Here is a 144,179-nt window from a genome sequence, read left to right as displayed (position 1 = left end):
CGGAAGGACACATTACACACGCTCAGCCACAGCGCAGCTGCTAGAGCCCGGCGCGCGGAGGGATACAACACAGCTGCACGAAGGAGGAAAAATAGTGCGGAGGAAATGGGATGGAGCACTTTCTCAATAATGTGTGACGTCGAATATTAAAGGGTTAGTTCACCCAAAAACTCACCCTCATATGCCGTTCCACACATCGTTTATCTTCGGAACACAAATTAAGATATTTTTGATGAAATCCGATGGCTCAGTGAGGCCCCAGCAATGACATTTCATTATATTCATTGATTCATAACGCTCTGAAGCTTCCTGAAGCAGTGTTTTGAAATCGGCCATCACTAAATAAGTCGTTATTTTGGTTTTTTTGGGTGCACCAAAAATATTCTCATCGCTTTATAATATTAATATTGAACCACTGTACTCACATGGACTGATTTAAATATGTTTTAATACATTAATGGATCTTGAGAGAGGAAATGTCAATGCTCAGGCCTCAATGAGCCATCGGGTTTCATCAAAAATATCTTAATTTGTGTTCCGAAGATTAACGAAGGTCTTACGGGTGTGGAACGACATGAGGGTGAGTAATAAATTTCATTTTTGTGTGAACGAACCCTTTAAATGGTATGGAATACTTTTTAGCTATATAATATTGATATAAATAATACGTTTTAACATTATTTTCATGGAAACTAACCACATCCTCCTCATCAATGCCAAAAAGAATGAGGCTTTATCATGTCATTTGTGAAGTATGGCTGAGGAAACATGTTGAGAGATGCTCAGCGTCATATTTCATCATCTCCTCTTTTAGGAAATGGTGTTTCACCAGCATCCTGTTCTCGTTAGATTGCATAAAGAACACTGACAGGCTGAGTAAACCACACTGACACTGTGACACAATTTTATTTTATCTCCATAACAGCAAAAGAACACTGTGTTGGAAACCACATATAAATAACGTAAAAAATTAAGTAAAATCACAAAACCAATTGCAATATTAAATAGAACAAAACATATTTTGAATGAAAACTCATCACAGTTCCATACATGATTTATTGTGTGGGGTCGTACATATAAAACTAATATAAATTCAATATCTGTATATGTTACAAAAAAGAGCTACAAGGATTATAAAAAACGTTGACTATTATGAACCAACTAATAAATTGTTTATAAAATTGCATGCTTTAAAATGTTTTATACTGCACAGGTAATGTAAAAGGTATATAATAATTTACTTCCAAACTGTATCCAGAGGCTGTTCACAATAAGAGAAAGTCAGTATAAATTAAGAGGAGTATGTTTAACAAAATAAGGGCAAGAACCAATATAAAAAGTAGAAATACATCTGTCAAAGGGGTAAACTTATGTTATAATTGTGACAAGGAATTATGTGAACATCACTTTGTAAATTCAAGAAGATGTTTAAAAGCAAGGTGATAAATAATTATATAATTTAATATGAAATATTTGAGTATGTTATATTTAAACTATTGTATTATTATTATTTGACATTTTTTTGTTTGTTCTTTTGTTATTTTGTAGCATAAAAAGCAGTGGCTTCAGTTCAGCCTACACCTTTTTCAATTATTATGCACATTTTTTTCTTATGAATAATTAATTTCAAGGACCGAAATAAAATGTTTGTTGTTGTTGTTGTTGTGTCTAAGAGGTAAATAACATGATTTTCCATTAGAATTTTTTTTTATTATTAGAAGTTCTTTCATTATAATTCTTTGGACAAATAAAAACAGAGATTCAAATATATTTTACAAATTATATAAGTGAGTTTCAGATTGTGTTTCTCCTCTGATGAAAAGGATATTCAGAGCTGTGCTGTCCTCTAGTGTTTGTCATGGGCAGTGAGTTTCCTTTCAATTCAACTTCTTTCTATTCATGACTGTGAATTTGAATTACAGAAATTCAAAGAAATTCAACACAGTCACACAACAAAACATATACAGTAGCAAAATATCACTCTGATATGTAGAATATCTTTTATATACAGCACCATGAAAGTTTTGTTTTTTAGAACATTATATGAATAAATTGAGGGGGAACAAATACATATTGACATCCGGGTTTTATTCTATGTATAATATAGTGAGTAAATTTGAGCATTCTGGGTAATGAAGTACTCCTCTATCATGGTACAAAAATGATAAATTTTTAGTGCAATATATCAATCAGATGTGTCAAATTTAAACATGACTTAATAATAATATAAGATGGTGTTTCTGTAAATAGTCCACATGTTGTGTGGATGAGAACATGATTATGACACAATTCGCATTGAAAATAAAAGTATTATTTAAAACTAAATAGCAGTTATAATGATTTATTTAATCCTTACAGCAAATATAAATGTAATTTGCTAAGTATAAATAAAAACAATATAAGTCAATGATGGTGCATTTTGTGGAAGAACATTGTTTTGGTTTTGCTTCAGCTCTGCGTGACTGTGTGGATGAACATGAGCTTCACAATAGATAATGCTTTATAGTGAATAGTATTACTCACCTGCTGAGTAATAAAAACACCATCATCAAATCAGTTCCCTCAGTTCTTCTAGCAGTCTCTGAAAAGCTGAGCTAATGTTGATTCTTGTTTTATTACAAGCTCTGCAAGTTCATCTTTTGTGTTGAATTGACCCTCGTTTGTGAAGCAGTCCGGCGTAAAATGACGGCATGACAACAACACTCGACTACAACAACTCTTCCTCTTCTCTAAAGCAGCCCAACATGGCCCCGCCCCCTTTGTTGTGTGTTCCCGGGGGCGGGGTTTATGTAAATTTTAGGGTTTGTGATGTCACAAATCCGGGAAGAAGCTCGTTGTAGTCCCTACGAGTCGTTTCTGTGAAAGAAAATATCTCTCTTTGCATTGAACTTTGAGCGTTGTAACTTTGCAGATGTTGTTTATGATCAAACAGCAACATTACACACTAACTAAAGTTCATAATCATAATCCACCACCCCTTTAAAATGGGTAATTCCCCAGAGGTTGGAGATTTAGCAGCTCCATGTCAGCCTTTCTCGCTCATTGTGACGACTAACCTCTGCCATTCATCAGACACTTGTCAAAGCAGCGGGAGCAACTTTTCTCTCTTCTCTAAATTTCCCAGGAAAACCATCCCATCTTTAAAATATAAACACTTATAACAGGCATAGCATAGTGAATCAGGGTAAGACACGTTTTGGAAGAAGGATTGCTGATGAATTTTAATTTTCAACAAAATGGCAGTAAAAAGGTTTTATATATGTACATTTCATAATGTTTCAGGAGTAAAACTACAAGAAAGTCACAAAATGCAATTTCATCTTCAGCTCTTCCTCTTTCATACAGATGTTCTGGAGCAGAAGGATTGTGACTCTTTAAAATAGACTGAGGAACAGGAGCTCCTGACCCATAATCCTCTGCTCTTCGGCTCCGGTCTGTTTCCAACAATACCAACCCATCCAGCCCCTGGATTAACACTGACACACTGTGTGAGATAGACAGAAGTGGGAACACTTGACACATGAACTCAGTCATGTACTGTGATATAAAATGACAGTGTTGTATTAAACAGATACATGTGTCAAGAACTCTATATACTGTATAGAACTTTTTCTAAGTGTACCCATTGCAGATGGGTTTTTTAAGCATAAAGTTGCTTAATTTTGATATTATTATTATTATTATTGTAGAAAACAAGACTTAATATCTGAAGTAATTTTGATGTCTTGATTTTTTAAAATAATTAGATATTTGTACTGGAAAACAAGACAAAAATGTTGAGGAAGAACATCCTTTTCTTGCACAGAGGTAATCAAGGTCCTGTGGGACATCAGACACCCGAGCGTCTGTCCTGGATGGGACGTCCCGAGCCGTCAGTGCTGTTAATGACAGCGGGATCAGACAGAGCTGCTCATTGTCTCGGCCGCCGCATTAAGACTGTATTAGATTACAGGCCGCACACAGAAATAACACCGCAGGCTTTGACTTTATCCCAGCAGAAGGAAAAAGTACTGCCACCTGTTCTGAGAGTCACTCAGTGAGGGGCATGATGATCCAATGATGACATTCTCTGATGTCACATCCTGTTCTGAAGAAAACTCTGTTACCTTCAAACATGAATCTGCTCGATATAAAACAATTTACTCAGCTATAATTTGATTATATACACAACGTCTACTCACCAACATGCGTGCTCTTGTGTTCCCACCAAAAAATGATGTCACTTCCTGGAGGATGATGTCATTATGGAACTGGCTTTTGGGATTTTACAAAAGAAAAACAGGGCAGAATGTGATATCGAGGGTCTAGGAAAAAAAGATTATCAATTGAAACGATATTTCCAAAATATTTAATTTAAACATAGGACAAAAATAAAAGAAATACCTTGAATATTTCTGAGAAACGCTGTTGCTATTTGAAATCACCACAACAAACACACCCGACCCAAAAGGATCACACCCCTATCTTGATAGCTCCACCCTAAATTCACAGGCACCACCCCTATCATGAGTAGACACACCCCCTGCTGCTGATTGGCTCACACTCTCTTCTCCCCCATCATGAGTGGACACGCCCCCTATTCCCCTATTGCTGATTGGCTCACACTATCTCCTCCCCCATCATGAGGAGACACGCCCCCTGCTGCTGATTGGCTCACACTCTCCTCTACCCCATTATGAGTGGACACGCCCCCTACTGCTAATTGGCTCACTCTCCTCCCCCATCATAAGTGGACACGCCCCCTATTCCCCTATTGCTGATTGGCTCACACTATCTCCTCCCCCATCATGGGGAGACACGCCCCCTGTTGCTGATTGGCTCACACTCTCCTCTACCCCATTATGAGTGGACACGCCCCCTACTGCTAATTGGCTCACTCTCCTCCCCCATCATAAGTGGACACGCCCCCTATTCCCCTATTGCTGATTGGCTCACACTATCTCCTCCCCCATCATGAGTGGACACGCCCCCTATTCCCCTATTGCTGATTGGCTCACACTATCTCCTCCCCCATCATGAGTAGACACGCCCCCTGCTGCTGATTGGCTCACACTCTCCTCTAACCCATTATGAGTGGACACGCCCCCTACTGCTAATTGGCTCACTCTCCTCCCCCATCATAAGTGGACACGCCCCCTATTCCCCTATTGCTGATTGGCTCACACTATCTCCTCCCCTATCATGAGTGGACACGCCCCCTGCTGCTGATTGGCTCACACTCTCTTCTCCCCTATCATGAGTGGACACGCCCCCTATTCCCCTATTGCTGATTGGCTCACACTCTCTTCTCCCCCATCATGAGTAGACACACCCCCTGCTGCTGATTGGCTAAAACTCTCCTGTACCCCATTATGAGTGGACACGCCCCCTACTGCTAATTGGCTCACTCTCCTCCCCCATCATAAGTGGACACGCCCCCTATTCCCCTATTGCTGATTGGCTCACACTATCTCCTCCCCCATCACAGGTGGACACGCCCCCTGCTGCTGATTGGCTCCCCCCATCATGACTGGACACACCCCCTACTGCTGATTGGCTCACTCTCTCCTCCCCCATCACGAGTGGACACGCCCCTACTGCTGATTGGCTACAAGTGTCTGATCCACTTTCAACAGCGTTTCTTAGAAATTGCTTACTGCACCTTTAAATCTTTTATTCAATATATTATGCCTTATGGAGGAAACATATATGAACATGAACATGTATAATATATATATATATATATATATATATATATATATATATATGGTAGGTATATATTTGATTACTCATAGACTTCTGCTTGCTGTGCTAGTTTCATGTCTCTTGTATCACAACACTTTCTTCTCACACAATAAAATAATTTACACTCAAATCAATATTTCATGTCAATTTATTTATTTACCCATTACAATATTTTGTAGGTAAATGTTGACAGGTCACATGCCAAAGGTGCAAACAGAATATCATAAAAAAAATCTGTAACTTTCAGGAACTCAGTTTCAAGCCTGTCAATTATAAACCAGTGGGCGTGTACAAGCAGGACTGAATGAACTATTCCTGGTCCTTCTCCTCTCCGTGAGTGATGATATGGACCAGATTCCGGTAGTCCAGGTTTCCCGCAGCATCTGGAGGGAAAGCCGAGAACATCTGCTCCATCTGAAAATGACACGACAGTGCTGTCACTGTATCCATGGCAACTGTCAGTCATCAGCATCAACCTGCAATGTACATGTGAGAAACGCCTCACCTCCTCTGCAGTGAATCTGTCCGCCTGTGTGGTCAACATCTCAGTGACACTGAAGAGAAACGGTTCAGTGAAATCAATCATATTTCAGGTCAAAATAAACTCAAAATTGACTGTTTACTTTCTTAATAAATTTTAAAAATAACTTACTATTCCTTCTTCAGGATTCCCTTCCCTTCAGGATCAAACACTTTGAAGGCATTGAGGATGGTTTCCTCTGGATCAGCACCTGTAATGAAACAAATCCCCATCAAACCCTCTGATTGACGGATCATGAGTTAACTTTTCAACATGTCACATGTTCAAAGCCATGCTGAAGAAACCTGCCTTTGAGTTTCTCTCCAAACATAGTGAGGAACACGGTGAAGTTGATCGGCCCCGACGCCTCCTTCAGCATCTCATCAATCTCTTCCTGCTTCACATTAAGCCGTCCTGTTAAACGACGGAAGAGAAGCATGATGGGAAATGGGATTCAACACATCTGTTAGTTCTGTATCACTTGTTGCCATCAAATCTAACCAGACGTACCATTTTTCAAAGTTTCTGTTATATATTTGACTATTAAATATAATTATCAGTCAATAATCGGTATCGGCCGATAAAAAGCAATTATTTTCGCTATCAGTTACTGGCTGATTGTTTAAAACAGCTGATGATCAAGGTCGATGCATTAACAGTTTAAAGAGTTATAATATATAATTTCATATTAAAAAAAAATCATATATATATATATATATATATATATATATATATATATATTAAAATATAATACTTTAATAATGTATAGGCTAGAATAAAAATAAATACAACATTTATATATATATAATTTTGTATTTTTAAAGTTTTTAAACTAAAATGTAAATAATACAATTCAATTAATATATATACATGCATAAAATTACATATCAACAGCATTACTTTTCACATTAAAGTTTTAAACATTTCAGATTGAATTAATCTATAAACTATTATTTCTTATAAAGAAGAAAAAGAAGGATATTGCATGTTTGCATGTTTATTTTTTATGATCTCGTTTGTGTTCTGGAGGTGTAAATCCTGTCGTAACGAACCTAGAGCTGCAAATGTGTCTCTCAGGTCATTCTTGTCGATGAATCCGTCTCTGTTCTGGTCCATGATGGTAAATGCCTGAAAAAAGAGAGAAGAATAACAAATTAATCCCAGAGGAAAAGGTTATTATCATTAACTAACACCAAATTAAGAATTTCCTGCGTTTTAGGAAATCTAAACTAATTTGTTCCCTCGAAATTACCAAACCTTTAACTGAAATTAAATAAAATAAAAATGAATTTGAAATATTATCACAAACTATAATAGTATCAATGATACTGAAATAACACGGTTTCAAACTTTTCTGTATGTTTTGCTGAAGTATCAGCTTCATCTAAGATGTAACTCCCGTTGAATGTGGAAAGCAGGTCAGATCATTTGGTCTTGTGGGAATCGGATGAGGATTTGAGACTATTTGAGACATTGTCGAGCTCCCGTCACACAATGCCACGCATGAGCCAGTTATCCTAACAGAATTCAGTGAATCTGGTATGTTAAGGAGTGTCTCTATAAATATATATTTCAGCCCTCAATAGGGATCAGACGGGAATATCAGATTCCACAGGGAGCTTTACAGAAAGACACACTCCCGACGCACGTCCCAGCAGCTGCGCTCTTTAAAGGAGCAGTTCATCCCATAATGAAAATACCCTCCGGTGCTCCCTGGGAAATATTGAAATTAAATGATTGTTCTATATGTTACTTTGATAATGTTTTGTATTTAATATTTTGTATTTTTAGGGGATTCGAAGGTACTAAATAATATTCATGCAGTAGTTATAATCCATTTATTCACTTTTTGAGCAAAATAAAATGAAATTTCCAATGTAAACTCTAATAAATCTTGAATTATTTGTATCACAGACTGACGTTTGGTCTCTTTTTAAAGAACACACTTGGCAGATTATTGCGGGAGTGGAAAAAGTAAAAAAAAACAAAACAAAAAAAAAACAATAAAATAAAAAGTTTATATAAAGTTATTGAAGATTAAGTTTATTGTTATGAAAAATGCACAAATGTACATTTTTATTTAAAATATATATTTTCCAAAGCATGTTTTACTCTACAACTGCTAGAAAATCAAAGCCATAAATCTAAACAAGTTTGATAAGGTTAAGGTTGATATCTCAAAAAATGAGCTTTCAGTAAGATTTGGTTTGGGCGCAGTACCGAACACTTCCACTAGATGAAGTTCATTTCCAATGCGCTCATTTCTGACAGCGAGGAGCACAAGTGTTACTGTTCTTCTCAGGACCATTTAACCTTTTTGAATCATGTCCATGATTTTTTTTGCGCGTTCACATAGCAAGTGCCAAAACATTTACCAAGTTTCGTACCTTCCCAATGAAGCAAAAAATATCTAAAAAAAATTACAAATTGTAACATTTTTCTGTCAAAAATGACCAAAAAGCACCTGTTATTTAAGTTGATTGAAAGCCAAATAAACTTAACTAGCTAAGCTAAAACTGCAAAAACTGAAGCTTGGCTGAACCTGCATGAATGATATTTGAGAGCTGCACTGGACAGGAAGTGAATAACAACTTAAATTTGGGGCTGATTCTCACACAGAGCATCACATGACTCCAAAAGACCTGAAACAACGCAGATGGACTACTATTATGAGCCAAGTTTGTGTTTTTGGAGTCTGAAAGCCACTGTCTTCAAGTCATACAGGTTTGAGTAAATGATTATTAATTTTAGATGAGCTACACTCTTAAAAAAATTTTTGCATCAATGTTCCATGAAGAACCTTTAACATCCATGGAACCACTAAAGCTTCTTTATAGCAGAAAAAGGGTCTTTTTTTGAGATTGATATAGAGACAGACGTGAAGGAAAGCGATCAGACCTCTTTGAACTCCTGGATCTGAGCCTGTTCAAACATGGAGAAGACGTTGGAGTTCGCTCCTTCTGCCGACCTCTTCTTTGCTTTCTTGGGTGCCTGCAGAAATCAAACGTTCAGAAAAATGTTCCCAAAGAACTAGCTTTAAAACTTCAGTAACAAAAACTGCTTTAAAGTCCGATTCATTCAGTTCAAACGTCAATGAATGAATTACAATCAGATTCAACGATTCAGTTCGCAGCATCGCTCAAAATTTGTCAACAAGGGAAAAAAGAGAGTATATTCTGTGTTAAAATGAAGGAATTTTATTTATTGATTTTTCACAGGTGTTTTATAACCGTATTTTGAATTACGCAGTTTTAAGTAAATGTCCGTAAACTGAACCGATAATTTTCTGTTTCGTTCCTATTTTCATACAGCGCATTTTCATATATTAATATATATTTGTTATTATGTGTTGTTATATTGGAGCATGATTAAATGTGACTCTTCCTTGTGATCAAACAGTTGGGAAACGATGATTATTTTATTTCTTACATCATTTTTTCACAAAAAAATGACACGAACACTAATTTGACATTAGAACATTTTGTAAACAGAAAATAATGTCCATTGACCGATTGCTGTTTATCATCTGAAAATGGTCAGATATCAGCCGATTAATCACTCTGACCGATATATCGGTCTATCTCTAATTAAAATCCAGCAGAATCCCAATATCCATCCAGCCCCAGTGATTCCCAAAGCATCTCTAAATCCCCAGTAAATCTGGTTACTCACCATGACCGCTGCGGGACGGACGGACGGAGGCGCACAGAACAATGAGGGGATCCCGAATGCAGCTGGACAATGGGGCGCGGATGGATGGCCTTTTGTAGATTAGCCGTGCTGTTGTCTACTGGCCGATATAAATAACACATGCCCTGTTTAGGAAGTGACAGGTAGATGATGATCCTTCATACTCATACACACACAAGCCTGACGTAGGAACAACAGTGGTTTAGAATGACAGGACTTGTTCTCTGGAGGACAGATGGAAGAAGCGTTCAGCTGTTTGGTGGTGATGCCTGTCCAGATCTCTCCTCACCTCTCTTCCTGTGGAGTTTATTTCAGGGATTTGGTTGGAGAGCCCAGTAAAGTTAAATGGACTTTCAGAGAGTCGTACCTGATCATGTTTTTACAGCGCATCGGGGTCGAGCATCATGCAGAAGTGAACTGAAGATGCCTCTTAAAGTCACCATGAAATCAAAGCTGACAGTTGCAGTGTTCAATCAGAATCTCTTCTCTGATGATGAGGGCGGGGCAACCTGTCACTCACATGAGATCCACCAATAGCAAACCACAACCATCCAGTCAATTCCACACAGACGAAATCAAGCCCCGCCCCACATTTGTTCTTGTTTGCGAAGCGCTTCACTCGGATATACGGCACAACAGAGAAGAAAAGATTGCGACTTCATGCTGTTTCATGCCTACTTTAAACTCCAATTAATTTCATTAATTTGCATTGAACTTCAGTTTAGGGGGCAAAACACAGGACGCAGAAATGTACTCCAAATTTCAACCAAGGAAAGTTTTTTAATAACACATTTAATTTTTCTGTATCAATTAGAGCTGTCACGATTCCTCGATTAAATTTGAGTACTTGATCTGAAAAAATCCTCGATTGCAATTTGCTAGTGTCGAATACGTTTTTCTTTGACTACCTTGTGAATCGATGCCTTCAGAGCATGACTGCCACCTTGTGGATAAACTAATTACTGCAAAAAAAAATTAAATGCACATGTGCGACCTTACAAAAATCCAGCGGAGCACATGCAGTACAGTATGCAATTCGCGTCACACGCACTGTACGCTGACCCTCGTAGTGAAGTTCCAGTCATCACACGTCACGATCACATGTTGACCACATGATGTTGCCATGACACAATGAGACAATATCAAGTTTTGTGTCAATTATGGCAAAAACAGAATAAAAACAGCTGTTTGAAAACAGCTGACGACAAGCAAAAACGAAGGTATCATTACATAAACTTGATGTCTAATGTTAAAGTTAGTTTTTACATTTGTGACCCTGGACCACAAAACCAGTCATGAGTCGCACGGGTATATTTGTAGCAATAGCCAACAATAAAATGATTGATTTTTCTTTTATGCCAAAAATCATTCTTATACTAAGTAAAGATCATGTTCCATGAAGGTATTTTGTAAATTTCCTACAATAAATATATTAAAAATGTATTTAACTTTAAAGGTGATTTTCTCAATATTTTGATTTTTTTGCACCCTTAGATTCCAGATTTTCAAATAGTTGTATCTTGGACAGATAACAAACACACATCAATGGAAATATTATTTATTCAGCTTTCAGATTATGAATAAATCTCAATTTCATGACTGGTTTTGTGGTCCAGGGTCACATTTATACTCAATGAAAGTGGATTTGCTGACATCTTGGAAGTTACACCAAAAGATGCGTTGATCGATGTACCCCAAGTTCACACACCGAATGTCCGACTTTGAGTGGCATTCCAGACGTTATTTTTTAAAAGGAGGTGGGAAAAATCCAAATTCCGATCTGTCTGGACCTAGTTCACCCAAAAAATAATAATTTCTGTCATTAATTACTCATCCTCATGTCGTTCCACACCTATAAGACCTTCATTCATCTTCAGTCAGAACACAAATTAAGATATTTTTGATGAAATCTGATTTTTATTTTTTTTATCCTCCATAGACAGCAATATAATCAACACTTTCAAGGTCCAGAAAGGAACTAAAGACATCGATAAAACAGTCATGTGACTGCAGTGGATCAACCTTAATGTTATGAAGAGACGAAAATATTTTCTGTGCGCAAAAACAAAACAAGAATAACTTTATTCAACAATTTTTCCCTTTTCCCTGTCAGTCTATTACGCAGTTTATGTTGAAGAGCTTCTACATCTGAACACCGACTCATTATCGGCTCCTGCATGCGTCGTGCTGATCACATGATCAACTTTGGCCAATACTGAGCCGGCATTCAGACGTAAACACAGAAGCTTCACTGTGTCACCTGCGCAAGATAATGACACAGAAGAGAAGAGATTGATGAACAAAGTTATTCTTGTTTTGTTTTTGCGCACAGAAAGTATTCTCGTCTCTTCATAACATTAAGGTTGATCCACTGCAGTCACATGACTGTTTTAACGATGACTTTAGTTCCTTTCTGGACCTTGAAAGTGTTGATTATATTGCTGTCTATGGACGAGTCTCTCGGATTTCATCAAAAATATCTTGATTTGTGTTCTGAAGCTCTTACGGGTGTGGAACGACATGAGGGAGAGCAATTAATGACAGAAAATTCATTTTTAGGAGAACTAACCCTCTAAGGTAAGGCGATTGGTATGCCACAATATTTCATGAATTAACTTATGGATCATGGAGATTCAAATTCACACTCATGAATTGAAGGATGATTCTTAAATTGTGAATTTCGGCTGATCCTCTGTGTTATTATGAGACCCACATTATCACTTCTGCTCAGTAAATCAAGTGTGAAAGTCAGTGTCCCAGACAGATTCCCGTCTACACATCACATATATTGACCCGTCTGTAGCACAATGCACGGCTGGACAGTCACGCAAGACATGCATGTTCACATGCCAAACCCATTACCAGTGAGATGAAGGATTCCAGCAGTGACGATGAACGATGCAGAGCGCACATATCCATCTGGAGACAACAAATGTGTGACGTCAAGTCACCTTTATTTATATAGCTCTTTTTACAATGCAGATCGTGTCAAAGCAGCTTCACAGTGAGAGTGTGGTTGTCCAGTTTAAGTAATTATTGATTCATTCCATTGTAAAAATCATTAGTTATTAATTTAGTTCATTTATCTATACAGCAGCTCTGGAAAAAACAGTGATGTCATCGTCAGTGCAGGCAGATCAGTAATATTGTTCAAACATCTTTTATGCAAAATATCTTACTCAGTACAGTAATGAACAAAAAATAACATGCATTTTTTATTATCCCTCTTATTTTATTAAAATAATTCTCATTTTCACAGATTCTGCAAGGGGTTCACATACTTTTTCATGCCACTGTATCTCTTATACAACAGATGAAATCATGGTTATATTTAACAAATGAGAGTGTTTGTTCTGTTAACAGCAGAAGTGTCTCAAAATCTAATTCTAGTCAATTTAATTATACTTCAAGCAAATTTAATTGTATGCTCTTGTGGTTTAGTTTGTGATTTGTGTAATATAAAGCCACAGAATGGATAAAATGTAATCGATACACACAGTCCGGTTTCTAGGTCTTTATTTATATTCCTCCGGCTGTGCTGTGGAAAATCAATATCGTGTTCTGTGAGCTTCAAATCAAATCAACACCATCAATAAAACCAATAGCGACAATCAATACGTCATCTGTGACCCTCAAATATAATCCTCATTAAAATAGCCTGCAAAAGTGGGGGATTTTAGCAGTTCAGGTCTGCGTTTGAATTTTGCTTCGGGATCATAAAACGGATGACTATACATTTGAGAAGTGAAATCTCGTTTGAGCTTCCGCGAGAACCAATGAGGTTTGTTTGATGCTCTTGCGCAGTTTCAGTGCAGCTTCAAAGAGCTTTAAACGATACCAGACGAGGAATAAGAGTCTGATCTAGAGAAACCATCTGACATTTTAGAAAAAAATACAACTGTAAATGCTTTATAAACACAAATGATCGCCTTGCATGTGCTCCTGCTTTCCATATTCTTCAAAAAGCTTCCGCTGTATGTCCTGCGCCTTCCCTATTCTACTTACAGAACGAACGCGGCGCCAGTTCCGTTTTTTTCACACCAAAAACCGCCCAATTGCTCCTCAAAACTAGCCCAATCGCATTTCAAGGGGGGGTCCCATGGTAAAAATCATGTTCCGGGGGTAAAATCGTGTAATTTTGGCGGGGATCCCATGGTAAAATTCGCATTCCACGGGCTAAATACTAGGGCTTGGTAAAAAATATTGATTTCTCGATTTTAATTGATTCTCATTTTTACGAACCGATATCGATTCTTAAATCCCAAGAATCAATTAGTCTCGTCTGTTTTCAGTTGATGAATGAGCAGAATATGTAGCTCCTCCCATCCAATAAATCGCAATAATCTTTGTGCTTTTGATATGAAGCAAAGTCTCAGATTTCAAATGACGTCCATCTTATTATGAGATTCAGAAAATAAACACCGTTTTGGCGCTGTTTAATGTGGCGTGACGGATCGCTTTAGCGCCTCAGTTAAAGAGAAGCATGTGATCATCCTCTCCTCCGCTTTAATACCAGTTACAGCGAAATAAACATGAGCATCTGAAGGTATGTTAAAATATACAGTACAACTTACTGAAATCCGTATCATGTCTCGTGTAATCGCTCAATCAGTGCTTCAACCTCGGAAAGACTCAATAAAACAGCTTCAATGTCACGTGACGTCACATTTACCTCAGAAAAACATATTCAGTGACCATAAACTCATTAGTCAGCTAGAAAAGTGACTCTAGAAAGATAAATATAGCTATGCACCGTTACATATTCATTACAATTTTTAATGTTCTTCAACATTTAATGCATGTTTGAATAAATCAGTTATGAGAGCCGCGATTTAAATGTTTATATAAAAAAAACCCCGAATTGGAGTAGAAATATGATTATGTAATTCTAAACTTTATTTATAATAAAAACTTGAAGTTGAGTGTAATTTAAGTGTTTGTATATAAATAAGTTAATTTAACCTTCAATATTATTATAGTAGTACCAGCTGACTCTCATATGTAGTTTACAGCATTACTTGAGAGATTTCTTTCCTCTAGAATCATTTGGGGCCGATTTAACCCGCGGACATGAAAAACAACAGTGTAAAAGTAGTCCAATTCCGCGTGAAAACCGCAGACTTGGCAACACTGAGGGCAGCTTCTATCTCTATGAATGGGGAAATATCAAATTTCAAAACTGTTTGCCAAGCTTTCGATTAAATTTCATGTTTGAAATCACAAAGGAAATCTGACAACAACTGTCTCATATATTTTGTTTCTAAATGCTCGAATCCTGACAAAAACGTCATTTTTCACACTCGATCAAGCGAACGCGCACAGCTGACAGGAAGCGGAGCTTCTAACTGCCGCTGCAGTGACGCGACGATTTTACTAGTCGGCGATTGGCTCTTTTTATTTGGATGGCGGGACTTTTCCCGCCATTTTGCGCGTTGCACTTTCTCCAGATTCATAATAATACGAGCGCAACGTCTTTATAAAATGTTTGTTTTTACCGCGATCTCTTTATGATTTTTTGAAGCGTAAAGTGGTAGTTGTGTGGACTGTCTCGAATGAATGAAAGTCTTACGGGTTTGGATCTGAGGGTGAGTATAGCCTAATTAATGACTTCATTTGTGTGAACTAATATTAACCATTGAAGATTATGTTAGGAATGGAATACTGCACACTATGCAATAATAATAATAATAAATTCATCAAATATTCTGTAGAAATATGCTAGAATGCTGCTAATGATTTTAACAAAATCCTCACACATTGAAAGTCATTAAGTGTACTTATATGGCAGAAATAGCAAGATAAGTATGCTAGCAGGCTGTTATGAATTCAGCTATAGACAGGGTTGCCAGGTTTTCACAACAAACCCGCCAAAATACTCCTCAAAACTAGCACAATCGCATTTCGGGGGTAAAATTAGCTTTTTTGGCGGGGCTCCCCTGGTAAAATTCGCATTCCAGGGACTTAATATGGCGTTATTTTGGGTCGATTCAACCCGCCGACATGAAAAACAACCCGCGGCGACAGTGTAAAAGTAGCCCAATTCCGCTTGAAAACTGCAGACTTGGCAACACTGGCTATAGATTCAGAGTGAATCAATAAATTAATAAAATCATGTGTAATGTGAAATGTTTGTCTGAACTATTTGAAACAATATTTTGCTAATATCTGTAACACATGATGTACATGAAATTCTATATGTGCTTAAATGAATGGAAAAAGTATTTGTATTTTTATACACACTGAGAAAAATGAAACTCAATAAGCACATCTGCTGATGCATGAAGCTAAGTGCATCTCTGCTCCAGATTGATTGATAGATTGATTGATTGATCCGGTCTCCACCCCCGCCAGCTGCTGCCTATAGATCTATTGATGAATTGATTGAGTTCTTTGTTTGCAGGTATTGATTGGTTGGATGGATGTGGCCATTGGTCATTGGTGTTGGCTGTTTGTCCCTCCCCTCGTCTCCTCTGTGATCTGAGGTTAGTTTGGTGAAGAGCGTCTCTGTTCACACATCATGGAGATACAGTAAGATCAAGATATGGTATGTGCTGTTTGAGTTTTTATTCTGGTTAAATGTTTGTGTCTGTCACTTTGATTGTAGGGCAAACAGTGTTTGTATATGTCAGAGGCTCACACTTTTCCAGCTTTTTACCCTGTATTTTAACCAGCTTTGTGCAGTTTCTGTCACATTGTTTAAAGTACAAATATTTATATGTGAGTCAAAGGTCAGTTCAGTGGAGTCAGACTTTTTCTTTGTATATATATTTGCAATATCCATGACTACATATATTTGACTGAAATAACAAACAAGAATTTTAGTTTGTGTTTCTCAGCAGTCTCAGGTAATGTCTTTTTCCACACTAAAGCTGTGTGATGAATCAGAGATTGTTTGGTGCTTTTGTGGCTTTGTTCAGTGTCTCATGAGTTTTGAGCTCCTTCATCCGTCTGCTGTCTTTATTTACAGGACTTCTGTGTGTTTACTGCAGCATCACCACGGTAAGACTTTGGTCAATGTCATATCAGAGGCATATTTACATATTTTAATGTAAATATACACAGTATTACTAAATATAAATTTAAATAAATATACTAAATATTACTGAATAAAAATATATTAAATATATTACTAAATGTAAATATATACTAAATATAAATAAATCTACTAAATATGACTAAATATAAATATACTAAATTTAAATTAAATATACCAAATATATAACTAAATATAAATGTAAATATACTAAATATTAGCCTACTAAATAGAAATATACTAAATATATTACCAAATATAAATGTAAATATACCAAATATATTACTAAATATAAATGTAAATATAATTATACTAAATATAAATGTAAATATACTAAATGTATTACTAAATATAAATGTAAATATCCTAAATGTATTACTAAATATCCTAAATATATTACTAAATATAAATGTAAATATACTAAATGTATTACTAAATATAAATGTAAATATCCTAAATGTATTACTAAATATCCTAAATATATTACTAAATATAAATGTAAATATACTAAATGTATTACTAAATATAAATGTAAATATCCTAAATGTATTACTAAATATCCTAAATATATTACTAAATGTAAATATATACTAAATATAAATAAATCTACTAAATATGACTAAATATAAATATACTAAATTTAAATTAAATATACCAAATATATAACTAAATATAAATGTAAATATACTAAATATTAGCCTACTAAATAGAAATATACTAAATATATTACCAAATATAAATGTAAATATACCAAATATATTACTAAATATAAATGTAAATATAATTATACTAAATATAAATGTAAATATACTAAATGTATTACTAAATATAAATGTAAATATCCTAAATGTATTACTAAATATCCTAAATATATTACTAAATATAAATGTAAATATACTAAATGTATTACTAAATATAAATGTAAATATCCTAAATGTATTACTAAATATCCTAAATATATTACTAAATATAAATGTAAATATACTAAATGTATTACTAAATATAAATGTAAATATCCTAAATGTATTACTAAATATCCTAAATATATTACTAAATATAAATGTAAATATACTAAATGTATTACTAAATATAAATGTAAATATCCTAAATGTATTACTAAATATCCTAAATATATTACTAAATATAAATGTAAATATACTAAATGTATTACTAAATATAAATGTAAATATCCTAAATGTATTACTAAATATCCTAAATATATTACTACATATAATTTTACTAAATATAAATGTAAATATTAAATATATTAATAAATAAATTAAATGTATCAAATATATTATTGAATATAAATGTAAATATAGCAAATATCACTAAATATAAATGTAAATATAGCAAATATATCAATAAATATAAATATAAATATATTACTAAATAAATTAAATGTATCAAATATATTACTAAATATAATTGTACTAAATATAAATGTAAATATATTAAATATATCACTAAATATAAATGTAAATATACTAAATATATTACTAAATATAAATGTAAATATACCAAATATATTACTAAATAAATTAAATGTATCATATATTACTAAATATAAATATATTTACTAGTAACTGACTGAAGCCGATAACGAAACGTCATTTTCAGCTCTGATGGGCAGAAGATGATGATGTTCACCAGCAGAGATCGTGACATTCAGCGTCTGGAGGAGGAAGTGCAAAGACTTCAGCGGCTGCTGCAGGAAGTCCAGGAGAGAACGGCCAATCACATCGCACTGCTGCAGCAGCAGCTGGCCAATAAATCACAGGATATAGAGGTAGAAACAGTTCTTCATGATGATGAGTGATTTATTGAAGGAACAGTTCACTCATGCGCTGTTCTTGTTTATGCACACATCTAGAGACTTCAGGACAAGTTACAATCACAGCAGGACTATGAGAAGATCAAAACAGAGCTCAGGTACTGCACAAACATTCATCTATATATATAATCATCAATAATATGTTATTTAAAGTGTCTTTATTGTGATTTTCAGGACCCTACGAGCGCTGTCACAGACGGCAGATGATCCTCATGTTGTGTTGGTAAGAAACTATTTTCACTTACATTTTAGCTTATCTGTAGCAAATGCCATAGATATAAAATATACAAGTTACATGCTATTTGTCATTTATCAAAGTGTTCATATAATGCATCAATAAATTTAATTGTGAGGAATTCAAAACAACCTAATTTAAGAATCACATACTTCACTTTCTGTCATATACTGTATTTATGTGTCAGAATTAGTTAGTATGTGATTCTGAATTCTGATCGAGTGAACGTGAGCCGTCTGGGGCAGCGCCATCTACTGGTAAAAAATAATAGTCAGCAGTTGAAATTGTTATGTAAATGATGTATTTCTGTTGTCTTTTAGGTGTCCTCCCCTCCATCAGATGTCAGCAGTGTCTCTGTTGAGAATGGTGACTGTTTCATCCTCTTTTATTACATTCTGCTCAAAGTCTCCTATTAGTTTTTATTCTTCTGTGAACTCACTTCATTCTTCATGTTCAGCCACATCTTTTAGTTTCAGTTTTAGCTGTTTCTCATTGGTTAATCCAGGGATTCCCAAACCATTTTGTCAGCCGAACACCTATTAAGTGTTTGGATGCTGTGCTCGTCAGACAGGAAGTGCTTTATTTAACAATATTTACTTGAGATTTACCTGGAGTTAATATTTCAATTAAATAAAACATTCACATTTTCATGGTTCTCTGATGTCAATAAATGGTCATTGATGGTCACATGACATGCAGGTCAACAAATAAAAATTAATATTTCACTTTTTTTTTTTTTTTTGATTAGATTTTTATACTTTGTCTAATTTTAATTTATTTAAAAATAATTAATCTTTTAAGTGTTTTAATTTTTTGTATTTAATCATGCAGGTCAACAAACAAAATATATATATTTTTTTAAAGTTATTTTATTTATATTTTTTTCTAATTGTTATTTATTTAAAATAAAAGCTTACAGCTTTTTAGTAAGTTTTGTATTTTGTTTGTCTGTTTTTATTTGATTATTAAATATTTCAGTTTTTTTGTAAGTTTTATTTTGATTATTTTAAAATCTTTTCTGATTTTAGTTTATTTAAAATAAAATAATTTCAGCTTTTTAGTAAATGTTGTATTTTGTTTTTTTTTAATTATTTATTTTAATTTCAGTTTTTTGTAAGTTTTATTTTGAATTAGATTTTTTTAATTTTCTAATGTAATTTATTTCAAATTAAATTTATTTCAAATTTTTTGCAAGTTTTACTTAGATTTTGTTTTTATTTTATTTTTTATTAAATTTTTTAAAATATTTCAGCTTTTTTTTTTGTAAGTGTTTTATTTTGATTTGTTTCTATGTAAAAAAATTATCCTATTTAATTATTAATAAATTTTTACAAAATAATTAGCTTTTCATCAACTCACAAACCCCCTTTTGGGAAACTCTGGTGTAATGTGCCTTATTTTAACTGAATATACAGTCCCATCTGGCCTAAAAACTAATGTAAAATCTAATTCACATAGAAAGAGAAAACAGGATTTTTTTTTAGCAAAGCTGTGACAGTATATTCTGTTATGTCTGATCTGTTAATACCTTGTGAATCTTTGCTCATTGTCAGATCATGTGATCCAGAGGGAGCTTCATCACTTGCTTGGAAAAGACGAGCCGCTGAGCGAATCCTGCCCTGATATCTCTGGACTTCCTGTGGAAAACAGGAGATCATCATCATCATCATCATCATCATCATCAGTGAGCCTCCATACGTTTATTAAAGCAGAGAATGACTCTGACGGGGACGTCAGTTGTGCCGTGGAGTCGGACGGGTTCATGGACGAGGATGAACGTGAGTTTGACACGGCTAGAATAGCTCAGCAGGTCAAAGAGGCTCTTCAGCAGCAGAACATCGGCCAGCGTGTGTTTGGTCACTATGTGCTGGGACTTTCTCAAGGAACCGTGAGTGACATACTGGCCCGACCCAAACCCTGGAGGAAACTGACCAGCAGAGGACGAGAACCCTTCCTGAGGATGAAGCACTTCCTGTCCGACGAGCACAGCATCCAAACACTCCGCATCATCCAGGAGAGACTGAGAGGTGAGATGATTGACCGATGGATGGAGGAGTGAAGCTGTTTCATATCATGACAACGGCTCTCTCTGGATCAGAACAGATCTCAGTGTTCGCTGTGATTGGACCTGTCAAAGGGTTAAGGGTTAATCGCTGTCATTTAGGTGTTTAAATCTTTAGGTGATTGCGATCTTTTAATCGTGCAGCTCTGTCTTGTATCATTTCTAAAGTGGTTTCATCAGAGTGCATCATGAACTACATGAGGCTGATGTGTGTGTCTCTGTCTCGTCACTGAAGGCATCGTCCCGTGGGTTCGTCCTCCAGAGATGAGCTCAGATGAGGTGATCCGGAACATCCTGGATCAGAGCCGACTGGAGCGTGAGTTCAGACTACTTTAAAACTATTATAATTCTTTGTATTCATTTTTATGGCTTATCGTACATCAACTTAAATATTGGATTTATATATTTTTTTATATATAAATAATATATTTAAAGATGTTTAATGGATTTGTTTTTTATATATATATATATATATATATATATATATATATATATATAATATATTTTTAAATGTTTTTAATGCATGATGTAATATTAGTACTGATCTGTCTCGTGTGTAGAATAGACAAACAGTAATTTATGTAAATATTTGTCTAATTTGAGCAAATTCAGAGAATTTTAAATTTGAGGTTGTGTTAATGCCAACAAAATCTTAAGATTAACAGAGACAAATCAGTTTTAGTTATTTTAGTACATCAACTTAAACTTAGTGAAAATGAGAAATGTTGCCTTGGCAACTAGCTGAAATAAAATAAGTTTTTTTTAATATTTTATTTTGAGTTTCAGTTTTTATTTTATTTTAAGCTTTTTAGTTGACTATAATAACCCTGATTACAAATGTTATCTGGGCAAGTATGAAATAAATAAGTATAAGTATAAAAACGGAAATAAAAATGAATTAAATGTGTAATAATATGTAAATGTGTAATATGTAAAAATATTTTTAAAAATGTGCTAGCTGCCAAGGCAACACAATTTTCGTTTAGTTTAACGTTCTAAAATAACTAAAAATTAATAAACTGTCTCTTATTATTATTTCATTTAAAGTTTAGTTACCTAAATGTAAAAATAATAAAATTAATACAAATTAATATAAATTTATACCTAAATTGGAATTGTTGCCTTGGCTACTAACTAAAATTAATAGCCTACGTTTAATAGTACTAAAATTACTTAAAGCTAAAATGGAAATAAAAACAAATAAACTCTAATTCTAAATTTGAGGTTGTGTTAATGCCAACAAAATCGTAAGATTAGCTGAGATTCATTAACTCTAAAAGTTTGCTAAGAAGTATTTCCTACTAAAGCAAGGCGGTATTTGACAAATAAAATTTAACAAATAAAATATTTAACTTTTTTTTTTTTTGATTATTTGACTTTTTTTTTTTTGTATATATTTTGTCTAATTTTAGTGTTTTATTTTTATTTTTTATTTAATTAAGCAGGTCAACAAAAATATATTAGATCTTTTTGTAAGTTATTTTTAAATATTTTTTTCTAATTGTTATTTATTTTAAATAAAATTCAGCTTTTTAGTAAGTTTTGTATTTTGTTTTTTTATTTAATTATTCAAATTAAATATTTCAGATTTTTTTGATTTGGATTTTTTTCTAATGTTAGTTTATTTAATAATTTCAGCTTTAGTAAATGTTGTATTTTGTTTTATTTTTTAAGTTATTTTAATTTAGTTCAAATTAAATTTCAGGTTTTTTTTTTGTACGTTTTTTATATTGAATTTTGGATTTTTAAATTTTCTAACGTAATTTCTTTTAAAAAAAATATTTTCCCCGCCATTGATGGAAATATCTGGCAATCCATGTTTTCACTGTTATATGGTAGGGGGGTGATATTACTTTTAAAAAGAATGCATGAAGCTAAAATTAAAATGTTTTGTTTTTTTAAAGCAGAGGATCTGTTCTTTCTTTTGATTATATTACATGTTCAGATACTCATACAAAATATTCTCTGGGCCATGAAAGTTTTATGAAAATAATCATTTAAAAACAAAAAACGCTGGCAGGGACATAGTTAAAGTGTAACTTCACAGATTTTCAACCCATTTTGTGATGGTGTACTTCCACTAAACTCACTCCCGATAAACGTTTACTCCTTGAATTCTTGCATCTGGGAACAATACAAGTCAACACCATTATGACTAAAAGTTTGCTAAGAGGTATTTCCTACTAAAGCAAGGCAGTATTTGACTGTTTAAGTGTATCCATAGCAGACTGGTGGGAGTGGCCTTGAGCGCAAATTTTTAACCCTTTCTGAATCTTTATGGTGTTTCAGTGATGGATGTCGACAACAGGTCTCTGCACAGAGGAGACGCATCAGAGGATGTTATCAGAAATATCCTGCATCAGGTCGAACACGAGATGCAGCTCCACTCGTATGTGACGAACGAGACGCCACGCGACACTGTGAAGCCGAAAGAGGTGGATTATGGGTCACTGAATCCCAATGTTCAGTCACCAACTGATTTTGTCCAAAGCATCATCCGAAAGGTCAAATGTGAAATGGATGAAGACACTCACCCCTCAGCTTCTCCAGCTTCTCTGTCTTCCGTCAACTGCTCGCTCCGGACGCTTCCTGTGGATTCGGGACCGAGGACGCAGGCGGATTTCCAGCTGGTGTGTGTTGAAAGCTGTGAGGTTGAGAGTCTGAGCGGCCTGGATCTTCAGTCGCTGGAGCTGGACACCGGCAGCATCACACAGAGAGTGAAAGAAGCTCTCACGCTCAACAACATCGGTGAGACGGAGGGTTTGTGTGCTCCTCATATAAAGCAGATGATAAAGAGATATGTTTTGATAACGTTCTCATTAGGTTGTGAAAATGTTTTTTCTGAATGTTCTCTGAAAATGTCCAGTTTTTAAAAACGTTTCTTGGTTGTGAGAACGTTAAGATAACATTCCATTTTTCAAACATTATGGAATTGTTACTTTTGAATGTTCTCTGGACGATCTGAAACAAGTAGTAACATTTAAACAGTGTTGATCAATGTCCAACTAAAATGTTTCATACATTTTTCTTGGTTATACAAATATACCATTTTATCATTCTTCAAGCATTATGGGAACATTACTTTCTCTGAATATTCTGAAACAAGTAGCAACATTTAAAAAAAACAGAATGTTTTCTGTTAGCTGGGAAACCCGATCATATCTACAGACCAGAAGCAGTGATATTACTGTTTACTAAAACTAAATTAAAATCTTTAAAAACGATTTAAAATCATGTTCGGTAATTGGAAAAAAAAAAAAAGAAGCTCATATAAAATAATTATAAATGTTAGTTGAAAAACTGAGCGCAGCACATGACATGCAGGGAAAAAAGTAAATTGTGCGCACGATTACAATTTCAATTACTATTTCGTTCCCTAAATTTGCTAAATTATGCACAATTTACTATTTCATTCTCTTGATTTATAAATCGTGTGCACTATTTACTATTTAGTTCCCTCGATATACTAATTCGTGCACACTATTTACTATTTCGTTCTCTCGATTTGCTAAATTGTGCGCATGATTTACTATTTAATTCCCTCGATTTGCTAAATTCTAAACATGATTTACTATTTCATTCCCTCGACTTGCTAAATTGTGCACATGATTTACTATTTCATTCTCTTGATTTATAAATCGTGTGCACTATTTACCATTTCGTTCCCTCGATTTACTAATTCGTGCGCACTATTTACCATTTCGCTCCCTCGATTTGCTAAATTGTGCGCACTTTACTATTTCGTTCTCTCGATTTTACTAATTTGTGCACACTTAACTATTGCGTTCTCTCGATTTGCTAAATTGTGCGCATGATTTACTATTTCATTCTCTCAATTTACTATTTTGTGCGCACTATTTACCATTTCGTTCCATCCATTTACTAATTCGTGCGCACTATTTACTATTTACTTCTCTCAATTTACTATTTTGTGTGCACTATTTACCATTTCGCTCCCTCGATTTGTTATATTGTGCGCACTATTTACTATTTCGTTCCCTCGATATACTAATTTGTGCACACTATTTACCATTTCGCTCCCTCCATTTGCTAAATTGTGCGCACTATTTACTATTTCGTTCTCTCAATTCACTATTTTGTGTGCACTATTTCCCATTTCGTTCCCTCGATTTACTAAATCTTGTGCACAAAATTTGTGTAAGATTATAAAATGCTTTCCCTAAATGGATAAAATTATTTTTCTGAAGAAAAAATTCATCATCAATCGACAGCAAATGTAGCAAAAATTGTACATTTACAACTGATTAATTTACCTATATTTTTAGTGCCTCACCTGATGATGATGATGATGATGATGATGATGATGATGATGTTGTTGGTTCGGCAGGTCAGCGTGTGTTTGGCGAAGAGGTTCTGGGTTTAACTCAAAGCTCGGTGTCTGAACTGCTGTCTCACCCCAAACCCTGGACTAAACTCAGCCTGAAAGGAAAGGAGAACTTCATTCGGATGCATCGGTGGCTCCAAGACCCTCTCAATGTCCAGAGACTGACCAAGATTGACCAGAGAGGTAAATAAATGTTTGATGGAAGGATTATCATTGAATGCGTGCATGTGAACGTTCTTCATCTGAATGGATCTCATTCATGAGTGTTCAATGTCTGCAGCTCGTCTCAAGCGCGATTCACAGAGGACGTTCGATGGACACGGGTTTTGTCTTGGCGATCATACAGGAGCGTTCGAGGCGGTCAAGAGGCCACGTGTGGTGCTCAGCGCTCAGGAGAAGGACGCGCTGCGAGCGGCGTATCAGCTGGAGCCGTACCCGTCTCAGTACACCATAGAGAGACTGGCGTCACAGCTGGGTCTTCAAACTAGTACCGTCAGTAACTGGTTCTACAACTACAGGTTGGTAACAGCTAGATCAACGGAAATAAAACAGATCATTTTTTTTGATCAGAGGTTTGAGGCTCGAGGAAAAGCTATACATGATACAAGGGGCTACATGTAGAATTCAGTTATTAGCGACACCAGTGGCCATTAAGTGAACTGCAGCCAGGAATTTATTGCGAGTCCTTCAAAGGCTTTCATAAACAACAAAAAAAGTCAGGAAAGGTCTCGTTTTTTTAAAGTTTCTTTACAATCTGTTCACACATTGGCAATAAAAAGTGATAAATACATGAAAATTCTTACATATAGCCCTTTTAAATCTGCATAAGGACAAAATGTAATGCTTTTTCTCTGTTAACAGGTCTAGAATCAGACGAGATGGTTTAACTGAACCACTTCAAACCAGAACAGTTCAAAGTCCAGCCTGTACAAGTCCGGTTTCGAGCAGTTTAGTCCCGATCAAACAGGAACCCAGTGATCCTGAGATGGAGGACGACACACAGCGACACACTCGAGTTTCTGTCGCCGTACAGGCCGTCACGAGCGTCAAGACGGAGAAAGTCGAAGATCCGCCGTCTTTCTGAGCTGCCAGAAGAACATGATGAAGAAAAATCTCAGGAACAAAACTAGATCTTCACCCACTCACATTATCCTTTGATTTCTAAATATCAGTTACAGTATATTTATCTTTTTGATTTCGTTTATAAATTTAATTAGGAGAAAAAGTGAACCCTGATTGGCCAAATGTCTATTTCTTTTTAGTATGTCTGAATAATAACTGATTGATTGATAACTACTCAGTTTGGTTTGGAGACTAAATGCTAAAGGATGAAATGTGAAAGTTTGCTTCTAAATAAAAGTCCCTTTTGGTGACTAAAGTTGAAGTCTGAATCTGTATTTGTCTTGTTCCAATTGTGATGTTGATCAAAGCCCTTTTAAATAAATGTAAATACAAATGTTTCAAATAATAAATGTATTTTTATTAAAATAATCTCCAATAATGATTGCATTGATGTTGCAAATACATTTACACTTACTTGAAAATAGCACATATATATAGTTAGATAGTAAGATACTGTAGTTAAATAGTATTATTTTTAATAACTGCAATTAATATGAATAAATCTTTATTAATAATTATTTATAATTTATTTAAATGTACATTTATTTTAATTTAAACACATCCTCCGCTAACAGAACAATCAATAAAACACTATTTGTATTAGTAAATATAAATATACTTAAATTATTTAAATTCATACATATGTATTATTTATTAGTAGTCGCTATTAATATTAACAATTCTTTATTAATAAATACTTTTAATTTACATGTAATTTATTTAATTGTATCCCTAGTATTATTTTTTTATATATAATTTTGCCTTATCTTAAAACAAACGTTCATTTTTTTTTATTGCAAGTTTGAACAAGAACAACTTAATCATATCAATATAACAATGGATGACATCAAACATAAATAATAAGGAAGACAAATGCATAAAGTAGTGAAAAGGAAAGCAATCTAAATAAATAAAAATACAGAGGCAATAAAACAATTTACGCAACATTCATCAGATCATTATACAGATTTATAAATTTAATTTTTTTAATTGTTAATTATTTTAGTGTTATAAATAAATGGTTAAGGTTAATTTGGGCACTGTTGAAGAAAATTTACATTTATGAATGTAATATTTTGCCAGCAAAATAACTAAATTTCCTACTTATTCTATATTTTGTTTACAATGTGAAAAATAACACATAGTTAAATCAATGACCAAATTAGATTTCAAAGCCAAAAAATGTCTTTAACAAGGGGGCATTTGAAGAAAAGATGATCACATGACGCGCTCCAGCGTGATTGCGTCACGACGTCTTGACGTCACACGGCCGTAGCAGCGCAGCTGAGAGGGGAACGTCATGGCGGTGTAGAGCGGATTACACTCAATGTTTACATTCTGTTTACCGTCTCTTGTGTGGCTTTACTCCGGTTTTACCGCAACAACGCGCGTCTTCTGCGACTGACTGCAACAGCAGGTGAGTGTGCGGCGAATGAAGCGCTTTATTGTCGGGTTTCGGTGCCGGGGTGACGGTTCCGCCCTCCACAAGAACAACAACAAACACAAACGACAACAACATCACGATCTAACGCCAGACATTCACGTTTAACGCTGAATAACACGCACACACAAGCTGCTTTAACCAATGCACTGATGTCATGTCCGTGCAGCAGCTCGAGCTGTCAGTTTAGGCCAGTTTAATGATTGTCAACCCTATCTAGTGCACTACCTAGACAGTATACTTAGTATACTGCATTTCTGGGCATCATTCAGAGTCTTATTTGGCAGTTCATTACATGCACAAACCTGCTGTCTAGGTAGAGTTTGATCTGTTTTACAATCAACAGCTGCCATGATTCTTCACATGCAGACAATACAGATAATAAATAAGTGTTTTTAGCTTTTGCAAATTGATTATTTGATTTGACATGTGAGATTGCAATAGTGTCAGTGTCACTGAAGCACTTAGAAAAGCATGATAACATATCTGGATTTTTGAGAGCAAACAGATATTCTTAGTTAATCTGCATAACAAGCGTTTTTGTTTGCATAACCTTTATTTGATTCCATCAAATATCGGCGTGTTTAACCGTAACTCTGGTCAGGTGTGACCTGCCCTTCAGAAGCTTGTGATGCAAAACCTGTTTCATTTTTAATCCACCCTCCTGTTTTTTACTGTTTGACTATGAATTCTGATCAGGTTATATAAGGTCACACATGGCCTACTTTACTCCTGTAAGTCTGACACTCATTAATAAACTGTTGTATTTATTGCTTTATTATATTTGAGAATAATTAATGTTGTTTTGGTACTTTATTCTGCTTCCTTTCCCCTTCGTTTTTTCATAAATAGGATGCATGATAAATGAATCTGAAGTATGCTACATTGTCACATGATCCGATTATACATATGATCGTGCAAATAAATAGTTCATTTGCATTTTCCTAATTTGTGTAAATGCGTGTTATGATCTCTTGCAGACTGTCTTTCTTTCGTTGAGCGTCTGCTCCACACGCAGAGAGACCGATCCAGAACCAGAACCAGGTCTGTAGACGGTCACGTGTCAGAAATGCAGGGCATGGAATGTGTGCGTGTTAGTGCATGAATCATGGGTTGAGGTTACTAATTCAGATGTCAATCTTGTGCTGACATTGATGATGCATGTGATCAGATTTTCTGGTTGTTTGGAATGGAAAACTAATGCATTCGTGCAATTTTATATCACATAGATTGTATTCATGAAAATCCTTTTCTGAAGATAAGACATATATTGCAGTTATTAAAGCCTCCTCAGGTGTCGTAAAGTCTCGGAGACCTTACATGACTCTATTCATTACCTGAGGCCAGTTAACTCGTTCATAAATCCATAATAGCTGCACGATTCTGGAGAAATTGAGAATCATGATTTTTTATTTATCTTTTTTTAATATGAATAGAGTTCACGATTCTACACAAAATAACATAATTTACTAGAGTTTTAGACAAAATGTTAATTGCTGCAGTCTTATTTTAATATTATGTTCAACAGATTTGAATTTATATTTTTTTTAATAGGCAGGTCGAGTGAATGATTCAATGACTCACTCATAAAGACTTCAGTCACTGGTGTCATTAAATGGTTAGTTCACCCAAAAATGTAATTTCTGTCATTAATTACTCTCCGTCATGTCCCTTCACACCCATAAGACCTTCATTCATCTTCAGAACACAAATTAAGATATTTTTGATGAAATGATTCGTTCAAGGTCCAGAAAGGAACTAAAGACATTGTTAAAACAGTCATGTGACTGCAGTGGTTCAACCTTAATGTGATGAAAACAAAACAAAAATAACGACTTTATTCAACAATCGCTTCTGTGTTTACATCTGAACACCGGCTCATCATTGGCCGAAGTTGATCATGTGATCAGCACGACGCATGCGTGTGACGCTGACGCAGGAGCCGGCCAATAATGAGTTTGCGTTCTGTCGATGAACCTGGAAGCGCTGGACATAAACAACGTATGAGAATGACACAGAAGAGAAGAGATTGTTGAATAAAGTGGTTATTTTTGTTTTGTTTTTGCGCACAAAAAGTATTCTCGTCTCTTCATAACATTAAGTTTGAACCACTGCAGTCACATGACTGTTTTAACGATGTCTTTAGTTCCTTTCTGGACCTTGAACGAGTCATATACCTCTCGGATTTCATCAAAAATATCTTAATTTGTGTTCTGAAGATGAATGAAGGTCTTATTTCACCACAATATAATAAAAGTGTTTTTGCAAGAAAATGAAGGCTAGTTTTAGGGACATTTGACATCATTGTGACATTATTTTCATGACAATTAAATTGTCATTACTGTAATATAAAAATAAATTTTGATTACTATAATGGAAAGCATTTATCATGATATTATGTTTTAATTTGTGTTCATGCTGATTTAAATAAAACATAACTGTATACAGCACAATTATATACACTGTTTTACAGTAATGAGGATTTCTGAATGAATGTGCTTCATTGTCATGAAAATAATCATAAATCATTTTATTTAAGTAAAATATATTTTCTTACTTTTTGTTCTCTCTTGGTTCAGGGCTGAGATTTACCCAAGTGTGTGTATAGGGTAAATCCATACGATCTATAGGTTCAGGCTCATCTAATGCGGTCACTGTATTGATCTGCTTCAAAAGCGATCAGCATGATTCAGCAACAGCCGAACGGCTCATCGATTATGAAATGTTTCATTGATTATGTCATTGTTTGTGAAGTGGAGGAAGGGATATCATCGCCAGTTCAGTTCGAGTCAGTGGTCCTTTTTTAATTCCCTCCACCAACTTATATATATATATTACTGTGCTTATAGTACTGAAATCATGATTACATAAATGCATATGAATAAATGTTTGATAAGTGCCAGTGTAAATGTTCCTCATCCGTCTCTCAGGTCAGTCGGTGTGTTTGCCATCGGTGGCCTGCTGATCCTCTCTGCCCAGCCGTCTTGGGGCCATGGTGAGACATTTACATGACGTTACACTGCTCTCAGATCTGCTGATGACTCTGTTCAAATATGATGCTTGTGTTGTGAAGGTTGAAGAGGGGCAGCAGAGTTTGGAGGCCCATGGGAGCCCCGTACCGGAGGACGAACAGGTATCACAACGCTTTAGGAATGACACTATCACTCTATCTATAAATATATAAATCAACCTCTAATATATGTAATGGCAGGTCGTGTTCCCGCTGCTGCACGGCGAGTGTGTGGAACATGTCGGGAGGGCAGAGGAGTCTGTCATTGCCTTAACCAGCTACCGCCTTCACATCAAACTCCAAGAGAACGCCGTCAATGTAAGCGTTTCTCTCCTACACAACAACACCTGTGCTGAGATCTCTAGACAATCACAGATCACAGCCAATCAGGAGAGCTTGTGGGCGGAGTCTGTCTGCACTGATTTTATTTAATCAAATTAAAGGCGCAGTAAGCGATTTCTGAGAAAGACTGTTGATATGTGAAGACACGCCCCTCCCTTCATTGCTCCACCCCCAGAATGCACAAACACACAATGCAAAAGTGGATGTCTCTTTATAGTTAAGCTAAATAATGCTTTACAAACAATATGTTGAATGAATGACAACATACAGTACACAAGAGTATGTACATGCAAGAGAGAGCAGCTCCAGACAAACAATGACACACAAAACTGTCCTGTTACTATAGCTAACATTATAACGACAGCAGATCTTGTTTCTGTGAAAAACCCATATGGAGCAAAAACAACACAACACCCCCTACTGCTGATTGACTCACTCTCTCCTCCCCCAAAATGAGTGGACACACCCCCTACTGCTGATTGACTCACTCTCTCCTCCCCCAAAATGAGTGGACACACCCCCTACTGCTGATTGACTCACTCTCTCCTCCCCCAAAATGAGTGGACACACCCCCTACTGCTGATTGACTCACTCTCTCCTCCCCCAAAATGAGTGGACACACCCCCTACTGCTGATTGGCTCACTCTCTCTCCTCCCCCAACATGAGTGGACACACCCCCTACTGCTGATTGACTCACTCTCTCCTCCCCCATAATGAGTGGACACACCCCCTACTGCTGATTCGCTCACTCTCTCCTCCCCCATAATGAGTGGACACACCCCCTACTGCTGATTGGCTCACTCTCTCTCCTCCCCCAACATGAGTGGACACACCCCCTACTGCTGATTGGCTCACTCTCTCCTCCCCCATAATGAGTGGACACACCCCCTACTGCTGATTCGCTCACTCTCTCCTCCCCCATAATGAGTGGACACACCCCCTACTGCTGATTGACTCACTCTCTCCTCCCCCATAATGAGTGGACACACCCCCTACTGCTGATTGGCTCACTCTCTCTCCTCCCCCATCATGAGTGGACACACCCCCTACTGCTGATTGACTCACTCTCTCCTCCCCCATAATGAGTGGACACACCCCCTACTGCTGATTGGCTCACTCTCTCTCCTCCCCCAACATGAGTGGACACGCCCCCTACTGCTGATTGAGACTCTCCTCCCCCAACATGAGTGGACACGCCCCCTACTGCTGATTGACTCTCTCTCCTCCCCCATAATGAGTGGACACACCCTCTACTGCTGATTGGCTCACTCTCTCCTCCCCCATAATGAGTAGACACACCCCCTACTGCTGATTGGCTCACTCTCTCCTCCCCCATCATTAGTGGACACGCCCCCTACTGCTGACTGACTCTCTCTCTCCTCCCCCATCATGAGTGGACACGCCCCCTACTGCTGATTGTCTCACTCTCTCCTCCCCCATAATGAGTGGACACGCCCCCTACTGCTGATTGACTCACTCTCTCCTCCCCCATCATGAGTGGACACGCCCCCTACTGCTGATTGGCTCACTCTCTCCTCCCCCATCATGAGTGTACATGCCCCCTACTGCTGATTGGCTCACTCTCTCCTCCCCCATAATGAGTGGACACGCCCCCTACTGCTGATTGACTCACTCTCTCCTCCCCCATTATGAGTGGACACGCCCCCTACTGCTGATTGGCTCACTCTCTCCTCCCCCATAATGAGTGGACACGCCCCCTACTGCTGATTGGCTCACTCTCTCCTCCCCCATAATGAGTGGACACACCCCCTACTGCTGATTGACTCACTCTCTCCTCCCCCATAATGAGTGGACACACCCCCTACTGCTGATTGGCTCACTCTCTCTCCTCCCCAAACATGAGTGGACACACCCCCTACTGCTGATTGACTCACTCTCTCCTCCCCCATAATGAGTGGACACACCCCCTACTGCTGATTGAGACTCTCTCTCCTCCCCCAACATGAGTGGACACGCCCCCTACTGCTGATTGACTCTCTCTCCTCCCCCATAATGAGTGGACACACCCTCTACTGCTGATTGGCTCACTCTCTCCTCCCCCATAATGAGTAGACACACCCCCTACTGCTGATTGGCTCACTCTCTCCTCCCCCATCATTAGTGGACACGCCCCCTACTGCTGACTGACTCTCTCTCTCCTCCCCCATCATGAGTGGACACGCCCCCTACTGCTGATTGTCTCACTCTCTCCTCCCCCATAATGAGTGGACACGCCCCCTACTGCTGATTGACTCACTCTCTCCTCCCCCATCATGAGTGGACACGCCCCCTACTGCTGATTGGCTCACTCTCTCCTCCCCCATCATGAGTGTACATGCCCCCTACTGCTGATTGGCTCACTCTCTCCTCCTCCATAATGAGTGGACACGCCCCCTACTGCTGATTGACTCACTCTCTCCTCCCCCATCATGAGTGGACACGCCCCCTACGGCTGATTGGCTCACTCTCTCCTCCCCCATAATGAGTGGACACGCCCCCTACTGCTGATTGGCTCACTCTCTCCTCCCCCATAATGAGTGGACACACCCCCTACTGCTGATTGTCTCACTCTCTCCTCCCCCATCATGAGTGGACACGCCCCCTACTGCTGATTGTCTCACTCTCTCCTCCCCCATAATGAGTGGACACGCCCCCTACTGCTGATTGACTCACTCTCTCCTCCCCCATCATGAGTGGACACGCCCCCTACTGCTGATTGGCTCACTCTCTCCTCCCCCATCATGAGTGTACATGCCCCCTACTGCTGATTGGCTCACTCTCTCCTCCCCCATAATGAGTGGACACGCCCCCTACTGCTGATTGACTCACTCTCTCCTCCCCCATCATGAGTGGACACGCCCCCTACTGCTGATTGGCTCACTCTCTCCTCCCCCATAATGAGTGGACACGCCCCCTACTGCTGATTGGCTCACTCTCTCCTCCCCCATAATGAGTAGACACACCCCCTACTGCTGATTGGCTCACTCTCCTCCCCCATCATGAGTGGACACGCCCCCTACCGCTGATTGACAACAGCGTTTCTCAGAAATCTCTTACTGCACCTTTAATAAAAATTGAAGCATTATTCAATACTCAGTGATGGATGCATCATGAAGTCCACTTGTTAGTTCACAGTTTTGTTTGTTCGCATTTGGATCTCAGTCTCCGCTGAAACATCGCACACGTCACACTAAAGACACAGTTGTGATGTTTCTGTTGTGTTTCTGTAAACTCATCAGGTCCCACTGCAGCTGATCGAGAGCGTGGAGAGTCGGGATCTGACTCAACTGCACCTCACCTGCAAAGACTGCAAGGTCATCAGGTACGTCTGTATAACAGCGCTGCTTTGACTAACAAATGTGTCCTCGCTGTGTCTCATCACATGTGCACAACATCCTCAGTGCTCGCATGAACTTTGTTTTCTGTGGAATAATGTGCACTGACGAATCAACAGCAGCAGAGGGGAGGGGCTTCAGACTTTGATGACGAATGACAAAATAACCTCACAGAGTTCGTACACTATAATACGTTATTTGGGAAAGAACTTAACTGTGACCTGCAGGGCTCGTCTGCTCTGTTGTGTGCAGGTGTAACTTCCTGTCGGCGGAGCAGTGTCAGGATTGGCTGAGGAGGATGAGCGCAGTGGTGCGGCCGCCGGCCCGGCTGGAGGAGCTCTTCGCCTTCGCGTTCCTCTCGTGTAGCGCGAGTGTGTCCGCTGAGGACAGAGAGCTGCATGATGGGATCTGCCGTGCAGGTACACACATTTCAGGGCTGTTTTGTCACACATTTTGTCGTTGTCATTTACTCACCCTCATGACTTCAGGAGTCACACAGGAGGAGATGTTTTGGAAAATGTTCATGCTGACGTTTCTCCAGCAGTGAAAGAGGATGATGAGCTCTAATAATGAAAAAACACCATAGAACTTTAGTGACAATAATAATGTAGCTTTTTATGTGAAATGTATTATTTTTTGCTTAAATTGATTTATTTAAAGTGGTTCCCCTCTGCTGAAACTCTTAAATCTCATTTGCACTTTTGCACATTCAAACTTGTCATGCTGGGCAGGGTTACTGTAGTCAGTTAAAACTATTTTGATAATTTAAATTAAGCTGAAATAATATATTAGAATTTTAAAGCTGAAATAAAATATTAGAATATTAGAATTTTCTAATGAAAAGTAGAAATGTTGTCTTGGCAACTAATCAAAATATGTTTAAGCTGAAGCACTAAAATTATGAACTGAAAATAAATAAATTCAAACCGAAAAAAAGAAGAAGAAACCCTTAATAGTCAGAAATCCCCCAAAATAGTAATATTAAAAAAACTGATAAAAATGACTAAAGCAAAAATGAAATATCAAAAAAAAAAAAAAGATAATATTAAATTCAAATATTAATAAACTATTAATTATACTATATAAGTAAATAAATAATATTAAAATAATAACTAAAGCTATTTTGTAAATAAAGCTGAAATGAAATATAAATATTATAATTTTCTAACAAATAGCAGAAATGTTGTCTCGGTGAATAAAATCCAAATGAAATAAAGCTAATTCAAAATATTAATGAACTATAATTAGTGCCAGTATATGCTAGTATAAAGTGTTTACGCTAGTATATAAATAATGCTAATATAAAAACAAACTATTTAGTATACTGTTTAGTTATTTATTAAGGTAAATAAGGCTGACATAAAATATAAATATTATAATATGATGTCTTGGTGACTAATTGAAATAAGTTTAAACTAAAGCACTAGAATTATGAACTGGAAACAATTAAACTAAAACTGAATGTGAAAAAAAATAAACATAAATAGTCATATAAAAAAACTAATAAAAAAAAAAGACAAAAGCAAAACATAAATTAATTACAAAAAATATAACTAAAATTAAAATAAAATAATGAATAAATAAAAGCCAATTCAAAATATTAATAACTATAATTAGTACTAATATATAATAGTATATTAATAATACTAAAATAACACTGGTGCCAAGTTTAATGTGTTTTAACATTGAATGAGTGTAATCTGTATTATCAGATAAATCCTGTCATGCATTTAAAATAAGGATAAATGAACTCTAATTGCTTTTATTAACACAATCTTTTGCAATTGCAATGTTTCTGAAGCAACTTATAATACCGGAGTAAAACAGACGTCTGTCTGGCTTCCAGAACGCATCAGGAAACACTTGATGTTTTTATCTGAGAAGCAGCGTGATGCTGTTGTGTTTCAGGAGGACATCAGCGGAGGTTCAAGCGAGAGCTGGAGAGGATGGGCTTCGACACCCACAGTGCCTGGAGAATCTCCAACATCAACAGCAACTACAGGTGACGCACCTGAAACACACGACCGCTCGCGCAAGCAGCCACAGCGCTTCATCATCACCTGACGAGTGTGTGTGTGTGTGTGTGTGGTCTCGCAGGGTGTGTGACAGTTACCCAGAGCAGATCATCGTGCCTGCTGTGATCACGGACCAGGAGCTGGAGAGCGTGGCTGCGTTTAGATCCTGGAAGAGGATCCCGGCTGTGGTTTACAGGTTCGTTGAAGGACTGTTCTGTTGATTAAGACACCTGTCAGTCACGTGTCACTCACCTTTATCTTAACCTTTGACCCAGACACCAGAGTTCGGGCGCTGTGATTGGTCGATGCGGGCAGCCAGAGGTCAGCTGGTGGGGTTGGCGAAATGCTGAAGATGAGCATTTGGTGCAAGCCATCGCTAAAGCCTGCGTCACGGATCCAGCTTCGAGCGCAGCGCAGGCGAATGGCTCCTGCGTTCGCCGTCACTCCGGTAAGTCAACGCGACTCTGTTCTTCCTGCTCCGTCACCACAGCTGCTCATTCCCTTCCTGTTTTCACATCAGATCCTCACATGGCCAATGGGAACGTAGAGGCGGAGTCGAGTGCCACGCCCCCTCAGAAGCTCTTAATAATGGACGCCCGGTCGTACGCGGCTGCAGTAGCCAATCGGGCGAAGGGAGGCGGCTGCGAGTGTCCAGGTAAAGCAGAGCAGATGCTGGCTGCAGAAAACATGTGATCGCTGATCTCTCTCTCAAACGCCCTCTGTGCTTCCTGTAGAGTATTATCCCAACTGTGAGGTGATGTTCATGGGCATGGCCAACATCCACTCCATCCGGAAGAGCTTCCAGTGTTTGCGGACTCTCTGCGCTCAAGTTCCTGATCCGGTCAAGTGAGTGTTTGTGAAGAGTGATAAACTCAGAGCTGTTACTGACTGAACACAGTTTAGCTTTTATTTACTGATGCAAAATCTGTCAAACTAGAAAAAAATATATATCTGCATTTACATATATCAACATTCATCTGACATTATGAAGCTATACTTATTTATAAAAATTATATATTTACAGTATATATTATTTCTATAACAAATTATACTTTCATATAAATATAAAAACTACATTTTATATATGTATAAATATTAAATTCTTATTATTTATGAAATTATATAGTTATTAGTGTGTGCATATTATATATATATATATATATAATATATAATATACACACACACAAATAAATATACTAAAAAGTAATAATACTAATAGTACATATATATTATAAGTATTTTTTTATACATACCATATATATGATATAGTTTCTATAACAAATTATACTGTTTAATATAAATATAAACTGTATATATTTTATATATGTATAAATATATATTGTTTATTATTATATTAAATTCTTATTTATGAAATTATATATTTGTGTATATATACACTAATATATGAATAATACTAATAGTACATATTATATATTATTAGTATATATATATATATATATATATATATATATATATATTATTGCATACAATGTATATATATTATTTCTATAATAAATTATACCGTTTCATATAAATGTATAAATTATGTATTTTGTTTAAACATATTGTTTATTATATTAAATTCTTATGAAATCAAATATTTATCAGACTAATAAATATACTAATAAATAATATTAATATATTAAATTATTATAAATATAATATATAATAAATATAAATTATTAGTACTATGATATAATTAATGCATATAAATATATACATTAATAATATACAATTGTATAAATATATAAATAAATATAATATAATTAGTGCTATTATATATTAATGTGTATATATATATATATATATAAAAAGTTAATAAGACATTTTTAGTAAAGGTTGCATAACATTTTTCATTAATGAACAACTCATTTTTTACATATGAATGCACATCCATCTTATCTTTGTTTTCTCCGGTTAGTTGGCTGTCGGCGCTGGAGGGCACTAAATGGCTGCAGCATCTGTCTCTGCTGCTGAAAGCGTCTCTTCTGGTGGTGAACGCAGTGGATCGGGACCGCAGGCCTGTGCTGGTGCACTGCTCCGACGGCTGGGACCGGACGCCTCAGATAGTGGCGCTGTCCAAACTGCTGCTGGACCCCTTCTACAGGACCATCCAGGTCTTTCTCCACTTTTTCAGAAGAATAGCATGCATCGTTTACAGCATGGCACAATTTTAGTGCACGTTCAGACATAACCTGACCACAAACCAGCTTTAATATGTCCACTCTCTCTGCTTTTATCTTTAGGATCTGAGAAATAAAAAATTGTAGCCTAGTAGATTCAAAATGTTTAGATGCATTTAATCATTTGCTTTATGCACCAGTAGAATAAGAGTGTTTTTGTGTCATCTCCGCAGGGTTTTCAGGTGCTGGTGGAGACCGAGTGGTTGGATTACGGTCATAAGTTCGCCGACCGCTGCGGCCACGGCGAGAACGCGGACGATCTGAACGAGCGCTGTCCGGTGTTCCTGCAGTGGCTGGACTGCGTTCATCAGCTCCAGAGACAGTTCCCATGCTCCTTTGAGTTCAGCGAGGCCTTTCTGGTACTCATTGTCATTGCTTTGATCGATGCTTGTTCCAGGGTTTCTGCAGGTTTATGAAGGTAAATTTAAGACTTCTTTAAGAGCTTTTTAAGACCAAGAAAGGGAAAATCAAGGAATAAATGGACGGAAAATGTGAGAAACACAGTTGTATCAGAGTTTGGAAAATACAACTTTCGATAGATCTTTATTATGTTTTAATTGATGAATCACACTGCAGAAGAGTGATGTTCTTCCTCAGTATTTTTGTCTTGTTTTCCAGTGAAACTGTAAAGATTCTCCACAGACCCCAGGATACAAAATGTAATTTTGTAACAAAATAATTGTTTTTTTAAAAAAACAAATGTAATTTTACTCTGTTTATTAATGTTTTTACTTCATATTTGTGCAGTTTTTAGAGGATTTATCATATCTTTTGATGAATTTATATAAATAAATATTTTGTTGAGCAACAGCTTTTTATGTAAAATTCACTTTATAAAAGAGCCACATTTGTAACTTTCATTCATGGGGATCACATGGATAATTTGACATGGTTTAGTGTGAGATTTTTGCCCATCTTTTGGAAAATGCAGTTTTAACAGTAAAAAATGATCACTTTATCCAGCAGATGGCAGCAGAGCTCCACTATTTGCTGTTTGACTGACTGAAAGACTCTTTTCACAAGTATTTTCAGCTGATTCAGATCTAAATATTATGAAATCAGAATGATGACAATAAAAGCTACTTTTTGTCAAAGTTTAGTGTTTTTTGTAATGAAAAAAAAAATGAGTTTTTCAATATTGTTACATTATGATGAGACCCCGCTTAGAAAATGGATAAAATTCATCCTCAAAATCAACATTTTTGATCCTAAACTTTGACAAAAAGTAATTTTTATTGTCATAATTGTGATTTCATAATATTTAGATATGAATCCAGCTGAAAAATACTTGTGAAAAGAGTCTTTCAGTCAGTCAAACAGCAAATAGTGGAGCTCTGCTGCCATCTGCTGGTAAAAATAATTATTTTTCACTTTTGAAACTGCATTTTCCAAAAGATGGGCAAAAATCTCACACTAAACCATGTCAAATTATCCATGTGATCCCCATGAATGAAAGTTAGAAATGTGGGTCTTTTATAAAGTCAATTTTACATAAAAAGCTGTTTTTGTATAAAAACCTATTAAAAAATATATATTTTTATTTATTTATATAAGTTCAAAAGATATGATAAATCCTTCAAAAACTGCACAAATGTGAAGTAAAAACATTAATTAATAATGTAAAATTATATTTATTTAATGTAATTTGTTAAAACAATTATTTTGTTACAAAATTACATTTTGTTGCCTGGGGTCTGTGGAGACCTCAAAGACCCTGAGTGTGACTTCCCAAACGAAGACATCACAAGGGTTAAATCAAGATGCATTTTCTGGATTCAAAATATGAAGTCTTGTTTTCTGTGAAAATGATCAAAATGAAGTGAGTTTATGATCAAAACAATAACAAATATCTGCCAATGGGCTCAGAAAAATCTACTTAATTCAAAGGAAAGTTTTCAGAACTCATTGACAGATATTTGTACTTGTTTTAAGCATAAACTCACTCAGTTTTGTTTAAATGTTCAAGAATTCTTTTAAATTTGCCTTCTCCAGTAAATGCATCTTGATTTAAAGATGTTTAGATGTATTGGGAAAACAGGACAAAAATACTGAGGACGACCATAATTTTTTTTGCAATGCATGCAACACCATGACTTTAAGACTCTGAATCAAGATCTTTTTAAGACCTGCAGAAACCCTGTTGTTCAGATTAGTTCTCAGGCCTGGTGGATATAAACAAGCATGCCTTCATATATCACGACAGCGGCTGTCTTTGTGCCTGTAGGTGAAGTTAGCGCAGCACACGTACTCGTGTCTGTTCGGGACGTTCCTGTGCAACAGCGTGAAGGAGCGAGAGGAGCGGCGCGTTCAGGAGAAGACGTGCTCCGTTTGGTCTCTGCTGCGGCCGACGAACACATCCTTCCACAACATCCTCTACTCGCCGCGCTCCGAGACCGTACGCTTGCTCTGGAATCATGTCTGCTGTCCTGTGTTCAGTTTACAGTAGTATGCACACATCCAAACATCACTGTAGCAGGTGCTCGATCAAAAGGAAGCTGAAACTGCTCCCAGAGACCTCAGACCGCTTGTGATCAAAACACTGCAATTCATTGAACTTCTTTGCTGTCCTGTGTTCTCATAGATTGCAGCTAGGGTTATTATAGTTAATAAAAAACTTTTGCTACTTGAGATAAAATAAACTTTAACTGAAGTATAATAAAATATCAGGTATTAAAAGATCAATAAAATTACATCTAAGGCTTTTTAAGCACAGAGCCCTGCACATGACATGCAGACAAATAACATATATCATGGCCACAAATTAAGAATTCGTTCCCTTGTGTTGATTTAACTAAAACTAGGAAACAAATTATTACAATGTGGCTGTGATTCACTAAAACATGGGAACAAATTTAAGCCCTTTTTATGGTAACAATGATGATTTACAGCTCAAATAATACAGATTTTGACAAAAACAAGAATGACAAATCTTAAATTTCAGGCTTTGAACCATTTTTAATAAACGAGATGGTCTTAAATTTAATGCGACATTTTTAAGACTTTTAATGACCCACAGACACCCTGAAAAAACAACCTTATTTTATTTCAGCTAGTTGCCATCGCAACATTTCTCATTTTAATTTGGTTTGAATTGATGTACTAAAAGTGAAATAAAAATGTATAAATGTTATATAGGCATAACAAAAGCTAATAACATTAAAATTACTAAACACTTTAAAATAATTCAAAAATATTAATAAATTAGTGATACTAAAATAACAGCGGCTCAGCTGTTTTCAACATTGATAATAAATGTGCATCAAATCATCATATCAGAATGATTTCTGAAGGATCATGTGACACTGAAGACTGGAGTAATGATGCTGAAAATCACAGGAATAAATTACACTTTACTGTATATTCACATAGAAAACAGCGGATTTAAAATGGAAAAATATTTCAATTTTTTTCTGTATTTTTGTTGAAATAAATCAGGTTTTGCACCCAGTGTGTCACGTGAGGAATCTGATGCTATGGAGTGCCGTCTACCTGCCTAACTCCGCCCCCTCCACGCCTTCTGATGAGTCATGTGTGCCACACTCAGCCTCACCTGAGGACACGCCTGTGAGCAGGTAAATGACGCGTGACGTCTGCCTCTCCAAACACGTTCCAGAGCGTAAAACTGTTTTCTTTGCAGGTTACCAAAGACTCGGTCATATGACGACCTGCCCTCATCGTGTGAGGGTTTAACCCCGAACCGCCGCAGCAGCGACCCCAACAGGAAGGAGAAGTGGCAGGACCACCTGCTCGGCCTGGAGATGGGCGTGACGGCAGAGCCGGACAGAATCCACACGCAGACGTCCGAACGCAGCGCTCTCGGCTTCGACGCGAACGATTCTGAATCATTAAACGGGGCGGAGCTTTGTGTGACTGACAGCCAAATGGAACACATCTCACAGGAAGTGAGAGATGAGGAAAACAGGAAGCTGGAAGTTCTAAAAAACACGCCTGCCTTCGATGTTCCAGACGACTTTGACAGTGAGGACCAAACGCCTGAAGATCACGCTGTGGAAAAACACCCGCATCCTGACGAGAACATCGAGTTACCATCAGACGGATTACCCTTTACTATTACCCACGATCCTTCAGAATCTAGCAGCCAATCCTCCACGGAGAGTTCTTCCAGTCCAAACCACACTCTCAACGGCGTCTGCTCACCTTCCCAGCATCCCGTTCATCCTCCTCCTCCGCATTCGGCCAATCAGGACAGCCGCCAGATGGGAGACGCTTCTCCGACGTCGCCCCGTAAGCCTGTCGGGCGAGGGTCCGCGGCGGCGTTAGGGCACCTGGATACGGACGGGTTGAGTCTGCACAGCGACGCCGTACAGGTGCGTCTGCGGCAGATGGAGGCGGGGCATCAGCTGCAGGTGGAGACGCTGAAGAAACAGGTGCAGGAGCTCTGGAGCCGTCTGCACATCAACGGGAAGCTGGTGAGGAGAACGCTTTAGTGATAGTCACATGAGTGGACTGGAATTAACTGCGATACAAATCAAATCATTTAATTAAGGTCTGTTTACAGATAACTACAGCGCCACCAACTGACCAAAGCTGTACTCACATTTATGTTAATAAACAAAATTTGAGATGAGTCGATTGCACCCATCATGAAAATGTTTCCGCTATTTTTAATTTTCCGAAAAACATACTTTTTTCGAACTCCTCCCTGGCCGTTGCTCTGATTTCGAACCAGATCATCTTCAGACTACGCCGACAATCATCAAATTATAACGCACGAACAATTTTTTTGCGAAAACAGACGTATTCTCCGCAACGCTTTATCATATTCAGACTTGATCCATGTCATCACAAGCATGACCTGAGACTACAAGCTGCATTTCGGCGCAACGCCACCTACTGGTCTGGAGATGTGAAAAATGGCTATTTTTGCCTTATAAGTTCTGAACGGTTTGTACGCATTAGCGTATCGTTACAAAACTCGGTATGAGTCATCGTCACGATGCCCTTGAGGAGCCTGAGCAGTTTCGGACCAGCGCCACCTAGTGGTAAAATCAAATATTCACATGCTTATAACTTTGACTTATTTTCATCTCCTTGGATTCCTGAATCCTTGCCGAGTCTAACGATACCAAACATGCTAGGTTTCGCCTTATGGTTTGTACATTTTGTTTTAATGTTTAAACAACTTTCACGAATATCTTCGAAACCGTTAGTCCGATCGAGACGAAACCAGCATAGGAAGGTTGTTGCCTATATGCCAATGGCCAAATGTCAAAATGTTGATAGTAAGTGGCAAAAAATGCTATCAAAGTCAGGTGTGGGTTATTTTTTAACTCCTAAACGTAGTGCGATATTTACAACACATCGGACACGCTTATGTATGGAGGACACATAAAAAAGCAGTGCTATAGTTGAACAAAAAATGAAATTGGCTCTAACTACAGTACTGTTGGTCTGATTGACTGTAAAATTGTCATTAATTACTCACCCTCATGCCATTTTGACCTTTGTTAATCTTTGGAACACAAATTAAGATATTTTTGATGAAATCCGATGGCTCCGTGAGGCCTGAGCAATGACATTTCCTCTCTCAAGATCCATTAATGTACTAAAAACATATTTAAATCAGTTCATGTGAGTACAGTGGTTCAATATTAATATTATAATGTGACGAGAATATTTTTGCTGTACCAAAAAAACTAAATAACGACTTATATAGTGATGGCTGATTTCAAAACACTGCTTCAGGAAGCTTCGGAGCGTTATGAATCTTTTGTGTCGAATCATGATTCGGATCGCGTGTCAAACTGCTGAAATCACGTGACTTTGGCGCTCCGAACCGACACAAAAGATTCATAACGCTCCGAAGCTTCCTGAAGCAGTGTTTTGAAATCGGCCATCACTAAATAAGTCGTTATTTTGTTTTTTTGGCGCACCAAAAATATTCTTGTCGCTTTATAATATTAATATTGAACCACTGTACTCACATGAACTGATTTAAATATGTTTTTAGTACATTAATGGATCTTGAGAGAGGAAGTGTCATTGCTCAGGCCTCACTGAGCCATCGGATTTCATCAAAAATATCTTAATTTGTGTTCTGAAGATGAACGAAGGTCTTACAGGTGTGGAACGACATGAGGGAGAGTAATTAATGACAGAATTTTCATTTTTGGGTGAACTAACCCTTTACTCTGATTAATGCTGATTACTAAACGTAACACTTCCTCTTCCTCTGGGCCGCAGACGTCTCTGCCGGACGGGGAGAACAACCTCGAGTCTGGCTGTCTGCAGCGCTGCGGTACCACTGAACTCCTGTCCGAATCCAGCTGGGAACAGATCGAGCAACAGGAAGCAGAGGTGAGCGGATCAGGAAGAGAGGACGTGACATGTTCCCTCTGTGTGTGTGGTTTTCCGACAGCGTCTCCCATTATTAACAGCCAGGTCATTCCAGTTCTGCTCACATTACACTGATTGAGAGAAAATCCGGTCGTCGAATGTGTTTTCAGCAGATTAAACACATTTAGAACTCCGAACTCCCATTGGTCCGTGGTGATGGGACACAGCACATATTTACATATTCATGTGATCGCAGCAGTGTTGACCAGTTCTGTTTGTGTCCAGGTGACACAGTGGTACTCGGATCACCCGGCGTCCCGTTGCTATGGATGCGAGAGGACGTTCTGGCTGGCGACAAGGAAGCATCACTGCAGGTGAGTCGGAGTGTCCCGGACCGACCCCGATACTCTCGGAAATTAAAGGAATGTTCCACGTTCATTAATGCGCAGCGTTAAAATACTCACAAGACAAACAATTTATAGTGTGAAAATCACTTATCAACCTTTCCTGTTTAAAGGGGTCATGAACTGTAATCCTGTGTTTGTGTCGATCTCACATTTACTGCGACAATGACATGTGACTCAGTGGGCGGGGCTAAAACTCTATAACTAATCTTCACATTTCTGCTTTTAAATCCTTCCTGCCTCATTCTCTTCTATTGTACGTGCTTCACTGTAACCTCCATCTTTGTTTTGTGTGTTTGTTGTTTTTGAGTTCAAGTATTGTTTGTGGTAATCAACATTATGCCACGGATGTTACGGACTGAGCTTAACCTACAATATTCCTTTAAGTGTTTCACACCACACTTGTCCCTGGTTAACGTCTTTTTAATCTCGGGTTAAGCAACATTTCACACTTAGAAGAGGGCTAACATCACTTACAGCTAGGGTCGCAAAATTCTGGGAATTTTCAAAGCTGGGAATATATAGGAATTAACGGGAATAAACAGGGAATGTGCAAAATTGCAGGTTAGCCTATAACAGGGAACTTAAATGTAGTTGAAAAAAAAAAACATCTTGCATCATAATTTAGGTTAAAACAAACATATTTAATGCAATTAAATCACATTCACACAGTCACATGACTTACTGCAGGGCTATTGAGGACACACCCCCTGTGCACCCCCCAGTCCATAACATGCACATTTGATCAAAAATACAGAAAAAAACAGTAGTATTGTGAAACATAACTAAATTTAAAATAAATGTTTTCTATTTTGATGTACATAAAAATATAATTTATTTCTGTGATCAAAGCTGAATATTCAGCATCATTCAGAAATCATTCTAACATGCTGATTTGATGATCCGTTATCAATGTTGGAAACAGTTGTGCTGCTTAATATTATTTTATATTTTTTTCAGGATTCACTGATGATAAAAGTGTAAAGAGCAGCATCTTTTGTAACAATATACATTACTGTTCAAAATTTTGGGGTCTTAATTTTTTTCTTTCTCTTTTTGAAAGAAATTAATACTTTATTCAGCAAGGATGTGTTAAATTGATAAAAAAAAGTGATATTGTTATTAAAAAAAAATTCTATTTTGAATAAATTCTGTTCTTTTTAACTTTTTATTAATCAGTGAATCCTGAAAATAGTGTCACAGGATCCCCAAAAAAAAAAAATATATATATATATATATATTCAGCAGCACGACTGTTTCCAACATTATAATAACTGAGCATCAAATCAGCATATTAAAATGATTTCTGAAGGATCATGTGACACTGAAATAAATAACAACAATTACTGCAATAAAAATATTTTACGTATTAACTAAATTAGAATTTAATGCAAGAAATAAAATTATTTCATGTTATTATGACCAAACAAAATGTTTTTAATTTGCTTTCATATGATACATTTTATATAAATATTATAAAATTTCCGAAAAATTCCTGTTAAGTTTCCAAATAGGAATATTTCCAAAATTCCCGTGGAAATTTTCCGCCCCTTTGCAACCGCACTTACAGCGTCTCATTGTTCGGTTCAGTGGAAGCAGGTGTGAACCGAGGGCCTTCGCAAACTTTAAAGAGTTTAATTTATAATTGAACTGAATTTAAATTTCTTTCTTTATTAAAAAGTTTAAGAAAAAGAAAAAAATGTATCCTATTTTCCCCCTAAACATACAATTCTTGAACTTCTGTAATCACAAATTTAATATATATAAATTAATTTGAATATATTAAATATGAGGTTCTGTGTAAGTTGACGTGTTCCAGATGTAGCGCAGCTCACTGAATCAGAGGGTACGTTCACACGACAATGAAGCCGAAACCTTTTTCCTTTGTGTTTTTAGTGTAGACAAAATGTTCCCATTCACACGCCGACTAAAAACGCTGTATTCTGCTGCTAGGCCAGTAGATGGCGACGTGACTTTATAAAGTGAACACGAAACACCCATGACATCAACGTTTCCACAAATTAGCATTTTTGTAGTTTACACAGAGACGATAACGGTGTCGATTGCTTCCATTGTCGAGTAAATGAACGGCCAAAACGCATAAAAAGTTAGTTTTTAGTTGAAAGCGGTGTGGCGTAAACGGCCCGAGTGTGACTGTCGTCTGACCCGTCTCTCTCTCTCTCTCTCGTTCTGCTGCAGTGGCAGAGAGCCGGTTGATGAGGCCTGGTGAGACTCTCCTGCTCTTCCCCCTTCATTTCCTGTCTGTCCATCCTTCTCTCCCTTCTCACCTAACCATCACACTGCCATCCTTCTGCACTGCTTGTTCTCTCACTAGAGCTTCTGCTGCAAATCCAGTTCAGTTTGCTCAGCTGTGTTCCAGTCAACCAAACTCAAGTCCATTTCATCATTGTGTGAAACTAAAGTACATCAGAAGTTTGAACTCCTCACTGTCTCGCCCCTGCAGGAACTGTGGGAATGTGTTCTGCGCCAGCTGCTGCGACCAGAAGGTGGCGGTACCGAGTCAACAGCTCCGTGAGCCAAACCACGTGTGCCAGGCGTGTTACGGGCACCTCCGGCCCTCAGCCGTTCCCCCGGCGCTCCCTCCTGCCGACCTCGAGCTGGAGAAGCCCATCACTGCCAGCTCCAACTGAGAGACTCCAATAAACTGACCTGCGAGGAGCCCAGAACCGCTAAAGGGATGCAGATCGCCCGAAGTGATCGTTCGGTCATCATTCGCTCACCCTCACGTCCCTTTAGGTCAAGTCATTTCACTCGGCGACCTTTTTTTATTTAGAAGGCGGGACTTATTCCGCCATATTGCGCGTTGCACTTTTTTCCATTCGTATTAATACGAGTCCACGAATCTCAAGTATATATGACATGGTATGACTTTCTTCTACGGATCACAAAAGGAAATGTTTAACATCCGGGGCTGGATTCATGAAATATTCCTAAGAAAGGAGTTAAAAAAGGAGAAGACGTAATGATAAACACTTCAAAGGCATCTTTTTTATAATAATTTTATAATGAACATACAATGGCTTAATGCATTCTTTTTTATCAACACGAACAAAAATCTGAGAAAAATCTCATTTTAGTCAAAGCTTGACATTTCATTCAGTAACGTTGAATAGTAACTGTTTAATGTTCGTGTTATTTTACGTGTGCGTCAGCTATGCTTGTTTCTGCTTTTTCGTCTGTGTTTTGATCAGGAGATTCAAGATGTGTAACAGCGCCCCCTACTGTATAACAGTGAAAACATCGCCGTAAAATTCCGTCAATGGCGGGGAAAGAGTTAAGACACATTTCAAGTTTGAGCAATTCCTGAAAAACTCTCAAATATTTACTAGAGATGTTCTTCAGAAGAAAATAGCTGTTTCCATCCAGAGTTGCAAATTTAATTTGTGCGCAGCGTTTCCATCCCGTGTTCAAGAGAATAAAATCATCACTTCGTTTTGGAAATTGGTGCAAAATATCAGTAATAAAAATGTAAGTTGCTGCAATCGGGCTCTTTTTCCTCCATCATAAATGAGTTTCGTCTCTCGAACACGCTGTCATGTAATCTTGCGTTCGGATGCTGGTGTTCGGGAACGCAATCGTGTGAGACGCTTCTGGAGGAATTAAACCAAATCATTCTGATGACAGACTTTCAGAACCACCAAACCAACATTTGAGTTGCTGCGATGCCACTGGTCCGCTGGTTAGTCCAGTTATCCAATCACAGCCTCTGCTGGGATTTATTCAGTAAATGTTTTTCATCGGCGTCAGGATGTTCTTTAACAGTATATCGCCGCAAAGCTATTTCCAACTTTTTACTTCTAAACGAAGAACGAAAAAGACCTTCGCAGCGAGCATGTCGGGTCATTGAAACTTACGAGTAATGCGTTTCTTGCTGCAGTTCACTTTAACGGCCACCGGTGTCGCTAATAACAAAGTTTAATCAAACTAAAATCACGATACAGCTTAGTGCGATTATCAAACCAAAAGATTTAAATGTTACTGAATTTCGAATTTATTCAAAGTCACGTCACACATAATCATGACCAATCTGTGTTATCAATCTTCAGAAAATTCATACACATCAATACATATTTATTAATAGTAATTTGCATATGTAGCAAGTGTTATATTGTAATATTTGGAGGTTATACTAACTTTAACAAGTTATGCATGATGATTTTTAAGAACATTATTTTCATAAATTCTTAAATGTTTTTTTTTTTTGAATACAAAATATTCTTAGCTTTACTCTTAATGTTTCGTGAATCCACTCCCTGATGATGTTTTGGTCATAAAAAAAATAAATCATATACATAGTTCATACATATTGAACATGTATGCAAATGAGATCTGAAAGTTAAATTTTGGCTCATCTCAGGCAGACGTGTTTCGCTGAAGAGGGTGAGAAAGCGATGACAGGACGTTCATTTCTGTGAACTATTCCTGCAGTACTTTAATCATCTTCTCTGGACCCCGGAGTGATTCGGTCTGACTTTGCAGATCAGAAACGAGGAGCGCCGGAGGAGTTTTGCACATTTGAATCTGTGTACATGAGATTTGTATGTATATATGTCACGTGTACAGCCAACGCAATGAACGCTTGACGGACTTGAGCAATACGCACAGGATGAGATCCGTGTGACGACATCTCAAACGTGTCTGCTGTCGCTTTGCTGTCTGGTCAAGGGCCAGATGAAATCTCCCACAATGCAATGCTGCTGTCTTTCCTCTCTGTGTTGGACAGTTTGTACGAGCTGCTGCTGCTAACGCTGTCACTTCTGGAGCCTGCGGCGTTTGTGTGAATGAATTAAAGCACAACACACTGCCAACCTGAGCCGCGTGTCCGATGGTGTCTCATTGATGCTCGTGATGAAAACACTGATCGTTAAACGGGAACTTCTTCATTTTTAACCCGGAGTTAACAAACCTCTAGTCATTGTTTAAAATGTGCAACTCATTCTATAGAGAATTGACTACTTTAACCCTAAAGTGTGACATAATAGCATGAAAAAATCGATTTTTAAAATGTAAGTTTATTGAATCTTTAGACAAAATGCATGTGTTTTGGCTTTTATGTTTTATATAATAAGATTATGAAGGAAAAAACAGCTCATTTTTTTTATAATTTTATTCTGAGGCCTGAACAGAACAAAAACAATTTGCTGCAGATGCTGAAATTAAAACAGTAAGACAAAATTCTGAGGATTAATTGATCTTTATAACAGTATATCAGACTACTTGCATAAAATGCATATAAATATCAATATCTGCCAATAATTTCTTAGTAAGATGATATTTAAATGCTTCGTTTTATGATCAAAGTTCTGTAGTTTTAAAACATAAAATGCAATACAATGATGAGTAAGATGATCATATTTGATCTTTCTAGAAAAATAAGGGTATAGATAATCACGTGAACCAGTTCTGGAGATGAAACAAGCAATTCAAGCCATTCAGCATTATTAAAAAACATTATTTTTAACACTTAATAGGCTTAAAAATATAACTTTTAATTTCAAAGTTTTCCCCCCACACTGTTTATTTAATAGTTGGCCCATTAATTTTCACAGCAAGTGAGAAAAAGATAAAAACATTTGGTATCAATATTTTTGTGAGGATCGATTCTCTCGTAACATTATTAATCTTACTTACATTTAAATTATTGTATGAAAGTATAACTGAGTTAAGATATTCTCATCAAATTCTTTGCTTAATTTAATCACTGATAATTCTGGCAGTAGTTATGAAATTAGAGAAAAGAGAGAAAAGAAACTCTAGTTCTGGGCTTTTTTTATATTTTATATAAAATATTGTTCATAAATCAGTTTCATAAACTTAAACTTCTATAACTTTTTTCTTATTTCACTTTCTAAACTTAAACAATAATCTGCCAAAATGAGACCAAACTTAAGTCTGTGCTCCCAAGATTCAAATGTTTATGGATACTTGTGTCCTCTTTGGACCAGTGTAACTTTTATTAATTGACGCACAAGGATTAAGACTGTCCAAATACACTTCATTTATTCATTATGTAAGAGATATAATCATTTAAACTACAGTAAATTGTTACACCTTTTGCATTCCAGTCCATTTTGACCTGAAAGTGAATTGTGGCTTTACACATCAAATGAAGCTGTTTTTATTTTTTACATGCATTAGTTAGATTTGTCTCAAATGACTTCTGTAAAATACATTTAGCCTCTTTCCTGCACACACATTTTAACCTTCCCACTTGTTAATAAAGAAGCTCACACATGAACACATTAAGTCTGAAATGAAAATAAAATGACAAATGTCTTAATGTGTTTGTAGAGCAGAAGTTCATAGACCAAAGAGTCTAAACTTGAAAAAGGAAAGAGGGTTTGGAAAAGAAAATGTCCACATTTCACTCTGATAAACGAAAAGGAGATTCAAGCTGTTTATCATCATTTTTTCATTTGAAAGTAAAAGTTTATGCAAGTAAAATTAATATATTTTGTTTAAAAAAAAATTTCAGAGTAATATTGATGTTTCGTCAGAAGAAGAACATGTAGGTTTCAGAAATTTAGACAGTTTTGAGCAGTCATGAGTTTAAATCCACTGAAGTCATCTGGTAATTCTCATATTATATATTCATATATATTTCATCTTGTGACATATTCAAATAAAATTTCTCATAAATATTGATAAAAATATATCTTTTCTTGCATCACACTGTTTTTTGCTGTAGATCTTGAAAAATCTGAAATGTCAAAGAATTTCTACATTTTTCTAATTAATAAAAAGAGATAAATGAAGTAAAAACAAGGTAACATTCGAAACTTGTGTGCATTCACTCATTAATGACAAGTTACTGATTAGATACAATATGATTTTAGTTGAAAAATATTAAGTTATAATCTCACGTATAGTTTTTAATGCATTCGGAGGGTTATTCTGGTCCGATCCAATCCGTTTCAAAGTTCATAATCTTTCATCAAAGTTCCTCAGGAACGTCATCAATCCCTCTTATTTCTCACTCACCTGTCAGACAGAGACTCTTTCCACCATCCAGTGAATTCCTGAAGGTGAAAATCAAGTCCCATCCCACATTTAGTCTCTCCGAACATCCCGTTTCACCTGAAAATCTGATTCTGAAAGTCAAAAGAGTCACACTGACATGAAAACAGACTGAAGGAGGACGCAGAGGCTCGGATAAAGATAGAACTTTTGTTTATTAGTGGCTATAGATAATGCTATTGGACCATAATCATAAAAAAAACTGAGAAAACAAGAAAGGCTACATCTCTGGTCAGCAGTGGGTTAACATCAGCATCGATTAGCGCAGAATGAAGTGCATCAAGTTATACAGGGAACAGAAATGAGAAGCGGGAACAGAACAAACCCGTCACAACGTCTCCATGCGACAGAACGAGACGTCACCGCACGAATGGAGTTGAACGCGCTCAATACATCATCACGGCTGCGCGGAAATAGCGGCGATCGCTGCTTTACAGGGCACTTCGTCTGTGGAAAGATACGAGAGCGATTCCTTTAGGATTCATACATTCTGATCCTGAGTTCATCATGGCATTCTCGGTCTGTGCTATTGAGAAAAGCAGACGATATACTACGACAAGAGTTCTGGGTAAAGCTCCCAACACGACACCGAACACCGGAGCTGGAGAAGCCGGTACGTGACACGACGAAAACACGCCAGCTTGATTCAAGCAAAATGTTCAGATCGAGACATCCAGTCGGGCGCGTTACAAACCAGTTCCTCGCGCTTCGTTTTTAACAAAAATAGACCCGCCTCGCGATTCGCTTTGATATCGTCTTATAAAAAACATCCTGTGGGCGTATTTACAAGGGTCACGTGTGACATTCTGAAGGCTTACAAAGATTCCCTTCCGTCGAGACGGACGCTACGCTGTCGCCGGGGATTGTGGGTAGTGTGGGAAGAGAGTCAAGGAAAGGATGGAAACTGATTTCTGCCACGGAATAAAAACTATATTAAACTTTTTTCCTCACAATTCTTGAGTTTATTTCTTGCAAGTTTCTATGAATTCTAAAATCTTGCAATTGTTTTTTTTCTTTTCGCAGTGGAAAAAAAAAGGTAATTGCAAATTTTTTTTTTATTTCACACATTTTTTTTCCTGCAATTCAGAATTGTGAGATATAAACTCAAAATTCTGAGAATATTTTAATTTTTTTTTAAAACATTTTGTTTTAAAATTCTGTGAAAAAAGCCGGACTTGCGAAATGTAAACTTTTTGACAATTTAGATTGTTTTAAAAATTTAAAAAATACCTTTTAAATTTCCTTTTTCCATGGCGGAAGCAAAAGAAATCTGAAGTGTGAAATGTAAACTCAGAATTCAGTCAAAATTACGAGACGTAAACTCACAATCTTGAGTTTATAACTTAAAATAGAAGGTAATTGTGACGTTTTCTCTCACAATTCAGACTTTTTCCCTCACAATTGCAAGTTTATATCTTTTCTCTGAATTCTAAGATCTTGCAATAATTTTTTTTTTCTTTTAACTATGGAATAAAAAAATAAAAATGTAATTGCGACTTTCTCTCACACTCATTTTTTCCTGAAATTCAGAATTGTGAGTAAACTCGTAATTTTGAGGAAAGTCTGAATTTTAAAAATAACATTTTTTAAAATTCTGCGGAATTGTGTAAAAAATAACAGAATTGTGAGATAAAAAGTTTACAAAATGCCTATTTAATTCCCTTTTTCCATGTCAGAAGAAAAAAGTAGTATAAATTGTGAAGTGTAAACTCAGAATTCAACCAGAATTACAAGATGTAAATGAATGCAAATGAAAGATATAAACTTGCACTTGTGAGAAAAGGTCAGAATTGTAAGATTTAAAAGTTTTATTTTTGTATTCGGTGGCAGAAACAGAAGGAAGTAAAAAGAGAAAGGACAGGAAAATCAAGACAAACAACAGGCAAAACTCCCGTCCTCCCGTCTGTGTGTTAGTGTTGTTTAGAAATGTTAGCACTAGTAAACGCTGGCCAGATCTGTGTGGTCATGTGGTGCGGGACATTGTGCTGTGAGTTTCCCACATCCGTACGGGATCTGATGACACGTGCTTCCTGTTGTGGTGCTTCTGAAGACGTCACTTACACCGACGACTGATCCCACACCTGCTGGACACACAAACACAGATTTTAACAGCAAGAAAAAGTATTTTTTGTATAATTGTACAGACGTCCATCTTCAGCTCAGTGATCGTGAAGAGTGCGAGCCGTCACGCATCACGCTGTGTGAAATACAGACTGACTAAGTTTCTCAGCTGGATAAAACAAACCAGCGTCTCGCTAGTAAAGTTGTGTGTGTTCAGTCGTCCTGACCTTGTTAACAGTGTTGATGGGCGTTCGTGCCGATCCCGTGTGCAGTCTCTGACGGGGCTCCTCAAACGCCCGGCCGGGCGACCTTTCCCTGCGCAGGTCCATGACGCGACCCGGCGAACGGTCCAGCCGAGGGTCCATTATCCTCCCGGGTGACCTCTCCAGCCGGCCTGGCGACTTCTCTCGGTCGAGGGGGCGCGCGGGCGACTTGTCCCGCCGGAACTCCGTGCGAGCCTCGCGGTAGCGGTGGGGCGTCCCGGGCTGGTGGAGCCCTTCCTGTACGGCGGGCATGGCGGCCAGGCGCTTGGAGATGTGCTCGTTGTAGGAGGGAGGACCGCGCTTGTTTGGGCTGCGGGGAGAAACAGTCCCGAGTCAGTCCTTCACAGAAATCTGCTACGATAACCATTTAATCTATTACAGCTACAGAAGAGCTGGAGGAAACTATATACAGTGCACATGAACACACAGATAAAGGGGAGGGCCCTATGATTTCCACAACGCAGGAAACACAGACAGAATCGCGTCATAAAAACAGAATGTCAAATTTTTGATGAATGAGTTAAAAACACGTCAGTACACTTAAATCAAATCACAATATAGTGTCCGTGAATATTAAACCGCAAAAAGAAAAATATGAATCCTGCATGTCTCTGAAATGAATGATGCGGAAGCGTGGTTTCATTGACCTCACACACACACACACTGAAGCACTGCGACACTCGTCCTCTGTCGCCTCACTAAATGAACGCACAAATTCATCTCCAGAGCCGCTCTGAAAGTCACTTCATCAGCATTTAACCGCTTTGTTTGAGAAAACTACCGTCATAAACACAGAGAAACTCAAAGCTCTAGGCAAACCGTCAAAATAAAAGTTCAATTTAACTTGACAGAAACATATTAGTGTTGTACAGTAGAATTTAGATACATTAATTTAATAATAAATTATTATAACTATATTTTTAAGGAATAATCTCAGTTTTTCTACCATGTTTTAATGTTAACAGTTAAGCTCTGTTGTGCAGCACATTGTTTGACAAAAAAAAAGTTTAATTTAATGATTAAAAGATAAATTTAATGGTATGCGTTCATTTGATTGCCGGAAAAATTAAAATACACAACAGAATTTCTGAAAAAACAAAACATTTCATAATTATATATATTTTTAATTAATAAATATTGTTGTCTTTGATTATTAAAATGTAAATAAACCATTAAAATGGAATCCAGGAAACAGAATTTGGTAAAAAAAAAAAAAAAAAAAATTGAGGGGAAAGAATGAAACGTATATCATATAGGGCCCTAATTTTTTTGTTAAACTTTAAATAAATTGGACAAGATTCATTATTTTAATTAATTAGACATGCTTTTTGATTACTACTACATTAAAATTGAGTTCAAAATAAATAAATAAAACTGGAAAAAAAACACAGACATTCACCAGTGAGAAGAGATGAACCATAGTTATTAACGTGACACTGATAATGAAGCACACACCCATCAGACCAGTGAACACCACTCATCCCGTGCGCTATTAAACCGGTTCACTTCACAGGACTACTCACCAATCAACAGTCTCCTCATCCGCCATATCCAGAATAACATTTCAACAGAATTATGATTTTAAAATAACACCATAAAATGAACAAGAACTTCTCAAAACATGATATAATCAGAGCTGAGGAAGAAAACACGCCGCATTAAATCTTTGAAAAATACTAATACCTCATTTACATATTTAAACATTACATTTCAGAAAACTTGTAATACAAAAACTACTATGATCAATCAGCCGGGGAAAGAATGTGATATTTTTACCCTGTGCCTTAAAATTATATTCCAGTGTTCAGTGCGTCACATTAAAACTAGTCACATGTTCAGCGGCTTAGAATATTCTCCTTAAAAACACTTTATTCGTCACTCAGTTCACAGGTTAAAACGCTCATGCTCAGTCACTCCTTTGCACATATAAAGAAAGCACTTTTCTTCCTGTAAAGAAGAGAGAAACAGTCAGAACCTCTGGACCAATTACAGCCAGACTTCAGGTCACATGGGGTCGTTCACACAGATTGAACTGACACATTTAAATCATTATTCACTTCACGTCTTCTTCATCAGATTTGATGTCAGTGTTTCCCGTGTCTTGTTACTGCAGGATTAATCAAAAATGTACCTTCGTCAAACTAATTAAATGAAACTATGAACCGCGTCTCATTTAGACACGCTCAGCTCATGATCTGCTGTTTTCTGTGTCTCTGCTGGGGGGAATTATATATACACACACACATATAAAGGATTCATCAGGTCCTAATCAAGCTTCCTCCAGTGAAACCACATGACAGGAAGCTCTCCATGCACTCAAAGCACTGACCTGCGGGTGGAGCCGTTTCTCTGCGGTTCTGCGCTCGATCCCTCCTGGCTCAGATTGCCTTTGCAGCAAATGACGCGCAGCTTGTTCTGGTAGGACGAGGCCAGATACACGGCGCCGGACGAGATGGCGGGACCCAGGTAACGCGGGTTGGGAATGTCCAGGTGTGCGTAAGCATGTGGCCTGAACACACACACAGCACTCGATTCAGTGTCTCCAACAAACATCAAGAACCAAACCACAAAACACACTGGGCGGCAGTTTTACCCGAGCGCAGAGTGACTCTGAACCTCGATGACGTCCAGAGAGTTGAAGTACGTGACAAACAGGTACGGCTCTCTGTACGCTGTGGAGAAACACAGGATTTGGAGCTGATGTGATAAAGTGTGTGTGATATCTGAATAGAGGCTAGAACGAGGCCTGAACAGATATTTAACAGAAGTGGAGCATTTTTATTAAGAGCACCAATGAATCATTCACAATAAGACCAGAAACAGGAATTAAGTTAATTTAATTTCATGTGAGTGAAAATCTCAGCATCGAACAAGACTGAGAAACTGATGCTGAAAATTCAGCTTTGATCAAAGGAATAAATTACAGTTTACAGTATATTCACATAGAAAACAGCTGTTTGAAATTGTAATAATATTTCACATTTTTACTGTTTTTTTGATTAAATAAATGCAGTCTTGGCCAACAGAAAATACTTTTTTTTTTTTTTTCCCAAAAACAAACAAAAAAACAACTTACCGACTCTAAACTTTTGAATGGTAGTGTATATTATATATACATGTAAATATATATCATAAAAGGACTCATCACATCATATAAGTATTATAATATATGAAGAGTTTGGTTCCAAAATGCGATAAACATTTAGTATCTGGTCAGTATTGAAAAGTATTTTTTTTATTTTTGCACAAAATGTGATATCCATCGTGTTATTCTGTCATGTTTTCTATCCTTCTTTCCAAAACGTGACAAACATCACTCTCCCTTCTCTGCAGAACGCGATATATCCGCTCAACCAATCACAGCGCACCATTCCACACACTGTAAACAGTAATGGCGGTGCTCTGAAAACACCCGGCATCCTAGTTTTCCTTATCTACTTTGTACTTTGTGCTCAGCAAAACCAGAAAAATGACTAATTTTGACGGCATTGATGAACTGAATCATGGACCGTTTTTTATATCAATGTACTCGGCAAATGTGTTTGTTTTAACCGTGCGGTTAAAACTCTTTAATCGCTAATGACAAACCGAGACATAATTAATTTGTAACATTAACATGATGACTCACTGAATTCATTTTGGGAGCGACGACTGAATGTGTTTTTAGTCAAATGCCTGAATATAAGATCAGTATTGACCAAGTTCAGAGGCTGTCATATATGTGGATCAACTTACTTTGTTGTGTATTTTCAATATGAAAAATAACTTTTATATTGATGGATTTATTGCATTTTGAAAAAAAAAGTATCATGGATTTATTGCATTTTGGGAAAAAAATTATCAGTTCTTATAAAAAAACCTTTTAAAATCAAAATGTAGATTTGAACTTTTAATGTTTTTATAACCAAAAAATGCTATGTGAAAGTTTGAAACAGAAAATAGTGGTTTTCATTTTTCCGCTTTCTTGGTAAAGAAAACACATTTTAAATCAAATTAATCAAAATGGAGTTATAACATTTTGGAACCAAACTCTTCATGTACAGTTGTTAGGAAAAGTAAGTGAACCACTTGCAGAATCTGTGAAAATGTGAAAACTTTTAACAAAATAAGAGATATCATTCAAAATGCATGTTATGTTTTGTTTAGTACTGTCCTGAGTAAGATATTGTACATAAAAGATGTTTACATATAATCCATAAGACAAAACAATAGCTGAATTTATTAAAATAACCCCATTCATAAGTATGTGAACCCTTGATTCTCAATACTGTGTGTGGTCACCTGATGATCCACGACTGTTTTTATGTTTTGTGATGGTTGTTCATGAGTCTCTTGTTTGTCCTGAGCAGTTAAACTGAGCTTTGTTCTTCAGAAAAATCCTCCAGCTCCTGCAGATTCATCCGTTTTCAAGCATTTCTGCATATTTGAACCCTTTCCAGCAGTGACTGTGTGATTTTGAGATTCATCTTTTCACACTGAGGACAACTGAGGGACTCAAACTCATCTATTAAAAAAGGTTCAAACATTCACTGATGCTCCAGAAGGAAACAAGATGCATTAAGAGCCGAGGGGTGAAAACTTTTGAACAGAATGAAGTCAGAATTTTTCTTATTTTGTTTAAATATCATTGTTTTTTATTTAGTACTGCCCTTCGGAAGCAACAGAAGATATTTGCATGTTTCCCGGCAGAAAAATTAAGTACAATTTATCTTGATATTTGAATTCAAAAGTTTTCACCCCTCGACTCTTAATGCATCGTGTTTCCTTCTGGAGCATCAGTGAATGTTTGAACCTTTTTTAATAGTTGAGTTTGAGTCCCTCAGTGTGAAAAGATGAATCTCAAAATCACACAGTCACTGCTGGAAAGGGTTCAAATATGCAGAAATGCTTGAAAACGGATGAATCTGCAGGAGCTGGAGGATTTTTCTGAAGAACAGAGCTCAGTTTAACTGCTCAGGACAAACAAGAGACTCATGAACAACCATCACAAAACACACAAACAGTCATGGATCATCAGGTGACCACACACAGTATTGAGAATCAATGCTTCACATACTTATGAACGGGGTTTTTTAATAAATTCAGCTATTGTTTCATCTTGTGAACTAAATGTAAACATCTTTTATGTACAATATCTTACTCAGGACAGTACTAAACAAAAAATAACATGCATTGTGTATGATCTCTCTTATTTTGTTAAAATAGTTCACATTTTCACAGATTCTGCAAGTGGTTCACTTTTTCTTACAACTGTATTATACATAAAATATATTACAAATATTTAAAAACAGGATTTAATATATATAACCAAATATATTAATAAATAAAACATTTATATTCATTCAAATAAATTACATATTATATAAATACATATATGCATTATGCTATATATATATATATTTGTTTAGTTGAGTTATAGTGTGATTTGTTCTGCTCTTCTGTGTCGCTCTTGGTGTGAACTGATCTAACCTAAACTACTGACTGAATAAAACGGATTCATTTTGATAAAGTTTTACCGAAGGACAGAGGCAGGCGGCTCCATTTGATGTCATCGCTGCGACTCCTGCGGCCGTAGGCGTCCACAAACACGCCAAACTCTACAAGCAACGACACACACTGGTCAAACACAGATTCACAAACACGTGTCACACAGCGGTCACGTTCACACACGCACCGTGGAAGCAGAGCAGATACTCGACTTTCTGCGGCGCGCTCGACACCTGGATGATGGAGATGGGGAAACTGTGGGAGGAGGCGGCGAACACGGCCGAGGCCAGCGTCACGTCGTTCTTATCCAGAAACTCTGAACACACACAAACACACACACACAGGGTCAGTTTAACAGCAGCGCTGGCGCAGTGAAACAGACAGTCGTGTGTGTGTCCATCATCTCACCTTCCAGCACGTACTGCTTCATCTCAATCTCATAGAACTTATTGGTGCCGATGATGATGCTGTATCCTGTGAAGTGAATGCAGCTGCAGGGCTCGGACGTCTCGATCTCCTGCGGAGAAGAGCAGCAGATACACACATGAATGGAGGAAGTTAAAGTGCACTTTTATTGCTATTTTAAAGGTTGCTAATGTTGTTTTAGAGTCTCCAACAACAGGTTCACATTCATTCAAGGTCAAAAACACTTTATTTTCTCATAATATCCACTGCAGCATCAGCTCTTTTCTCTCAGTGTCTGAAACGCTTCGTTCGAAGATTCGGTCTCTCTAAACCCCGCCTTTCTGAGAGCTGCTCTGCTCTGATTAGTCAGAATCAATTCTCTCTTTCTAAACTCCATTTATCTGATCTGTGAAACTTTACAGAGATTGTGCATTCACAAACAGCATCATTACACACGACATGAAAGATCATAACTGGGGCTCTTGAAACATGCGTGTCTGTCGTTCATGAAGAGGCTCTTTATACGTCACCTTTCTGATGCAGAACTTGTTGAGCGCGTCGTTGAAGCGCAGGATGGTGATTTTATTGGGCATCGCGGCACAGATACACATGCCAGAGTCGATCTGAAACACACACGCTTCATTCTTCAGTATACTGATACACCAGCAGATGTACACACGCCCTAATCATTACAATCAACTAAAACCGTTTAAAACATTTTTGTAAATTGAAATAAATCTGAAATACAATAAAATATTAGATTTAAAAACAAAAATTAAAATTAAAAATGTTGCCTTGGCAATAAACAAATAAGTTTATAATAAATTGAACTAAAATGAATAAATATATAGTAATAAATATAAATATATTTAATAAATAAATAGTCATATTTAATAACTACTTATAAATAAAACATAAAAGCACATAAAATTACTAAAAACTAAACTAAAATTTATAGTATATAAAGTAATAAATACATAATAAATAAAGTCATATTTAATAACTACTTATAAATAAAACTTATAAAAATGACAAAAGCACATAAAATTACAAAAAATTAAACTAAACTAAAATTTTAAGTATATAAAGTAATAAATACATAATAAATAATTAGTCATATTTAATAACTACTTATAAATAAAACTTATAAAAATGACAAAAACACATAAAATTACTAAAAGCTAATTAAAAACATAATACATAAAAAATACTAAAATAACACTAAACATCAATTTCACATGCGCGTTTTAATTAGCTGAAATAATATTAAATAGAAAAATGTAAAACAAAATGAAACTGAAATAAGTTTAAGCTGAACTAAAATTAAAACTGAAATAAAACAAATTAAAACTAAATATTATTATAATAATAATGACAAATTAAACTAAAATTGAAAAAAATTATATATATATTACATATATATATTGTTCATTGAAATAAAGCTGAAATAAAATATAAATATTAGATGACAAATGTACAAAATTAGAAATGTTGTTTTGCCAGCTAATAGAAGATGAAATTAAAGTACTAAAATTGCTAATGCAATAAAACTGTAACTCAGATTAAAGCGTGAAAGTGAAATCTCATTGATCCTACTGTATCTAGATGAAGGAAATAATCTTCCAGATTCAATACAACTGAGGCACCAAACACATGATACGCTGTGTGCAGTCGATGGGTCACAGGGTCGTGCGAATGCTTCACCTTTCCAGAAGCGAAGAGATGGCAGCCCTTCACCGCCTCAAAGATGTATGGACTGAGATCAGGCTGCGCCGGCAGATGAGACTGAGCCAGAGACTGCTTCACCCGCTTGATGTCCACCAGACACAGAGCGCGCTCCTCACCTGCACACACACCTCATGTTCAGGAACTTTACCCATAATATTGGATGAAAACATGGATTGGGCAGAATAACAACACTAATAGAGCTGCTTATAGCAGAAGTGAGTTTGCTTCATAACTAGTGAACTTTGCAACATTAAGATTGTTTATTACAGTGAAGCTGCTTTGAAACAGTCTGTTGTATAAAGAGCTGATGTGATTGATCTGATGTATTCTGCGATTAATCGACTGTGTGCTGAAATTATCATTGGACTGAGTAAAAATGGCTCTCTTTTTATTTTATTTTTTACTATTAAAGGGTTAGTTCACCCAAAAATTAAAATAATGTCATTAATTACTCTCCCTCATGTCGTTCCACACCCGTACGACCTTCGTTCATCTTCAGAACACAAATTAAGATATTTTTGATGAAATCCGATGGCTCATTGAGGCCTGCATAGCAAGCAAGATAATCAACACTTTCAATGTCCAGAAAGGTACTAAAAGATATTTAAAACAGTCATGTGACTACAGTGGTTCAACCTGTTATGAAGCAACAAGAATACTTTGTGCGCCAAAAAAAGATATTGTTGAATAAAGTCGTTATTTAGTTTTTTTGCTGCACAAAAAAATATTTCTCGTCTCTTCATAACATTAAAGGTTGAACCACTGCAGTCACATGACTGTTTTAAATGATCTTTAGTAGCTTTCTGGACATTGAAAGTCTTGATTATCTTGCCGTCAATGCAGGCCTCACAGAGCCATCGGATTTCATCAAAAATATCTTGTGTTCTGAAGATGAACAAAGGTCTAACGGGTGTGGAACGACATGAGGGCGAGTAATTAATGACAGAATTTACATTTTTAGGTGAACTAACGCTTTAACCTCTAATAATTCAGCCGATACAGCACATGAGTGTGATGAGCACTGACCGGTGATCATGAGCAGTTTGTCGAGCTCTTTCAGTATCTGTATCTGGAACACCGAGTCGAGTCCCGGGATGTGTGTGAGCGAGTTCTTGATGACGTTCAGGGCGTACAGACCCTCCTCTGAGCCCACCAGCACGATCTGAAAGACACACACGCGCGGTCACGTGATCAGGTCCGTCAGGATGCATGAGCTCGTTGTTCTGCTGGCACTGTTTTAATTGCTGGTCTCACAGCAGTTTAAAACACAGATATCACTGCCACACCTCCTGACCAATGAAATTTCCTGTCATTGATTTCATCAACCACATACACATTATTCAACATTGTTAAAATGTGCTACAATATTAATTAATCTACATACATAGGTGGTGAGTTTATTTTTCTTATGCATTTACTTTTTATCATTTTATTTAACAATATTGATTAATGTATAGGTAGTGGGTTTATTAATTATTCAACATTGCTATATATATTTATACACACTTATATATACATACACACACAGTTCAGAGTAGACTACTTACAAATTGTAGTCCATTACTGCATGCAAATTACATGATGAAAATTGTAGTTAGTATCGTAATTATTACATTACAGATTATAGGTAACGTAATCTGAGCACTTTTAGATCTTCATTTGAATAGGATAATCTTGTACCATATTGATGTAAAAATTATGTTTTTTAACAACATTAAGTATATTAAACATTACATCAGGTTTTAAAAAGGTAATAAGTAAAAATAATAGTAGTAATAAATTAAAGTAATAATTAGTTCAAATATAAATATGTAAAATTAAAATAAATAATTTTGTATTTATTTAAAAAAGCATTTTGTTTCATTTTTTGTAAATAAAACTACGGAAGAGGATTAGGGCCAAGCAATAATAATAATAATAAAAAAAAAACATCTCGAGATTAAAGTTGTTAAATTTCGAGAAAAAAGTCGTTACATTTTGAGAAAAAACTCCTTAAATTTCGAGAAAAAGGTTGAGATAAAATGTTGAGAATAATGACGAGAAAAAACTTGTTAAATTACGATTACGAATTTGTTCTCATAATTTAACGAATTTGTTCTCGTAACTATTTTCTCATAATTTAATGAGTTTATTCTCAACATTTTATCTCGACCTTTTTCTCATAATTTAACGAATTTGTTCTCGTAATTTAACGACTTTTTTCTCTTAATTTAATGACTTTATTCAACATTTTATCTTGACTTTTTCTCTAAATTTAACAACTTTAATCTTGAGATGGCTTTATTTTTTTATTATTGCTTGACCCTAATCCTCTTCCGTATAAAACACAAAAAAGATGTCATATTTTATTTGTTTATATTGTGTGACATCTCAATTTTCTGTGTAAATATATTGCATTATAAAATTATATACATACACATACACACACACATATATATAAACAGTTTATATATATATAAAATATATATTATCTGTTTTTACTGTTATTTCTATTCCTTATGTTCTATTTTTATTCTTCTTCTTTATGTAAAGCACTTTGAATTACCATTGTGTATGAAATGTGCTATACAAATAAAATTGCCTTGCCTTGCCTATATAAGGAAGTATCAGTGAATTATGAATAATTTTAGCCTCTATATATACATATATATATTCCGTTAAATTTTTTTTATTATTTTTTTTTTATTTACAATGTTGAATTATGTGTAGGTGGTGGATTTATTTAAATATATATTTTTTTGCTTTATATATATATATATATATATCTTTTAGGCTCGGGCATCACAATGCTATGATGACACGGGTATACTGTCCAACTCTTAATAACATGTTCATTATTAGTCGAATGTCTCCGTCTGCTATGTCCGAATGCTGTGTCGAATGTCTAGTGCTGCTGTACCTGGTCCGTCAGGGGTAAAGTACAGTTTATATCCAGCCGATCGTCTCCCTCCAGCTTCAGCAGAGAGTTTCCCAGCAGCTTCTGTAGAGAGAAAGAAAGAGACGGAAGATGAGAACACCACAGTCACGCTGAGTGAAGGAGCTTTGAATGCTGGAGCCAAGCGCGCGTTCGAGACAGACTGAGAGCGTTCATGATCCGCCAGTGTTTCCTACTGAAGTGAGCTTCAGACGTGAACAAAAGTGAATAAACTATGAATTTATTTCATAAATATTGATGTATATCATCTCACATGATGCGTCACCTCTCACTGCTTCTACAGCGCTGCACTTTAAAACAGAAATGTCATTCCCACACATCCTGACCAATGATTTCCCTGTTATCTTTATAGAAATATCATTCTTTACTTCACACACCATCAACACATGATTCAACAACATTAAATATTCAACATGTAGAGGTGCTGAGTTTATTTTTATTACTTTTTTTAATATTGAATTATGTATGGGTGGGTTTGTTTTTATTATCCTTTTCTCTTTACAGTGTTGAATTATGTATAGGTTGTGGGTATATTTTTATTATCAATTTTTATTATTTACATTAATGTTCGATTATGTGGAGTTGATGGGTTTATTTTTATTATCCAATTTTTATTTTTTATTATTTTCATTAATAAAAATAAAATAAAATAATATCACTAAAATAAACAATCTACATCACTCAACATCATTCAAAATATAGTAATAAATATATATAAAAAATAATAATAATAATAATAGTTGAAATAGTTTTTTTAATCTATTAATCTCATGTTACCATCTCTATAGAATAAATCCTGGATACAGATGTGAACAAAAGTACATAAATTCCTAATTTATGCAGTGTGAATGAATCCATTAAGAGATTCATTTAAAATGAACTGACTCATAAGAATCATTTGTTAGTGAATCAGATGCACTGCTGTTGATGTGAGACCGTCACATTGTTTCTCAAGAGCGCCGTCTGCAAGCTCACAACTGCAGGAAACACTGGAGTCTGCGGATGATGTACAGCGACATTCATTCAGTTTCCTGAAGCGCAGAGATGAGGACGTGACCTGGCGGTCTGATGATGCAAGCAACACGGCCACCAGACAGAGGGGCATGCTGGGAAACACACACGTGTGTGTGAGTTTCCCTCAAACGTGATTACCTGAACCAGCGGCGAGAGAGTCTTCTGACGTTTAACACCGGCCTACAGCGTTCAGAACACAATCACACTCACAGCGTTAGACAATATAAATAAAGAAATATTAATGTCTGTGAATGTTAGATTTGATCGATCTTTTCTTTGAATTTCTGCTCATAAATATTGCAGACGAGCAAAAAAGTGACTGAAACAGATGAATAAACTAGCGAACGCTTAAAAGATGACAAAATAATCATAAAATGAGCTGGAAGACCGTATCCACCTAAAACTATTAAAAATAATTTTAGTTCATTGAAATAAAGCTAAAAAATGAGATAAAGTACAATTATTAGATGAAAAACTTTAAAATACAATGATAAAAGCACATAAGTTTAACTTTAAACTCATTTTAAAATGAGAATTAAAAACTAATTTAAAATAATAACAAAAACTATTATATTATATAAACAATATTTGTTCACAGGGCTGTTTTTGTCACTTTAAATAAAGCGGAAATAAAATAAATATATCAGATAAAAACTCACTTAAAAACATAAATTAGAAATGTTTCCATGGCTTAAGTTGGCTATTAACAAATTGAAATAAAATAAGTTAAAGTTAAAGCACTAAAATTGCTAAAACTAAACCTTAATTATCGAGATTTCGAGCATCTGCGCAGTAATAACAAGGAGTAAATCATTGTTTTGCCATGAGAAACTAAATCTGTGTATGTCAAACAATTTCATGGAGGTCAGACTGAAGCGGACACAGGAAATAATCTCCACTCACCGCATCTGCTTCGGTTTTCTCTCGGGATCCTCTGCTGCCGGCGACCACTGACTCCAGAACAGCCACCCAGCGCTGCTTATCTGGGAAACTGGGAGCCATGAAGTACAGAGACTGACCCGGCCAACATGTGGTGTGAGGATGAGACTCCAGCTTCAGCACGTATGGGATATCTGACACACACACACACACACACACACACACACACACACACACACACACACACACACACACACACACACACACACACACACACACACACACACACACACACACACACACACACACACACACACACACACACACACACACACGAGTCAGATAATATTTGAGGACATTTGGCCCTCACAAGCAGAAAACTTTTACTTAAAATCTTTAATAAGAATTAAAAATGTTGCCTTGGTTTAAGTTATGCTGATGGTTGTAAATTGAGCAAAAATCGGCCAATAAATATCGCAAATAAAAGCATCCTTAATATATATAAAAAACATATTTTATTTAAACTTTATAACCTAAACGTATTTTATTTCAGCTGGTTGACAAGACCAAAACTGAAATAAAAACTAAAAACTATATAAACATTAAAAAAATGACAATAACGCATCAAAGTCTAACGCTCAGGATGTTTCTAACCACATGCATGTGTAGTTATTTCATCATTCAGTGGCTCTGACCTGATTTAGCCGTGTTGATGAGTTCAGAGGCTCCGACGGCTCCGTGTACCGTCACCTCACCGTCCGGCAAACACAACTCAAACTCCTCCTGCGGCTTCACCGAGTCTGAAACACACACACACGGGTTCAGAACACACACCCAACCAGCCCCGGCGAGCGATCCGATGGAGCGAGCGGCTACCTTCTGACGGCTCAGACTCGTAGATCGATACTTTAGTCCCGTCCAGAACCACATACTTCCTCTCCCAGCCCTGCTGCCCCCTCTTACCGTTCCTGCAAACACACACAGACACTCAGTGACTCACAAAACAAAAACAGGAAAAGCACTTTCTGAACCGCAGACTCACGGCGCTCGCAATGCCACGATCCTGAGTTCGATTCCCAGCTAAATTGAGTTTTAGTTATTTCAGTATTTCAGTTAATGTTATAATGTTTTCTATGGTTTAAGTTAACTATTATAACCCAGATCTAACCATGAAACATCATAACTGTAATGGAAATTGTGAAGCTGTTATGTTTATTTTTGGGAAATGTATGTATCTAGTTTGGGGGGTGAGTGCGTGCAGTTCACCGGCAGATTGACCCGCAACACGATACAAACACACATGATCATCTTAACCCCACCTGGGCTGCTTCATCCAGCCCTCCAGACGCACGTGACCCGACGCCTCTTTGACCTGCAGGGCGGGCGAGCTGGCTTTATCCCGACACAGAGCCTCGGTGAAGTGCGAGGCGAACTCCGCAGGAAGGCCGCAGGTCGCGGGCAGACACGGAGAACACTTGGGGTGGCAGAGGGTACGACACTCTGACGGAGAGACGAGATCAAAGGTCAGCAGAGAGAGGAGTGATGGGAGCACATGAGAAAGACAAAAATACTTCAGATCAAAGAATCATTAAAGGTACAAACACATTCAAGGGCGTTTGGCGTTTAAAAATATAAACGGCAAGAAAGTGGAATGAAAAAATACCAAGTCATCAGACATGTTCTTTAAAACTCGAACGTCTTAACATGAGCACATTTTTAAGTGTTTTAGGTCAGCAACGTTATGTGTGTGTGTGTGAGAGTGTTTGTTTTCTGTGAGTGTGTTTTCTGTGAGCATGCAAGTGTGTGTCTGTTTTCTGTGAGTGTGTGTGTTTTCTGTGTGCAGGTGTGTGTGTTTTCTGTCAGTGTGTGTTTTCTCTGAGAGTGTTTGTTTTCTGTGAGCATGCAAGTGTGTGTCTGTTTTCTGTGAGTGTGTGTGTTTTCTGTGTGCAGGTGTGTGTTTTCTGTCAGTGTGTGTTTTCTCTGAGAGTGTTTGTTTTCTGTGAGTGTTTTCTGTGAGTGTGTGTGTTTTCTGAGTGTGTGTGTTTTCTGTGTGCAGGTGTGTGTGTTTTCTGTGAGTGTGTGTTTTCTCTGAGAGTGTTTGTTTTCTGTGAGTGTTTTCTGTGAGTGTGTGTGTTTTCTGAGTGTGTGTGTTTTCTATGTGCAAGTGTGTTTTCTGAGTGTGTGTGTTTTCTGTGTGCAGGTGTGTGTGTTTTCTCTGAGTGTGTGTGTTTTCTATGTGCAAGTGTGTTTTCTGAGTGTGTGTGTTTTCTGTGTGCAGGTGTGTGTGTTTTCTATGTGCAAGTGTGTTTTCTGAGTGTGTGTGTTTTCTGTGTGCAAGTGTGTGTGTTTTCTATGTGCAAGTGTGTTTTCTGAGTGTGTGTGTTTTCTGTGTGCAGGTGTGTGTGTTTTCTCTGAGTGTGTGTGTTTTCTCTGAGTGTGTGTGTTTTCTCTGAGTGTGTGTGTTTTCTGTGTGCAGGTGTGTGTGTTTTCTCTGAGTGTGTGTGTTTTCTCTGAGTGTGTGTGTTTTCTATGTGCAAGTGTGTTTTCTCTGAGTGTGTGTGTTTTCTGTGTGCGAGTGTGTGTGTTTTCTCTGAGTGTGTGTTTTCTGTGTGCGAGTGTGTGTGTTTTCTGAGTGTGTGTGTTTTCTGTGTGCAGGTGTGTGTGTTTTCTGTGTGCAGGTGTGTGTGTTTTCTCTGAGTGTGTGTGTTTTCTGTGTTTGCATGTGTGTGTGTTTTCTCTGAGTGTGTGTGTTTTCTGTGTTTGCATGTGTGTGTGTGTGTGTGTGTGTGTGTGTGTGTGTGTGTGTGTGAGTGTGTGCATGTTTTCTCTGAGTGTGTGTGTTTTCTGTGTTTGCATGTGTGTGTGTTTTCTCTGTGTGTGTGTGTGTGTGTGTGTGTGTGTGTGTGTGTGTGTGAGTGTGAGTGTGTGTGTGTGTGTGTGTGTGTGTGAGTGTGTGCTTGTTTTCTCTGTGTGTGTGTGTTTTCTGTGTTTGCATGTGTGTGTGTTTTCTCTGTGTGTGTGTGTGTGTGTGTGTGTGTGTGTGTGTGTGTGTGTGTGTGAGTGTGTGTGTGTGTGTGTGTGTGTGTGTGTGTGAGTGTGTGAGTGTGTGTGTGTGTGTGTGTTCATACCCAGGCACGTTGCAGCTTGTCGGCCGAAGTGAACAGTATCCAGACAGACCGCACATTTTGCCGCCCTCATGTTCAGCCCCACTGTGAAGCGATGAGGGATGTTGTGGTGCATTCGTTCCTTCACACGCCGGCCGTACTCTACACACACACACACACACACACACACACACACACACACACACACACACACACACACACACACACACACACACACACACACACACACACACACACACACACACACACACACACACACACAGTTAGTGTGGGTTAATAATGTGAGTGTGAATGATGTCAGAAATCATCAGTCCAGCAGCAGAGCGACGGCCTCATCGACCAGAACAAAACCATGTGCAAGTCCGTCTCTATCTGAGCAAAACAAGCCAAGAGAAACATCATCGAGAGTGAAGACGGTCACATGCAGATCCGTGCGCTTCAGCCTCAAGAATAAAAGAAAGATGGAAAAGCAGAAATCTTGAGAGCAAAAAATATTAAGTGTGTGTGAACTGCACAAATCAAACATGAGAAGGTGTTTGAAAATAAAAGCACAAACAAACTAGAATAAGAAACTAATGACTGATTTAATACATGTAGTTCAAAACCCATGATGCTACAGTGCCACGGTGTTGCTATGCAGTTGCTAGGCTGTTCTGTGTCTTTTCATCATCAGATCTGACTCCCATCAACCCTAAACTACATCCGAGCTGATCTCAGAGCGACAGCAAATGATGATGAGTGACAGAAACGGAGATGAAGACAGAAAGACACTTACTTTCAAACGTCACCCTCCTCTTCTCTGAAAGAGCAGGAGAGAAACAGCGCTCAGATTCGACGGAGCAGGACGCAGAAAGAAAGCAAGAGTGCAGGACAGAAACATGAAGAGAGACAGAACCAGCGACAGAGAGAGAACTACTGAAATATTCCTGGGATCCTGTTTAGTTTGGAGCCGTTTTTTAAATCATTTGCGCTGATGAATCATTCACATTAAGACCAGACTGATTCTCTATACATCTTCCTTCTATCAGTATGTTCAGAAACCACCAATCACATAACTGTATTTGGACTTAATTCAGGGTCACGTGACTGTACTGACCCTCCGGCGTGGAGCTCTCTTTGCGCCGGGCCGAGGTGGACGGGTTCAGGAGGCTGCTGGGATTGGGCTGCCGCTCCGGAGACTTCACGATGGCCGACATGAGGATCTGCTGACGGGCCGACGCCGGCGTGGGCGGAGCCACGTGCTCCTGCGCTTTAAAATGAGCCGCTGAGAGACACAGAGAAGATCCTCAGCAACATCAAACCACATGACTGTTTGATAGAGAAACATTATGGAGCTGTTGGAGGGAAAGGAAAGACATACTGAATGTCTCACCCTCTTCCCGTAAGGAGCGCAGCTCGATCCTCATCTTCTGCAGCGCCTCCTCCAGCTCCGAGCAGCGCGATCTCTCTTTCTCCAGCGCCGACTTCATGTCGCTGTACTGGAGAGGCATGGCGGGCTGAGACGACACGGCGGTGGCACCGTTAGCAGTGACGCCCACCTCCTCACGGCGACGGCCGAATATACCCTAAAACACACAGAGCACATGACACAACAGCTGACAATCATGTTCACATTATGACCGATAACCATTAGTATTAATATATATACACAAGTGGGCTGTTGAATGCTTGATTCTGATTGGCTGACCGATGTTTTAAGATTATTTTGCAGTAAATGAACAGCTAAAGCAGTTATTTCAATTATTTCAAAGATCCTTACAAAGAACACATGATTTCTGAAGGATCATGTGACACTGAAGACTGGAGTAATGATGCTGAAAATTCAGCTTTGATCACAGGAATAAATTACACTTTACTATATATTCACATAGAAAACAGCTGATTTACACTGGAATAATATTTCACTATTTTACTGTATTTTTGATCAAATAAATGAGCAGAAGAGACTTTCATAAACATTAAAAAAATAATAATAATATAATAATTATTCCGCAAGAAGTGTAAGAGAAATGGTTCATTCCAGACTAAATCAAATACACACACACACTGAGAGTCTTAAACACACATCAGCCTGTAATGAGATTTTATGAATGAGATGAACTCTGAGACACCCTGAGGAGACGCGCCGCTGTCATGGACATCCTCATCTCGTCGCTCTCTCATTCTCCATCTCTTTCCTGGTTGTTTCTCAATTCCAAGAATGCAGAGAACAGACTTGCGTTCTCGTGGAGCCGGTCTTGCCATGCAACCTCGGAAATCGGAAGGACGCCAGGACACAGAACACATCCTTGTGAGAATTGAGATGGGCTGCGACCTTGACCATCTCAGCATATTTTAAGGAGCGGCTAATGCACAATAAATGCAACATAAACAAATGTCAGAACCTATTAACACATGTGATGTCTTCGTTTGGGAAGAACACTCAGGGTCTTTGGGGTCTCCACAGAACTCAGGCAACAAAATGTAATTTTGTAACAAAATAATTGTTTTTATTTTTAAAAACAAATGTAATTTTACTCTGTTTATTAATGTTTTTACTCCACATTTGTGCATTTTTTTTTGAGGATTTATCATATTTTTTTAAAATTTATATAAATAAATTAAAAAATATATTCTCTATTTCTAATTTTTTTTTTATACAAAAACAGCTTTTTATGTAAAATTCACTTTATAAAGAGCCACATTTCTAACTTTCAGTCATGGGGATAGCATGGATAACAGCAGATGGCAGCAGAGCTCCACTATTTGCTGTTTGACTGACTGAAAGACTCTTTTCACAAGTATTTTCAGCTGGATTCATATCTAAATATTATGAAATCACAATTATGACAATTTTTTTTTTATATTATAATATACAATATAATATTATATTTTAGAGTATGTAATTATAATTAGAGAACATATAGATATTTATTGCATATATGATACTTTATATGTTTTTTAATATGATTTTACTTAATTTTGCATATATATTATATTATAGGGTCTGTAAAATAATTTGAGACCATTTTTATTTTTGCATACTGCATATATTACATGTTTTTAATATTAATATATAACTTTTTAAAATATTTTTGTATATTATGTTGAATATAAACTGAATATACTATATAAATGTGTTTGAAATATATATGCAATTATAAATGAGGACATGCAAATTATTGCATATTTATTGCATATATTTTATATATGATTTTAATTTGCATCCTCAAAATCAACATTTTTGAAAAACGTATTTTTTCAGTACAAAAAAAATCCTAAACTTTGACAAAAAGTAATTTTTATTGTTATAATTGTGATTTCATAATATTTAGATATGAATCAGGCTGAAAATACTTGTGAAAAGAGTCTTTCAGTCAGTCAAACCGCAAATAGTGGAGCTCTGCTGCCATCTGCTGGTAAAAGTGATAGTTTTTTTTACTTTTAAAACTGCATTTTCCAAAAGATGGGCAAAAATCTCACACTAAACCATGTCAAATTATCCATGTGATCCCCATGAACGAAAGTTAGAAATGTGGGTCTTTTATAAAGTGAATTTTACATAAAAAGCTGTTTTTGTATAAAAACCTATTTAAATTTTTTTTTTTAAATTTATTTATATAAATTCAAAAGATATGATAAAGTTTCATGTCATTTGCCATTTTTTTATTTTAGCAAACATCGTTTGGGGTCTAAAAAATATTTAATAAATCACTGTATTAAAATTATGTTTATAAATGTTTACCTTCACGAGCCGTCACGTATTTGCGAGCTTGTAGCAGGAATCTCATAAGTGAGAACGAGAACTTTAAAGCTTGCAGGCTTTTTAACGGTTCGATTCTCTCAAGTTGCATTCGATGCATCCTCGATATCAAGAGCACATCCGGGTACTTTCATGCGTTCTCTGTTCTTGCGTTCTTGAGAATTGGAACCGAACGTCGACGGCTGATGAAGACGTAGAGCGAGAACACAAGGATGTAAACAGCCCCTGTCTCTCATACCTTCTTCTTCTTGTTTGGTTGGTCCATCTTGGCCTGCAGGAAGTCGATGAGTTTGGTCTGCTGTGAGATGGTTCCCTCCATTTTCACTTTCTCGTGAGAGTAGACGGCCTGAAGAAAGACGAGGAGGAAGAGCATGAAGACAAAGACCAGTTCTTATGTGTCATTAATTAACCCTAATGACTGGACAGTGTCACAAAATAGAGATTATTTTCCCATCAGGATTACTGGAAAAGGATTCATTTATAGAGATTATAAGCAAGTGAAACATTTTAGAGCTCAAAATAAATGGAAAAATATATATTTACTACAGAAATTTCTGTGACTTTACTTGAGTTATTTTCTATTGACAAACTGTAAATATGATCCCAACATATTGATATTTATTTTCAGGCTTTCCGTGACTAAGTCCACTGATAATATTACAGCTCATCCTTCATGATCGAATCAAATATAATTACAATAATATAATTATGTCAATCTGTTCCACATTATTCATGCCACATTTTCAGTTTCACACAGAAATATGTGTCAACATTAAAGTTAAACTGCAAATGCTGTTAAAAATAAGTAAATAAATATATATTAGAACATTCATCTGTTTGTTGATACTGGGATACATTGTTCCAGTTTGAACAGTGATGATCCATGTGACGTATATCGTGTCTTGAGGTGGTTGATGGGTGTGTGTGTGTGTGTGTGTGTTGACACCTGGATGTTCTCTAGCTGGTACTCGAGGTCAGTTCTCTCCGTCTTGAGCAGGTCGGTCTGGTCCAGCGCGTCCTGCAGCCCCTGCGTCAGTCTGAAGATATGCGTCTTCTGCAGGTCCATCTGCTGCTGCAGTTTCCCTTGCTGACACACACACACACACACACACACACGTTCAGAAAAGACCTTTTAGTAACATGTAATTTAGTAATACTTCAAAAGATCTATGATTTAATGACTACATAAATCACAACTTAATATTGTCATAAGGAAAAAGGAAAGTGATATCTTGTGCTTATATGTGTTTGATTTCTGTCATTTCGACATGTATTTTACAGTCATTGTGATCGAGGAGATTTTTTTTTAGATCAGCAGGTGGTCCATCACTGTGGTCTGAGACGCATTAGAGGTTATACTGCAAATCTCAAATGTCTGTTCACCTGATACAGATGTTAACAGCAAGTATAAAGGGCTGGGTAGGTTACTTTTAAAATGTATTTCACTACAGATTACAAAATACATGTTTTAAAAAGTAATTCGTAACGTATTTCGTTAGATTATCCAAGTTTTGTATCTTAATCTAAATACTTTAGAATACTAAGTATGTAACACACACACACACACACAAAAAAAGTTTTTTTTCTCAGAATTGCATGATATAAAGTTGCAATTGAGAGTTATAAAGTCAGAATTCTGAGATATAAACTCGCAATTTCCCAGAAAAAAGTCTGAATTGCGAGTTTTTAATCACGCAATTCTGACTTTATAACTTGCATTTACGAGTTTATTTCTCCCCATTCTGACTTTATAAAATGCAACTGAGTTTAAATCGTGCAATTCTGAGAAAAAAGTTCAGAACTGTAAGATGCAAACTCGCAATTGCAAGGAAAAAGTCAGAATTGTGAGATAAAAAGTTGCAATTACCATTTTTTCCTCACAAACAACTATCGCAAAACATGAAAACAGTCGTGGATTATCAGGTGATGACAGGAGCGTTCAGATTCAAGGGTACAGACATTTTTGAATGGGGCATTTTTATAAATTCAGTCATTTTGTCTTGTGGAATATATGTAAACATGTTGCATGTGAAATATCTTATTCAGGACAGTACTAAATAAAAATAACTTGCAATTTTTATGATCCCTCTTATATTGTAAAAATGATTAAAATGTTGCATATTCTGCACGAGGAATGAATCTTAAATGTAGCGGATGCTTTTGCAGACTGTCAGAGTCAGAGAATCACCAATTACATTAATTACCGTCACAGTTTACATTCATTTTTAAACGAAATTCAAAGTAATCACTTTGGTAATCTAAAATACTTTTCAGTTGTAATTTGATTACAGTTACTCAAATTTGGTATTTTAAATACGTAAATAAGTTACATGTATTTCGTTACTCCCCAACCCTGCATATATGTTTTTAATATAACATTATTTTGCATACATTTTAATTTAATCATATTATATACAATATATTATATTGTAAATATTTTTTTATATTATTTTGCATATATACTGAATATATATATACACACACGCATATATGTTTGAAATATTATGTATAATGTACAATATTATATAATAGTGACTGTAATTATAAATTGATGACACGTATATTATTTCTTGCATATATACTACACATATATATGTTTTAAATCTTATTTTATTTTATTATATTATAATATACAATATATTATATTGTTATAATTTGAGAACAATTCAAGTCTACAGCCGGTCTCCATATACAGCAGATCCACAAGTGTGTGTTTTTCACCTCTTCCATGAGTCTTTGTTTGAGTTCTCTCTCCGTCTCAAGTTTCTGCTGGAGGCTCCTCGCGTTCATCTCCAGCATGGCATGTTTCTTCTCCAGGTCATTGAGCTGAAAACAACACCACAACACAATAAACAACACATAACCACCTATCAACGCGTCAAACAGAAGTGCTGATCTGAGGGAACAGAAGGGTTTTGTTATTCACTGTGTTCAGCTAATGCGCAGTGACGTGTCCATGTGCACCTCAGTGTTTAATTAATCTCCATCAGCTGTAGCGGCTAATCGTGGCTTGTTAAACTCCATATTGGCATGAATATTAATAATCGCAGACGGAGGGCCGGAGCACACCATGATAAAACATTGTGGGTGTGTAACTCACAGTATCAGACAGACTTTCTGCTTTCAGTCTCTGCTCTTTCAGGGCCTGCTGCAAAGCCACGATCTCGGCCTTGTGTTCGCGCACGGCCAGTTCGACCGCCTGCCGAGACTCTGTGCTGCGCTGGTCCGCTCGCAACCTGGAGGAACACAGACACGTCAAACCACACTGCCTACTGAGAAAACTTGAGTCTGTGTCGAGTTTAAGCCCGTCCACAGCATGACGACACTTCAAGGGGGTTTGAGATAAGGGATCGGGCCCAACTGCTACTCAAACATTAATAAATCAACCCACAGCAACACTGTTAAAGTACACAATTGGGTGGGAAAACTGCAGACTTGGCAACACTGTTTGTGATACAAGCTGTATTGAAAATGTGTAACCATGTGCTTGCGTCACCTGTTCTGCTTCTCGTTGTCCAGCAGTCTCTGCATGTCTCGGGTCCTGCGCTCCGCCTGGTTCTTCTCGTCCTCCAGAGCGGATCTCCAGTTCTCCCACTGTCTTTCCTTCTCCAGGAGCTCATCGTTCAGACTCTCCAGCTCCACCACCTGCTCCTCCAGCATGCTGCACGTGGTCTTCAGGGTCTCGATGTTCTACACACACACACACACACACACACACACACACACACACACACACACACACACACACACACACACACACACACACACACACACACACACACACACACACACACACACACACACACACACACACACACACACACACACACACACACACACACACACACAGTGTCCTATAATACAGCTCATTCTGTAGATGGAGGAGCTTCAGGGGTTTTACAATCTTTACAAATTGTACAAACATGTCTAAATATATACCAATATATCTAAATGCAATACCAACTAAAAGTGATAATACCTAAAAATATTGTTTTCAGCAACAAGTTTTCTGTTTAAAAATAGGCCTATGCTGCCATCTAGTGGTTATACTATGTATGACATTTGATTTTTTTATTCAACCAGATGGTTTTTTTTTTAAATTACTTTGAAATCATCAATTACTTGATTATCCAGACATCATTTTTAGAAAATCATGAGTATCAAATATGATCATCAGGCTCTGAGGAAGGTTTATTTGTTCATCTCTCAATCATCATTGTAATTACATTATATGTTTAAAAACTACAGAGTTTTGATCATAAAATATCATCTTACTAAGATATTATTGGCAGATTTTGATATTTATATGCATTTTATGTAAGTATCTGCTATACTTTTATAAAGATCTCATTGATTTACATCACAAGCATTTAAATTTTATCTCACATTTTGTAGAGATCGACCGATGTATCGATTTACCGATATTTTCCCCAATATTTAAGCATTTTACCATAATCGGATATCGGTTTTACCGATAAACGCCTCCATCTTGTGGGTGTTTTGAGAATTGCGCATCTGAGGGGAGACGAGACAGCGGCGTGCACAGGTAAAGTATACTTACCTGCTTTGCTGTAATTAATAAACTTTATTTAACATAACCATTAATGCACAAATTAGATAAATGTCTGAAATGTAGCTAGTTCATGCAGCTTGTCTCTAAGAAATAGAGATGAGCTCACGGAGTCACGTGAGATAATCGGTCAAGTCCTGTCCCAATAAAGATGAAACTTTACATGAATGAAATAATACAGCCATGAATGAGCACATGTTGGAAATAAAAGCGCTGAATTTAACTCTCTCTCTGTTGTCTGTGCACATCATTAGTCTCGTGAAGTCGTCTGCATTTGTTCACTCAGCGGGTTGATGCTTGGCCACCGCATGTAACTTTTAACACTTGTTTAAAACACCGTAATTATATAAACATTTACTATATAACCATTAATTCAGTAATAAACATGCAAGTAAACACAACTCTATGGAAATGAATTATTTATTATCTCCGTGAGCGATTGCAGTTTGAGTATAGTTCTGTGTAAATGCAGAGATAAACAGCGTTTTATCAGCAGATATTTCATCATCTAGAACGACAAAATCATTATTAATAATTCTGATATAACATACCAGTCGAGAAATGCAATAAAATGTGTTGTTTGTCATATTCCAATATTCAGAGAATATTATTCAGTTATTTAACATTTATTATTCACTCTTTAGCCTATTAAACAGCTTATAAATCTACTAAAACTGAAGTATTTCTGCAAAGTTGATATGACTCCTGTCTTTAATTTATTTTCTCCATTTGAAAACATTAGACATTCTACATTTATTTTGCTTATTGGTAACATTAGTGTTTTTATAAATAAAATTATTTTTGTAATATGAAGATTAAAATTAACAATTTATTGGTGTATAAATAAGATTTGTTTTGTTTTCTATACAAGTAGGGAGTGATTGTTATAAATAAAATGGTTTGTTCAGTTCAGTGGTTTTGTAATCGTGTCAAAAACAGAAGTATAACAGTAAATAAATATCGGTTATGCATATCGGTTATCGGGAATGTAAATGCAAAAATTATCTGTATCAGTTCTAAAAGAAATATCAATAATCAGTCGATCACTAACATTTTGCCCATATAAGGCAAGGCAATTTATTTTATTTATATAAATACAAGCATCTGCACCAAAATGCATATTTTTGCTTAGTTTGGGACTCTTTCTTCTATATTCTCATTATATGAGCCATAAAAGCCTGATGCATCAAATATGAAACTCATCAAAAAATTGCACATGCATATATTTTCTTTAAAGGCTCAAACTGTTCCAATTGAAAAAAAGGCTTTACAGGGTTAAATGTCAATATCAGAATGCAAAAAATCTGATTTTTTTTTTCCTTGTACACGCAAATGTACAAATGTGTGCATTAGAAACCAGACTGAGATTAATTAAAACGGACCACAAATAGGTGTGACTCCACTTTCAAGGAACTGTGAATGCAAAGACAACCGGTTCATTCCACTCTGAGTTCATTTGAAGTAGTTTTGCCATCAGTTTGTGTGTGAAGATGACGCACCTGTTTCTGGTTGTTGAGGTGCATCTCTCTGTCGGCCACCTCTCTGCGTAGACGGTCCACATCCTGACTGAGCTGCAGTCGCTCCTCGTTCTCCACCGTCAGCTCGTCCAGCTGCTTGGACAGGTAGAAGTTCTGCCGGTTCAGCTCGGCGTTCTCCTGGGTCAGCTGGGTCAACTGCTCCTCCAGGTCTGTGATCACCTGACACAGAGAGACTCATTCACATCATCATCCTCAACATGTATGATTATGCTGGTCATCCATCACACACATAATCATTCATTAGAGTCAATGGACCATAATCACTCTCCATTCGGACACTGCTGGAATATTATATATACATTTTTGGGTATTCTCTGTTGTGTCACGGCCAAGAGAAGAAGATACCAACTGTTTCGATCTCTTCTTTCTTCAGCTGTTTTGATCAATAATTTCTCTCTACCCAATCCCTGAGGATCCTCAAGCCAAACGGAGAGCTTGAAATCATGCAGGGGAACACAACATGCCTCTGCTGCACTTCTTTCCATCTCAACTACAACCGCAGAGAACCATAGCCCACAGGGCACAGGGGATTGTGGGAAATCTCAGCACAGAAAGCGCACACTTACCGAACAGCTGTCCCTCAGCGCGTCAAACTTGCGTTGAATCTCATCTCTGTGGGCCTGAAGGAGAAGAACACACATGATCAGTGAGAGCGCTGTGCTGTGTGTGTGTGTGTGTGTGAGAGAGTGAGTGTGTGTGTGTGTGTGTGTGTGTGTGTGTGTGTGTGTGTGTGTGTGTCGCACAGAGATGCAGTATTCTCATATTCTACACGTTTAACACTGAAGTCACTTATAAATCACAGTCCAGGTTTCCAAAAAAAATCTTTTCATGACCATTTTACACCATCTTTGACCTTTACAATTAAACAGACTGCTTTTGGTTCTTGGTTGCTATCATCCTGTGAAATATATCGATTGTAGAATAACTATAAGTGCATGGTTATTTTATATTATTTTCCTTTTGAAGGTGCTTTATTTTTTTACAAAGAAAATAGTATATTTATTTTTAAAAAAGTATATTTATTATACAGATTGTGTTTTAATTTAAAAATATTTATTTTTTATTTTAAAGGTGCTGGAAAGTGTTTTTAAATTTTATATATATATATATATATATATATATATATATATATATATATATATATATATATATATAAAAATGAGTTTTTATTTGTAAATGTGTATTTTATATATAAACTATTTATTTTTATTAAAATATTTATTTATTTTATATTTATTTTCATTTTGAAGGTTTTTTATATTAAAAATTTATTTTTATTATACAGTATATTATGCGTTTTATTTTAAAAATATTTATTTTAAAGGTGCTGGAAAGTGCTTTAAAAAATTAAATAATAAATAAATATATATATAAATAAATAAATAAATAAATATATATATATATATATATATATATATATATATATATATATATATATATATATATATATATATATATATATAAATAAATAAATAAATAAATTAGTTTTTATTTTTTAAATTTAAATTCATTTTAGCTAATTGTGTTTTAGTAAATTTGGTGTGTTTTTATATTAGTTTCTGTTTTTTTATTTTATTTTTATACATACGTCTAATATAGTATTTTTTTGTTTTCAGTTTTAGTTTTTTTAGTACTTCAAGTTAAACTAAATGAAAATGAGAAATGCTCCCTTGGCAAATGGCTAAAATAAAATTTTTTTAAGTTTATACATACATACATACATATACATATATATATATATATATATATATATATATATATCTCAGAGAACCGTGAACATGTGAATGTGGTGTTAATTTTTTGAGATTGAACTTCGATTATTACCCAAAAATGAAAACTCTGTCATAATTTACTCTCCCTCATGTTGTTTCAAACCTGTTTGAATTTCTTTCTTCTGCTGAACACAAAAGAAGATATTTTGAAGAATGTCATTAACCAAACAGTTTTCCGGTCCCCATTAACTTCCTTAGTATGAAAAAAATTACTATGGAAGTCAACAGGGACCAAAACTGTTTGTCTACAGATGACAGAATTTTCATTTCGGGTGAATTATCCCTTTAAACCAGGAGTGGGGAACATCGAGTATAGCTCCAACTCTAATTAAACACACCTGAAGCTAATCAAGGTCTTTACAGGCAGGGGAGTGTTTTTTTCAGTGTTGGAGCTAAACTGGAGCTAAACCCTCCAGGATCAACGTTCCCCACCCCTGCCTTAAACTCTCAGGGGTACTTCAATTAAATATTTGAGCGTGGGTGAATCCCTGTGATCTGCTCGTGTCTCACTCTCAGTGCAGTGATCTCCTCCTCTGCCTCGGCCGTCGTCTCCTCCAGTTCGGTCTTGGCCTGCTGTAACTGGCTCTCCAGCGCGTGTCGTGCGGCCTGCAGGCTGCTGATCTGAGATTCTCTCTCCTGCAGGGACAGCGTAAGCTCTGTCACCTGACGCTTGATCTCCAGCTTCTGCTCCTCGTGCTCTAGACCCATCTGAAACACACAAACCAGAACCGTCAGTTTCAGCACACTGCTAACTCAACCCCGCCCCTATATATGAATTATTTAAATTAGGAATATTATGAAGAAAACTCAAGTGGTTCAGAAACACTGACACTGAACTTTTTCATGCTCAAACAGCAACATTACACACTAAAGAAAGATGAGCATTATGGGACCTCTTTAAGTGTCTTTTAAACCATCTTCACTGTTCTGCTCTGACTGAGGGGTATATTTTGGTCCGTGATCTCCTCTCACCTCTCTCAGTCTGGTCTCCAGCTCCAGAATGCGGCTCTTCCTGCTCTGCTCCTGTTGGCTCATCTTCTCCAGATGTTCCTCTAGTTTGGCGTTCTGAGCTTCTAGTTTCCCCGCCTGAGACTCCAGGTAAAACTTCTGCTGCCGCAGCTCTGAGATCATCTCCTCCTGAGCTTTCCTGAGGACAACACCAACACACGCTGTGGTTGACAGATGGATCTCAGCACACAAACATGATGTTTGTGGGGGAAATAGATTTCTCTTTCAATAAACTCATTTCAGAAACATCCTGAGAATCATTGCTGCTTCTCCTGGGTGGCGTTTCTCAAAACTACAATTGTTTTTGTTTGGCTAAATTGCAAAACATCAAATATTGCTATTCCTGCATCACCCATTAAATCTTCTTCAACTGGTTTAACCAGAGACACTTCTAGAAAAAGTAGACGCAAGTGTCGTTCACTCAGCTGCGCATAACAGCAACAACTTAATAAGAATAAAAAAGAGACAATATATTGACTAGCGTTCTGTTTTCTTTCATGCGCTGAGCACGTTTGTGATGATGTAAGATGAACGCAAATGCTCCAGGGTTTGATACCAAACAGCAGGAACAATCACGGACCGCAGAAAACGTGCACAGTGTGAAAGTTTTAGTTAATGATAATAACCCTGCACACATATAGCAGTCTGGAAACCCAAGCTGGTCTGAACTGGGCCAATTTCATCATGTTTGAGGCTCTTACATGTTTTTCTGTGTGTAAATGCTGCTGTTGGCCGCCAGTTTATTGGCCTCGGAGAGCTCAGCGATCCGCTGCTCCAGACTCTTCATCTTATTGTCCATGGCGTTGATGGTCTGTAGAGAGAAACGCACACAATCCAGCATCAGGACACAGTTGTTAGTTGAAGCGGCAGCAGGAGAGTTTGAGAAACCAGTTTAGAAACATCATTTGTTGCTGCTGGTGTTATAAATTACACATTTGACTTTTAATAATAGGACATCAAAGCCCATAAGATGAGTTCAATTTGTAAAAAAAAAATTGTCTGCCAGTGATAAACTCTTCATAAAGCAGACTTTTATCTGTTAGATAGTGTTACTGAAGTATGTAAATGTTGAAAATGCATCACATTAAACAACCCTGCAGTTTCACACATGTGAGCATGTGCTGTAAGACGCAGGGCGGTAATCTAGTTAGCTAACTGGATCAAGGGCTGAAAGGCTTGAAAATTAAGCGAATCTCACCCCAAAATCAAATGATAAAAATTATAAATTATATTTTTTAGTTATATTATACAATATAATTTTAATATATATTAAAACAGTTTTTAAATGCCATTTTTAATATTAATGTTCTCGGCAAATGTGTTTATTTTAACCGTGCGGTGGTGCCAGATACTCTTTAATCGGTAATAACAAACGGAGACATAATTAATTTATAACATTAACAAGATGACTCGTTGAATTTAGAGCGACGACTGAATGTGTTTTAGTCAAATGCCTGAATATAAGATTAGTATTAAAGTTCAGAGGCTGTCATATATGTGGATCAACTTCCCTTGTTGTGTATTTTAATATGAAAAACAACTTTTATATTAATGGATTAATTGCATTTTGGGAGAAAAAAAAAAGTGTCATGGATTTATTGCATTTTGGGGAAAAAATAATCCATTTTTATAATAAAACCTTTGAAAATCAAAATCTAGATTTGAATTTTTAATGTTTTTATAACCAAAAGATGCTATGTGAAAGTTTGAAACAGAAAATAGTGATTTTCATCTTTCCGCTTTCTTGGTAAAGAAAACACATTTTTACTCAAATTAATCAAATCGGAGTTATAGCGTTTGGATTCTTCATATATATGTGTGTGTGTGCGTGTGTAATTTATTATATAATATATACTTTTCAATGTTTACAATCAACATGCAAACTCATTAGTGAACACATCCATTTATTACCCATAAAGCTTTTTTGGCCTGTCATGATTATTGATTAATCGTCTGGTCGTGGTTCTAATCGCAATTATTTAAATTTCAATCACATTATGCCATCCAAATAAGAGAAATTTAAGTGCTTGAAATGCCATCAAATTTATTATTATTTATTATAAATTTTATATATGATTTCAAGTAAAAAAAAAAAAAAACATCATGAACAAAAAGTCGACAACTAATCGTCAGCACACGTTTCAGTCTTGCACTGGACTCTAGTAGTTCAAAATCTTTAAGGTCAGATGATCAGATTCTGCTGGATGAACTAGTCAGTGTGTCTCTACAGCAAACACAACCAAACTCTGAGAAACACGAGCTTCAGATGAAGACGAGACACTCACTGCTTTCTGCTCACTGATGAGTTTGCATTTCTCACGCGCCTCTTCCTCGTGTTGAGCTCGTTTCTGCTCCAGACTCTCTTTATCAGCCAGATCCGCCTTCATCTGAGCCTCCAGAACCTGCACAGATATCAGGAAACACTTGAGGATCAACAGATCAGCATGTACATTCAGATATGAATATGATGTGGAGTTCTGATAGTGTGTGAGAAGGTTATGCATTTGATTGTTTGGCAATGACATCTATTGTGAAAATCTTTACTGAATGTTCAAAGTCTCACTCACTCATGATCATCAAACAGACACTTTATACTTGGAAAAACTCATCGGTCCTCTAAATTTGTGATGGTAATGACAGCAGTAATGGAGACAGTGATTCTTTGTTATAAATTAAGACACATTGTACACAAACACGAAATATGATTTTCAATGAAAAAGTGGACATCACTTTGATTTAAAGACTTTATTTATTTAACAGAATGAAGTTAAACTCTTAAAAAAGGAAAAGGTCATTAAAGAACTCAAACATTTTGATTAAAGATACTATAATCTATAAACTACCTTTTAAAAGTTTGAGGTTAGTAATGGGCTTGCTACATCATTTTTACATTGTTTTGATTTTTTATAGCAATGCAAATCATTTAGTTCAGTTAGAAAACAGACATTACAAATAAAAAAATGCATCTAATCAATGCAGCGTGAGCCGAATGAGAGTCGCAGCACAGATCAGCAGCAGGATTTCATTTATCACGAGATTTGGTTTCAAAGCGAAATGTACGCACCATTCAAGCATTTGCCGCCCCGAATAGCACGATCATTCATAATGGTCGACTGGCAAGGGGTGTTTTCAGTTCATTTCAACTAATTGAAAACGCTCGCTCTTCTCCGCACCGTTATGAACGCCTGTGCGCATTTTACTTTCACTTTTGAATTAGAGATTTAAAAATTACCACAGCGATTAACAGGTGGGAAAACTTCCTTCACAACCCTAGTTGGTAAGATTATTTAATGTTTTTGAAAGAAGTCTGAATATATAGTAGTGCGCAATTTATTCCTGTCATCAAAGATGAATTTTCAGCATCATCAGAGTCACATGATCCTTCAGAAATCATTCTAATATGCTGATTTGCTGCTAAAGAAACATTTATGATTATTATCAATGTTGAAAACTTTATATTTTTGTGGAAATTGTCATACATTTTATTTTTCAGGATTCTTTGATGAATAGAAAGTTCAAAAGAACCGCATTTATTTGTAACATTAGAAATGTCACTTTTTGGGTAATTTAATGCATCCTTGCTGAATATAAGTATTATTTTCTTTTTTTAATCTTTAAACCGTAATGCATTTCTATTTGAAAACTTCCCTTAAACAAAATAATCCCTCAAATATTTCTCTTATGCATAAAATTGTGTTAAACAACCCTGTTAAAACTAGCTACTTAAATTTACTATAAATAATCTTTAAAAAAATATCTTATTCACCCAAAAAAGACAGTCGATAGTCACTGACAGCAAAAAAAGAGAAATGTATCCGTCATGTTCCTCTTTCATTACAGACTGACACTCGCATTATTCTGAATGTCAGAATCATCAGCTTTATTTCTATAGCGCTTCATACAATCAGACCGTTTCAAAGCAGCTTCACAGCGATAAACAGGAAAATAACAGAATCAAACTTCATCAAATGCGAGACTAATTCAAATTCTGCTGTAAAGCAGCTCTGCAGAAGACAATAGAGTTATTATTCAGATCAATTCAGTTCAGCAACTGTGTAAAGTTCATGAAATAAGAAATGAGTCATAAGCAGAAGATAATCGTGTCGTTGTTCAGCTCAGTTTGATGTGCTTCGGTGTGCTCAACTCTACCTTGATTTTGTCCTCGTAGAGCCGCTCTTTCTGCACCAGGTGTGCTTCCATCCTCTGCGCCGTCGCCTGCGTCTCCCGCAAGTTCTCCTCCAGCTCCTAAACACACACACACACACACACAGTCCAGTCAGGTGACAAACACATCCAGTGATTTCCCAGCAGTAAAATCCCATCAGCAGGTAAAGTGAAGAAGTGAACTTGCTTTGAGAAGCTGTGAGCCGGTCGACGGGACGGCCTGAAGGTGTGTGTGTTCCTCATTGAGAGGTGAAGAGGTGTGTGTGTGTGGCAGCAGATGGGACATCCTGTGAGTGTGAGTGTGTGTTCTGTTGTCATTTGCCAATCTGGTGGAAACAAGGATGACGGTGCAAAGACAAACGTGAAGAGAGACCAGTGTGTGTGAGTGTGTGTGTGAGGTCAGCTGGTTAAGGAGGCGTGTTAGTGGTTTAATCTTTGCTAGTCCGATCCGTCTCTCTCACCAGTATCTTCTCAGCCATCTGTTGGATCTGTTGGGATTTAGTCTGGATGTCGTCCTTCAGTTTATTCTCTCGACGCTCCACCATCTCCAGACGCTTCACTTGGTTTTCCAAAGTCTTTCTGCCCTCCTGACAGTAAGAAAGTAATGATTTAACACTTATTATAGGTTCAGGAATCAAGCCTGTCAAGTTCATATTATAAATCAAAAACAAAAGAAAGAAATCATATTTTTTTATACCTGTTTTTGCCACCATTGAGGTTTTTTGCATTGAATTTTCATGACATTTGAGCACATTTAAGCCCCAAATTATCATTAGGTTGCATTAAATTGACCAAAAGTGACAGTAAAGGGATTTATAATGCTAAAAAAAGAGGTTTTGTTTCAGATAAATGCTGTTTAAACATTCTATATATCAAAATACTTCTGAAAAAAATCATATTAGAATGATTTCTGAAGGATCATGTGACACTGAAGACTGGAGTAATGATGCTGAAAATCACAGGAATAAATTACACTTTACTATATATTCACATAGAAAACATTGTAATAATATTTCACTATTTATGATCAAATTAATGCAGCATTGGTGAGCAGAAGAGCATTAAAAATTTTACAGACTTAAATATTTGAATTGTATAGTGTGCCTATTTAAATAAGTGTACAGTATTTTAATATAATTCAATAAAAATATTGTATTAAAGTAATTAACTAATAATTGCTGAGAATTAACAATTATTGAAAAAAAACGTACTGAAAATTTGTGGTAAATGTGGATAATTGTCATGCAAGTTAATATAAAAATCTTGGTAACACTTTACATTAATCACAATGCACAAACAAAACAAAAATAAAAATCCATAAATATATAATAAATAAATCAAATGAAATGAGATGGACTGGACATCAGGTCTTTGCCTGTATATGGCCCGAGATGGAAAATTAAATTAAATTAAACAAGAAATAATAAAATAAAAACATGAAATTAAAAAAAAAAAAAATTAAATAATAATAATAATAAAATTAAAATTAAATAAAATAAATATAAAAATCTTAGTAACACTTTACAATAAGGTCCCATTGGTTAATGCATTAATTAATATGAACTAATAATGAGCAATACATTTGTTATAGTATTTATTAATCTATGTTAACATTAAAACACTGTTTATTGTTAGCTCAGGTCCATTAAATAAAATTATTAGTATTAGTAATGTATTAGGAAGTGTTGAAATTAACATTAACTAAGATTAATAAATGCTTTAGGAGGTATTGTTCATTGTTAATTCATGTTAACAAATAAAACCTTATTGTAAAGTGTCCCAAAACTTCGTCTTCATGCAAAGAAATAACTTATTTTTTCCTTTTTAATGATGGTGTGAACACTGATCCAGACATGTTTCACTCCTTTACTAGTGATTAACTAATAAATCAACTAATTTGTCCATTTTGAGATACAGTATCAGCTGATAACTGTGTAAATAATTTCACTGATGCTTTAACTCTCTTTACTATCAGTCCCACAATCCACCAGCAGCCTTGTCAAGGCATGACTTTCATCAAATATCATAAACTCGAGTGTGAAGTGACCCGTCTCACCTCGGTCTCTCGCAGGCGTCTGCGCAGCGTGTCACTGGGGTCAGATTTACAGCGCAGACGCTCCAGTTCTCGCTCCAGACGCTCTTTGGCCTGACGGATGTTCTGCAGCAGCTCCGTGGCTTCAGTGCTCGCCTTCACCGCCTGCAGGGTCAAAGGTCAAACTCATTAAAGGTGCAAAATATGAATTGCATTATACGTATAACACATAGTTTAGGGCCAAGAGGTCAAACTGTGAACTTCACATCCTCTAAAGGTCAGATGTCTATTCAAACATACATGTCAAAAGAACACATTTCAATGCCGATGCTTGTGTATTAGTGCAAAAAAGATTAGCAAGGTGTTGTTGGTCTTTGTAAAATCACTGTAACATACAGGCTATTAATATACAGTATAATGTAACAGACAGGCATTCGTATTACACATCAAAGTAAAGAAAGAAATGCCAACCTTTGAGAGTTTATCCTGCAGCTCCTGGATCTTCAGCTGCTGTTCGCCGTTCGTCTGAAACACAGAAGCCTCATGAAGTCAGTCTTATTTCACACACTGTGACGATCAGAGCAGACGAGGGTGTAATCGGAGGAAATTAAACGTCAGCGCAGGTGAAGTCAGTGACAGACATACAACTGATTCAAAGAGACGTTCAGCACCAGGACGGCACATGAACACACTGTCGTCTAAATCTACTGATGTGTGAATTATCGCTGACTATATCATGTATTGACCAACAGTTATTTCATTATTTATTCACTATTGGCATCAGGCAGATACTGAATATAAGTCATATTAGTGCTTTTGTGTTACAGAGCAAACAGAAAAACTCTTTTCATTGGACAGGATTCAAATTAGCCTACAAAACAGTGACCCAAGACAGAAAATAAAATAAAATAAAACAAAACATTAAATTAAACAAGAAATAAAATAAAATAATAAAATAAAATGGACTGAACACCTGTCAAAGCTTTCTCTGTCTATGACCTGAGATGGAAAATAAATTGTAAAAAATAATATTAATAATTAAAAAAAAAACAAAACAAAAAAAAAAATTTTTTGTTTAATTTATTTATTATGTAATAAATAAATAAAAATAAAATAAAATGGACTGAACACATGTTGAGGCTTTCCCGGTATATGACCCGAGATGGAAAATAACAACAACAACAAAAATAAATTAATATATTAATAATTAAACAAGAAATAAAATGAAAAAAGAAAATGTAAAAAAATAAATAAAAGTAAAATGGACTGAAAACCTGTCGATATGACTTGAGATGTAAAATTAAATAAAATGTAAATAAATAAATAAAACAAGAAATAATATTATATATATATATATATATATATATATATATATATATATATATATATATATATATATATATATATATATATATATATATATATATATATATAAAAATAAAAGTGTTGAAATAAATAAATATAAAATAAAAGAGACTGAACACCTGTTGAGGCTTTCTCGGTATGACAAAATAAAATAAAATAAAATAAAATAAAATAAAATAAAATAAAATAAAATAAACAAAGAAATATTTGTAATCCAAAAAAAATAAATAAAATAAAATAAAATAAAATAAAATGAGATGGACTGAAAGCCTGTCGAGGCTTTCCCTGTATATGGCACGAGAAATAAAATGCAAAAATAAAAAAACAAAACAACAAAACAAAACATTAAATTAAACAAGAAATAATAAATATAAAATTAAATGAGAATTCTCAGCAAGATGGAAAATAAAATTCAACAAAATAAAATATAAAATTAAGAAAGAAAATAAAAAGTGAGATAGAATTAAATTAAATAAAGATAACAAACTTAACAGCTCTGGTGATAAATATCTATCTATATGCCAAGTGTCAGTAAAACACAGCGCTTGAGTATCTGGTTAATAGATGAGCTTATCATCACATTTTATAAAAACATTTATTCATGAAGAAGAGTGTCCTCTTAAAATGAAACTACTTGACCGGAGACAGATTTCACAGTATGAAGAGCAAAGTGAGCATCATTGAGGATGATTGACACCCACATCAACACACAAACACTCTCTGACTCTCTTTTTCCCATGTGACTGAGCAGCTGAAACTGAATTCAAACTCACTGCAGAAATTTCCATGACTTTAAGATTTGATTATTTTCTGTTTTTGCAAGCCTAGTAATAAAAAATTTAAACATCCCTGATATTTCCAGGTTTTGCATCACCCTGGGAAATGTGTTGGTTTATTAATAATAATAATTTAGCACCAGTATGATCGTACTGTGACGGCTCTGTCGACTGGTATCACGTGATCAGCCTGAACACTCTGTCAAAGCTAAAAGAGCCCACAGGGACGTCCTGTCCATCCCAGAGAAGAGGACGCTTAGTGCCGTTTGAGTCAAATTTGATAATGATCTGATGACGGATGAATTATTGAGACTGTGCTCTCCACCAGCCTGCTCAATTATTCATTCAGAGGGACACAAACAGATTTCAAATGAATTTCAGTCATCATGTGTGATTTGTACCTTCTCGAGTTTAGAGAGCAGCTCCTCCACCTCCGCTTTGCCCTGCTCCTTCGCCTGAACAAGATACAGACACTCGAAATCAAACCAGAAGATCATAAAAAAATCATTTATATTAATATTTAAATGTTCAGAATTGAGAAAAAACCTTGTATTCTCCTTATAAAGTCACTTTATATCCCCTTATTAAGCTAAAACACATTTGAAAAATTTGAGTTTTCTCATTTGTGTCACATGTTTTGAGCACTACATCATTCCCAGATTTACATTAGTGTTATTTCAGGCCATATTATGCACAAGGACAACAGTCCAAATAAACAGTGAGTGGATGTTACTAAAGCACCTTCTGGATCCTCTGCTGGTATTCGGCCGCTTTCCTCTTCAGCTCTTCGCTGGTCTGTCGTGACTCTCGCAGCTCGGTCTCATACAGGTCGCTGCGGCGGCGGGCGGCGGACAGATCCTCCTCCAGCTGTCTGATGGTCACCTGCATCTCCTCCAGCTGAGCGTGATACTCCTGAAAAGGTCAGATATGAAGTCAAAATGCAGTAACTCAGATGAATTTTCCGTAGAAGTGCATGTTCTCTGAGTGACACAAAACACTCAAAATTACTATTAGGATCAACACTAGACGTCCACGTGTGTTTCTGCTCCTCTAGCGCTCTGAGAAAAGCCCATGTGTTCCTGTGAAACGACCTGCTGACAGCAGCCGGACGGGTTAATGAGGGTTTGAGCGAGTACGATGCATTAAGGAATCAAACGGGCGGCTTCAGAGAGTGACTGAAATATAATGTGAATGATTACTGGCTGAGATTCTCTCTGAAGCCGGCGGGTCTTACGAGGTTAATTGTGCTGCGTTTAGAGACCCGAGAGAAAAATCACACATAAAATCAGACTGAACGCAGTCATGCTCTTCACGTCATTTTAGTCTGAACACAGAGTTTCTTAGTTTCACTCACTTTTAAAAGAGACTAAGTTGCCAAATTACAGGATTTCATGATCTAGGGGTTTGTTCAGAGGGACTGTGACTGAAGGTCTGTCGTTTAAAGCTGCTGTAAAGTGATTCTTAAATGGGAAATATGACAGACGTCAGTGAATTATTATGCGTCCAGAAATATCACACTGTTACAGCACTAGATTGGAAAACACATTAAACATTGATTTAAGATTTATGCATATAAAATTTCCATCCATTTGGTTTTCAACAAAAACAAACTAATAAGTAAATGTAATGCATAAATAAAACAGTTCAATTTGTGTGTGTGTGTGTATGAGATTGTGAGTGTGTGTGTGAGATCACGTTTCTCCCACGATTGTTAATAGACAACAAAAAACAGTATATTTAAAAAAAAATGTATATTTAATTAGAATTCACAATTTAAAAACAATCAGATTGAGTGAATGATTCAATAACTCACTCTTAAAGACTTTACTGGATGAATCAGAGTTTTTGAACAAATCCAGGGCTTTTTCTACTGTCCCGGTCGGGCCAGTGATTCAAATATTTACTTGCCCAGCAAAAATTTTCACTGGACCCATAACAAACAATTAATAAAGTAAAAGAAAAGAAAATGGGGCTATAAAATAAGCCTAGTTATTGTTTTCGTTGTTTTTGATGCATCATGTAACCTATAAGGTTATGACACCAAAAGCTACTAGATAAACTCACTTAAATTTTAAATATTGTAAGACAAATAAACAGTAAGTAATAAAATAGGAAAAAATAATCAAATAACGAGTAATAGCACAAATAAATACAACATATAAATTAAATAAATGATGCTTTTCAGGTTATGTAGGCTTAAACAGGAGATTTTCAGGTACAGAAACTGTAATCTAATGTATAACTATATAAATATAGATTAAACTTTAAAGTTCGTCAAGAGCTGTTACAGATGCATACATAATGTTTTGAAATGTTGAAAATATAAATACCGTTATTTGAAATTATTTATAAAATGAAAAGATACTTTAAATGTGAAATTTAACCCGCCAGTCCGTGGCAGCAAGTCCCTGTTAATGAGCGAGTCATTGACATTCAACCGATTCATTCAAACGGCTGATTCATTCAGAGATGCATAACAATTTGTTTGGAAAAAATTTAATCGGCGAAATAGAGTGAAACAAGCTCTTTGGAGTCTAAAAAGTAAGTCACTTAAAATAAACTGCTTGTTTATTAAATTGCACGATATATCAAATCAATATCACATTTGAATCATGCTAAAACTTGGCACTCTTCGTCTAATATTTGTTAACTATATTTAATTATATAAATATAAAAGACATAGAAGGGCATTTTGCCCTTATCTTGAATTCTGGGGGTATTCTAAATGCATTTTAATAGACTAGATCACGCAGTGAAAGTGTACACTTTAATATGAACGTGCACTAGTCTAACCTAATTGACTACATCACGTAATGTAAAGTGAGAGACATACTCGATAATGTCAGATCAAGTTACTTTCAAAAGGTGATTTACTCTATTTTGACATCAGTGTTTATATCTGAACTATAAACATTTATTCCAGTACTTTTGTGATAATTTGAATGATTTATAAGTCTGAAATAATGATATTGTGTGTGAAGCCGTTTCATACATGACAGCTGCTCTCTCTGGCTCAGATTCGTCCTTATCGAAGGTTTAACAGACTGAGCCGAATCGCTGTCATTTAGAAATAAGATTCTGTGGGTGTTTGAATTGAGATTGCGATCATTTAATGATTAATCACACAGCTCTAGTGTGTGTGTGTGAGTGTCAGAGATCAGTGTGAAGGACTGATAGTTAGAGGAAGATCTGGAGACTGACTCAGACTGATATTGATCGGAGGAGACTGACAGTCTGAAGTGATCTGGATGAGATCTGAAGAGATGTCCAGCAGTACGACACCTAATTACTTCAACGTAACGAGAACAGTGTCTAGCATGCTAATAAACACTAACAGAAGCTTTTTAGTAATCTGCAGTTATCAAGTAAGCATGTTCTTCTACAGGTATCTTCAAAAACAACATATGCTGCTATAATTCAGACATATGTTATATGTTATACAATAAATTATGCTAGACACAGAATACACCACCGTTCAAAGGCAGCAGACGGACAGACGGATAGATAGAAATAGGCTGGAAAGATTTCAAACTAACCTGGAGAATTTCCACACAAAAATAGATGAAACTCCTGCCAGTTTGTGACAAAGCCTTTTAAAGATCGCAGCACACTTAGGGTTTAAAAACCAGCTCAAGACATGTTTTCCAGCACAGGATTATCCACTAATTCTTGTTTCTAGTTCAGTGAGTGAAATATTATTCCCCATAATGCCTTGAGCTCATGTTCATGCACACACACACACACAGAACCACCCAAATTCAAGCAGCATGTTTGCATTACGACTGTGATTCTGAGCTGCTTTCCCATCAGAAAACAATCAGACTAATAAGAAAACCCAATTTGATGTAATAATATACTTCAAAGATAGGATAAACATAACATCACTAGTGTATGATCAGATAAAAAAGTGTCTGTGATATAATATAATCACTGTCAAGGACATTATACTGAACAAACGACTATGTTTGCAGAGGAAAAAACACCAATAAACTAGGAAACCGAGGAGGAAACACTAAGGAAAAAAGCAACATGGAAGAACTTAATGATGTGCGATGATTAGCGATTAGCTGGCGTTTAGACCAGTCTCCTCAGCGTGTCCTCAATTACAGGATGCTGTTCTGCAAATTAATGGCTAATAAAGTTGAGCTAATAGAGATACTGCAGGATGCAGTCAGACTGATACAAAGTTCATGTCATGTGCTGATTTGGTGCTCAAAAACATTTCTGATCAATATCAATGTTGAAAACACTTGTGCTGCTTCATGTGTGGAAACCGTCATATGCTACCATTCAAAAGCTTAGGACATGTAAGATAAAAAGAAATTAATACTTTTATTCAACAAGGATGTTTTAAAATTATCAAAAGTGACAGTAAAGACATAATTTTTTCAATAGATTCTATTTCAAAAATATGTTTTCAACATCGATAATAATCATAAATGTTTCTTGAGCAGCAAATCATCATATCAGAATGATTTCTGAAGGATCATGTGACACTGAAGACTGGAGTAATGATGCTGAAAATCACAGGAATAAATTACACTTTACTATATATTCACATAGAAAACAGCTGTATTTTCAGATCTGTACTGTATTTTTGATCAAATATATATATATATATATATATATTATATATATATATATATATATATTATATATATATATATATATATATATAACAAAAAATAAAGAAAAGAAAAGAAAATGGGCCTATAAAATAAGCCTAGTTATTGTTTTCATTGTTTTGATACATGTAACCTATAAGGTTATGACTCCAAAAGCTACTAGATTAACTCACTTAAATTTTAAATATTGTAAGACAAATAAACATTAAGTAATAAAATAGGAACAAATAATCAAATGAGTAAAAGCACAAATAAATACAACAGAATAAACATATAAATTAAATAAATGATGCTTTTCAGGTTTTTTATGAAGGTTTAAACAGGAGATTTTCAGGTACAGAAACTGTAATCTAATGTATAACTATAAAAATATAGATTAAATTTTATTTTTTATTAAAGTTAGTCAAGAGCTGTTACAGATGCATAAATAATGTTTTGAAATGTTGAAAATATAAATACCATTATTTGAAATTATTTATAAAACGAAAAGATACTTTAAATGTGAAATTTAACCCACCAGTAGGCGGCAGCAAGTCCCTGTTAATGAGCGAATCGCTGACATTCAACCGATTCATTCAAATGGCTGATTCATTCAGAGATGCATAATTTGTTTGGAACAATTTTAGTTGGCGAAATAGAGCGAAACAAGCTATTTTGTGTCTAAAATGTAAGTCACTTAAAATAAACTGCTTGTTTATTAAACTGTATATTATATATAAATATATATATATATATACAGTATTTGTGGTGAAGTGAGTTTGTTCACCTGCTCCTTGATCTCCTGGAGTTTGTTGCTCTGCTCTCTGATGTCATGGAGGAGCTGGAGAGCTTTATCATCTTCCTGTGACACTTCAACACGAGCCTGTTCCAGACTGCGCTTCAGACTCTACACACACACACACACACACACACGTCTGTTATGTTGAGATGCAGCAGTTGTGGGAACACAAGGTCAGAACAAAAAAAGAACAGCATGCCAAGAGTGGTTTTATCAGCGAGAGTATTTGCATTACAGGCGGAACATCAAGAGTGCAGATATGAAATCAAGTCAGTTTTGCTGTTCTAGATATAAAAGAATAGATACGTCCATCAGAGAGTATGCACTGATAAAGTCCTGCTCTGTCTGCCTGGTCCAAACACCAACAGATGATCGGTCTTACTTTTTGTTCTCAAATTAGACCAATTAGATCAAAGTTGTGAATAAAACCTGAGCAAAAAATGTAAATATCGCATGAAACATTTGCAAATAAAGCACTGTTTCCATCCCATGGGTTCAAGAAAACTGGGAAACTGGCACAAAGTATCAGAACTGTTGTGGAATGTGACTATTTTAAATCACAATAACTATGATAAATATAATAACTATAATATATGCTGCACTGTTATCTTGCATTCAGATGCCTGCTTGAAAAACTCTCTTTAAGTGAAGTTTATTATGATTAATTAATTATTATTCCTCACGCTGCATTCGGTGATGTAAGTGGCGAGGTCCTGCTCCAGGATGCTCCTCTGGGTCTCGGAGGCTTTGAGCTCCACATCCTTCTGCTGGAGGACTGACTCCAGGTCAGTCATCTTACGCTGAAACCGCGAGATCTCCTGCTCCATCTGAGCGGCCACAAACACAAGCACCAGGTCTAAATGCATTTTACAGCAGCACTCGGACAACGCCAACACAACCATGACCACACACACCCGTGCATGATACACACTTAAACTCTACGAGTAATATCTTCTTGTGCTTCTCCATTGAATGTGTATGACTGTACACATGATTTGTGTTTGTTTGCGGTGCTGTTGGAGTTTAGCTTGTATTTAACTGGAAATATTCCAGTTTATCAGCTCAATGCTCATTCAGACTAGTGGTTTGTGATACTGTGATCTCAATATTTTTTGGCATTTTGTCGATAAAGATAATTAGACAATATTTTACCGAGGGTGTTTTTGTACCTTGGCTAGTTTAGGCCAGTCATGGACAGCTGACTTCCATATTCTTAAACTAATAATGACTTTATGAGCTTTAAATTGAACTTTATTTAACTTTAAGGACTGATATTTGCCACCCTAAATTGATTTCCAAGGGCCTTTTGACCTTTCTAACCTTTATTACACACATGCATCATTTAAAATGCTTAAGTTTAATCAATAAATTCAACCGTAATAAGACTCTATAGTTACAAATTAAATGAAATCAGTATCAACAAGTATATTACAGTATATTTTTGCACTGCAGAAGTGGCATAAAAGCTGAGCCTAATGACGCATTTACACTGCAAAAATAATAATTTAAAATATTTGAAATATGTTTTTAAAAAGGAAAAAAAAACATTAAATATGAAACTAAAACAAAGTTTTAGCTATTCACTCACTTCTTAATGAGTGAGTCATTGAATCATTCACTCAACCGATTCATTCAAACGGCCGATTCCTTCACTGTGTGTCGCTCAAAGACACAATGATTCTGTTGCAGAAATATTAAACTATTTTAATCGGCAAAATAAAGCAAAAAAAGACCATATTAATCTCTGGTTTATTAAACAGACATATTTGCAATCGTGTTGATATTCACACAGTGCGCTTGCTTGTGTGACATTGTTTAAAGATATCATATACAAATATTCAACATTTTTGCCCCATATATTGAATTTCAGGGTCATTCTAACTGAATTCAACTAATCTACAATCAAAATATGCTTTAATTTTGTGCTTAATTTTGTGAGAGACATATTTGATAATTTCAGCTTCCACATCATTACAGCAACAATTACAATATCATCTTAGACGATACATATCGCACACCCCTAAAGATGTCTTCACCCAGGTGTCTCTGTGCTCTTACCTTGTGACATTTGTCTTGAGTGTCTTGCAGTTCTTTGCTTTTGAGGTGAAGTTTTTTTTCCATGGAGTTGGTCTTGGCAGGAGAGTTGAGCCCGGCGCCAACCGATCTGACGACACAAAGAACAACGAACCCTTATGAGAACTGCAGCAGAACATTTACACTCATCCAATTATATGTTTCTAAAATGAGCCCATAAAATATCACGAGAGTGGTTTTGTTTTTCCTGGGAATGTAGGGAATATCACACACGTGTGATGTAAAGCGTCTGCTCGGCCTTTCACATTCATTACACACTCTATTAGTTTCATGTGAATGTGAATTCATTATTCATTCACAACCAAAGAACATAATCTTTATTTGCTGTTCATTAATTAAAATGACATGAATTAGACGTCAGGGAACTTCATCTCAGTATCAGGCTCTATTCACTAACATGAACCAGAAGTGTCACAAAAACAGCTTCACAGGATCCATCAGAAAATAAAAACAGTTATATTTGTCTTAGATTAGACTGTCTAGGATTTGTATGGAAGCTTGTGTCCACCACAGAATATAAAATAAAAAAGTTAACTGCGACTTTTTAGCTCACAATTCCGAGTTTATAACTCTCAAATTTTAGTTTTTACTTACAATTCCAAGTTTGTATCTCACAATTCTTTTTTTTCCTCAGAAATGTGAGATATAAACTCACAATTGCGAGTTATAAACTCCAAATTACAAGATAAAAAGAAGCAATAACATTTTTTATTTTTTATTCCATTACAGAAACCAGCTTCCATAGAGTTGCTAGTGGATGAGTTGAATTAACTCCACAGCAACTACATCAATTTATCCACTAACCATTCAGAAACTTCCAAAAGTTGTAACTTCTTCCTGAGTCTCTCCATCAGTGTCGACTCCGGTTTGAACAATGTAAGGCTGAACACTTTCCTCATTTTGGCTGCGTGAGATTCTCCAGCTTTGTTGTTGTTGAGCTGTTAAAGCTCCGCCCTCTTCTGGAAAGTGGAGCTCATTTGCATTTAAAGGGACACACAAAAACGGCGTGTTTTTGCTCACACCCAAATAGGGGCAAATTTAACAAGCTATAATAAATGATCTGTGGGGGATTTTGAGCTGAAACTTCATACACACATTCTGGAGACACCAGAGACTGATAATACATCTTGTGAAAGGTGCATTATAGGTTTCCTTTAAAGTTTCATAAGTTATTGTATAGAGTTTTTACTTCCGGAACCGGACTTTTGCACTCTATTGGAATTGTTTCACTGTAGCTTCACATTAATAAACAGGAAGACAACTGAATTATGATGCAAACTTTTTCAAAAATGTACATTCTCTCATTTCGTAATATAAGGCTTCTGCATTGCTCAGATATCTGAACTCAGATCTCAGTCTCCACCATTAGACATCGGCTCATTACAGCTGAAAGTGCTGAGGAAGGAAAGAGTCACAGAGAGAGAGACACACACACCGCTAAAGTGCTGATTATACTAGAACTCCAAGCCAGGCCAGAGGGTGATAAAAACACAACAACTACCCTTCATTTACATGTGCGTGTGTGTTTGTTTACACATTATGAAATCAAATTACTGCAGTTTTCAAACTATGTCATAACTCATTTTAATGTTAACGTATGTTAAAAGTCCTTTTAAAGAACAAAAATACATGCAAACCTTAAGACTGAAATACTTGAAAAAAAATACTTCATCAGTGCTGAACTGCAAACTATAATGACTGTTTCCACACAGGTTTGCCAAACACTACCTCTTTGACTCCACCCCTGTCTGTCATTGGTCCATCAAACAGATAGACTCCTCCCACACTCACTCCACTGCTCGAGTCAGAAGCTGATGCTAACAGAGCAATATTTGGAAAGCAGCACAGACACTCTTCAGGAAGCCAAAGTTCGGATGGATTTAAGTTGAAAACTTCTCACAGAGGATGCGAAGACAGAAAAAAAACGCCTAAATATAGAGAACCAAACGCCTACAATAGTATAAAAAGACATGCGAACCTCAATACAAACCAACAAAGACAGGAAACAACTCGAGTTCCCACATGCATCTTATGTCAGTGATTCAGAACTGACTAAATGGAGTCTGACGGATAAATCTGTTCCAAAAATAAAGAGTGAAATCACAGCAGCCGCACAATCATAACAGACATCACTAACGGAGGCAGAGAGAGAATAAAACTGACAAAAATACTGCAGCGGATGGAAAGAGCCAACCAATCGCAGCTGCTAGTGAATATCGGCTTTGACCGGAGTGCTGACAGCTCGCCCACCGAGGGCAGAACTCACAGACACAGAAGGAAACTGAACAATCACCACCTAAAAGTCAACAAGCTTGTTTGGTGCTTCCTACTTAAGGAGAAGATCATTAAGCCAGTATGGTATAATAAAGTATAGTAATTTACCCAACAAGACATAAGTTGGCATACACTTGCTGCATGGTGCGTAAAACGTTCAAAAATGTAAATGTCTGGGAGAAAGAGCAGAGCAGACATATGGCTAAATCTGAAAAAGCGTGACGGCGCGAAAGAGCTGAATTCAGTCCAGTTTTCTGCGTGCACACAGAGAGCCTCCTCTCAGACGTCAGCGCACGAGTACTGAATTGAGCTCTCTTAACACACTTAAACAGACAAACACACACAAAATTATGGCGAGTATTCATATAAGCACAGTCGGTTAGGAAACTATCAGATCGGATGTGTATCAGTGTATTGGATCCGTGCATTCGGTCTCAAAGTTACAGCAGCCTAATAAACCGGCTGTTGCTGTCCGTCATTAACTCCCTGAGGTCTTAAAACGTGCCGGCGCGTTTTGCAGGTTTTTTTTCACATTGCAGCAAAACAGACTTAAAATACTCCGTCATTTCTTGTCATAGAGACAAGTAATATATCAATTGAAACTATAGAATATCTTCTTTTATTTGTATACACTCAGAGTAAAAACAAAATGTTGTGGTTTTTGCAAAATAAAGAAAACTAAAATGATGTCCTCTCCCTCTGAACAAAGTTTTATCTGATAGTTCTCAGAAAATGAACTGTAACTTAGTGAATACTAATCACAAAAAAATTACACTTATGTCTAAAGACACGATTTAAAACCTGACATTTCAACGTGTAAGTCACAAAAGTTCTGTGTTTATGTAATCTGTATGAAAAGAGACATGTCAGAAGTCCGTGATTAAGCTCATTATCCACTGATGCGGCCACGCCCACGGAGCCAGCGCTATTCAGACGCAAATTCAGAGGCAATACAGGCATACATCATCTCAATCTGTATTTATTGTCTTGCAAAGTGTTTATCTGGATGTAAAAGCCATGGTTAGCGATCTCTGGAAGACATGCCATTAGTTCCTGATATGTCCTCTTCTTCTTTAGAATAATTTGTGGACTAAATGTGTACAGAGCGCCCTCCGGCTGCAAGTATGAATTGAAAACACCAGCGCTCAGTGATGACAATGAATATAGAATAAATATAACTCCTCTGTATAGAAAATTTACATAAACATATGAGAATCCATCAATATTTCTCCAAATGTGCTTCTTTTAAACTAAAAGCCTATATTCAGACTCTTTGCATCACAGAAATACATTATATTTTAAAGAATATAATAGAATACCATTTTAAATTGAGCTGAGACATGAGCTGAGGCCTCATTATTATGCAGCACCATTAGAGGTTCTTTATGCGATTTTTTTATCTTCTCAGGTGTAAATGACCCATTATTCATGATGATTCACGCCTCCACACATACTGTGTTTCTTGACAAAAAGTGTCTTACAAAAACTAAATCAATATATTGTTTTATATGAAAAAGTAGGCATTATAATTTTTACATAATTTTGAAGCAAAAACTCTAGCCTACAACCTCCAATACCCAGAAGTCTTGTAACACAGATTTAATATATATTTTTGGCCTTATTTCAGTGACTTAATTTTTTTTTGTTTTTTTCAATAACCATGCATAAACGTTATTCCTTTAAAAACACAAACATGTACATACATGTTCCTCACATATTATGGTAGCCTAGTTTGTGCTGAATACAGTATAATGACACCTTTGTCATTAATATGTTTATGAACAACTGAAAAAAGCACAAATGTCAGGGCATGTCAAAACTTCTCCAGGCCCCAAATCAGCCTCAGACTCCAGAGGGTTAATGTTCAACAAACTACAAAAGAAATAGAGACAATCACTCAGTGTTCTTGACTGAATACATTTAATAGCTTTAATAAGGATTAATCTATATTTTACTTATACAAAGAAATATGTCTGCTTGAAAGTTGTAATAAAGAATGCATATATCATTAATTAAAAATATGTTCCTGTTTCTTTATGAGAAGTGGCTTTATTTAAATTCAAAATAAATAAGTTTAACAAAAATGTTCAATCAGGATCCAAAATATTCAGTTATAATTACAACAACTCCTATTCCACCTATAAAGCAGCTCTACAAGACAACAATATAATAAAAAAAAATGTATTAAGCATTATTAAGCACAGACATTATTAAGAACATTTTAAATAAATAAATGTGATAAAAATAAATATCAACTATCATGTTCCACAACATTATAAATGGTCTTTACAAAATGCATAAATGTAACTGCACTTGATTCTAGTTTCATTACTCTTTGTGCAAACTAGTGATGTTTTAGATTCTGTCTCACATCCATACATCCGTGCTCCAGAAGAGCAAATCCCATTACTTTTCTCCAAATAAAAATTCCAAGACTTCAAGATTCACCACAAGGTCTGAAGACGTTCAGCTTCTGTAGAGACGCAAGTCAGCTTCATCTTATGATCATCAATTATGTTTAAAAGCTAAATTCCGGGGGAATACACTAAACAACCCATTATACTAAAGAGAGACCCAATAAACAAAAGTCGCTGTTACCATGGAAACAGAAAGGCTGATATAATCAAATCAAAGTCTAGACTCTTCAAGACTCTTTATTGAAGCAGAAATAAATAGGGAACATACTTCGCGAACCAAGACTGCTGAAAATAAAGTGATTACTTTGGAGTAACAACTGATTTTTTTTAACCAAAAGATTTTAAGCAATGCCAGTTTTTTCTTCTTTTTTTCAAAAATTCTGTTTTGTTTTAATTTTCCTGAATTCTATTTTAAATGGCTTAATGACATTTTAACAATCAAAAAAGAATGTCTAACAAACTGAATTCATAAAAAAAGGTAATCATTTATGGACATTTTAACAATAATAGAAAATAAAATGTACATTTTTTAATTTAATTAAAAATAATTAAAGTTTGAATAAAAGTTTAACAATTTAATTGATTTGTTAAAATGTAATCAACTGAAAGGTAAACATTTATTTATTTTCAAAAACTTCAGTTATTTTTTTATAAACCGTATTATTGTTATCACTTTGAAAAGATTATTCTATATGCAGATTTCAGAAGAAGTCTTTTTGTGTTTTAATATTCAAACTCTAGTCCATATTGCAATTTGATTCAATGTGCATTTATTGATCCAAATGTCAGCAAATTCCATGACATTCCGAATTATACTGTAAATTCCATTTTTATGACTGGATTCCGTGATTCCGTCCACATTTTCTGCATCAATTGCGACGGGTCTCTGGTCCTCCATGGACATGGAGTATGTCCTCCTATCAAAACACAACTGAACGCTTCAGAGGAGCTGTGAAATGGAAAAGCCTGATGCTTCGAGACCCCCTCAAGAGCGTCTAAATGCACACACTAAATACACCATCCATGGCATCACACCAGCGAGGCCTAACGAGATTAGAGGTTCTGCCTGTTTGCTGTAAAGCAGTCCATTACCCAGCGCTTACAGACTTCCCTTTGGAGAAACCCGACGCATCCCAGGGGTCTGATCAGAACGGCCCACAACTGACTTGATTACTGGGTGCGTGTGTGTGTGTGTTTGGGCTCAAAGTGTAATTATAGGCTATGCATTTCAAACTGTGCCCTTTGAGAATGTGTTCTTTGAGATTGAGGCATTCTGGAAGTAAAAAAAAAAGTCCAGTGCTGTTGACCTTTGAGAATCACATTTCACATAAGCTGGCGTCAATAAATGTTTCAGGTGTAATTCAGTTATTACAGCATTAACAGCATCGAACTACTGATAATTCAAGCGCATCAAACACGTCAGAGCATCTTGCTCTTTTTGCCTGAAGTGGGCGGCAGTCCCATTGACATCTACGACGGATATAAACACACTTATGCATTCTGTGAATACAGTAGATATTGATCTGCTGGAACGCTGATGCATTCCAACATTGCCTATTCTTAGCGCGGCTGACGGACAAAGACGAGGCTGACTCACATCTTGTGTTCGGTAAATGTTCTCCCAGCGTTCCTGCGGTGACTGTGTCAACCTGCGGTGTTCACACATGCTGCGCTCTATCGATCGGCCCTCGAGAAAGGTCAAGCAAATGAGTGCGGCAGGTTCCTCTTCCGTAGCGTCTAAGTGGCCGTCTGCAGGATGAAACAATCCCTGCGTTCACGATTACGGTTCTTGAAGAGCGAGGGCTTTGCTTTGATATGGACAGAATTAACTCAGCAAGAGAAATTGATATAGACAGGTTTACATTTATAATCATAGCAGACACTTCCCTTCCAAAGTGAGTTCGGATTTCTCAATATCTTTTGGCCCTTTCATAATATTTGATGTGCATGTAGATATTTCGGCCTTTGCTTTGAAAAGTAAGTGTTTTTCAATTAAAAAAAAATGCATCATCATTTACATGCACTAAATGTAAAAAAAATAAATAAAAAAAAAAGTCACGTAAATGAATCAAACATTACAACTCTACAAATAACTGTAACAATAACTATATTAGCGTTATGATATCATTCTGTTTATTCTAAGTAGGGTTGCACAATTTAACGATTTTTCTGGTTAAAATTGCGATTTAAAGTCTGTTTTCAGTTGATGAATGAGCAGAATATGTAGCTCCTCCCATCCAATAAATCACAATAATCTTTGTGCTTTTGATATGAAGCAAAGTCTCAGATTTCAAATGACGTCCATCTTATTATGAGATTCAGAAAATAAACACCGTTTTGGCGCTGTTTAATGTGGCGTGACGGATCGCTTTAGCGCCTCAGTTAAAGAGAAGCATGTGATCATCCTCTCCTCCGCTTTAATACCAGTTACAGCGAAATAAACATGAGCATCTGAAGATATGTTAAAATATACAGTACAACTTACTGAAATCCGTATCATGTCTCGTGTAATCGCTCAATCAGTGCTTCAACCTCGGAAAGACGTCAGCTTCAATGTCACGTGACGTCACATTTACCTCAGAAAAACATATTCAGTGACCATAAACTCATTAGTCAGCTAGAAAAGTGCTCTAGAAAGATAAATATAGCGATGCACCGTTACATATTCATTACAATTTTTAATGTTCTTCAACATTTAATGCATGTTTGAATAAATCAGTTATGTTTATATTTTTAAAAAAAACCTAATTGGAGTACAAATATGATTATGTAATTTTAAACTTTATTTATAATAAGTGTTTTATATAAATAAGTTCATTTAACCTTCAATATTATTATAGTAGTACCAGCTGACTCTCATGTGTAGTTTACAGCATTAGTTGAGAGATTTCTTTCCTCTAGAAAATTTGCCATTTACTGAAACTGAAACACTACATCCAAAATAATCGATATCGAATCGAAGTGCGGCTCTTTAAAGCAGGATGGATTCTGATTAAAAAATCGTTCTTAAAGTGATTTCAGCGATATAGTTTCTCTGCTGTTATCATCCTTGGTATGAATGGGCCTTAACTCTGTTTTTGCTGCTTATGTTTAAATGAGAGACTAATATTAAATAGAGCTGTCAAGCGATTAGGTTGCTAACACTAGTTTGCTTTTAAATCAGCATGCAAAAAACAACTAAAACGTAAAACAATGCGATCAAACATCTTACATGTCAGCAGCCATCCACACATTAACAGCAGAAAACCATCCTTTTACCAGATCAGATATGGTCAGAATCATAAACCACTATTTTAAAATACTTCTCAGATAGTCAGAAGCTTTGTTGAGGTGAAGCTACGGTAACTCAATACCGTCACTCACCGTGTGAAATCTCAGCTATGAAATAAGATAAGAGCTCTAATGTGTCACCGAATGAAGCAGCAGATTAGCCCAAAAATAAAATTCTGTCATCATTAAATAACCATAACAGTGTTTTTGGAGCCTGACAGTCCGTGGTCACGGTATGGAACACAGAAATAAAATCACACCGGATTGAATCGACACGAGGGCGAGAGAATGACGACAAATTCTCATTATTGCACAAACTATTCACTGGCGAACCAGTTTTTCTTTGAATTATCTAACCAGGCGATGCACCTCTACAGTCCGTTACCCAGACTAACCATGAGTCACAGAGAGAAGAGGAAGCCACCTACTCTCCGCCGGTCATTACAGTGTGAACCTACAGGAAACACTCCAATTAGAGCACTGACTCAACTGAAAACAAACGTCTCTCCAGAGATGCTTCAGCAGGACATATCATATCATTAATGCGCTTTTACAACACAAAGGGGTAAATGTTAAATGCCACTAAAGAGTGTGCAGCGATTGCCTCTGTCTAAATCATTACGATAACAGCAGAGTGTGTTACTTGTTTTGGCAGTCAATTAGTTCTCACAAAGACAAATGTTTGCTGATTTCCTGTCAACTGGGGATGTCCCTCAAGGATCGGTATTGGGGCCGATTAAGCTTCTTTTTTTTAACTGAGCTGTGTCAGCCAAGCCTGATACTTTAGCTGCTAAGCAGGTGTCGTGCAGTAGGCGGCGCTATGCACTTTCAAGTGGGTTTGCCAAGCGCCACTAAAAGGAAAAGAAGCTCAAATGAATGTGTGACGCTCAAGAACCAATGAGGTCTCATGCACGTTCGAGCTTCCGTGTTTTATGCACACTTTTGTAAAGTCATTTATTTACTGTTTATTTTTCTCTGCTGTCAGACGTCGTTGCCATAATGAGTTGATGGGTTGCGTCTTTCTTCGGACTTGTTCAGTGTTGACATTCATAAAGATATAGAGTTTGCAGCTTACAGATTACATTTGTATTTCAGTCACGAATCACTGGAATTAATATATTTAGATTACATTAAAGGGGACCTATTATTCCCCTTTTCACAAGATGTAATATCAGTCTCTGGTGTCTCCAGAATGTGTTTGTGAAGTTTCAGCTCAAAATCCCCCACAGATCATTTATTATAGCTTGTCAAATTTGCTCCTATTTGGGTGTGAGCAAAAACACGCCGTTTTTGTGTGTGTCCCTTTAAATGCTAATGAGCTCCGCTTTCCAGAAGAGGGCGGAGCTTTAACAGCTCAACAACAACAAAGCTGGAGAATCTCACGCAGCCAAAATGAGGAAAGTGTTCAGCCTTACATTGTTCAAACCGGAGTCGACACTGATGGAGAGACTCAGGAAGAAGTTACAACTTTTAGACGTTTCTGAATGGTTAGTGGATAAATTGATGTAGTTGCTGTGGAGTTGATTCAACTCATCCACTAGCATGTGCCGTCATGTTCATCTTTTGTGTTGAATTGACCCTCGTTTGTGAAGCAGTCCGGCGTAAAATGACGGCATGACAACAACACTCGACTACAACAACTCTTCCTCTTCTCTAAAGCAGCCCAACATGGCCCCGCCCCCTTTGTTGTGTGTTCTCGGGGGCGGGGTTTATGTAAATTTTAGGGTTTGTGATGTCACTAATCCAGGAAGAAGCTCTTTGTAGTCCCTACCAGCCATTTGTTGTAGTCCTTAAACAGCGTTTTCTGTAAAATATCTCTTTGCATTGAACTGAGTGTCGTAACTTTGCAGATGTTGTTTATGATCAAACAGCAACATTACACACTAACTAAAGTCAAAAAATCATAATCAAGGACCGCTTTAACGGATTTGATTCTGTTATTTTATTATTTTTCCTTGTCTTCATATTTAGTGTTGTTTCTACTAATAAACATCCTGAGACTCTACACAAGCACTCACAGAGCAATATATAGCTGCTGAAATTTATGAAATTGATGTTCGCTACCAAAAACAAATGAATTCAAGCAATGGCCTGAGTTTGTTTACCAATAGACAACATGGGAAGAATTCATGAACACAGTCATTATTTGTGCAAAACTGTTAGGTGACACAGAAATGACACACTTAACCTTTAAAATACCCTGATATTTCCATGACACCTTCAGTGCACATTTCACCTGACATTTTTACCCAATTACTGTGGCAGATCTGGTCCTACTGAATCTGTTAATAAGGAAATAGAATCAGGGACCTGTAGTGAGCAAACACACAAAGACGGCATGCAAAGGGGACTCCATATCATGTCACGACGGCGCTGAGATCTAAAGCGCCACTGCAACCCGATCAGACACGACTGGACTGTAAATGCAGAATCCTGTGATAGCCGAGATGCGCTGCCTCTACGGGTGTCCACATGCACTGCCTGACGAACGCATGCTTCTCTATTGCTCTGCCTGATAAACGCACATGTCAGTTGTGCAGCAGAAAAGAATGCATGTGTTTATAATACAGATGTGTGTTATACAAACAAACAACACACCTACTGCGGCCACAATGCATGTGTGCATCAGTGAGGCGCAGTGAGGGTCCGCGCTAGACGATCAGTATCACTCATTACAGATGTTTTGTTTGCCTCAAGACGGATCCAGCGCTCTCATATCGCAGCACATCTCCGGTGTGCCAATCAGCAGCTGCGCTTCTGCATTAACATTCCCACGCTCCTTTGCTGGGGCTGTTTGTGTTGCATTCGGTGGATTTCATGCTGCTGGAAGCGCTATATGAAGACGGCAGCAACATGACATACGGCTGGACAAATACGCATTTCAGGATTAGACAGAGAATAAGCGTATGAATGGATGGAGAGAGATGGGGAGGGGGGCGTGGGAAGGAAACTCAGCCTGGTTACCATAGAAATGCATTCTGGGTTCACTATTTCTGACTAACGTTATAAAGCTTCACCTCATTCTTTTTCCCTGTGTTTTCCCTTCAGCTCCTGGGAAAAAAAACACGTTATTTACGGCTCATCTGGGACCAGATTCCCGACCAAGACCTTCACCTGATCCACATCATGATCTTACAGCAGCGCATAACAATCAACTCACGCCTGAATGCATTCATAGTTGCAGGGATTCACTGGGCAGGACGTCACACACACACACACACACACACACACACACACACACACACACACACACACACACACACACACACACACACACACACACACACACACACACACACACACACACACACACACACACACACACACACACACACACACACACACACACACACACAAACTGCAATGCATCCAGATGCTCTCTTGAGTAATTCTAATTACTGCAATAGTTATTTTGTATTGCATGTATTATTAAAAACAGTACAACAACCACTTGCAATGATGTTTATAAACTTTACATATTTTTTTTCCACACAGTAATGAGATTTTTGCATTATAGTAATGATATAGGAAATGGGAAAATTAAATTTTAAATTAAAATTAAATTAAATTAAAAAAGAAAAACATTACAATAATGAGAATTGGGGAAATTAAAAATTTAATAAAATATTACAGTAATTAGTTTTTTTTTGTATTATGGTAATGACATGGGAAATAAAATATAATAATGAGAACTGGGAATTAAATAAGAATTAAATAAAAAAATGAAATAAATATTACAGTAGTGAGATTTTTTTTTTTTTTTTGCCTTATGGTAATAAAATAGGAAAATTACATTTTAAATTAAAATGAAATAAATTAAATGAAACATTACACTAACAGGAATTGGGGGAGATTAAATAAATAAATATTACAGTAATGAGATTTTTTTTATTTTTGCATTATGGTAATGAAATGAGAAATTAAATTTTAAATTAAAATGAAATTAAATAAAAACTACAATAATGAGAATTGGGGAAATTAAAAAAAAATTACAGTAATGAGATTTTATTTGCCTTATGGTAATGAAATGGGAAAATTAAATTAAAATGAAATAAATTAAATGAAAAAAAAAAAAAATTCCACTAATTAGAACTGGGAATTAAATAAGAATTAAATAAAAAATGAAATAAATATTACAGTAATGAGAATGTTTTTGCATTATGGTAGTGAAATGGGAAAATGACATTTTAAATTAAAATGAAATAAATTAAATGAAACATTACAATAATGGGAATTGGGGGAAATAAATGTTTTAAAAATGAAATAAATATTACAGTAATGAGTTTTTTTTAATGTTTGCATTTAGGTTAATGAAATGAGAAAATTAAATTTTAAATTAAAATGAAATGAAATTAAAAAAAAAAACATTACAATAAGGAGATTTGGGAAAATTAAATAAAAAAATAAATAAAAAAATATTACAGTAATGAGATTTTTTTTGCATTATGGCAATGAAATGAGAATTTTAAATTGAGTAAATAAATGAAAAAAAAAACAAAAAACATTTCAATAATGAGAATTGGAGGGAAAATTAAATTAAAAAATGAAATAAATATAGTAATGACTTTTTTGCATTATGGTAATGACAATTTGGGGGAAATAAAATTTAAAAAAAAAAAAGAAAAATCTAATTTAGCAAAAAAATTACAGTAATGATATTTTTTCCCCATTATGATCATGAGAATGAGGAAAATAATAGTAATAATAAAAGAAGAAACAGTCCTCATGCTTTTCTTCTGATTCATAGATGAAACACAACCCGATCAATAAACACCAACCCAGAAGATGCAGACGCAGACCAAAACAACAGACCGAAGGTTTGACCACATCGCAGCAAACACAGATCCGATCACGTTACAGTGTTTACGTGTTGAAGGGGATTTCACACACATGCCGGACGAGGGTTTCCCGTTCCCCTGCATGCACATGGCAACACATCCGTGAGATATTCTGTGATCCGTTATAAAAACATCCGCGCACACGCACACACACGCGCGCGGCTCCCTCTCATTCATCTTAACGGCACATGAAGTGAGCGCGCGCGAGAGAACCGCTGCTCTTATGAGCAATACCTCGCATTCAGCCACAATGTTGCCTGGTGACAGTCGCCGTGGTGATGTGGCCGTCTCCGCACCAATGGACCACCTGTGACTAGACTAGTAAAATCAGCATGTGTGTGTGTGTGTGTGTGTACTCACTCAGACTTGGCCAGTGCGGTCAGAGCCCGACTGAAGCACCACCCTACAAAGGGCAGGTCTCGTCCGTGGAAGCCTGAGCGAGGATGATCCCGCTGGGCAGCGGTGGAGGGGCGCGGGGGCCTCTCGGGCTCCTCGAAATTGGAGGTGTCATCCTCAGAACGCAGAGACGGAACAAACGGAGGGAGCGCTGGAGGAGACGAGAGGAGAAAACGTGTGAGAGGGTCGGTGAGAAAAACAGACTGGAGGAAAGAGAGAGAGAGAGAGGGTCTCAGTGATGAGACTGTAGCGCAATAACTCGCTCGCCCGCTCTCTCTCTCTCACTGCAGCAGTCTCGGCTAATCAGTGTGAGTCACAGCCAAAACCCGATGCGAGATCCGCACACACACACACACACGCATGCAGCGCTGCATCTACACAAACAGCTGTATTGACACACACACACACACACACTGTATCTGCCGCTGGGGGGTTTTGTTTATACATTTACACAATTGATTTATTCACTTAAAAACAACAACATTAAGAATCTAACAAAAACACTGCAGACAATGCCACGAGCACAAACACTTCATCGGCTCGCCTGAATATGTTTATCATCTCAATAATCTCAAAAGAGCAGATTCGCATCAGAAAACTGACATTATGATCGGAATAAAAAGCTTTGAGGTCGATTCAACACTGATCTCGATCATATCAGACATACAGATTGTCTTTATTAGTAATATTTTCTAGGGTGAAGCAGCCACACAGTATGAGTTTTATCCATGATCAATAAGAATATCTAGTAGGGGTGGAGAAAAATTCGATTCTTAGATGCGTCTGATTTAGGGTTGCAAAGGGGCGGAAAGTTTACGGTAAAACTTTCCACAGGAACTTAACCTGGGGAATTTTGGAAATATTCCAATTTGGAAACTTATGGGAAATTTATAATATTTATATAAAATGTATCATATGAACACAAATTTAAACATTTTGTTTGGTCATAATATCATGAAATAACAGTTATTTATTTTTTGCATTAAATTAATTCTATTGTAGTAAATATGTAAAATAAATATATTTTTATTGCAGTAATTGTTATGTGTTATTTATTTCAGTATCAAATCAGCGTATTATTAGAATAATTTCTGAAGGATCATGTGACACTCAGTTATTATAATGTTGGAAACAGTCGTGCTGCTGAATATATTTTTTGGATCCTGTGACACTATTTTAGGGATTCACTGATTAATGAAAAGTTTAAAAGAACAGAATTTATTCAAAATATAATTTTTTTTCTAACAATATCACCTTTTTTTTATCAATTTAACACATCCTTGCTGAATAAAAAAGTATTAATTTCTTAAAAAAAAAAAAAGAAAGAAAAAAATTAAGACCCCAAAATTGAACAGCAGTGTATATTGTTACAATTTAGATTTCTATTTTAAATAAATGCTGCTCTTTACACTTTTATCATCAGTGAATCCTGAAAAAAATATAAAATAATATTAAGCAGCACAACTGTTTCCAACATTGATAACTGAGCATCAAATCAGCATGTTAGAATGATTTCTGAATGATGCTGAATATTCAGCTTTGATCACAGAAATAAATTATATTTTTATGTACATCAAAATAGAAAACATTTATTTTAAATTTAGTTATGTTTCACAATACTACTGTTTTTTTCTGTATTTTTGATCAAATGTGCATGTTATGGACTGGGGGGTGCACAGGGGGTGTGTCCTCAATAGCCCTGCAGTAAGTCATGTGACTGTGTGAATGTGATTTAATTGCATTAAATATAACCAAAATTATGCTGCAAGATGTTTTTTTATTTTCAACTACATTTAAGTACCCTGTTATAGGCTAACCTGCAATTTAGCACATTCCCTGTTTATTCCCATTAATTCCCATATATTCCCATTAATTTCCATGGAACGTTTCCAGCTTTGAAATTCCCGGAATTTTGCAACCCTAGTCTGATTCGATTCACAAATTCGATTTTCTAAATGTTAATTGATAACGTAATGTTAAAAGGCTGAACTCTGACGCGTGAAAGTGCAGTCTGTAAACAACTCAACTTCCATAGGAACGACCTGAAAACGCTCGCTCTGGCCAGTGGATACGCACCATAAGAGACCCATGATGGCGGAGCGAGAAATGCATTAAGAGCTAGCGTACGGAAGCACGTTGGCTGCTGTGAAGTTGAAGGGAAAAAGCACCTGGTTTCATCGTAAGCCTGATCGTAGAGACCAATTGTTCTACGATCAGCTTAGGCTTACGATGCTTTTGGGAAACGCTACCCTGGACGAGCCACATATGAAAGTTCTGTTATTGCTATATCATTAATATTGTTATATTGCTTATTGCACATAACAGGAGGATGTTGTTAGAAGTCTATTATTTTATAGTGATTCTGAATATTCTGAAGTCTGTATTAATTCACTGTAAGTAAGTATGCGGTTACAGGCACACATTTCTTTTCCTGTTGGTTCTTTGCAATGCTGTTACATGTGACCTTCCAGTTGACTTGCCAAATCACTTCCATTTGTTTTATTAATAAAAGATATTGCAAGTAATTCATTATGGATAACCGCAGCCCTCTGAAGCGTAATCGAGTCGAATCGTGAGGTGCCCAGATTCCCAGCCCTAATATCTAGAGCAGTTACAATGTACAGGCAGTTCATAATGGCTATTGTTTTGTTGTCAAAATCAATATTTTAGGTTCAAATGTTTACATTTATGTAAAAGGTAAAGTATGATTACCATATATATATAAAAAAAAATTGTATAAGATAAATTATGTCTTAGATGCTGTAACTTACTTTTTATTTACCATTTTTAATAATTTTTATCAGGGAAATATGTCTTAGATGCTGTAACTTAAGTTTTATAATTATTTGTAATTTTATTTGTATAAGATAAAGTATGTTTTAGATGCTGTAACTTATATTTTTGTTTGTTATATATATATATATACATACACACAGTACAGTCCAAAAGTTTGGAACCACTAAGATTTTTAATGTTTTTAAAAGAAGTTTCGTCTGCTCACCAAGGCTACATTTATTTAATTAAAAATACAGTAAAAACAGTAATATTGTGAAATATTATTACAATTTAAAATAACTGTTTTCTATTTGAATATATTTGACAAAGTAATTTATTCCTGTGATCAAAGCTGAATTTTCAGCATCGTTACTCCAGTCTTCAGTGTCACATGATCCTTCAGAAATCATTCTGATATGATGATTTGCTGCTCAAGAAACATTTAATGTGTACAATATTTTTTTTCAGGATTTTTTGATGAATAGAAAGTTCAAAAGAACAGTGTTTATCTGAAATCTAATCTTTTGTAACATTATAAATGTCTTTACTGCAACTTTTGATTGATTTAATGCATCCTTGCTGAATAAAAGTATTCATTTCTTTAATTTCTTTTCAAAAAAATAAAAATACAAATTCTTACTGACCCCAAACTTTTGAACGGTAGTGTATAATGCTACAGAAGCTTTGTATTTCAGATAAATGCTGTTCTTTTGAACTTTCTATTCATCAAGGAATCCTGAAAAAAAGAGTACACAACTGTTTTCAACAATGATAATAATCATAAATGTTTCTTGAGCAGCAAATCATCATATTAGAATGATTTCTGAAGGATCATGTGACACTGAAGACTGGAGTAATGATGCTGAAAATTCAGCTTTGATCACAGAAATAAATTACTTTGTGAAATATATTCAAATAGAAAACAGTTATTTTAAATTGTAATAATATTTCACAATATTACTGTTTTTTACTGTATTTTTAATTAAATAAATGTAGCCTTGGTGAGCAGACGAAACAAAAAATCTTAGTGGTTCCATATATATATATATATATATATATATAACCATTTTTAATCATTTTGTATCAGGGAAATATGTTTTATATGCTGTAACTTACATTTTTAACATTTTTAATAATTTTTATACAAGATACACTGTTTTAGATGCTGTAACTTACTTCCCCCCCCCAATTTTTTATCATTTTTGTGTAAGAAAAACTGTTTTAGATGCTGTAACATTTTCTTAAAACTACTTTACAACAGCTTGTTAAAAGTTTCGCATATCAAGACAGCCAGCCAATTTCTCACTCCTCTTTTTCATCTCACGACTATGACAGCTGATAGGTGGATCAGTTTCTGGATTGACAAGCATATTCAGAAGCGGGATTGAATCCAAAAATCCGATACTGGGCAGTGATAACCATGGCAACAGATCTGATACTGTACATCAGAACAGTCTTGAAGTCTAAATGCACACTAACAGACGTGCCACTTGTTCTGTGTAATGCGTTTCTTTGTTCTTCAAACAACTTGCTTTGTTGTTGCAACAACCACAACTTTGTGGTGTGAGTTTGTGTCTTTATTAAAATCAACACTAATGATTTCTCTGTCATCCAACCCTGACACACCCACAATTATTTGTAATGTTATTTTTTTATTACTTGGCCCGCCCGATCCGCCGATTATCTGCAGTGTCCGCGGATTATCACTACTGTCGTGTTATTTTTTTTAACTAGTGCTGATTTTGCATTGTATTTTTCATGCCGGGCAAAAAAAAAAAAAACCTGGGATGTAATTTTTTTAGCTATATCATCGTCCTTCTCTAGTCGGGAAAGAGCCTTGATTCCTCATTACACACGCCCTTTACATCAAACTGATTTCTGTCAAGTTATTCAAACGACAAGAGTTCAAGGGTTGAATCCTGCAGGAACAAAATCCTGTAGGAAACTCAGCAGGATGAGCAAGAAATTGGTGCGTTTCTTTGTGTGTGTGTGTGAGGTGTTATCTCATTACGGTTTGGCCGTGTGACTGATCTGAGAGCTTCTCTCTGTGAGAACATCTGCACACTCTATAATCTGACTAATTCCACAGAAAACCACCCGCTGCCCCCAGAGTGTGTGTGTGTGTGTGTGTGAGGAAGTTAATGCATTATTAAATATACATGATGTGTCATCAGAGTGTATTGGCAGTGAATGCTATCATATGAACAACTGATATTCCAGTGCTATATATACACTACAGGTCAAAAGTTTGGAATAATTACATTTTTTTTTTATGTTTTTAAAAGTCTCTTCTGCTCACCAAAGCTGCATTTATTTGATCAAAAATACAGTAAAAATGTGAAATATTATTTTAATTTAAAATAACAGTTTTCTATGTGAATTTATTGTAAAATATAATTTATTCCTGTGATCAAAGCTGAATTTTCAGCATCATTACTCCAGTCTTCAGTGTCACATGATCCTTCAGAAATCATTCTAATATGATGATTTAATGCTCAAGAAACATTAATGATTATTATCAATGTTGAAAACAGTCATATTTTTGTGGAAACATTTGTGGAAAGTTTGGAGGAAGAAAAAAATAATAATACTTTTATTCATCAAGGACGCATTAAATTGATCAAAAGTGACATTAAAGACATTTATAATGTTACAAAAGATTCTGTTTCAAATAAATGCTGAACTTTCTATTCATCAAAGAATCCTGAAATATAAAATGCACCACAGTTTCCACACAAATATATTCAACACTGATAAGAAATGTATATGCAAAAATATTCAATACTGCAATTTGTTTACAGTGATATAAGAGTACTAATACTGTGATTTAAGATAATGCGTGTGCTGCACACCCGGAGCTAACAGCCCTAAAGCCTTAAAGCAGATTCAGAAGAAACTCTGAGCTTTACGCCACAGGATTAATGAATTAATTCAGATGTTTCACTTAAACCTGCAGAGCAATCTGTGCACCGAGACGCTATAACAAATCCAGCAATTACACGAGAGAAGTAATCACTTTAAAGCCTACAGAAATAGCAGCAAGTCAGTCTAATGATTAATAACCCGTAATTAACAGGCACATGGAAAAATTACATTGCAGACACAGTGACGAGACCTCTGACAGCACTGTGCTTTACTCACCGTGTCTCAGGTTAGTCCAGTCAACGGAGGAAAAGAACGGATGCGACCGCAGGCCTTCGTATCCCAGACGCTCCCGCGATCCACATAACAAACTCTGGAGCACGTCGACAAACTGAGCGCTGGCTTTAGGTTCCTCTGGGAACTTCAGAAAACGCTGTGAGCAAAAGAAAACGTGCTTTAAAAGACAATTAACATTATAGATCAGAACAGATGTTAACTTGGGAGTTGCAAATTCACCTGAAAGTTTATGATGTTGTTGATGGTTTTTGTGGACGTGCCGTCAGCGAAGGGCGATTTCATGTAGATCATTTCATAAGCGATGACGCCCAGGGACCACCAGTCGCTCTCGGGGCCGTAGCTGCAAGTCGTCCCTCCGTTGAGTGCGGACAGGATCTCAGGGGCCAGGAAGTCTCCCACCGGGAGTTTGGAGCACGTCACCTGCTCAAATAACGACATTCATCTCTGAACAAACTCTGAAACACGGTGCACTGACAACATATTTAAACCTGCGTCAGCTTTAGTGTGCACATCAAAGGGATTGCCTCTGAATAACGTGACATCAGTGACGTCATCACGCTCGTTACCGTTCTGTTAGCCGTCAGTCTGGCTGCCGATCCGAAGTCGGCCAGCTTAATGTGACCCGTGCGGTCGATCAGAACGTTCTCTGGTTTAATATCTCTGACAAAAGAAAGAGAACGAGAATAAATGAATGAGGAAAAATTATGATTATTTATTATTATTAGTAATAAATAGAGCTTTTAATATATATAAATATAATAATATAAATGTGTGTGTGTATAAATAAGATTAACAAATTAATAAACCAGCATAAATGTGTTAATTTTTATTATGATTTATTATTTCTTCTTTTTGTTTAATACGATTATTTTATATAGAGCTTTTAAAAAAATATGTCAGTCAGATTACATTTATTTTTAAAGAATTATACATAAATTATTCATTAACCAGCATAAATGCATACAATGTGGGTATGTATATAAATAAATAAATATATAAATAAATGTGTGTGTATTAAGAGACAGAATTATGCATATATTATTATTAAACTAGCATAAATATGCACAATGTGTATATCGATATAAACAAATAAATAAATAAATAACTTTATTATGATTTATTATTTCTTCTTTTGTTTAATACTATTATTTTTATAGAGCTTTAAAATAATTTACATTTTAAATATTACGATTTTTACTACTATTATTATAAAGAGCTTTTAAAAAAATATACAGTGTATAAATAAGATTTTGTATAAAGATTTTAACAAGTTATTAATAAACTAGCTTAAATATGTACAATGAGTATATGTATATAAATAAATTAATAAATATATATATTTAAAAATAATACATAAATTATGAATAAACTAGCATAAATATATATACAATGTGTAGGTTTATAAACAAACAAATAATATATAAATATATGTGTAAAATAAATAAATATTAAATAAAATTATACATAAACATATATTTTTTTTTTCACAATTATACATAAATGATATAGAGATTTCAGTCTTTCTTTTCCAAAATAAACGAACAAAAACATAAAAATTATAGATAAATTATATTCAGATATACAGATTTATATTTTGTTGTTTTCCAGGAAAAGGAAAGCTAAAAAACACAAAATGGTGACATCATCTTTAACTGTCCAATCAAATGCTCTCAATAGCAGGTAACAAATCGTGTTCATGTCTGTGACGTCAGCTAAAGTCTGCTGGCTCTTTAACAAAAGCCACATCTGTGTGTTTGTTGTACCTGTGAACGTAACCCATCTGATGGACCGTGTGAATGGCCTGAACCAGCTCCGCCAGGTAAAACTGAGCCATCGACTCGTCTAACTGATCTTCATATCTGTTCATCAAAGCCATGAGATCACCGCCGGGCAGATACTCCATCACCTGGTCAAAACACACAAACACTGATGAAGACCCATTCGACGCAACAAATGATTTTGAGTCGCAAGAGTAAAAACAGAAAACTTACAGTATGTTTATTTCATTTAAAGCTCACAAAAGGCCTTAAAGGCACACTTAAAGATGTGTGAATATCATTGCATTAGATAAAATATCAAACAAGGGCTGCATGATTAATCTAAATAAAACCAAAATTGCAATAAGTGTCATTATCTAATCACAAAGGCTGCGATTTAATTATATAAATATATAAAGCATGGCACTGTATTCTTAAATCAGTGTTTTCAAAACCCTTTCTATTATGATTTTTTCTGGATACTTTAATTATTATTATAGAACTTATTTTTATTATTATTATTATTATTACAGAGCTTTTTAAGAAAATACATTTAAATATTAATAATTATTATTTTTATTATTATTATTTAAAAAATATTCACATTTTAAATATTATTATTATTATTATTACTACAATTATATTGAGTTTTTTTTATTTAAAACAAATCACATTTTAAATATTATTACTATTATTATTATTATTATTATTATTAATTAAAAAGAGCTTTAAATATTTAAAGCATTTTAAATATTACTATTATTATTTAGATATTTAAAATAATTCATATCTTAAATATTACTATTCTACTGAGTTTTTTTTAAATCACATTTTTAACATTATTATTATTATACAGAGCTTCAAAAAGTCATGATTTTAAATATTATCATTACTAATATTACTACTATTATACTGAGTTTTTTTTTAAATCAAATATTATTAAGTATATAGAGCTTTAAAAAAGTTGTCCTTTTAAATATTATTATTAAAATTATTATTATAGAGCTTTAAAATATAATTAGTTATTACTACTAATTATTATAATTATTTTATAGTTTAAAAAAAAAAAATTTAATTAGATCTTTTCCCCCAAATTTGTGCAGCCCTAAAACAAATGCCACAGGATAATTTCTCCATCATTTTTGTTCAATTACATTTAATCAACTAGGGTTTAGAAACTGTACAAACTTTAGTCAAATGTTTTGTTTGTGAAGTATATAATCTTTCTTTATAAAATTACACTTCCTTTTACATTTTATCTAATGCATCAAAGTGTATCAGAAGAGAAAAACAGCTCTATATATTTACATGAAGCGTTTAAAATAAATATGAAACTCTGTGCGTCCGCTGTATGACAGATCTCACAACGTGATATTACATAATAATCACCTGTAAGTGAATCTATTATTGCACATCAACCAAAAACAAACCATCTCTGTCCGATCGACACAGACGTTTGATCGAATCACATGGGTTTAATTAGCAGCCACTCGTCTCAATCACACATTCATGTTCTAAATAAAAGCTTGTGATTACACCATTATCACTCTAATTAGACAATTAGCTAGTTAGCCTAAACTGCATCTTGAGAGAGAGCGGTGTAAACCCAAGAAAAACCAAAAAAAAATAGCTTAGAAAAACACAGATCTGCCTGAACAGAAAGAGACATGTGAATGGCAGTCGCTGCTGCAGGTAATGAATGGCTGCATGGCTATTTATAGACGCAGTCGCTGCAATGATCATCAGCCTGAAACCACACCACAGGCTGAAATTAATTACTCTATAAAGAACCTAAACATCCACATACCAAACCAGCATTTAAACAGAGAGAAGTTACACCACAGACTCCAGCACAAGAACGAATATATGCAAATGTAAACGGTTAATAATTTATTGTGATTATTTAGTGATTTACAGCAGCGCTGCATCTCTAATTGAGCATCGGCGAGAGTCTCGTTTGACTAATACATCAAAAACTCACTTTTATAAGAGAATGCAAAATAGCCGGAGTGATTTTACTGGAATAGAACATGAAAGTGATCATTAAAATTATGTCCCAGAGAGATTACACAAGACTCGGCCACGTGAAGCATGTGAGAGGTGTTTACATTTATCACAGAGCAATTCTGTCATTTTTATCATTTATTACATCAATTCCACCACATTTCAAAATATGTTTGATAACGTTTTCTGGTGGAAAAGACATTCGAAGAATCTTTGTAATAAAATGGCTGATTCCTTTGTCTCGCTAAGACTAATTACACATCTAGAATTTATGCATCCAATACACACACCTGATAATTATATAAACAGACAGTGTAATTTGGCAAAATTACAGCTTGATTGGAAGTGATGCATAATGATAATTGTCTCGTGTTTCATCTCAAGCTCTTCACCGACACTCCTGGGTAAATAAGCACTGAATAAAACTTTATTAGGGGCAAAACTGTCGGTAATGATAGAAAAGACACATTCGACAGAGACAGATAGACGGACAGAGAGAATCTCTTTACACAAACGGACTGAAAAACAGATAGATATCACCCTTTCTTTAACATGTATAACAATCTAATATACTGCTGATCAGTGATATTAAAGGAATTAAAGGGATATTATGTCACATGACACACATGGATAACGATGACTCATTTCGCCCTGTGTTGGAGCAAAAGTGTGAAACTTCTGTCCACCTTGTCAATAAGCAAGGACTAAAATAATGCAATTTAATTTGAATTAATATTGATTCTGGAATAAAAAAATAAAAAAAAGTTGAGTGAACTGATTTTTTTCTCCCAGCCCTAATATATTTTTTTAAATGTCATATTTCATATCTGTCTGTCAGACAGACCAACAGACAAATAGATAGACAGATGACAGATGGACAGACAGAATGACAGACAGATGGAACATAGAGATTGAACGACAGACAAATAGACGGAGCGACAGACGGAACGACAGAACCAGACGGACAGACGGACAGACAGACAAATAGATGGAACGACAGACAGACAAATAGATGGAACGACAGACGGACAGACGGACAGACAGACAAATAGATGGAACGACAGACAGACAAATAGATGGAACGACAGACGGACAGACAGACAAATAGATGGAACGACAGACGGAACGACAGAACCAGACGGACAGACAGAATGACAGACAAATAAATAGATAGATAGATAGATAGATAGATAGATAGATAGATAGATAGATAGATAGATAGATAGATAGATAGATAGATAGATAGATAGATAGATAGATAGATAGATAGATAGATAGATAGATGGAACGATAGACGGACAGACAGAACGACAGACAAATAGATGGAACGACAGACGGACAGACAGACAAATAGATGGAACGACAGACAGACAAATAGATGGAATAACAGAACAGACAGAGATAGACAAACAGACGGACAGACAGACAAATAAATGGAACGACAGACAGACAAATAGATAGATGGAACGACAGACGGACAGACAGAACGACAGACAGAATAACAGACAAATAGATGGAATAACTGAACAGACAGAGATAGACAGACAGACAGAACGACAGACAAATAGATGGAACGACAGACGGACAGACAGACAAATAGATGCAACGACAGAGACAGATAGATGGAACGACAGACAGACAGACAGAACAACAGACAAATAGATGGAATGACAGACAGACAAATAGATGGAATGACAGACAGACAGACAATGACAGACAGACAGAACAACAGACAAATAGTTGGAATAACAGAACAGACAGATAGACAGACAGACAGACAGAATGACAGACAAATAGATGGAATGACAGACAGACCGATAGACAGAGATAGATGGAACGACAGACGGAACAACAGACAAATAGATGGAATAACAGAACAGACAGACAGACAGAATGACAGACAAATAGATGGAACGACAGACAGACAAATAGATGGAACGACAGACAGACAGACAGACAAATAGATGGAACGACAGACAGACAAATAGATAGATAGATAGATGGAACGACAGACGGACAGACAGAACGACAGACAGAACAACAGACAAATAGATGGAATGACAGACAGACAGACAATGACAGACAGACAGAACAACAGACAAATAGTTGGAATAACAGAACAGACAGATAGACAGAATGACAGACAAATAGATGGAACGACAGACAGACAAATAGATGGAACGACAGACAGACAGACAGACAAATAGATGGAACGACAGACAGACAAATAGATAGATAGATAGATGGAACGACAGACGGACAGACAGACAGACAGACAGAATGACAGACAAATAGATGGAATGACAGACAGACAGACAATGACAGACAGACAGAACAACAGACAAATAGTTGGAATAACAGAACAGACAGATAGACAGACAGACAGACAGAATGACAGACAAATAGATGGAATGACAGACAGACCGATAGACAGAGATAGATGGAACGACAGACGGAACAACAGACAAATAGATGGAATAACAGAACAGACAGACAGAACGACAGACAGACAAATAGATGGAACGACAGACAGACAGACAGACAAATAGATGGAACGACAGACAGACAAATAGATAGATAGATAGATGGAACGACAGACGGACAGACAGAACGACAGACAGAACAACAGACAAATAGATGGAACGACAGACGGACAGACAGACAAATAGATGGAACGACAGACAGACAGATAGATGGAACGACAGACAGACAGACAGAACGACAGACAAATAGATGGAATGACAGACAGACAAATAGATGGAACGACAGACAGACAAATAGATGGAACGACAGACAGACAGACAGACAAATAGATGGAATGACAGACAGACAAATAGATGGAACGACAGACAGACAGACAGACAAATAGATGGAATGACAGACAGACAAATAGATGGAACGACAGACAGACAGACAGACAATGACAGACAGACAGAACAACAGACAAATAGATGGAACGACAGACGGACAGACAGACAAATAGATGGAACGACAGACAGACAGATAGATGGAACGACAGACGGACAGACAGAATGACAGACAGAAGAACAGACAAATAGATGGAATGACAGACAGACAAATAGATGGAACGACAGACAGACAGACAATGACAGACAGACAGAACAACAGACAAATAGATGGAATGACAGACAGACAGACAATGACAGACAGACAGAACAACAGACAAATAGATGGAATAACAGAACAGACAGAGATAGACAGACAGACAGAACGACAGACAAATAGATGGAACGACAGACGGACAGACAGACAAATAGATGGAACGACAGACAGACAAATAGATAGATAGATGGAACGACAGACGGACAGACAGAACGACAGACAGAACAACAGACAAATAGATGGAATGACAGACAGACAGACAATGACAGACAGACAGAACAACAGACAAATAGTTGGAATAACAGAACAGACAGATAGACAGACAGACAGACAGAATGACAGACAAATAGATGGAATGACAGACAGACCGATAGACAGAGATAGATGGAACGACAGACGGAACAACAGACAAATAGATGGAATAACAGAACAGACAGACAGAACGACAGACAGACAAATAGATGGAACGACAGACAGACAGACAGACAAATAGATGGAACGACAGACAGACAAATAGATAGATAGATAGATGGAACGACAGACGGACAGACAGAACGACAGACAGAACAACAGACAAATAGATGGAACGACAGACGGACAGACAGACAAATAGATGGAACGACAGAACAGACAGAGATAGACAGACAGAACGACAGACAAATAGATGGAACGACAGACAGACAGACAATGACAGACAGACAGAACAACAGACAAATAGATGGAACGACAGACAGACAGACAATGACAGACAGACAGAACAACAGACAAATAGATGGAACGACAGACGGACAGACAGACAAATAAATGGAACGACAGACAGACAAATAGATAGATGGAACGACAGACGGACAGACAGAACGACAGACAGAATAACAGACAAATAGATGGAACGACAGATGGACAGACAGACAAATAGATGGAACGACAGACAGACAGACAGAACGACAGACAAATAGATGGAATGACAGACAGACAAATAGATGGAACGACAGACAGACAGACAATGACAGACAGACAGAACAACAGACAAATAGATGGAACGACAGACGTACAGACAGACAAATAGATGGAACGACAGACGTACAGACAGACAAATAAATGGAACGACAGACAGACAAATAGATAGATGGAACGACAGACGGACAGACAGAACGACAGACAGAATAACAGACAAATAGATGGAACGACAGATGGACAGACAGACAAATAGATGGAAAGACAGACAGACAAATAGATAGATAGATGGAACGACAGACGGACAGACAGAACGACAGACAGAACAACAGACAGAACAACAGACAAATAGATGGAATGACAGACAGACAGACAATGACAGACAGACAGAACAACAGACAAATAGTTGGAATAACAGAACAGACAGATAGACAGACAGGCAGACAGACAGAATGACAGACAAATAGATGGAACGACAGACGGACAGACAGACAAATAGATGGAACGACAGACAGACAGATAGATGGAACGACAGACAGACAGACAGAACGACAGACAAATAGATGGAATGACAGACAGACAAATAGATGGAACGACAGACAGACAGACAGACAAATAGATGGAACGACAGACAGACAGACAGACAAATAGATGGAATGACAGACAGACAAATAGATGGAACGACAGACAGACAGACAGACAAATAGATGGAATGACAGACAGACAAATAGATGGAACGACAGACAGACAGACAGACAATGACAGACAGACAGAACAACAGACAAATAGATGGAACGACAGACGGACAGACAGACAAATAGATGGAACGACAGACAGACAGATAGATGGAACGACAGACGGACAGACAGAATGACAGACAGAAGAACAGACAAATAGATGGAATGACAGACAGACAAATAGATGGAACGACAGACAGACAGACAATGACAGACAGACAGAACAACAGACAAATAGATGGAATGACAGACAGACAGACAATGACAGACAGACAGAACAACAGACAAATAGATGGAATAACAGAACAGACAGAGATAGACAGACAGACAGAACGACAGACAAATAGATGGAACGACAGACGGACAGACAGACAAATAGATGGAACGACAGACAGACAAATAGATAGATAGATGGAACGACAGACGGACAGACAGAACGACAGACAGAACAACAGACAAATAGATGGAATGACAGACAGACAGACAATGACAGACAGACAGAACAACAGACAAATAGTTGGAATAACAGAACAGACAGATAGACAGACAGACAGACAGAATGACAGACAAATAGATGGAATGACAGACAGACCGATAGACAGAGATAGATGGAACGACAGACGGAACAACAGACAAATAGATGGAATAACAGAACAGACAGACAGAACGACAGACAGACAAATAGATGGAACGACAGACAGACAGACAGACAAATAGATGGAACGACAGACAGACAAATAGATAGATAGATAGATGGAACGACAGACGGACAGACAGAACGACAGACAGAACAACAGACAAATAGATGGAACGACAGACGGACAGACAGACAAATAGATGGAACGACAGAACAGACAGAGATAGACAGACAGACAGAACGACAGACAAATAGATGGAACGACAGACAGACAGACAATGACAGACAGACAGAACAACAGACAAATAGATGGAACGACAGACGGACAGACAGACAAATAAATGGAACGACAGACAGACAAATAGATAGATGGAACGACAGACGGACAGACAGAACGACAGACAGAATAACAGACAAATAGATGGAACGACAGATGGACAGACAGACAAATAGATGGAACGACAGACAGACAGACAGAACGACAGACAAATAGATGGAATGACAGACAGACAAATAGATGGAACGACAGACAGACAGACAATGACAGACAGACAGAACAACAGACAAATAGATGGAACGACAGACGTACAGACAGACAAATAGATGGAACGACAGACGTACAGACAGACAAATAAATGGAACGACAGACAGACAAATAGATAGATGGAACGACAGACGGACAGACAGAACGACAGACAGAATAACAGACAAATAGATGGAACGACAGATGGACAGACAGACAAATAGATGGAACGACAGACAGACAAATAGATAGATAGATGGAACGACAGACGGACAGACAGAACGACAGACAGAACAACAGACAGAACAACAGACAAATAGATGGAATGACAGACAGACAGACAATGACAGACAGACAGAACAACAGACAAATAGTTGGAATAACAGAACAGACAGATAGACAGACAGGCAGACAGACAGAATGACAGACAAATAGATGGAACGACAGACGGACAGACAGACAAATAGATGGAACGACAGACAGACAGATAGATGGAACGACAGACAGACAGACAGAACGACAGACAAATAGATGGAATGACAGACAGACAAATAGATGGAACGACAGACAGACAGACAGACAAATAGATGGAACGACAGACAGACAGACAAATAGATGGAATGACAGACAGACAAATAGATGGAACGACAGACAGACAGACAGACAAATAGATGGAATGACAGACAGACAAATAGATGGAACGACAGACAGACAGACAGACAATGACAGACAGACAGAACAACAGACAAATAGATGGAACGACAGACGGACAGACAGACAAATAGATGGAACGACAGACAGACAGATAGATGGAACGACAGACGGACAGACAGAATGACAGACAGAAGAACAGACAAATAGATGGAATGACAGACAGACAAATAGATGGAACGACAGACAGACAGACAATGACAGACAGACAGAACAACAGACAAATAGATGGAATGACAGACAGACAGACAATGACAGACAGACAGAACAACAGACAAATAGATGGAATAACAGAACAGACAGAGATAGACAGACAGACAGAACGACAGACAAATAGATGGAACGACAGACGGACAGACAGACAAATAGATGGAACGACAGACAGACAAATAGATAGATAGATGGAACGACAGACGGACAGACAGAACGACAGACAGAACAACAGACAAATAGATGGAATGACAGACAGACAGACAATGACAGACAGACAGAACAACAGACAAATAGTTGGAATAACAGAACAGACAGATAGACAGACAGACAGACAGAATGACAGACAAATAGATGGAATGACAGACAGACCGATAGACAGATAGATAGATGGAACGACAGACGGAACAACAGACAAATAGATGGAATAACAGAACAGACAGACAGACAGAATGACAGACAGACAGACAATGACAGAATGACAGACGGACAGAACAACAGACAAATAGATGGAATAACAGACAGAACAACAGAAAAATAGATGGGACAGACAGGACAGATTGATCTGAGTCCTGTGTTCATGAGGTGGTAGGGGTAAGGGAAGAGTTTCCTGTTTTAAATTCTTGGGGTTGAACATTACAGAGGACTCTTCTTGGTCCACACACACACACACACACACACACACACACACACACACACACACACACACACACACACCTCCACGGTCATTGGAAAAGCACAACAATGTCTATTTTTTGAGAAGATTAAAGAAACCAAGATTGCCTCAGAAACTTCTTGTTAACTTTCACCAGTGTGCAGTGGAGAGTGTACTAACATATTGCATCACACTTGGTATGGTAATTGTACAAGAGAGGAACAGAGGACTCTGCAACGAGGCACAAAAATGGCACAATATCACTGGCACACAGTTACCATCAGTTGAAGACATTTATTTGTCTAGATGTCAGAACTTCCAAAATAATTAGAGATTCCTCTCACCCTGGACACTACCTCTTTGATCTCTTCCCTTCGGGTACAGATTTACTCTCGCACCAAAAGACTGAAAAATTGCTTTTTTGCTAGAGCTATACAACTATTGAACACTTCCTGACTGGTTTCTCTATATAGATGTATATAAATTATATTTGTAATTTCACTACAAACTTTAAACAGATTTTTTAATATATACTTTTAATCTATATTGACATTTTTATATTTGTTGAGTTTGTCTATAATTTGTTGCCTTTTTTCATTTTTAATGTTGTTGTTTTACGTGTATTTTTGAGAATGTGGGATACAAACAAATTTTGTTGTTTTGCACAGCAGTACAATGATAGACAGACAGATAGATAGACAGATAGAACAACAGACAAATAAATGGAAAGACAGACAGATATCACCCTTTCTTTAACATGTATAGCATAATCTAACATACTGCTGATCACACTGATATCATATAAACATCAAATGGCTTGTTCAACACAAGCTCTTCCATCAAACAACACTGCAAACACACTCAGCATCATCATCACGAGTCCCTCGATTACATTCTTCATCAGACAGAAGCTAGAAGCGACCCTCCAGACCGTTACTGAAGCCCAAACGGGCTCCTCACACCCCTGTCCGAGAGAGGCGCTCTGGGGCAAACACACACCACATATACACACGTGCACATACACACGCCCACACAAACACACACAAGAGAGCATGAATGGAAAGCAAAGCCGGCGGGACACGAGCGGCAAGCGCGGAATTCTAGCCCACGTATCCTAGCAACAAGCTAGCGAGGGTCTTTTCAGCACATCGCTCGGGTAAAGACAGATTACTCGTTTTTTCCCCCCCTCTTCTGCCGGAGGCGTTTGGAACGAAGGTGGCAGAAATAGAAAATTTGTCTCTTTAGTCACTTTCTACATTTGCCCTCATGAGAAGCTGGAAAACCTCCAGCAATCCCCAAAGATATTGCGTGGGGCGGTAACTAATCACTTTCTGTGCACCAATGCAATATTGTACACTACAAAAACACACACATATATAACACACCCTTCCTGTAACACTGATGCCAAACATGCAATGTTGGGATAAGCGTGATTTTTAGGGATTCCCTGACCATAAGGCACTGGAATTTGGTGCAGATGCTGATATTTAAACGAAAAGTAAGATGAAATTCTGATGCTTGTAATGTAAATAACAGATCTTTATAGCAGTATAACATACTACTTGCATAAAATGCATATAAATATCAATACCTGCCAATAATATGTCTTAAGTTGATATTAAATGCTTAGTTTTATGATCAAAACTCTGTAGGATGGAAGCTTGTTTTCTGCCATGAAATAAAATAAAAAAGGTAACGGACTTCTCACAATTCTGACTTTTTTCTCAGAATTGCGAGATATTAAGTCAGAATTGCGTGATATAAAGTCAGAATTGCGAGATAAAGTCAGAATTGCGAGATATAAAGTCAGAATTGCGTGATATAAAGTCAGAATTGCGAGATATAAAGTCAGAATTGCGAGATATAAAGTCAGAATTGCGTGATATAAAGTCAGAATTGCGAGTTATAAAGTCAGAATTGCGAGTTATAAAGTCAGAATTGCGAGTTATAAAGTCAGAATTGCGAGATATAAAGTCAGAATTGTGAGATTTAAAGTCAGAATTGCGTGATATAAAGTCAGAATTGTGAGATTTAAAGTCAGAATTGCGTGATATAAAGTCAGAATTGTGAGATTTAAAGTCAGAATTGCGTGATATAAAGTCAAGTCACCTGATGATGACAGGATGATTATTTTTGGAAGAACTTTCCCTCAAAATTAAGTAAACTCTTAGTTATAATGCAATGTGTAATATCACTAAGTGTTTAATTTATAATATGATTCGCAGACTACTTTAATGGTTTTGTCAGGTGTTTATTAATCTTAGCTACATGCCAAAACATTGAGACAACATTTGATAGCTGAAGGGCTAAAACCAGAATATTTTTTCTAAACAACAAAAGCTGGATTCTTACACTCCTGAAGGGTCACCAAGAAAATGCTGATCTCCTCTTCATTATGGATATATTTTGGTCAGATATGCACCGTTGGTCACATCAAAGGCTCTTTGGCTAATTGTGAATGCAAGTGTCTTTACACAGTAAAGGATTGTGGGATTGGATGCTGAGGGTTCGCTCTGCTGGTCTTCAGCAGAATCACAAGACACGTAAATGAATGGTCCGTCTGAAGAGAGCAATAATTCACTGAGATGAGAACACAATGTTCTCTTCAGAGGAGATGTGAGTCTGTCTTTCCACACAAGAGCTTTAAATTAATGATTTTGAGAGCATTAGTGTCTTTACATCTTTCATGTCTTTCTCTATCAACGTCTAAACGGCCGTTCACACTTACAGCATTTTGCAGACTGATTTTCAAAGAGTTGGTGATTTGGCAATGTTAAGCAACAACCAAAGGATGCAACGCAATATAGCGCTAAAAGCTCTCTGTGTAAATCTGTGGCCTGTTAAGTTGCAGACATGAGGAACATGTATTTATTTCAGCACCCATTCTCCTACTGTTGTTTCTGCTGTAAACCGTAAATGCAAATGCACTGTAATACTGTAAAAAGTTATAAAGTCAGAATTGAGTGATAAAGTCAGAATTACGAGTTATAAAGTCAGAATTGCGTGATATAAAGTCAGAATAGCGCGATATAAAGTCAGAATTGCGCGATATAAAGTCAGAATTGAGTGATATAGTCAGAATTGTGAGATATAAAGTCAGAATTGCGAGATATAAAGCCAGAATTGAGTGATATAAAGTCAGAATTACGAGTTATAAAGTCAGAATTGCGAGATATAAAGTCAGAATTACGAGTTATAAAGTCAGAATTGCGAATTATAAAGTCAGAATTGCGAGATATAAAGTCAGAATTGCGCGATATAAAGTCAGAATTGAGTGATATAAAGTCAGAATTACGAGTTATAAAGTCAGAATTGCGAGTTATAAAGTCAGAATTGCGCAATATAAAGTCAGAATTGCGCGATATAAAGTCAGAATTGCGCGATATAAAGTCAGAATTGCGAGATATAAAGTCAGAATTGAGTGATATAAAGTCAGAATTACGAGTTATAAAGTCAGAATTGCGCGATATAAAGCCAGAATTGCGCGATATAAAGTCAGAATTGAGCGATATAAAGCCAGAATTGCGAGATAGTCAGAATTGCGCGATATAAAGTCAGAATTGTATGATATAAAGTCAGAATTGCAAGATAAAGTCAGAATTGCGTGATATAGTCATAATTGCGTGATATAGTCAGAATTGCAAGATAAAGTCAGAATTGCGAGATATAAAGTCAGAATTGCGAGTTATAGTCAGAATTGAGTGATATAAAGTCAGAATTGCGAGTTATAAAGTCAGAATTGAGTGATATAAATTCAGAATTGCGTGATATAAAGTCAGAATTGCGAGTTATAAAGTCAGAATTGCGCGATATAAAGTCAGAATTGCGCGATATAAAGTCAGAATTGAGCGATATAAAGTCAGAATTGAGCGATATAAAGTCAGAATTGCGAGATATAAAGTCAGAATTGCGCGATATAAAGTCAGAATTGCGAGATATAAAGTCAGAATTGCGAGTTATAGTCAGAATTGAGTGATATAAAGTCAGAATTGCGAGTTATAAAGTCAGAATTGAGTGATATAAATTCAGAATTGCGTGATATAAAGTCAGAATTGCGAGTTATAAAGTCAGAATTGCGCGATATAAAGTCAGAATTGCGCGATATAAAGTCAGAATTGAGCGATATAAAGTCAGAATTGAGCGATATAAAGTCAGAATTGCGAGATATAAAGTCAGAATTGCGCGATATAAAGTCAGAATTGCGCGATATAAAGTCAGAATTGCGCGATATAAAGTCAGAATTGCATGATATAAAGTCAGAATTGCAAGATAGTCAGAATTGCGTGATATAGTCATAATTGCGTGATATAGTCAGAATTGCAAGATAAAGTCAGAATTGCGAGATATAAAGTCAGAATTGCGAGTTATAGTCAGAATTGAGTGATATAAAGTCAGAATTGAGTGATATAAAGTCAGAATTGCGAGATATAAAGTCAGAATTGCGAGTTATAGTCAGAATTGAGTGATATAAAGTCAGAATTGAGTGATATAAAGTCAGAATTGCGCGATATAAAGTCAGAATTGCGCGATATAAAGTCAGAATTGCGCGATATAAAGTCAGAATTGCGCGATATAAAGTCAGAATTGAGCGATATAAAGCCAGAATTGCGCGATATAAAGTCAGAATTGCGCGATATAAAGCCAGAATTGCGCGATATAAAGCCAGAATTGCGCGATATAAAGCCAGAATTGCGCGATATAAAGTCAGAATTGAGCGATATAAAGTCAGAATTGCGAGATATAAAGTCAGAATTGCGCGATATAAAGTCAGAATTGCGCGATATAAAGTCAGAATTGCATGATATAAAGTCAGAATTGCAAGATAAAGTCAGAATTGCGTGATATAGTCATAATTGCGTGATATAGTCAGAATTGCAAGATAAAGTCAGAATTGCGAGATATAAAGTCAGAATTGCGAGATATAAAGTCAGAATTGAGTGATATAAAGTCAGAATTGCAAGATAAAGTCATAATTGCGTGATATAGTCAGAATTGCGAGATATAAAGTCAGAATTGAGTGATATAAAGTCAGAATTGCAAGATATAAAGTGAGAATTCTAAAAGTTGTAACTTCTTCCTGAGTCTCTCCATCAGTGTCGACTCCGGTTTGAACAATGTACGGCTGAAAACTTTCGTCATTTTGGCTGCGTGAGATTGTCCTATTTTGTTGTTTTTGAGCTGTTAAAGCTCCGCCCTCTTCTGGAAAGGGGGCCGGGAGCAGCAGCTCATTTGCATTTAAAGGGACACACACAAAAATGACGTGTTTTTGCTCACACCCAAATAGGAGCAAATTTGACAAGCTATAATAAATGATCTGTGGGGGATTTCGAGCTGAAACTTCACACACACATTCTGGAGACACCAGAGACTGATATTACATCTTGTGAAAGAGGCGTTACTGGTCTCCTTTAAACAATCTACTCTTATTAATTCTACCATTGTTCTTCTATAGTGTCACACTGAACTGACCGACAGCTTCAATGATTATAAAAGAAGTGCTCTTTACTTTCTATGTAATTCAGTCACAATTTGAAGAAAAGGGGCAATGCCGTGGTGGCACCAGTGTGACCTCTAACAAAATTTAGTTGCACTGGCAGGAAAATATGATGCACGTCTCTCTCTACAGGAAAAATACTAAAACTATAAATCTAAAACTCTGAATCTAAACTGTAAAGTAAACATCATGTCCTCATCTTCAGGTCAATCTGAAGCTTCTACAGATGAAAAACACAGAAGACAGGAACACTGTATCGTCACCTGCTATGATCACAAACATCCATTAGAAAGACAGACAAAGTGCGTATTCATGCCCCACCGCTGGTGAAAAGGAGTTTTAGTGAAATAATGGAGCCACATCATGCTTTTCTATGCTCTTAAAGGTGAAGCATGTCATTTTTGAATGTTAAAACACTTATCTCATCCTAGTTTGATGTGCAGAGTACCACATGACCAGTTAAGAGCTTAGACACATGTATTCGTTTACAATCACAATGAGACATGTGCCATTTAAACTTTGTTTCAAAAAGAACATTCATCAACACAAGAAAACTGCACTTGTTAAACAGTATTTAAACAGCCTGACATGTTAACTTCTCACACTGCCTTTTAAAGGACAAACGTACACTATTAAGTGCGTTTCACATAAAGCGCAATAACTGTAATAACTATAATCATAAAGTTTTAATAATCAAACTCTTTGAGAATAGGGAAGTTCACACCACAAAGACACAGAAACGATATTGTTGTATCACTCTCAGAGTGATATTTTTCCCAGCTGATGATGATAAAAAACAATGACAGCCAATCAGAATCCACTATATTATGACATTTTTATGTATTTAGGCTCTACTAGAACAGGTTTTCATGCTTGAATGTTATTTTTGACATTGTTGCAGCTCCTCTCTTCCTATTCTGTCAGTAACACTCTGTTCAGTTCCTGTCTCTATGAAGCCCCTCCTTCTAAAAAGCACAATGTGCTCTGATTGGTCGGCTGGAGCAGTGTGTTGTGATTGGTGTTTTGGAAATGTTCTGCCAATTACCATAAACACATTGTGCTTATAATAAACAGAACAGTATTGTGTGTTGGTGTGGAGTGGATGCTAATATAGTTATTTTCATAGTTATCGTTCTTGTTGTGAATGGGCCTTTAGTTGAGTCAGATCACATGATACCAGACTGACATGTGAAATCATTACTCCAGCAGCCTAAAGTGACTCCAGGTTAAAGTGAACACTCACCAGATAGACGTGGTCCTGGTCCTGGAAAGCGTGTTGAAGCTGAGGGATCCAGGGACTGGAGTTCAAGGCCAGGATGGTTCTCTCCTCCTCAAAGAACGCCACCTTCACAAGACAGAAGAATTTAGTTTCATGGGATCCTTCGACACATGCAAACAGATACCAGTTAACTCAGTGTGTTACGCAGTCCATTCATCGAATCATGTTGCAGTCAAACACGACAAGCACTAAAAGAAAAGTGAAACTTTCTTGAGTAAATCTTTCGCCCTGATGTGAAATTCCCAATTGCATGGATTTCAATTGAAATGACTGGATTTTGCTGGTGAACAACAGTAAATGTGGCCGTACACTAATTCCTGATCAGGGTGAACCGATCAGTCGTCCACAAACCAAAGTTGTGTTTCAGTTCTGATATCCAGTTCTGTTTGTGTAAGATGAAGTTTTTGTTTAGTGCTCAGAAGCAAGTAAACTAGATCCCGACTTTCCCAAACAGGTGAAAGTTTCCAAGTAAACTGTCTCTCCTAACACTTGAAATAAAACTCAGCAACTCCGAACATATTTAAAGACGCAATGAAACAAAAATAGCGACAGATGTTCTCTTCTGTATAGTGACGTTCATCCGAGTTAGGCAGATTATCAAAAATAAAGAGTAGGGCAGGACTTGATTCTATGCTTCACCGTTGACTGGATGTTGAAAAGTGGGCGTGGCTCTCACAGAGAGTCTCAAGACCCAGTTATGACATTTTTCTTTAAAATTAAGGTTAAAAAAAATGCACAGATGAATCATTCACAATAATATGCATTAAGAAAAAAAAGGTGAATTTTAATTTCATGCCAACTTTAATGTTTAATACGGAGCTGTGATGAGCAGGATTTTGCACCAATGATGATTCACTATTGGCCGAGTAGAAGTAGTGACAGAAGAAACTAAACTAACTCTTCCAGAATAACATGCAACACTAGCGCCCTATGAAATCCATTTATTTTTTCCATTTAAAATTTTCTTGGACTCCATTTTAATGGTTAAATAAAATGTTAGTAATCAAAAAGCATGTCGAATTAATTGAAATCATGAAACTTATACAATTTAACAACAATTTAAAAGTTCAACAAAAATTTAATTTTTTAGGGCCCTATGAAATGTTTTTTTTTCTTCTTCAAATTCCATTTTATTTTGACCAAATTCTGTGTTTTCTGTGATAAGTTATCTACATTCCATTTTAATTGTTTAATTAATTTTTAATAGTCAAGAAACATGTCTAATTAATTGAATTCATAAAAAAAAAAAAAAAACAGTTTTTTAAAATTAATTTCCATGAAATGTTTTTTTTTTTTTCCTAGAAATTTTTCGTTGTGTATTTTAATTTTTCTGGCAATCAAATGAAGGCATAAAACATTAATTTAATGTATCTTTTGATCATATGAAATTAAACTTTTTTTTCCCCAAAGTGCTACACAACAGAGCTTTACTGTTAAAAAAAACATGGAAGAAAAATTGATTATTCCTTAAAAAAAAAAAAAAAGCTTAAATAATAATTTATTATTGTTATTATTAGTGTGGGTATTATTATTCCATTGAGATGTAGCTAAATTCTACTGTAATATATTTTTCTGTCAATTTCTTCAAGTTAAACAGAACTTTTATTTTGACGTGAAGACCTTTGAGTTTCTGTGTGTTTATGATATGATGGCGATAGTTTTTCTCAAATTAAATGGTAAAATGCTCATGAAGTGACTCTCAGAGCGACTCTGGAGATGAAGTTCATGTGTTTATGTCCTCATATAGTAAGACGGCAGAGGCTGAAAAACATGTGCTTCAGTGTGTGTGTGGGAAATGAAACCATTAATTCACAGAGACATGCAGAACATGCAGGATTCATATTTAAATAGACTTTTAAATGAAATCAATCAATTTGATTTTTATTTATTCATCAAAAATTTGACAAATTTGAGTTATGACTGGATTCAGTGATTCCATCTACGTTTTCTGCATCGTTGCAGAAACGAAAAGTTTTCACCACAGGACACAACGCTTCACGTGACTCACCTGGTCCTGAGAACGCAGGCTGGTTTTCTCCATGATCTTCATGGCGTACACGTCTCCCGTCGCTCTCTCCTTCACCACCTGCACCTCAGAGAAGTGTCCCCTTCCCACGATCCCCCTCACCTCAAAATCCCTCTTACCAGGGAGCAGTTCCTGAACTTCAGCCACCACTTCAGAATCTGAAACACACAAACCACCACCATCACAACACCACCAAAACAAGAACTAAATGGCTATTTGATTGATTTCATATTGACAACGCGACAGGCACTTGCATTTATTGACAAAGCTGGCCACATGTTTGATCTTCATGAGCTCCGGGGTGGCGCACTCTTGATAGAGCAGCAGCAAAGCATCGATCAGTCCTTCTCTGGTCACTCCGTTCGCTCCTGCAGAGCCCGACACACTGCACTTCCCCTGAAAACACACAAACATCCACACTAAGTTTTTGTTTAGTGTTGTAAAAGTCTCAGTAAACTCGAGAGGAAATCGCTCACCTGCAGCAGCTGATTGAGTCGAGCGCAGCGGCTTGTGATGGAGTCGCCCGCCGCCAGATCTTTAACACTGCTGTGACCTCCATACTTAAACTTCAACATCACTGCAGGACAAACATGATCAAGACATTCAGTGCCTGATGTCACACATAATGGCTGTGTTCCAATCCTAGTGTGCTTCCTACTTAGACAGCAGTTATGATGCCAGGAAATGCTGTCCAAGTAGGGAGCTCACTAGGATTTGAGACACGTGCAAACTGTATTAGTGCAATTAGTGCATTGTAGTTTTATTAAAGGGTTAGTTCACCCAAAAATGAAAATTCTGTCATTAATTACTCTCCCTCATGTCGTTCCACACCCGTAAGACCTTCGTTCATCTTCAGAACACAAATTAAGATATTTTTGATGAAACCCGATGGCTCATTGAGGCCTGAGCAATGACATTTCCTCTCTCAAGATCCATTAATGTACTAAAAACATATTTAAATCTTCGGAAGCTTCGGAGCGTTATGAATCAGTGTGTCGAATCATAATTCGGATCACGTGTCAAACCGCCAAACTGCTGAAATCACATGACTTTGGCGCTCCAAACCGCTGATTCGACACACTGATTCATAACGCTCCGAAGCTTCCTGAAGCAGTGTTTTGAAATCGTCCATCACTAAATAAGTCGTTATTTTGATTTTTTGGCGCACCAAAAATATTCTCATCGCTTTATAATATTAATATTGAACCACTGTACTCACATGAACTGATTTAAATATGTTTTTAGTACATTAATGGATCTTGAGAGAGGAAATGTCATTGCTCAGGCCTCACTGAGCCATCGGATTTCATCAAAAATATCTTAATTTGTCTTCCGAAGATTATCGAAGGTCTTACGGGTGTGGAACGACATGAGGGAGAGTAATTAATGACAGAATTTTCATTTTTGGGTGAACTAACCCTTTAACTTAGACGCAAAATGTAATATTTGTCTTTTTAAGAATTAACGTCACACGACAGGAATATTTATAGTGAATATTAATCAGATAACCTACACTAATTGCAAAATATAAATCCATTTGTAACGGTGTTCATCAACAATAATGGATAAACAACTAGAAGCAGATTGTAAACAGAATATAAACGCTTGACCATGACAGCAAACTACACGTCATTATACACACATTTTTAATATTTTGCGAAAGTAAAATGACATTACGAAGACAAAATGACATTCTGAAATCATTCAAAATGAGATTAATTGATATTATTAATCGACATATTTCAGTTTGACACATTTACCGTCGAGTTCATATCGATCGTGTTTAACACACACATTGAGAACCATTTAGAAAGAAATCTAGAAATATGCTCACCAGATGTTCATGTGAGAATATCTGAAGTAATAAAAGAGATTAATCTCATTTAGATGAACATCTCTGACTGACTGAAAACCGAAACCGTTTCCTGATGAATTTCAAATTTTGCGCGTTCAGCGCGACAGCTCATTGGTCGACGCACCTGAAATGCGTCACGACGTTCGCTTAAGCTCCGCCCACAATCATCATTCCCTGCGACAAATCGTTTTGTTGTTGTTTTTATTGGGTAATATAATCTAGAATTATGAAGAACATACAATATAAACGTGAATTATATTATAATTGTAAACATCTAAAGCTTCAAAATCTCACTGTTCAACTGGGAATAGATCACTTTTGCTAAATAAAAATAATCAAAAGTACGTTACATTTTAAAAATAATCCAATTTAAGTATCTTGAGATTTTCACAATAGTAGTTAAAAACTTTTTGTATAAAAATGTTACAAATTGAATTTGCAACTATAATTAATCTATATACTCTATAAATAACTTTTTTGTTGTTTTTATTTATTTATTTTTATTGCAATATTAACAAACAGAACAAATTTGTAGCCTACATGCAAAAAATAAACAATATTTCAAATAAAAAAAAAATTATGGTTCAATAGAAACATGTAAGAAACCAATAATCCTAAAAATTAGAGAAGAGAAAAAGAGGGCAAATAAATAAAGAAACAAATATATTAAGGAAGAATATTAAACATGGCACAAATTCTGGATGTTTTAATTGCTTTCTTGCTAACAGAAGCTGAAATTGTATTTAAATACGTCTTCAATTCTTGTTTGAAAAAGTTTACTTTTCATGCATTTACATTTATGGATATAAAACTTTCCAATAAATAAAAGAAGGTTTATACAAAAACTTCATTAAGTAGATTCTTGTCTTTAACATATAACCCAAAAAGAATGTGTTTATATGATAAAGAAAAATGACAAAAAACATTTTGGACAATCAGAGCATCAATATTATTCCAGAAAGACCAAGTAAAGGGACGGTTTTAGAGGAGGCTTCACAAAAGTACCATATAAATAACTATATTCCACTTTTTCATTCTCATAAATGAAAGGTCAAGTCAAGCACATTGCATTATGGGATGCATTTAGGACTTTAACGCATTAACAGACTGATTCAGCAAATCTCAGTATGAGAAGCAGAACTCAGAGGGTTTGGATGAAGTTTTCATGTCGGCAGGTTACATTACAACTCGCTGACCTTTGACACAGAACATCTGACAAGCTGCAGAGAACAACATTTCTCTTATTGAGTCTCATTGGCTTGTGAAGATCTGGTTTCCCTGGCGATGCCTGTGAGCGCCATGGCAACAGCCTCCCCGAGCTGTGACGGAGAGAGACATGGGAAATTATAGAGACGTAAGAGAGAAAATAGAAACGATTCGAGACGAGACTCACGGGTCATTACAACAATCACGACAGGACGGACACAAGGATCGAGAAACCCTCAAATCATCTGCCTGAACTGACATAAATACACTAATTAATCTCATAATCAGCATCGTGGAGATCAAATATGATCATTTAAAGACACAGAAATCACAATTCTGTCCTTATTCGCTCATTCAAAACCTGTTATTTTGGCACAAAGAGAGAAATCTGTCACAAAAACACTAAAATTGTTTCACACGACTTTTGCATATCAAACTCACATGCATTTGGATCACACACACTTTTAATTAATAAATGCAATGTGATGCATGTCAGAAATGAAAATCATGCTTATTATTGACTATTTGCATCTATATGGTTGTATTTAAATAATCAGATTAGAAAGGAAATCAGCATAAGTATGATCATGATTAAAATACGGCTATATCTGTTGAACAAGCAATATTTAATAAATTATAATGTATGTAGTTATGTATGTATGTATGACTGACAAATATGCATCACATGACGTTTATTAGTTTATGTTAAAAAGGTGTGATCCAAATGGATGGAAGTTTTATATGCAATTCAAATACTTGAATCTTAAACTTAGGCTTAAATATTTTTGAAGCGCTCCTGAAGCTTTGAAATCTCACGCGTGTCATGTTTGCTTATGATAAACACAAGATCTGCTGATGCTGTAATGACTAATTATTCATAATCCAAAAATGATTAGTCATCACATCATCAGAAGATCTTGTGTTTTTCATAACCAAACATGACACACGTTCAGATATGCAGAATGAGATGTGAGTTTGGCAGCGTTTAGGGAGGTTTTCCAGTGAATAATGACTTAAATTTAAGTCTGTCCTTTTTATAAAGCATCAAAGGACTTTCAATATAAAGCACGAGTCACTGTTATGATGCAGCAGATGGAAAACACCCTCATCACGCCGCAGTCTAATGCATCATACCACGACACGTTACTCAACACACACACTGTATATCTCCTGTTGAAGCAGTTTTACTTCTCAAGCTCATGAAGGAGCAGATGGAGACACGACCTCTCGGGTCACGGCACCAGCGGGAACACAAATCAGGACATCTGGAGCTGAAACTATTACACACGTTCATTGAGATGCACAGATCTGATCTTTTGACCTGATATCTGTGTTTACGTTAATTCTGTTGGTGATCGCTGTATGTGATATGGTTGACCCTCGGGTTTTGAACGGCCGTGGTATTAAAATTATTTACATAATTCACATCAGGTGGTACCATGATTACCCGTCAGAAGGGCTGGGTAGGTTACTTTTAAAATGTATTTCACTACAGATTACAAAATACATGTTTTAAAAAGTAATTCGTAACATATTTCGTTAGATTACCCAAGTTTTGTAACTTAATCTAAATACTTTAGAATACTAAGTATGTAACACAATTACAAATTTTTCTCACAATTCTGACTTTTTTCTCAGAATTGCATGATATAAAGTTGCAATTGAGAGTTATAAAGTCAGAATTCTGAGATATAAACTCGCAATTTCCCAGAAAAAAGTCTGAATTGCAAGTTTTTAATCACGCAATTCTGACTTTATAACTTGCATTTACGAGTTTATTTCTTCCCATTCTGACTTTATAAAATGCAACTGAGTTTAAATCGTGCAATTCTGAGAAAAAAGTTCAGAACTGTAAGATGCAAACTCGCAATTGCAAGGAAAAAGTCAGAATTGTGAGATAAAAAGTTGCAATTACCATTTTTTCCTCACAAACAACTATCGCAAAACATGAAAACAGTCGTGGATTATCAGGTGATGACAGGAGCGTTCAGATTCAAGGGTACAGACATTTTTGAATGGGGCATTTTTATAAATTCAGTCATTTTGTCTTGTGGAATATATGTAAACATGTTGCATGTGAAATATCTTATTCAGGACAGTACTAAATAAAAATAACTTGCAATTTTTATGATCCCTCTTATATTGTAAAAATGATTAAAATGTTGCATATTCTGCAAGAGGAATGAATCTTAAATGTAGCGGATGCTTTTGCAGACTGTCAGAGTCAGAGAATCACCAATTACATTAATTACCGTCACAGTTTACATTCATTTTTTAATGAAATTCAAAGTAATCACTTTGGTAATCTAAAATACTTTTCAGTTGTAATTTGATTACAGTTACTCAAATTTGGTATTTTAAATACGTAACTAAGTTACATGTATTTCCGTCAGCATGGAAAAGTTCAGATCTGACTGAATGAATATATACTAGAAAATAACAGTATTTTCTTTTGTTATTTTATCTATGGTTCGTTTAGATGTAGAATTCTGAAGTACCATCACAAGATTATATTTATTTTGATGAATTCAAATAAATTGACAAGAGTGAGTGTGATTTACTTGTATGTTGCAAGTGCATTCTGGGTGTCACCTGTAGAAATTTCTATTTGGCCTGAACAGACAGGGGTCCTAAAAAGCATTTGTTCACTTAAGTGACTCTTAATAATGAAGTCTTTCATGCTTATAAAGTCTAAATTTATTTGGATCAAACATACAGTAAAAATTTGATATATTATTCCAATGTAAATCAGCTGTGTTCTATGTGAATACATTTTAAAATGTAATTTATTCCTGTGATCAAAGCTGAATTTTCAGCATCATTACTCCAGTCTTCAGTGTCACATGATCCTTCAGAAATCATTCTAAACTAAGATAAATAAATTCAT

General features: G+C 36.2%; 4 protein-coding genes across 16 annotated transcripts in view; 1 reads left to right on the top strand and 3 right to left on the bottom strand.

Moving 5' to 3' along the window:
- The window catches only part of ppp1cc (protein phosphatase 1, catalytic subunit, gamma isozyme), an 18,753-nt gene extending 18,727 nt beyond the window's left edge, over positions 1–26 (bottom strand). Inside the window, exon 1 of the mRNA XM_067407305.1 lies at positions 1–26. This exon is cut by the window's left edge and continues 212 nt beyond it. The gene's annotated coding sequence lies outside the window, so the exon portion shown is untranslated.
- Positions 27–5,860: 5,834 nt separating this feature from the next.
- myl2a (myosin, light chain 2a, regulatory, cardiac, slow) lies at positions 5,861–10,001 on the bottom strand. The gene is made up of 7 exons (XM_067405932.1): positions 9,917–10,001; positions 9,143–9,235; positions 7,297–7,372; positions 6,554–6,658; positions 6,377–6,455; positions 6,230–6,278; positions 5,861–6,138 (listed from the first exon to the last, which is right to left on the bottom strand). The coding sequence occupies exons 1-7, from the start codon at positions 9,917–9,919 to the stop codon at positions 6,034–6,036; spliced, it is 510 nt and encodes a 169-aa protein (XP_067262033.1). The 5' UTR covers positions 9,920–10,001; the 3' UTR covers positions 5,861–6,033.
- Positions 10,002–27,846: 17,845 nt separating this feature from the next.
- Positions 27,847–52,167, top strand: LOC137033757 (myotubularin-related protein 3). Of its 4 annotated transcripts, none has more exons than XM_067406025.1 (20): positions 27,847–27,982; positions 28,987–29,050; positions 30,937–31,001; positions 31,080–31,139; positions 31,218–31,334; positions 34,599–34,681; positions 34,947–35,113; positions 36,603–36,696; positions 36,792–36,905; positions 36,985–37,157; positions 37,230–37,364; positions 37,444–37,555; positions 38,631–38,826; positions 39,066–39,251; positions 41,117–41,287; positions 42,328–42,464; positions 42,530–43,322; positions 45,097–45,210; positions 45,475–45,563; positions 48,058–52,167. In XM_067406025.1, exons 3-20 carry the CDS (start codon positions 30,999–31,001, stop codon positions 48,242–48,244), a joined length of 2,931 nt encoding a protein of 976 aa, XP_067262126.1. In that variant the 5' UTR covers positions 27,847–27,982; positions 28,987–29,050; positions 30,937–30,998; the 3' UTR covers positions 48,245–52,167. The 4 variants fall into 4 exon arrangements, with proteins under 4 accessions (XP_067262126.1, XP_067262125.1, XP_067262127.1 ...); XM_067406024.1 differs by adding an exon at positions 29,561–29,624 and having other exon boundaries at positions 36,985–37,364; XM_067406026.1 differs by lacking the exon at positions 41,117–41,287.
- A 629-nt stretch (positions 52,168–52,796) lies between these two features.
- Positions 52,797–140,184, bottom strand: cita (citron rho-interacting serine/threonine kinase a). 10 transcript variants are annotated; one of them, XM_067407621.1, is made up of 50 exons: positions 140,066–140,184; positions 138,708–138,808; positions 138,486–138,627; positions 138,214–138,389; positions 136,170–136,271; positions 119,885–120,027; positions 118,688–118,781; positions 118,341–118,541; positions 118,104–118,257; positions 112,152–112,338; positions 98,957–99,062; positions 97,582–97,725; positions 96,887–97,006; positions 92,237–92,407; positions 91,897–91,950; positions 89,826–89,879; positions 89,379–89,519; positions 87,784–87,909; positions 87,308–87,403; positions 85,444–85,560; positions 83,860–83,969; positions 83,123–83,297; positions 82,661–82,858; positions 80,945–80,998; positions 80,340–80,537; positions 77,767–77,960; positions 77,371–77,506; positions 76,992–77,096; positions 75,217–75,357; positions 74,509–74,616; positions 71,889–72,093; positions 71,625–71,792; positions 71,304–71,327; positions 70,532–70,669; positions 68,723–68,903; positions 68,280–68,371; positions 68,099–68,203; positions 67,428–67,597; positions 66,663–66,704; positions 65,475–65,555; positions 63,602–63,737; positions 62,552–62,691; positions 61,378–61,470; positions 60,851–60,959; positions 60,630–60,758; positions 60,472–60,552; positions 57,549–57,627; positions 57,285–57,464; positions 54,920–55,265; positions 52,797–54,715 (listed from the first exon to the last, which is right to left on the bottom strand). In XM_067407621.1, the coding sequence occupies exons 2-50, from the start codon at positions 138,804–138,806 to the stop codon at positions 54,689–54,691; spliced, it is 6,372 nt and encodes a 2,123-aa protein (XP_067263722.1). In that variant the 5' UTR covers positions 138,807–138,808; positions 140,066–140,184; the 3' UTR covers positions 52,797–54,688. The 10 variants fall into 10 exon arrangements, with proteins under 10 accessions (XP_067263722.1, XP_067263723.1, XP_067263724.1 ...); XM_067407622.1 differs by having other exon boundaries at positions 52,797–54,712; XM_067407623.1 differs by having other exon boundaries at positions 71,901–72,093.
- Between the last annotated feature and the right edge of the window lie 3,995 nt (positions 140,185–144,179).

This window comes from Chanodichthys erythropterus, chromosome 13, assembly GCF_024489055.1.
Source record: "Chanodichthys erythropterus isolate Z2021 chromosome 13, ASM2448905v1, whole genome shotgun sequence".
In the NCBI taxonomy this organism is placed as follows: Eukaryota; Metazoa; Chordata; class Actinopteri; order Cypriniformes; family Xenocyprididae; genus Chanodichthys; species Chanodichthys erythropterus.
This window is presented reverse-complemented; position numbering and strand designations above follow the sequence as displayed.

Coding starts and splice junctions, on each gene's coding strand:
- myl2a (XM_067405932.1), bottom strand. Junction 6,659..7,296: donor AGACACATTTGCAGCTCTAG/GTTCGTTACGAC, acceptor GTCGTTTAACAG/GACGGCTTAATGTGAAGCAG. Junction 6,279..6,376: donor GGAATCCTGAAGAAGGAATA/GTAAGTTATTTT, acceptor GTTTCTCTTCAG/TGTCACTGAGATGTTGACCA.
- cita (XM_067407621.1), bottom strand. CDS start 138,806: ATGTTGAAGTTTAAGTATGGAGGTCACAGCAGTGTTAAAGATCTGGCG. Junction 89,880..91,896: donor TGCTCTCTAAACTCGAGAAG/GTACAAATCACA, acceptor TCTGTGTTTCAG/ACGAACGGCGAACAGCAGCT. Junction 82,859..83,122: donor TGGAGACCAGACTGAGAGAG/GTGAGAGGAGAT, acceptor TGTGTGTTTCAG/ATGGGTCTAGAGCACGAGGA.
- LOC137033757 (XM_067406023.1), top strand. Junction 35,114..36,602: donor TGATGGGATCTGCCGTGCAG/GTACACACATTT, acceptor GTTGTGTTTCAG/GAGGACATCAGCGGAGGTTC. Junction 38,827..39,065: donor CCTTCTACAGGACCATCCAG/GTCTTTCTCCAC, acceptor TCATCTCCGCAG/GGTTTTCAGGTGCTGGTGGA.